Source organism: Meriones unguiculatus, chromosome 10 (assembly GCF_030254825.1).
Source record: "Meriones unguiculatus strain TT.TT164.6M chromosome 10, Bangor_MerUng_6.1, whole genome shotgun sequence".
Lineage (NCBI taxonomy): Eukaryota > Metazoa > Chordata > Mammalia > Rodentia > Muridae > Meriones > Meriones unguiculatus.
The window spans coordinates 109,112,556-109,254,702 of NC_083358.1; the positions used below are offsets into that span (position 1 = coordinate 109,112,556).

Genomic DNA, 142,147 nt, shown 5'->3' on the forward strand with positions numbered 1-142,147 from the left:
TATATCTGCAGCTGTCTATCCATCGATTTATCTGTCTGTCTGTCTGTCTCGCATCTGCTGAATCTCAAATGAGACCTCACACTCACCAAATAGACCCTCCTAACTAGAATGCTTCTTGTTCAGATAGAATCTCATAGAAATTATTTGTATTTGATCTTTAGGAAATTAAAAGGAAGCCAGGTGTGGTGGCACACATCTTTAATCCCAGCATTCAGGGAGGCAGAGGCAGGAAGATCTCTGTGAATTTGAGGCTAGCCTGGTCTACAAAGCGAGCGCAGGACAGCCAAGGCTACACAGAGAAACCCTGTCTCGAAAACACACACACACACACACACACACACACCACACACAAAGTATATATAGCAGTCGATAGATGCAAAACAAACAAACAAATAAGCAGTAGGACTCAAAGCTACAAAGGGATGACGGATGAGCTGGGCAGAGCAGTTCATACTATAATCCCACCTCAGACCAAGGCCATGAGATCATTTGAGTCCAGGAACATAAGTACAGGCTGGACAGGATAGTAAAGACTTGAGAGCAAGAGTGAAACAGGAAGCAGATTGCACTGCGCACTTTGCATAATTGCCTCTGGCTAAAACAATGCCTTTCCCTCATTCCTGCCCCGGGGCGGCTCCCCGCTTTACAGCCCATTTGTTCAGTGTACCTTCTTGGTAGTGCAAGGGCGCCCTCTGTCTGAATGCTAAAAAAATCCAACGCTAAAGAGTTGATGCTCTCTCTGTCTCTCTCTCTCACTTTATTTATTGGGGGAGTGGGTGTAAGTGTGCATGCATCTGTGCCATCGCACACTGGTGGAGCTAGCAGGAACTGGTTCTCTCCTTTTGCCATGTGGGACCCTGGGACTGACCCCAGCCGGTCAGTCTTGGCAGTAAGACCTTTACCAGAAGATCCATCTCAGCCTCATGGAAACTCTGACTCAACAGTTTCTGAGGATTGTTCAAGGTTCCTGAATAAACTGCATTGAAAAAAAAAAAACAAAAAAACAACAACACAAAAGAGAATTTCAGGATCCTTTAAAAATAAAATATGTAATAATATAAAAAAAAAAAAAAAACAGTTTCTGGAATCAGTCCTATCTTTAATCGCTGCCAGAAAAAAAAAAAAAAAACCACTTCGTTATTTGTTTATTATAGGAGCACCAGAAACATCAAAGCAACATGCCAGCTGTTTACCTGAGGTTTTGGCGAGGTTTTGTATCTTTCCCTCAGCATTCATTCCACATTATCCTATAAAATTATTGGCATGAGTCACCCTGATGCTCACGCTTGGTCTCTGTTTGTCCTGCCTTGTAAAACAATACTTTATTTAACATGCCATTGTAGCAGTGTGTCCAGCAACGAGGCTCACCAACATCAAATATTTATTGGTGAACTTCTAAGGGCAGGACACAGTTCTCAGGGAAAGAACGAGTAAGAGCCTTTTCTGTCCTTAAAGAGCCGATAGCGTAGTGCCTAAAACAGAATGCACAAATGGAGCGCACACGGAGAACAACAGAAAGTCGCCCTCTGAAGGAGTAGCGTGTCCCGAGTTGACGCTTTCTCCAACTTCTGGGAAGGTCCTCCAGCCCTCCCAGCCTCAGAGGGTCTCAGCCACCTCTCAAAAGACTGCGAAGGCTGAGACCTTCACAAAGACCCCAAGCCCCAAGGTGGGGGTTAGGGATGACTTTTGGTTTGTTTGGTTCTGTTTTTCGAGACAGCGTTTCTCTGTGTGTTCTCAAGGCTGTCCTTGAACTCTCTCTGCAGACCAGGCTGGCATCGAACTTATAGAGACTCACCTGCTTCGGCCTCCTGAGTGCTGCGACCAAAGGCGTGAGCCACCACCGCCCTGCTGGTTAATGATGGTTATATTTTTAAATATTTATTTATTTATTTATTATGTAAACAATGTTGTGCCTGCATGTACACTTGCATGCCAGAAGAGGGCACCAGATCTCATTATAGATGGTTGTGAGCCACCATGTGGTTGCTGGGAATTGAACTCAGGGAGCAGTCAGTGCTCTTAACCTCGGAGCCATCTCTCCAGCCCTAATGATGGTTATTACGAGAGGAATATCAGATAATAATATTCTACAGTGAAGACATCTCATTTGCTTAGAGTGTAAATAAATACTTTGCATCTTAATTTCACAATATAAAATATTGCTCCTCATAAAGAAAAACTGATCATCATCAAATGACTGACCAAGTCGCTAATGAGTCATTCCTAAAGAAAAATAAAATAGTTGTGCCTGGTGTAGTACGCATGCCTTTAACCTCAGCCCTGGAGAGGCAGAGGCAGGTGGATCTCCGTGAATTCCAGGCCAGCTTGGTCTACAAAGTGAGTTCAGGACAGCCAGGGCTACACAGAGAAACCCTGTCTTGAAAAACTAAAATAATAATAATAATAATAATGTCTAGATTCCTTTACACCTAATGAGATTTAAGGAGTTATAAGACTACGAATTTTCTGATATGCCATACAGCTTGCCAGTTTTTGCACCGTCTAAAATATTAGGAATAATTTAATTATATTTATGGTCATCTACATATCTAACACTATGACAGCCCCAGGACAAAGCCATATTTATAAAAGTGATCTCAACAGTCACATAATTTCATTATACTATATATAATTTTTTATACATAAGAAATAAGAACTTAATGTATGAAACTCTCAAAGAATAAATTAAGTACTATATTCAAAAGAAAAAACTTGCTATGCAGGCCCTTACCATTGGAAGATATTTTACGACCTGTCTCATGAGGGGCTGGAAGGATGGCTCGGAGCACTGGCTTCTCCTCCAGGACCCCTAGCGTCCACATGGTGGCTTATAACTAAACCACCGCTGTAACTCCTGTCCCATCAGATCTGTTGCCCACTTCTGCCCTCCACGGTTGCTAGGCACAAAAGCGGTACAGACGTGCATGCAGGTAAAACACCCTTACGCGTATAATAAAGATTAAGTATTCATCTTATGAATTTCATTAACTCTACAGGGAAGTAAAATGTCACAATCATAGTTTGTTTGCAAATAGTAAAACTAATCGTGGCATTAAAATAATTAAAGCTTGGCTAATATTGCATTATTTAATTCTCCCGCTAGCCAAAGGTAGGTGTTGTTTTCTCCATTTACAAATGAGGAAACTGAGGCACTGAGAGTGCTACGTAGCTGTCAAATCCACAGGGCTGGTAGACAACAGGTTTAATTCAGGTTGGCTGTTCTAGAGTCTTCATTCTTGTTTGTATATTTCGAGACAGGGTTTCTCTGTGTAGCCCTTGCTCTCCCAGACTCAGTCGGTAGACCAGGCTGGCCTCGAACTCTCAGAGATCTGCCTGTCTCTGTCTCTGTCTCTCAAGTGCTGGGATTAAAGATGTGCACCACCACACCTGGCTAGAATCTCTTAAAGAAAAATGTCTTTAACCGTGAAATATAATTCTTACTTATGATCTCAAAAACTCTGTATCTTTTAAAACTACTTTTTAGTGCCTGTCTGCACATATGCTTGTGTGTACGTGTGTGTAGTATGTGCGTGCATGTATAAGTGTGTATCTGTGTGTGCATGTGTGTGGTATGTGTGTGCATGTGTGAATGTGTGCCTACGTGTGTCTGGTATGTGTGTACATGTATGAGGGTGTGTGCCTATGTGTGTGGTGTGTGTGTAGCTCAGAGGACAACTTCTGAGGTGTCAGTTCTCTCCTCCGACCTCTTGGGCCCGGGATGGAGCTCAGTTGTCAGGCCTGGCAGCAGATGACATTACATTCTGGGCCACCTGGCCAACTTAGAGTCTGGACATCACACGACATTATACAGGGAGACAACACTTTTCTCTTTCTGTTTTAGAGACAGGGTTCCTCTGGGTAGCCCTGGCTGTCCTGGAACTCGCTCCATAGAATAGGCTGGCCTCGATCTCACAGAGACCTGCCTGCCTCTGTTCTGGGTCTAAAGGCGTGTGCCACCATGGCCTGGCTAACAGTTTTTATTTTCCTACATACTATTCCTTGCAAAACCGTGAAACAGCCACAAGTGTGAGTAAGCAGGAGATCTGCAACCGCATGGAATATACATGGTAGGTATTTACTGAAGAGATGAGTCTACAGAGAAGGTTGCAGCACAGCCAGGGCTACCCCTGTCTCAAAAAAAAAAAAAAAAATCAAAGGATAGAAGTGTGCCTATGCGTTTCTATTTAAATGTTAGGTCTAGAAAATGAACTAGACTATCAGCAGTGTCTCGGGGACTTTGGTGACTCCCCTGCCTTGTTTTTACATTCTTGGGCACCACCCAGGGCTGACGGGGTTAATCAACTGCCAGTGTCCATTATGGGATAACTTAGATTTCCTTCAAATTCATATACTGAAGTCCAGTAGGGGTCTTTTAAAAAGGCAAATTCAAATGCAGTCTTCAGAGTGGCCCTAATGCAATACAATTTGTGTTTGTATGAGGACATTAGAACACAGAGGTATGGGAGATCCAGAGATTTAGGAAAACATGCTTACAAGAAGCAACGAGGATGGCAAATTTGAGAATTAATAATTGAAAGAAACTAAGAACTTTCATATTGTTATTATGATTATGTTATATGGAACTTATCTACCTATCCTTTGTTCTATATTGAAGCTTTGAGTTCCTTTATTTATTTATTTGTTTATTTACTTACTTACTTACTTATTATACAGAACACCAGAAGAGGCACCAGATCTCACTATAGATGGTCGTGAGCCACCATGTGGCTGACTAGGAAGAACAGCCAATGTTCTTAACCTCTGAGCCATCTCTGTAGCCCAAGCTTTGAGTTCTTGTGGAGATAAAACAAACAAACAAACAAACAAACCTGATTTAAATTAAAAAATAGGCTCTCACAGGTTCAAATAGTACCCATTTTGAGAAAAAGCTAAAGTGCATGAAATTATTTCGATAATTATCACTACTTATTTAATTTATAGATATAAGTCTAAATAAAGGGTTCAGACATAAATATCACATTTTAACTTCCCATTTTGTATCCTTAAAGCAACAGTTTCTGGAACCCAGTGAAAATAAACTATTTTTTTTCCAAAACAGAGTCTGGCTGTCCAGGAACTCACTATGTAGACTAGACCGGGCTGGCTTTGAGCTCAGGGATTCATTGGCCTCTGCCTCTGCCTCCCAAATACTGGGACTACATGGGTATACCACTATGCCTGACACAAAAATAGACTACTCAAGTAACTATTTCTGAAGGTTTTTTTTATAGTTCACATAATCACTCATATAAGAAGAGTGCCATGATTTATTTTTGAATGTAATGTCTTTATTGTTGAAATAGTTACTAGTTTACTTACACAATAAAAAATAAGCAAGGCACTTCATATTGCCTTCCCAATACGCTTTCTCTGGCCTGTAACCTATCCGCCTGGGTTTGCTCGGGATGAGTCACAAAGCATTGCAGTCCTATTTTCAGACATTTGGGAAAACAGAAGAAGTCCTTCCTGTGAAGCCATTTAAAATAACTAGTGTGGCTTTCTTCAGGAAGGAAGGATGCTATTCAATGCCAGGCCATCACAGCAGCCACCACACAGGTAACAGTTTCTTCAAAATGCTTATGGCTAAGTTTATTTTCATTCAGTACATTAAAGTAACACTGTCAGTGACCTCCATGGAATTTCATGGGAAATAGGAATTAGTGAACTTTGTCAAAGCAGTTTTTTTTTTGTCTTCTCCTTCAAAAAGTCATAGCTGTCTGAACATAACTAAAAGGATTCTTTCCACTCTTGTCGTACAAATTGATTGCAATCTGAAAAAGCACTGGTTTCTTGGACAATCATTTTTCTGCTTTTTGTCCTTTGGTTGTTTAGGTTTTTTTGTTTTTGTTTTTTTGTTTGTTTGTTGTTGTTTTTTTTTTTGAGACAGGGTTTCTCTGTGTAGCCCTGGCTGTCCTAGAACTTGCTCTGTAGACCAGGCTGGCCTCAAACTCACAAAAGACCCACCTGCCTCTGCCTCCTGAGCACTGGGATTAAACCCACGTGACATCACCACTGGCTTGTTCTTTTTAAAATATAGAAAGTTGCCGGGGTGCATTGGCCTGTGATTCCCGCGCTCAGAGAGGCAGAGGCAGGCAGATCTCTGTGAGTTCAAGGTCAGCCTGGTCTACAAAGCAAGTCCAGGCCGGCCAAGGCCTACACAGAGAAACTTGTCTCAAAAAAACAAAAATAAAATAAAATACAGAAAGTTGAAAAAAAATATGACACACTATATTGTAATCCAGTAAGGAGAAAGAATCCAAGCGATTGGGAGATTGAGATTTTTCAGGTGGCAGTAACTTTCTGGATTTGTTTCAATGTTTTCTGTGACAGATGTGAACATCTTTGCTGTTAAAACAGATCTCACTTGTATGTAGTTAGTGTGCCACAGACTCCATGAAGCTCTAAGACGTCTGTCAAAACATACCTGAACTCGAGGTTGCACACCAGTAACTCCAGCACAGGAGAGGCTGAGGCAGAAGGACCACAGGTTCACAGTCGGCAAGGGGAAGTCCTACTTGCTTGGCTGGAAAACTGAAAGGAACACATCTTCACAACTTTAGAGGCGACAAATCTTCATCTCAAGTGACTTCTGGTCTCCTTCAAAGAATGTAACTTCATGTGATTTGCATAACCCGATTAAAGTTCTATTGTTCTATCTAACCGCATATTTCTTACAATATGGTGAGAGAACTAGGATTTAGTGATGCTGAGCGATCTGATATTTTAAAGCTAATTTTAAGGTAGCGTACACTATGAGTTTCATACGTATTACAGTTACACCTTGACCCTAATTCGTTCTCCACCTTTCCGCCTTCAACCCCACACCCCACCCCTTCCAAAGCGCCCTGCTTCTCTTCCTCTACTAAACAGACCCTCTCTCTGTTTTGTGCCCCTTGTATTCCATTACTCTGTACGGGTCCCCTTTTCTTAAAATCTTTCTGCCCTATGGTGAGAGCCTTTCTATTTTCATCACAGACGCACACGCACACACACTCACACACACTTTGGTAGAGATGTCTGAAGCACCGACAGCAGCTGATGTGTGGCAGTAATTTGTCTTCCAACCTTACAGTTCTCCTCCTAAAGGTGAGGAACCAAACACCCTCTCTTTGGTTAGTGTGGAGCTAGACCTGCGTCATCTGTTGGGCTCTCTGTAAGATGACGCTTTACAATCCGTTTTATTGTTAATCATACGTTGCTTCTTAGAGAAAAATGTGTTTCCTTTTAAATTCTCAAGTTTGCTTTAGCCCCAATGGATTAACTTCCCCCAGCCCATTTTAGGGCCCCTGGAAACCCGGTGCCCCTGCAAGGCAGCCAAGTTCAGTGCTTTGGGCGAGGTGGGCTCACAGTCTCAGTGGTCCTGGAAGGGAGGGGGGCAGAAGCTCTGTGCCCTTCTGGGGTCTCCGAGATCTCTCCTACAGCATCCCTAAATAATGACCTTCCCTTTGTTCAGTCATTCAACAACGATCAATTTCAGCTGCCCTTCTCTCTTTAGAAAACCCACTGGAGTCTCGTTTTCTTTCTTTCTTTCTTTCTTTTTTTTTTTTTAGCTACTGGTTATTGACTTTCAGGTGGGCACTATGACAACGGCCTGGAGATGCTGCAGAACAGAAGGTGGAGAGTGGAGTGTCTGCAGAGTGGAGTGCACAAGGAAGCGTGGGGGAGGCCAAAGCTGTCGGGGAAGCGAGTCAGGGCCAGGGCCAAAGTTTATCTACACTGGAACCCCGGCCCCACGCCCTCAAGCCCCTACCCTTGCTGTCTCCTGACTCCAGGCCAGGGCTGGGAGTTCTCTGGGCAACTTTCTACAGGAGGAAAGTACACAGAGATGTTGCTGCTCCTCTGTGGTAAAGTCAGGGGGCTTCCGGTCCTGCATTCCTCCTTCACCCCTCCCAGGCAGGGCCGTGATAGACAGCTGGGCTCTATTCCGTGTTTCAGAGGCATGAATTTTCGCGGGCGTCCCAGCCCACCAGCGCCACACTGTGGCCCACAGTGAGCACTACAAGAGTGGCTGGCCTAATGGATGGGGCGGGGGAGGGGACAGGGGCTAGAAGAGGGGCTCCAGGGGGCCATCAAGGCACAGGCACTGCACGCATGGTGTTGGTGAAGCCAGAGCCAGGGCGCCAGCCGTTCAGCGCAATGACCACATCTCCCTTCTTGAAGAAGCCTCGGGCCTCGCCAACATTCATGACTAAGTTCACACGAAGGTCAACATCCTCGGTCCAGGCCTCCCGCACCGCATCCTTACACAGCACAGCGAAGATGCCACGGTACAGACGGGCCTGGCGAGCTGTGTGGGGGTCGCGTGTCACAGCAATGATGGGAGCACGATAATGGCCCGACTGCCCCACAGCGGAAGCGTCTGTGGGGTCGCTGGTAACGGGCGCCCAACGGCGAGTTCCTCGAATGGCTGCAGGTGGTGGATGGCAGCCTCTGAGGCAGAGGCTCATGCCCTCAGGTGCTGCGTGCGAACAGCCTCCAGAGGGTAGCTCCTCTGGCTGTTTCTCCCGTCAGCAGGATGCAGCCTGTTCCATCCAGGACTGCGCTGGCCGCATCACTGCTCTCAGCACTGGTGGGCCACGGTCTCCTGATCATGCTCTCCAGCATCTGTGTGGCACAGATGACAGGCTTCCCACGTCGGTTGCATCGTCCAATCATCTGAGGCAGCATGACCTCTGCAGGAATCACCACGAGCCACCATGATCCCATCGCTGGCCTCCAAAATCTCACCAAACCTGCGGACGCCTTCACGGTTCCGGATTTGGCTGGTGACCTGATATTCTTGCCCTCCTCTCCCAGGACATTCCTAACCTCATCCACATCGGCTGCTCTGCGGATGAAGGATGCAAACGCCGCGTCCACATCCTGCTCCACTCCAAACTTCAGACCCTGGATGTCCTTTTCTGACACGGCAGGGAGGTCCACAGCACCCCCTTCTTGCTGGCCAAGGAGCCACCATCCTCCACCTCCGCCACCAGGAAGTCAGCGCCTTTCTCCTCCACCCGCAGTGCAATGCGCCTGTCGTCCACGCAGATTTGCTGCCCGCCTCCACCGCCTTGCGGATGCTCTTATAGTTCAGCCACAGGACGTTCTCCGCACACTTTTCCACGGAGGCGTTGTCCAGGGTGATCTTCAGAGCGGCTCCCTTCCTCAGCTCCACTTCCGCAGTGCCGCTGCCCTTGATGAGTCCATTCCGGGTCTCAGGTCCCTCTGTGTCCAGAGCCACCGCAACAGGCCGGTAGAGGATGGGGTCAGATGCGAAGCTCTCCGTGGCTACGTTCTTGACGGTCTCTGCATGGTATTCAAGAGATCCACGTGAGAAATTCAGACGAGCCGCATTCACTCCAGACACAATCATCTCCAGCATCTCCACAGGACCAATGTACAAATGATGCCAGTGCTGCGGGCCGCGATGGGCGCAGAGTCAATGTCCAGGCAGCGCCTGTGTGCCAGGAAAGCTTCAGCTAAGGCTGCTTGGAGCTGCGGGGGCTGAATGAAGGCAGTCCCTGCCTCGCTGTGTGGCTTCGGCATGGTGCTTGAGGTCCTCGGGGGGTACTCCCGAGTCTACCTTGAATCTCATTTTCAACTCTTGACACCGGGCCCTGTCACAGCCTTAATAACGCCCCAGGGAGGCGGGAAGACGAATCACGCCTGCGACCTACTGATTACAAGACGCCGTCCCTTGAAGGGGCTTTAAGTTTGTTTGGACGCTTTTGAACCGGAGTCTCCCTATGTAGCCAGCCCGGGCTATCAGGGACCTTGCTATGCAGCACAGACTTGTCTCGAACTTGCGACCTCGCAGCCTCAGCCTGGCCAGAGCTACGGAGACTTACGTGGGTTCCCGCGGCGGTCTCCAGGAAGGATGCTCGGCGAACAGTAAGCACAGCCACGCTGGACAGTTCCTGTGCTCGGGACAGCTGTCTACCGCGACGGGCTAAGCTCTCCCCAGGCAGCCGGAAGCCAGCATAGCGCCTGTCTGAGGGAACAGGTCCCTTCCACTCGCGACGCGAGGAGGCTCGGCAGCGGCGCCGGCGCTTAGCCTCGGGGCCTGGTTCCGGGACTCCACTGCGGAACTACAATTCCCAGTATCGAAGCTACCCGGGCTCCCGGAAGCCTAGCCTTGGCCGACCGGAAGCAGCTGAGATCCAGCCAACAGGCCTGAGGTTAATTCAGCCAGGAAAGGGGGCGGGAAGGGCTGTGGGGCACCTGTCAAATCGCCACCATGAACGTGGTTTTTGCGGTGAAGCAGTATATTTCCAAAATGATAGAGGACAGCGGGCCCGGCATGAAGGTACTTCTCATGGATAAAGAAACGGTGAGTTCGCTTTTGCTCACTATTTATGCAGGAAGCGCTCCCTCCCCTAGAATTGCTGGGCCGGTTCCACTGTAGGACTTAGCATTTCACTAATGACGATGGTGAGTTCTGTCTGGCACTGGAAAAGTTGTGTACAGCTTTCCCAGTGGGTGTGAAGTCTAACAGGCTCTAACTCGTGCCAAGAGACTTCTTTTCTTGCACCTGAAAGAGTGTCTGCCAAGACATTGTTATTGGTGGCACGGGGAAGACTTGGCAGAGTTTAGGGTGACCCTGTCATTTCACGCAACGTTGTTTTAAAAAGTTAATTCTTGGAGCTCAAGCTGAAATGACAAGTTATGTTTTTGGCCACAACTTAAAAAACAACAAAACAACAAACCTTTAAAGGAATGGAGAAAAATCCTCCTTAGAAGTTTCTGAGTTGTTCCGTGTTCAGAGAGAGTAGGTTTGCAGTAGGTTTTCATTCTAACACATTACAACCTGTTTTGGCTATTCGGTAAACATGATTTTCTATGCTAGCATTTAAGTTACCTAGCCAAGTTAATGGCAAAAGGCTTGACTATCGATGCATGCTTTTCTTAGTCCTGGGTAGCGTAATTTTAGTCCGTTCTTTTTCTTCACAGACTGGTATAGTGAGTATGGTCTACACACAGTCTGAGATTCTTCAGAAGGAAGTATACCTCTTCGAACGAATTGATTCTCAAAATCGAGAGATCATGAAACACCTGAAAGCAATCTGTTTCCTTCGACCTACAAAGGTACCACACAACCTGAGTTGCCATCTTCCAGGCAAATGCAGAATACTGATCTGATTTGTGTCACCATCACTTGTGGCATCATAATTATCCTGTTTTGTTAGAGTTATGACCTTGCCTCCTTTCCTTTCTATGCCTCAGTTCCCCGCTGAAAGCCAGGCTTTCCTTCAAAATAATAGTTTCCTTTACATTAATAGCCACTGACTCTGGGAACCTCCATCCCTTTTGGGCTACACTGATGTCCATACCTAGCCCTGAGCGTTACCGTCACTTCTCTGTTATCTGGCTTGAATCCTCATCATTTTATTCCCATCTGTGCTTAGGAACAAACCTGTCTTTACCATAAAAACAATGAGAAGTCATTCAGCGATTCCTGCAGTGGCTCAGTTTTACCCCTCAGTTAGACCCAGTGGCCTAGCAGGAAAAGGCCTTTCTTCTGACAATTTGCTCTTTCTTTACATACTAAACCCTGTGCTCCAATTCTAGTCCTGCACTCTAGCCAAAGGGTTGTTTTTTGTTTGTTTGTTTTTTCCGTCCCTCTATATGTTTATTCCTGTCACATTATCTAGAGGTTCATAGGCTGTTTCTCTGCTTCTGTACAGCACCTTGCACATCGGGCTTCAGTGCCATTTCTACACTAAAAGTTTATAGTTGGGATGGGGTGGGATGTGCCACACGCTGCATGCGGAGGTCAGAGAATGACTTTCAGGATCTGGTTTGCTCCTACCTTCTAAGTCCCAGGAATCAAACTCAGGTGCTCAGGCTTAGTGGTAGACATCTTTAGCCATTGACCCCTCTCCTCTCTCTGACCCCCTTGTTTGTTTGCTTTTGTTTTGTTTTGTTTGTTTGTTTTCCAGACAGGGCTTCTCTGTGTCGCCTTGGCTGGCCTGGACTTGCTTGTAGACCAGGCTGGCCTGGAACTCACAGAGATCTGCCTGCCTCTGCCTCCCTGAGTGCTGGGGTTAAAGGCATACACCACCCCATTTGGCCCCTTGTTTTAAAACAAACAAACAAAATGCTTTCTTCTTATTTTTTTGATATCGTATCTTTTTGCTTTTGTTTTGAAACAAGGCCTCACCCTGTAGTCCTAGCTGACCTGGAACTCATGCTGAAAACTAGACTGGCCTCAAGTTCCTGGCCTCTGCCACCAAGAGCTAGTATTTTAAGTGTCTGCCACCATGCCTGGCTTTATTTCCTCTTGTCCCACCTCCATGCTTGTCCACTCCAGTGTGCTTTTATTACACTTGCACATTGTGGACTTTCCCCAAATGCGAACCTGATCATGTCACCCGGCTTGAAATCTCTGAATGACCTCTTGTCATTTTTATGGTTAAAAACAGACTCACTCCTTGTTGACGGCAGAGTCCAGCATGGTCCAGGTCCTGTCGCTTCTTGAGTCCTTTGCCACTCTGCACCTTGGCTACCCTCCCCTTCAGTCCACTTACATTCTGATGTTTCATCATGCCACATGGCCTTTGCATGGACTCCTCCCACTGCCCTGGAACTGCTTTGCTTCCTCAAGCAAATCCTCCCTGTCCTAACCCTGCAGGTCAGACATCCCTCTTCTAACCAGCACCCCAGTCCCCTCTGGCCTGGTTACAGTTGAGGTGCGTGTTTGTTTTCAGACAAGGTGTCACTGGAGGCCAGGCTGGCTACCATTTTGCAATAATCCTGCCCCCACCCCCTCCTCTGCTTCCTGAGTTGTGGGATCACAGGCCTGTGATACTTATTTGACAAAGTTATATGGAATTTGTGCTAACTCACCTAACACAGTAAGCTCCATGATAGCGGAAATCGTATCTGGTTGTCCATCTTATTATGTGCCCACAGTGACTGCTATATAAAAGATGCTTAAAAAACAGTTGCTAAATTAATGTAGGTTTTTGTACATCTCTAGCTTTCAGACATGAAATTTTGGTCATCCCAAGGGGTCTTAGAGATGACTTAGTTTATTATTTCCTAGCATAAAATGAGATCTCTGTTATAGCTGTATGCACTCTCATGCTCTCTTGGCTTCACAGTTTTGATCTTTATACCTGACCTTATAAAGAAGTAATGTTAGACTTAGATTACTTGTTAGAAACGGTTTGTCCTTACGATTATGAAGTGAACTTGACATGGTAGCATGTCTCTACAGTTCCAGCGTTTGAGCAGTGGAGGCAGGAGGATCAGAAGCTCAAGTCATCCTCAGCCACACAGTAGGGTTGAGGCCCACGTGGGACGCATGATAGTCGTGTCAAACAACAAAGAGCGAAAAAGGGCTGCAGAGTGGCTCAGCAGTCAGGAGTACTGGATGCATAATCCCGAGAAGCAAAGTTTGGACGCCAGCAGCACGTGCTTAGCTGGGCATCCCCGCATCCTTTCATCCCCAGGCCCACGGGGAGTGGAGACCAGATGTCTGGGACTTGCTGGCTTCCAGCCAGGAAATGGGGGCCCTCAGCTCAGGGAGAGACCCTGTCTCAGATGAACAGGAAGAAAGTGATAGAAGAGGACACCCAACACCGTTTTCAGGCTTCCGGTACATGTACACTCACAGACACACATGCACACACAGACACACATGCACATAGATAAATCTCCTAATAAATGTTTATGTCATAAAGGTAATTTTCTATAGCTTAAGTGGCCAGTAAAGCCCTTTTTTCCACTGAGGAGGCACTGCTCACTCCTGCTTCTTTGCTCGCTCGCTTTCAGACACGCTCTGGCTGTGTCACTCAGGCTGACTCGTCCGTCCTCTTTGTTCCCGTCTTCTGAGTGCCGGGATGTGTGTGCAGCACTATCCGCAGCCTCAGTGAGCGCTTCTTAAAACTACTTTTAACACTAATGTCACGACTTAGACAAAGTTTAAAGTGTTTAATTTAAAGTAGAGGACCAGTGGCACAACCAAACAGCAGAGCCTTTTTGCCGCTGCAGGTTTTAGAACTGGTGTAATTTGAAATTTAACCATGTGTTCTGGTATCAAAAACAGATGAAGTGCTCATTAGATGGCCTGTGATTGGAATTCTCATGTTTTTACTATAAAAAGAACTGGGCAGGAGGGATGTCTCCTGCTCTTACAGAGGACTTAGGTTTGGTTCACAGCACCCATGTTGAGCAGCTCATGACTACTTGTAACTGAGCTCCAGTTGAATCTGATGCCTCTGTTCTCCATGGCCAGCTGTATGTGTACACACGGACACATACACATGCAGAGACACAGACACACAAAATGTAAAGCTTGAATCTTAAATGGACTTTTTTTTTTTTTTTTTTTTTTGCTTCTAACATGTACTGTTTTATTTTAAAATACCGTAATTATAGAAGGGGTCTTTTTTTTTTTTTTTCCAAGACAGGCTTTCTCTGTGTAACTTTGTCTATATAGAAGTCTAAAGCTGATCCTTACAAATATTCCACAAACACTGTAGTTGTGAACTCTTAGACCTCGGTTAAGTTAAAAGCCAAAGTGAATATAGCTAACTATATTTTCTCTTGTTTTTAAAGACTACACACATTCTGGTGTTCTGAGTAGGAGATTTGATCAGATGAATACAATTTACTGATAAGCAGCTTGAGGCCGATTGTGGTTAGTAGCAATTTTAGCGTGTGTTCTTTACTTTTACATGAACTTAACTAAGATAATACAGATCACGGATATTTAGCATACCCGCATATATTAAATTGTGGGTAAGATTCTGATTAATGTATTTCTTTTTTATTTGAAGCCTTCGTTACCATTGTATGTACAATCTTGACCTCAGCATACTGTCAGACTCCGAGTAAATCAGGCATGATGCTCACTGATTTTTAAGGTTACACTCACGGAGGTCACAGCGCAGTTCGCAGGAGCCTGTTCTCCCTCCCGCATGAGGATGCCGGGACTCATCTCAGGTCATTAGACTTGGCAGCGAATGCCCTTATCTGCTGAGCCATCTCGCCAGCCCTTACTCCTTTTTACTGAAGTAGTTCTGCTCATGCTCTGCTTGTTCTTTGTCTTCTAGGAGAATGTGGACTATCTGATTCAGGAGCTCCGAAGACCCAAATACAGTATATATTTTATTTGTAAGTATGCTAGCTCATTTTTTTTAGTCGTCAATGTATGTTCCAGCTAGTCTAGGCTATTGAGTAACTTGTGTCATCAAGTTCATTAATTCATCACTTAAAAGCTTGTGTAGTCAAAGTACTAAGAGTATTGTGGGAGTTGGGCACGGCAGCATATGCTTGTAATCCCAGCACTCTGGGAAGAAGAGGCAGGAGGATAACTGTGAGTTCAAGGCCAGCCTGGTCTACGGAGTGAGTCTAGGACAGCCAAGGCTACTGAGAGAGACCCTGTCTCTAAAAACAAAAGTATGTGGGGACTGGACAGATGGTTCAACTGTTAAGAACACTGGCTGCCCTTCCAGCGGACCCAGGTTCAATTCCCACGACCCACACAGGTGGCTCACAGCCATCTGTACCTCCAGTTCCAGGGGATCTGATGCCCCCTTCTGGCCTCCTTAGACACTGCATATACTTGGTGCACAGACATACATAAAATATACATACAATAAAAACGAATAAACCTTTAAAAATGAACTAGTTGCAACCAGTCTCTTTCTGAAATCAAAGAAATACTTTTCAGTCCTCAGTGATTGCTTAGATAAAGTTCTACTTCATTTTGCATTTTAAAAGGCTGACTTATGAGCCAAAAGTTATAAGCAGCCAAATTTCCTGTTCTTCCTCCATATTCCTGTTCCACCTGTGAATTGAGGTATGGAAACTAATTTGTTTGGGGGGAGGATATGCCGTAATCACTGGATAATGGAAAGTATGTCTCCCCCTTATGAACTCATCCACTCGTCTTTACTGTTTTATGTGGCGCATGAGAGGGCGCATCGCCAAGAAGTTATCTCTTGTGCGCCCGCATGGGGTGTGCAGGGGGGAAGTCTGGAAATGAACTGGGTTCATGCCTACTCAGTTTATTTGGATTTTTCTTCCATTCTGCTATGGAAGTTACAACTGTTCTCCTCTGGGTGTCACTGTTGCTCTTTGTAGAATTAGTGAAGCCTGGCGCTGGTTCCATAACTAGGGAGCAAACTTAGCACCCAGAAAGGAGGATGCTTAGGCCTGGTGTGGCGGTGCAGCCTGTAATCCCAGCACTCTTGAGGAGAGGCAGGCAGATCTCCACCATCCTCATCTACATAGTAAGCCAAAGCTACACAGAGAGACCTTGTCTCAAAAAAAAAAAAAAAAAGAGACAGAGAGAGAGGAACATAGGACATTTGAGAGTTTTTGTTTTGTTTTGTTTTAACTCTGGGCATTTAGACCATTATCTAAGATATATTTATATATTTCTTTCACCATATATTACTATTTAATAATAGCAAAAATTAGCCAGGCAGTGGTGGCGCACGCCTTTAATCCAAGCACTCTGGAGGCAGAGGCAGTCAGATCTCTAAGTTTGAGGTCAGCCTGGTCTACATAGTAAGTTACGGGACAGCCAGGGCTACACAGAGAAACCCTGACTCAAAAAACAAAAACAAACAAACAAAAATAATAATGATGCCAAAAATTAACTTGAAATAATATTTTAAATTGTATGAAGAGCTGTCTCATTTTATTTTATTGCACCTTTACATCACTTAACAGGTAAAAATATTTTAATAGCTTCTCATCTTTTCATTTATTACATTAATAATCATAGTTTTATTTTTAATTAAACTCTTTGAAAGTGTAGATTCACATGTCTGATGGTGTGTCATCCGCCCCACCCCCCACATAAGCTCACATGTTGAAATGTAATCCTGCTACGACAAGTTGAGATGGGACCTGGAGTGTGCTCGATGGGTTAGCGTCCCGAGAGTGAGTCTGCTGAAAAGCCAGTAAGGCCAGGCGTCTCTGCCTGTTGCCATGTGAGGCCCTGCACTGCACACTGCCAAGGGGAGGCCTCTAAACTTTGGGCTGGAACCATGAGGCAATATAGATCTCTTTTCCTTCAAGTTACCAGACAGTGATACTGTGCTCTTGGCCCAGAGAATAAACTACAGTGACACGCAGTTTCAAAGCTACAGAGAACCAAGTAGGCCTTTAACCCAGTCTCCCCTCAAGTAGCACCTAGCATGACAGTGTCAGTGTCACAGCCAGGATGTTACCCGGGACACACCCAGGCAGCAGAGCCTTTCCGTCCCCACCAGGATCCCGTATGTTGCCCTTTTATTGACCATATCCACCTCTACCCCCAACTCCACTGTCGGCCCTGGGTCTCCATGCTTCCTTCTGTAGCCTTTGGTGTTCTAGGAGTGTGGCGTAAGTGGAACAGCACATCGCTTTGGGGGCTGGCTTTTCAGTCAGCATAATTCTCAGTTGTTTTACATATGAGTTCATTTCTCTTTGCTACTGAGTAGTATCCCGCTGTGTTCATTAGCTCACCACTGAAGGACATCTGGGCTGACCCAGTCTGACTGCTTGTGAGACAGCTGTTATAAACCTCTGGACAGGCTTCTGCATGAACATAGCCTTCATTTCTTTGGGATAAATGACAGCCAGTAACACATGGGAGTGGCGTGTTTAGTGTTTCCCAGAGTAACCATACCGTTTCATGTTCCCACTAGCAACGTAAGGGTAATCCAGTACCTCTGCGTCCTTGCAGCAATCTGGTGTTGGTTCTCATGTTAGCCAGTGAGATAGGTGTGCGCCTCTACCCAGCAGCTTGGTTCTGGAATGAGGAAAGGACATATACACAGATGCATGTAGAAAAAAGCTGGGCTCAGGTAGGGTGTACACTGTGATGGAGCACCAGCTAAAGAGCAGCCGCAAACCTCAGCGAGTTTATTATGTACAGGGAGCAGGGGTGGCCAAGAGGGTCAGCTCAGTGGTTCTCAACCTGTGGGGAGGGCCCTTTGGGGATCAGACACCCTTTCACAGGGCCTGCTTATCAGATATCCTGCAGATATGTTTACATTACAATTCATAACCGTAACAAAGTTACAGAAGCAACAAAAATAATTTTAAGTTTGGGGTCAGCACCACATGAGGAACTTAATGGTCACAGCCGTGTTAGCTACTTTCCTAGGACCTCTCTGGAGGAAAGAGCAGCCCCCAGCTGTGTCAGGAGGGGCAGGTGTCAGGTGGAGTCTTTGCACACATGGCCAGCATTCTCTCACCAGAGGAAGGCTTTGCCATCCCTCTGAGCCTTAGGGCAAGGCTTTGCCAATTCTCCGGTGGGTCTGAGGCATTGATCTTTAATGTGCTCATGCCTATGGATAGTCATTTCAGTGTGGTTTTTAGTCAAATTACAATTACAATCTCACAAATATATACATATATGTATATATATGCATACATAGTATATGTAATACATATTATGTATGTGTATGTATATATATATGTTTATATATAAAACATGTTTTCTCTGAGTTCCACGTAATAGAGGCATTCTTTTTCTGAGTTTCTTTGCTGAAAATGGAATGGGGTCATGCAGTAAAAGATCTCATTTCCTCCACACAGCATCCCTGCACAACAAAGAATAGTGAGTCTAGTATTTATAAAGATTGTTTGATTTGGGCTAGAAATCTACAAAGCAGAAGAAAATTACATCAGTACTAAATCCTATAAAATACCAACTGCTGAAATTTCTATGGTATGGCAATCGATCTCAGCATTTTAACTGGTTAACGTAAACTAAATAAATTAGTATTTAGTAACTGTATTCATTACAGACTTTTAGCACAATTTAAATTAACAGTAAACTGGCCTTCTACTCCTGTCATTTTTAATAATTTGAGTCTGCTAAGTCTCTTACTCAGGAGGCCCTTTTTACTAAAGAAAACTATTTTAAAAACTCTGGAAAAAGGTCAGCTGCATATAGGTAAAATAGTATGATAAATCCCAGTGTGTTCAGCCATTCCAGTCCTGTTTGAGCTATGCCACTATCTTCTACCCACTAATATTAAAAAAAAGTCTAAGATGTCGCATAAGTTTTATTTGTCAGTATTTCATTATGCACCTTTAATAGAGATAGATTCATGTGAGTAAAAACGAAAAGGAACTCCTGTTCTCATGGGCTCAATTCAGTGTTCAAATGTCAAACTCTCCTCTCTGTCTCTCTTGCTCTCTTTCTCTCTCATCTTTATTGTTTGAGTCCAGATTAAAATAAGGTCCACTCGTCAAACCTTACTAGTCAATCCACGAGGTCCCCTGACTTTCTGTAGGTCTTCTTCTGGTTTACTGAGGAAGCAGTTACGTTTTCTACAGGCTGCCTCTTCCTGACTTCATCCCTGTCGGGTAGTTCCACAGATTCCTTCAAGTTAGGAATGTTCCTTTATCCGTGAAAATCTGTAAGTGGATGAAGAGCCTGAACACATGAAGTTTTGATCTCTTTTTGGCAAGAATACTGAATAGGTGATGCTGTTTAGTTTCTCTGGTTGTTTCTTCTAGTGATACTGTCAGTGCAACCAATGTAGACAGGTTATTCAGTAGGAGTCGGAGGGGAAGACTTCTAACATTTACATCCCAGGGGGTCTTTAGAGGAAATGTTTCTATAAGATTTTTCTATAAAAGCTCTCCCCTCATTTTTATTTGATTCAACTTCCATATAAAAGAGAGGCTCTCTATGGCCATACCACCCTGAACGCGGCCTATCTCATCGGATCTTGGAAGCTAAGCAGGGTCGGGCCTGGTTAGTAAAAAAAAAAAAAAAAAGAGAAAGATAGAGGCTCAAGGTTTACCTTATTCCCTGTATTTGCCGTTTGAGGTAGTGGTTTGAGTCTGCAGCATCCTCTATGTCTTCAGTGATGGTCCTTTTTAAAGATTTATTTGGGGATTTAAACACATTCATGCTCCTTACTTCAGCTGGAGGTATGTAACTTTGATACATGCTGCAATTCGTGCTAAACTTCACTTTACATCCCAATCATAGCCCCTTCCCTCATCTCATCCCAGTCCCACCTTCCCTCCATCTCCCCCCCCCATGCCCCTCCCTTTGAAGTCCCATCAGGTCTGCCTGGATCCTCTTCCTCTGTGGCCTGGCAAGGCTGCCCCACCAGGGGGAAGTGATTGAGGAGCAGGCAACAGTCCATGTCAGAGACAGCCCCTGCACCCCTTACTAGGGAACACACATGGAGACTGAGCTGCCTATCAGCTACATCTGAGCAGGGCTTCACTGATTCTTTAGGCTTTACCACAGGCCTGTTTAAGTATAATTGCAACAGAACTGATACTCTTTGAGTCAAATGCAATGTGTCTATTTCAGATTTCAGTAATGTGATCAGCAAGAGTGATGTGAAGTCTTTGGCTGAAGCTGACGAGCAGGAAGTTGTGGCTGAAGTTCAGGTAAAGGCGTGGGTCCTATAACATCCTTGCATTGGCCCTGTTAAAGGATTTCAGTCTAAAACTAAGGCAGGTGCTGTCTGATCAGACAAAATAAATGTGCACACACCAGGCTAGGCTTATATTCAGAAAGTTTGAAGGAGGTATTAAGTTGGCTAGAAGGAGAATTCATGGAACCAGGAGGAAGGAGCAGAAGGCTGATTTACTGCTGGGACATTTTCACAGTTGAGGGCACAGTCAGATATGCTCTTTGTTAGTTCATGATAGCTTATGAACTATCATGTTAAGAACCTTCATCAATAAGCCTATGCCTTACTGCAAGGAAGAAGAGTCAAAAGTGTGAGTGAGGTTCCTTCATGTTCTGTTTGAGAGACTCATACTTTGGGAGCTAATAAACAGATGTTGTCACTAGGTTAAAACTGGGAAACTCCTAATCATTTATTTTGACTGCTATATGATATATAGCATTAACACATATGTTATTTTTTCCTTCATGAATAGTTCCGTCTTCTTGAATACATTTATCATAAATATTTGAATATACTTACCACCTACATGAAAAGTACTGTCTTCACAGGCAACATATAAACTAGTTTTGAATTTTTCAAAATGATATTTTAAGTGATAAACATAAAAAGAATGACCCATTTTAAGTCATATCCTCCCACACAAGAATACACTAAGCACCTATAATGATGTAGCCTATAGCAATATATTTTTTTTTCTAATTGAAAATTTACTTCGGTGTATATAGTACACCTTTTTTTTAAAAAAAAAAAGAATATTTATCACTGCTGGTATTTATAGTTAGTTCAATTTCCCAATGCTAACCATTGCTACTCAGTTATTATTTGAACATCTTGTACCTTTTCACCTTCTATGTTCCCATTGATTTCAGTACTTGATAAAGCTGGAGTCCACAGCACTCAGTACAGCTGAAGATTATAGCACTGAGTACAGCTGGAGTCCATAGCACTCAGTATAGCTGGAGTCCACAAAACTCTACAGGTGGAGTCCATAGCACGCAGTACATACAGCTGGGGCCTATAACACTCAGTACAGCTGGAGTCCATGGAACTCAGTACAGGTGGAGTCCACAGCACTCAGTACAGCTGAAGATTCTAACACTCAGTACATACAGCTGGAGTCCACAGCACTCAGTACATACAGCTGGGGCCTATAACACTCAGTACAGCTGGAGTCCATGGAACTCAGTACAGCTGGAGTCCATGGAACTCAGTACAGGTGGAGTCCACGGCACTCAGTACAGCTGAAGATTCTAGTACTCAGTACAGCTGGAGTCCGTAGCCCCCAGTACAGCTGAAGAGTGTAGCACTCAGAACAGCCTGAGTCCATAGAACTTGGTACAGCTGAAGACTGTAGTACTCACAACAGCTGGAGTCCATGGATCGACTGATCTTGATGCTTTTCATTTGCAGGAATTTTATGGTGATTACATTGCTGTGAATCCACATTTGTTTTCCCTGAATATTTTGGGTTGCTGTCAGGTATGGAAGGCAAGGATTTTCAAAATAAGTTAACCAAGTGGAAATTAATTCATCAAGTAACTGGAGTTATAGGAGAAAATTAAGATATTTTCTTTTAATTAACACAAAGGGTCGAAATTGGGATCTAGCCCAGCTATCCAGAACAACTCAAGGACTGACTGCTCTCCTCTTATCTCTGAAGAAGTGCCCCATGATTCGTTACCAGCTCTCATCAGAGGCTGCAAAGAGACTTGGAGAATGTGTTAAGGTATAGTATTTCCTGTTCCTGGTTCTAAACCTCAGGCTAGTCACTTCCCTGTATTAGTTAATTAGGCATGGTGGTGCATGTCTTGGCAGGAAGAGCTACGTGAATTCAAGGCCAGCCTGGTGTCTACATAGCAAGGTCCAGGCCAGGCAAGGATGCATAGTGAAACCCTGTCTCAAAATAAAGATGAGGGGATGGGGTTGGGGGGCTAAAGGGAGGGAGAGAGAAAGAGAAAAGAAAGGGAGCAAAGAAGACGATATGTTAGTTTTATTGGCAAAGAAGTAAACTATATAATTCAGAACAATTAAAAAAAAGGAACAAATTAACACTAATACCTCTAGGTTTAACCTATGACATATTCGTAGGGCTTTGAAATACTTTAGGGCTCAGCTGAACCACTTGTAAAGTAGGGTTTTAGGTCCTAACTTGTTAAACGCGTGCTACAAAGCTTTCTGAAGCTTTTGAACACTTTTGTAGGAGGCCTGTGAGGGTGGGAAAACTGCTACATGAGTTTTTATTTATTTCCTATCTTTGTCATCTCTGCCTGCAGCTAACTGCTTAACCAAACTATTTTTCTCTTTTCTCCTCAGCAAGTGATAAGCAAAGAATACGAACTCTTTGAGTTCCGGCGGACGGAGGTTCCTCCACTGCTTCTCATTCTAGATCGCTGCGATGATGCCATCACCCCACTGCTCAACCAGGTGCAGGGCCCTTTGTTAGCATAAAGAAGGATGATTTTGAGTGAAGCTCATTAAAATGCAAATATGGAAATAACATCCATTCTACCCATCTTCTTGTTTTCAGCTGTTCTTGTTTTTTGCTACGTATTTTTTGGTGTTGTAGTGTCCTGGTTTTCATTCATGCTGGTTTTTGCCTCTTTCCTCCTGTCCCTCCTGCTGATCAAGGCAGCTTCTCAACTCTGGACTCTTGCTCCCAGTGTCTTCTTTTCTGACCTTACTGCTCATGCATTGATATAATCTCCAGTCTTGTGCAGTAACAGTGAAACAAGCCTCTATTCAGTTTCTTCTTTTGATTTCTCTTCAGTCTGTATTCTACAAAACCAAGGTTGTTAAATTACAACTCCCAACCTAAAAAATCTTTGTCATTCCCATTTACCTATGGGGTTAAAAACAAGTCTCCTAGCTGGGCTCATTGGTGAATCCCAGCAGAGACAGAGGCAGGTGGTGGGTCTCTGTGAGTTTGAAGCCAACCTGGTCTACAAAGGAAGTCCAAGAGAGCTAAGGCTACACAGAGAAACCCTGTCTCAAAAGAAAGGAAGGAAGGAAGGATGGAGGGAGGGAGGGAGGGAGGGAGGGAGGGAGGGAAGGAAGGAAAGAAGCAAGGAAGGAAGGAGGGAGGGAAAGAGGGAAGGAAGGAAGGAAAAGGAAAGGAAAGGAAAAAAGAAAAGAAAAAAATGAACTAACGATTTTTGCACCCAAGCGCCTTCAGTATATATACCCAACTTCTCACTGCTACAAAGGGGTGACATGGTTTCTTGCCATTGTGCTTTTAATGTAACCACTATCTAAGCTCTGCACTATCTGAGATGCCTTCTCTTTCCCATTTCACCTATCAAAACATTTCTCTCTTGAAACCCCTCAAAATCCAGAGAGCAGCTTTTTAAAGAGTGCTTCAGCAATCTAGGCAGGGTTTGCTTTCTCCCTCCAGCTGTGTAGAATCTGTCTCTTATGCCTCATGCTGCACTTCCCACATTGCATCTGTGGTGGTTTTGACACTGTCCTGGATAATACACTCCTAAGGTAGCCTGTGTCCCCTCGTTTATTCTGCAAGTTAAGCAGTTCCTCGTGTATAGTTTTGCTCTGTGAGTGCTGATTCAGATGTAGAGAGAAAGCCATCATCTCCATGTCCGTTTCTTCTCAGCACGTAGTAATGTCAATGCCAAGGGTGCTCCGCTATGGAAGGAAGTGCTGCTGTAGAATAAGCAACATCTGTGGGAGCTTGGTAGTAGGAAGAGAGGGGGGAAAGAAGGAAGGAAGGGAAGAAGGAAGAAGGGAAGGAAGATGGAGAGAGTCTGGAGAATGGCTCAGTGGCTAAGAGCACATACTGCTCTTGCAGAGTGCCTGAGTTCCTTTCCTAGCCCACACAATGGGCAGTTCATGGCACTTTTAACTCCTGTTCCAAAGGAATCCAGTGTCCTGCCTGGCCTTTGCAGGCATTACACTCATGCACAAACCCACATTCAAACTTAGTAATTGAAAATAAAAATGTATATTTTTTAAAAATAGTAAAAGGAAAAGTAGTTATCTATAATTCTGTATCCCAAAGAAAAACACATTTCGCTGAGAACCCATTACGTGCATGTAGGAAACCAAGCAGTGCATGTAAGGGTTAGAGGAGACTCTCTTGTCCCAACAAACAACCCTGTACAGGGAAAGGAGGAGAAACAGATGCTGCTTGCGGAGTAAGTGCTGCGGTAGACCCACGATGACTCTATCCACTACTGTACGCACCTAAACGTCGAAGGGACCTGGCTCACTCAGGACCCTTCTGGGCAAATCTGCACTTTTGTGGTTGGTGGTGGTTTTCATTTGTTGTTGAAGTTGAAACCCCTCTTTCTCTTTCTTTCTTTTCTGTGTGTGGCTGTTTTGCCTGTGCATGTATTTTTGCATCACCTGTGTGCCTGGAGGCCAAAAGGGTCCCCTGGAACTGGAGTTACAGACAGTTGTGAACTGCCGTGTGGGTGCTGGGGTCTGGACTACAGGTCCTTTGGAAGAACAGCCAGTGCTCTTGACCACTGAGCCATCTTTTCAGTCCTTTAACTAATCTTTTAGCCAATAAAGCGCCATTGTTAGAGCCAGAGCAACGGCTCAGTGTTGAGCACTGGCTGCTCTTCCAGAGAGTCCAAGTTCAGTTCTCAGCAGCCACGCTGGGCAGCTCACGACGGCCTCTACCTCCAGGTCCATAGGAGCTGAGGCTCTTTCGGCTTCTAAGTGCATCCACACACATGTGGCACGGACATACACACACAAATGAACTTTTAATGGTACTTTCCTTTATTATATCTTAAATTCTTTCTTTCAAAAAATGTGTATGGTTGCTTTACCTGAATGTGTGTCTGGGCAGCATGAATGTGCCTGTTGCCTACAGAGGCCAGAAGAGAACCTAGGATCCCTGGGACTCGAGTTACAAACAGTTTTGAGCTGCCATGTGGATGCTGGGAGTACCTGGGGTCTCTGGAGGAGCAGCCAGTGCTCTTAGCAGCTGATCCACCTCTCCGTCCTCCTTAAATTACTTTTTAATAAATTTAGTTTGTTATAAATGTGCATGTAAACATCTCTAGCATTTGGATTGTAGATGTAGTCATAACTTGCTAAAAGATACTTAATTTTGTAAAAATGCAATCTTTATAAGTGGCGAGAAGGAAGATTTGTGGCAATTTACCTTTCTGGTTTTTAGCCAAACAAATTTGCATTTTTAAAGGCTAGAAATGTATTCTTCTTCACAATTCATAGTCAGTTTAAAACAGGATAAAATGGATTTCAAGGCAAGCGTCTGATTATGCCAGTGTTTTGATTAACTCACTAGGTTTTTTCTGATAATATTAGTGTTCCCAGGATAAATATAGAAGCACTCAGCTCTGCAAGAACACACTTCTCAGGCGGCAGAAAACCACAGAAGTGTTCAGGAAGTGGCACAGCTCATAACTGCGGCACCAATATAGCCCTGTCTATGAAACCAAAAATATACTCGTAATTCACAGGCAAAAATCACAGCTAATGATAGCTATAATTGTTTTCTTTCTATCAGAAGTATTAATCTTGTTGCATTTTCTCTAAAGTGTGAAATACAAAAGTATTTTGATTTTTTTGAGTGTTTAAGCAATTAAAGTGACAATCTTAATACTTACTAGAGAAAAAGTATTAATGAAAATATGAACTAAATAAAGAAACTTGGTGTGAAACGGGCTAGTTGTTAGGGATGTTTTCACCCTTTGCTTTCCTAAGTACTTGATATTTCCATGTTTTGTCGCCTGCCAACCCTCTTTGTCATACTTCCACAGTGGACGTATCAGGCCATGGTCCATGAACTACTGGGTATAAACAACAACAGGATCGACCTTTCCAGAGTGCCGGGGATCAGCAAAGACTTGAGAGAGGTGGTCCTGTCTGCTGAAAATGACGGATTCTATGCCAGTGTAGGTGATGCTAACTCCTCAGTTGTGGGTATGTGAAGCGCTGGCGCTGGCCTGTGGGGACGGGGCACATGGGTCCCTGTGAAAAGACGGCCGGCTTCTTGCAGCTAGTCTGTACGTCGCATGGCGAAAGGCTGGGGGCTGGCCTGGCAGCGTTTTGTCAGAGTGCTCACAGAGTGCTGGCTTTCTTCCATTCTGGTAGCTCTTTGTGGGAATAATAATGGTATTCATCACTAGTGTCCTGGCTAATGTCCAGATGTGGTCATTAAAATGGAATTTGTCTTTCAAGTCTGTGTTCAAAATTCTTTTTCACTTCTCTGTGATTTCTCCAAAGCAGACTAGTTTTGAACTTTACTTCTGGCTTCTATTTTTACAGAATATGTACCTGAACTTTGCAGAGATCGGTAGCAATATAAAGAATCTCATGGAAGACTTCCAGAAGAGAAAACCAAAGGAACAGCAGAGGCTAGAGTCCATAGCAGACATGAAGGTAAATCAAGCACATACATGGGAAACTCACGTATGAGACTCCAGGACTGTTTATGCAGGCAACACGTCTGCGACATTCCAGGTCTATTTTCCACCATGATTCTTTGCTTATCTTTGAGTTGTGTGTGACTGGCTGGTAATTGCTCTATTGATCAAGAAATGCAGATTCTAGATTTGATTCAGTAGGTAGAGTGCTTGCATAGCTTACATGAATACATGCATTAAATCACTGGACATGATGACAAGAACTCATAATTCCAGCACTTGCAAGGTCAAGGCTGCTGTCAAGAGTCTGTGAAATAGCTTCTATCATTTTTATATAAAAATAAACTGTATTGATTCCTAATATTAACCCGAGGAAGAAATAGAAATACTTCTACAGAAGCCTCAACAAACTTGAGTGAGTTAACAAATATTGTTTTAGCAGAAATGTTATGTTATTTTTGTCATAATGGATCAGGCTAGCCTGAGGCTTGGGAAGGCCCACCATCTTCACCTCCCAAGTGTTGGAATCCCAGGTGTGGGTTAGGCCCAGCTAGCTTCTTTACTCGCATTGGTTTGCATTGTACTGTTTTGTTCTGAAGCAGCGTTTATTACTCTAGACCCCACTACAGCTGTCTAGACCTGCCTGCCTGCCCTGGAACTCATGGCAGCACTAACGCCTCAGCCTCTTCACAGCCAGCAAGTCACTTGGTTTAGGTTGAGACACTTTCTGTAAGATTTCTCTTTAATACACAGCATGGTGACACACCCATCAGAAGTCATTGTTCCTTTCCGTTCTGTATGTCTGGCCTCTATAAAGACCTAAGGACATGGGCCAGCCTTTCTCTTCTTAAGCATAATATGTTGGGCAGAAAAGTAACCCCAGCTTTTTGCAGTCTTTTCTTTGCAGATGCCTACACTTAGTGAGACTGTAACATTAATGTTTATTCCATGGCAGGCCTTTGTGGAGAATTACCCGCAGTTCAAGAAGATGTCCGGGACTGTATCAAAGCACGTGACGGTGGTTGGAGAACTGTCTCGGTTGGTCAGTGAGCGGAACCTGCTGGAGGTTTCAGAGGTTGAGCAAGAACTCGCCTGCCAGAATGACCATTCCAGTGCTCTCCAGGTCAGTCCAGTGGGTGAGCGCCCGCTGTGTGTGAGCGCTGTGCTGGGAGAGTGCCCACTGTGTGTGGGCGCTGTCCTGGGTGAGCGCCTACTGTGTGTGAGCGCTGTGCTGGATGAGCGCCTACTGTGTGTGAGCGCTGTGCTGGGGGGCGAGCGCCCACTGTGTATGGGCACTGTCCTGGGCGAGCGCCCACTGTGTGTGAGCGCTGTGCTGGGCGAGCGCCCACTGTGTGTGAGCGCTGTGCTGGGCGAGCACCCACTGTGTGTGGGCGCTGTGCTGGGTGAGCTGTGTGTGGGCACTGTCCTGGGTGAGCGCCCACTGTGTGTGAGCGCTGTGCTGGGCGAGCGCCCACTGTGTGTGGGCACTGTGCTGGGTGAGCGCCCACTGTGTGTGGGCACTGTGCCGGGTAGAGAAAGCGTCAGTGGCAAGTAACCCTTCCTTACCAGCGTGAAGCTTAGCTTGCCACAGAGTCAGGAACACATAGAAGCTAGATGTGGTAGCCCCCAAGTATAATCCCAGCACGTGGGAGCACAGGACGATCACAAGTTTAAGGCCTGAATATGCAACTTAGTGAGTGAGACCGTGCCTCAAAATAAATAAAAGCTGGATGAAGATGTAGCCCTATGTTCAATTCCCAGCACCACTAAGAAGGAATCGGTTACTAAAGATTGCTTTTCAGTTCACAAACATGGTAACATGCTGCATGTGAATTGTGGTAAGGGTACAGAGGAACAGTGATAAATGAGACAGCACCCTTCCCCTCAGGGTGCTTACCCTGCAAGAGGGGAAAAGGCGGTTTTAAAGATTGTGGGCTGCAGAGATGAGGAAAAGCACTCACTGCTCAGGTGCAGAGGTAAAATGCTTTCTGCTCAGGCATGAGGCGTGACTTCAGGCCACCCGCACCCACATAAAAAGCCGGGTGTCGTGCACACCTCTAACCCCTGCACTAGGAGATGGAGACACAGGCTTAATGGGAGCTTAATGGCCAACCAGTCTAGTTAGTTGGTTGCCTCAGGCTCAGTGAGAGACCCTGTCTCAAGACAACATGGGTAGAGAACAACCAGGAAAGGACACCCAGCATCAACTTCAGGCTCCTAAATGCAGATGTATCCATGTACATACACCAGAACACACATGTACGTACTCACGCTAACAAGGACATGCATGCACATAAAAGTTACAAGGCACTGTGATCAGGTAGTAAGTAATCATGTAGTAGGTACTGTAGTCATGGCCTTCACAGAAGCACATGGAATGATCTTCCAGATTCTTGATGAAGAGGATATGAAAACTAGTTCTGACAGATAAGTCAGAGTACATTTAGCAGGCAGAGAAAAGGAGCCACTGCCACTGGGGAGAAACAGGCCTGGAGCTGTGGCGACACAGGCACAGTAGTGCGCAGCTAGTGGAGGTGCATGCTGGGAGTGCTCGCTAGACGAGCAGAGAGATAGTTTGAAGGGCAGGGCTATCGACCGATGGTAGAGGGCTTGCCTGGCATACCCAAGGGCCTGGGTTCAATCCCTTATAATACACACACGCTAGGGAGACACAGAGAGAGACAGAGACAAAGAGATAAAGACAGAGAAAAGAACCAGGTTGGAGTATTGAAAGGAGATTGATTTTAAAATGATGGGAACCACCAGAGGATTTGAAAAGAAACCTTATATAATCAGACTCTAATCTTAAGAAATATATAGTCATCTTTCTGCCTTGGTTTCTCTCCCCTTCCCTGTGTCCATGGCCACCCCCTCCTTCCTCCCTCTCGCTTCCCCCCTCCCAAACTAAAACACAAGAAAAAAACTGCATAATGTTTCAGGATACTACTTAAGTCAGAACTGTGATTCTGACCATAAATAGACAAGGTTATCAGGAAGCTTTCCTTAGAGAAGGAAATGTTGGGATGGACCGCAAGGAATGACTAGAATTGGGAGGAGGATTTCAGTCAGGAACAACAACAAAGCAAAGATGCTTCGGCACGCAGGAAATGATAAACAGTTTGGCCTATTGAGAGTGGGTGTGGAAGAGAAATCGGAGGTAAAATTGAGCTGGCAAGTGGGCACTGACTTAAGCGTGTCAGAGGAGTCTGCTTGCTAAGACAGGCAGAGAGCTGGTGTAGGTCTTAAGTGAAGGTGAGGGCACAGGGAAGGTCTGTAGAAACTAAGTCTACTCAGAATGCATTAGAGGTGAAAAGACTGACATCAGGGAGCTTGTGGACTCACGGTAATACATGGTAAGGGGCACCCTAGAAGTCACAGAAGAGAGCAAACAGTCAGTGACAGATTCAAATGGGACAGGAACAATTGATCAGAGGTAACGCCAAGATTCCTGAAAAGGGCCAAAATCATTCTGTCAAAATGACAAAAAACAAAAATGACTCATCCGTATGTGGTACCATGGAAAAAAGAATAAGTCCTTTGAGAAGTAGTAATTTCTGGCCCACTTTAGGAATCACATTTCCTCATCGATAGGGCCCTGTATTCTAAACTTACCTCCTCCTTCTCCTCTCCACCAAATTCAGGAAAGCCAGCCAGGTGTATTGACGTAGCAGAGGCTTTGGGCCGTGCTATCCTAGTTTCTTTGGAAAATGACTTATGTTGACCATATGCCAGGAACAGCCACTTCAGGTTTCTATGTGACAATGAGGATTTGGTGTGACACGCAGGAATCTTGGTGACACTGGCTCCAACACCCTAAGCCACTTTATACACAGGAAAATCAAATAGTAGCAGTACATATGAGGCTCTGGTCCACCACAGCCTTTACAAAAGCACAGGTCTTGCTTTTAAGTTTTAAATACCAACATTTTAAAAATCCTAAAGATGCTGTTGGCTTTATATTTACGTGGTGTGCTTCATCACTGTTTTAATAATGTCCATGGTCCCTAAGTCTTCACAAAACACACATACACAAAAACCAAAACCTCTGTCCTCTCTAACATTATTTCCTAATTCTCAAGGAAATTTTAAGTATAGGCTGCAAGAGGTGTACAGTAAAAACTGAGTCTGCGAACAGTTTCAAGTACCCTCACAGGTTTTTCTAAGCTTTGTGTGTGCACATCTCTCTCTATCATGTTTGAGACAGGGTCTCACTATGTAGTCATGGCTGGCCTGGAACTTGCTATACAGGCTAAGCTGGCCTCAAACTCACACAGATCTACTTGCTTCTGCCTCCCACATGCTAGGTTTATCTCTTTTTTAATTCAAGTAGTACTCTGCCAAGACCTGCATTTTATTTTATTTTACTTTCCATTTTTTGAGACAGGGTTTCTCTGTGTAGCCTTGGCTGTCCTGGACTCACTTTGTAGACCAGGCTGGTCTTGAATGCACAGCGATCCAACTGCCTCTGCCTCCCTGAGTGCTGGGATTAAAAGCATGCACCACCACGTCCAGCTTGAGACCTGCATTTTATTTTCTCACTTAATCATACATCTAAGAGACTGTTCCCGTCAGAACCTTCAGTCTTATTTGATTGTATTTTATTAAAGATGTGTTTATTCTTTGACAAGTTCATACACGTGTATAATGTATTTTGGTTCTCTCTTCACCCTCTCATCCCCCTTCTACATTCTCCAAACCTTTTCTTCTCCCTAGCTAGTCCTTACCCCGCTTCCTTGTCTGTTGTCTTGTTTGTTGTGTTTTGTGAGCTGCTAAATCTTGCATGAGCATAGCCAGTAAGTCTTTACTGGATTTGGGGCAGCTGTTGGGTATCAGACGCTACACAACTGAAGGAAATGGCTCCCTACCCCCGACTCCCAGCGAACATTAACTGCCCATAGCCCCTCAAGGGAGGATAAAGCCTCATGAAGCCCCCTCTGTCCACCATGACACGCTGAAGGGCTCCATCTTGTATAGGTCTTGTGCAGGCAAGCATAGCTGCTGTAAATTCGAGAGTGAGGCCACATTATCCAAAAGACAGTGTTTTATGCACTCCTCCCTGTCCTCCAGCTTTTACATGCTCTGTATTTTTTAACTTCTTTTGTGTCCACGCATGTGTGTGTGTGTGTGTGTGTATGATACATTTATGGGTACATGTCCCAGAGTATACCTGTGAAAGTCAGAGAACAACTTTGTGGAGTTTGCTCTTTGCTACTTTTGTTGTGCTTCCTTGGGCTCAAACCTGGGTCCCCAGGCTTAAACAGCACTTTTGCCTGCCATGTTGTCTTGTCAGGCCACAGCTCTCATGTGCTTTCGCCCCGTCTTCCTCAGTGTCCCTCGGAACCCTGGGAGGGTGACTTAGAAGCCTTCCTTAGGAGTGAGCGCTCAGCAGACCCCTGACTGTCAGTACTGTGGCCAGATATGAGTCTTTGCATTAACCGCCTTGGGGCTCATTTTTAGTAACTGTGGGTTATCTTTTGCAAAGACGTAAGATAAAACATTTAACTTAGCCAGCTCACTTTAAGTAGCCCCACCAATAATAGTTTATAGTTGTTTTGTTAGCCTATTAAAAGTATTCCTGTGTTATTGCAATGAACTTAGTTTTCTACCCCTTTCTAAATAAAAATAAAATTTTGACCTTAATTAAACTTAAAATTTCTTATGACTAATATTTTCCTTCATAAAGATAAACCTGAAGTTGATCACTAGTCAAATTTGTTTACTCTTTTTTTTTTTAATTTATATCTCTTTACCATATGGAAGTCAGCTAGAAAAAAAAGTTATTACAATCCTTTTTACATGAAGCTTTAAGTTTTGTACTTTGGGTTTTTTGAGACAGGGTTTCTCTGTGTAGCCTTGGCTGTCCTGGACTGGATTTGTAGACCAGACTGGCCTCAGACTCACAGAGATCTGACTCCTTCTGCCTCCTGAGTGTTGGAATTAAAGGCAAAGGCCATCATGCCCAGCTAGTTTTATACTTTTTAAAAGAAAAGGATAATAGATTTTTTTAAAAATATGAACTTTGCCCTAAGCATTGCTCATGCCTATAATCCCAGCACTCAGGAGTGTGTGCAGAGGGATTGCCATGAGTTTGAGACCAGCCTGGACTAAGAATGAGACCTTGTCTCAACAACAAACAGAAAAGAATTCTATTTGAGATCTGATGACTATTTTAGAACTTATAGTTTTTAAGATTTCTTGTGTGTTAGAGTTTTACAGTCAGCAGTAGTTTGGGCTCTCCTGACCACAAAGGATTTCTTTGCAATTTGATTTAAATAGTCCATAAAGGGAACTTTTGTTTGATAATGACTGGATGCCAGGGGCCTGACCCCTAGATGACTCAGCCTCATATAATAATACGTCATGAAGCAATGAATTGAGGTTTTTGAATAGAGATGGGATTTGCTTTATTTAATAGTAAGTGTACCATGGTAAGAAAAAAAGCTCATATATCCCATTTAAAAATTAATCTATAAATTTGTCACTTCAAACCAGTTATATAAAAACTAACAGGAATTTTATTTAGAAAGAACATTAGAAACAAAGTGTAGTGCACCACCATTGACGCTCATGTGCGTCCTCAGAAGGCAGCGGCTGGTTAGATTTTCATTTCATGAAGAGAACTGTCTTCAGCAAGAAAGCGGCCCCAGCCTGCACCTGTGCTGTCATAGTCTTGCTGTTATCTGGAAGAAAGAGCTGGCCTGTTTTATTCCCTGCTCCCTGACTTGGGCAAAAGTCACAGTTAATGGCACATAGACAAGCACAGAAGAGGCCTGTCTGAAGCTGTGTGTATAGCGGCAGAGAGCCTGAGCCTTTGGTGACCCGAGTTTGGAAATGACTGTTCCCTGCTCTAAACCCTGGTCCTTTTGAATGGGAGAAAATACTGGTACTTCTTACATATGATGACTGTCACCGCTTTGTGCAGTCATACTTAATAATGCTTGTTTTTTCTTTCATTTTTGTTTGTTTTTAATTTTTTACATTTATTTGTTGTGCGTGAGCACACGCCATATATGCATGTGGAGGTGAGTGGGAGTTTGTCCTCCTTCCACCGTGTGGGTCCTAGGGATTGAAGTCTGGTCATCAGGCTTGGCAGCAATCACCTTTTCCTTTGAAGCATTTCATTGGCCCATCTCTGGGCTTTTTTGTTTTTTGCGTCTCACTTGGTACCCCCGGTTGGCCCCCAAAGTACTAGATTCCAAGGTTGAGCCATCCTATGCAGCTGTACATCCATGCTCGACAGCACATGCCTGTAATCCACTTGAGAGATGGAGGCAGGAAGATCAGGAGGTCGGATCACCTTTAACTACAAAGTGAGTCTGAGGCCAGCCTGGGCTGCACGAGCCCCTGTCTCAAAACCAGAAACCTGAGCATGGATCTAGGCGTATTACCAGTTAGTGGGCTCACATCCTGCTGCTCTCTACCATTCTCCTGGGATTCTCTCTGATCCCCAGCACTCCAGCACTCCAGCACGTTATCTTGGACCTCTAGGTGAGAGTCGTTTATCTATCACAGCAGCTGCTGAGCCGCTCTGCTAGCCCACCTTGCTGTCCTAGTCTGCTAGTTATGTTGTTATTCACTGACTGTTTGTACAGCAAAGGAGGGATTCTAACGACTGCGTTAAAACCATAAAAAAGGAGGTTTCCATTAGCCACTGAGTTCAACTGTAATTTGTACAATGATTAGTTGTTTTCATGTCATAAGAAATTTATGCTGCATTATTGCTTAATCATAGTTCCAATAGAAGAAAACAGAGAAGGAGGGTGATAGTCCGTAAACAATAAAAATAAAAAAATAAAAAAGGCCTTAAACAATAAAAATGCTGGAGATGTTGGAAAAGAGATGTTTTCTCCTTACGTTCTGAAGAGCATGTTAACTCCTTTTTGAAACTTGACCTCCAAAGATAGTGTATTTACTTTGCTTTACCTATTTCTGGATTATGCCTATGGAAGACCAGAATACGAAGAGTTTTTAGTTTTCTTTCACTGTGTTTTTGTCAGCCCACCCTTGTTTATTTGTCTACTCTGGAGGCAGAGGCCAGAGGACAGTTTGTGGGACTTAGTTCTCTCCCTCCATCACGTGGGCTCAGAGATCAAAACTAGCTTATGAAGCTTAGAGACAAGCACCTTTATCCCTGAGCCCTCTCACTGACAGAATCTTAACCCCCACCCACCCTTTTTAGTCTAGAGTCTCACTGTGCAGTCCAGGCTGACTTTGAACTTGCAGAGATGTGCCTGCCTTCACCTCCCTAATCCTGACTTCTTAAGCAGACAGTAGTTTTCTGGTTTTCCCTTCATCCATTTGTATGTAATAGTGTATTTCTTTTTCTTCATAGTGGTAAGACTTATGAGAATCTTAGTGAGAAAAGAATCATCCATCACATATATCAGTTACGTTCCCACAGATACCATTACAGACAGCCCTCTCATTCCTTCTTCCCCTCTTTTCTGGTGTACTCACAGTGATTAGAATCTCTGTGAGAGTTATGCCACCATTGATCAAATGGACAAGCCAACAGAACTCAAGGGCAGCAGGTCACAGTGAAGTCAAACGCCAACATGGAGTCGAGGCAATCAAAAATGCCTTGCTTTTCCAACTCAGCTTGCACCTACACATACCTTTTCACAAGAGAATAGCCTAAGAGATTAAAGTAGGCACGGAGTCGGGAAGCAGTTTGTGGAGGGTCTGAGCCACGTTCCTGAAGGGACAGCAAAGTGCAGCCAGGAAGTCTAATGCCAGTGTGAAACTTAAGGAAGATAGCGACAGGATTCAGGTGGAGCAGTTAGAAAGGAGTGAACCAGAAGGGCACAAGCCCATCCCTGCAAATAGTCTGTTCCCATACAAATTTCCATGCCTCGCAGTGTGGCCACTTCAGATTTGCTTAAATGTCCAGTGGTGGTGTAACCAGAAATGGGGCAGACTAGAGTTAAAAGGGGAGTGACTTCAGGGTAGGAAAGCAGATACTGTGCGTGCCGAGGAGTGACTCAGGACCCCAGATCTCACAGTGCTTTAAATTTTCCAGGTTAGGTGAGAAGCGGGATGGGGTGGGGAGAGCATGAACAAGAGAGAGAGAAGGGGAGGGAGAGAGCTCATATACGTGTGTGTGCGTGCACACACACACACATCTGATAAATTATGCCTAAAATATCTTTTTATTGTGATAGAAAACAGATGTCCTCAGTGGGCTGTATTCTGTGACTGTTCTGTAGGAAGGTTATCTCAAAAGAAAAGAATAAGGAAATTCTTGTGAATGTGGTGTCTAAGTGAAAACATTCTCCCCTTTTGATCCCTTAGGGACAATGATAAACGTTAACCCAGGAAAACAACTGTAGTGTTCCCTGTCAGAGCTTTCTAGTCGAGAGCGCGCCCTGTGCGAGCTAGCCCTGTGTCTGTGCATCAAAGTCTTGCACACTGGACGTGGCTGCTGAGACGCACTGCAGAGAGCACAGTCCCCGGGCTCATGCTTTCTCCGGAAAGAAGGCCTTAAAGTCCAGTACGCTGTGGAGTACTGCACAGGCGCTGTTACGGCCTCAGGGCCGGTGCCTTCTAGGGTCTTGCTACTCTGTCGCAGTTCTCCCCCTGATTTTCATGTCCCTACTCATAGTGGCTCTGGCTCAGCCTTCATTGCTTCCTTCGCACTGTTGCCCTTGATGAAGGCTTCCCTGACTCCTCTGCGGCCGGAAGCACATTCTTTTCTGCCCCCGCTCCCCTCCCCACTTACAATGACCTTTCAACTTTTGGGATTTGTTAATGGTGGTAAAATGCTTTTCTAGAACCTCTCATTACTCCTGAAAAGCTCGCATCTTATAAAACCACGTACTGGGCACAGATAAAAGCTATAGAGAAAGCTGACCACTTAAAGTCTAACTTAAGAAGAAAAAAAAAAAACAGAAAGTTGTCTAACCCTGTAATCAGAGCACTAATCATAATAACAGCCCTAGCCATATTGGAATCATGGCACTTTAGGGCATACACATGAGAAACCCCACAAGTCCAAAGGCGAGTGCCAGGCCACCCTGGTGACAGAGTGTGCCCTGTCAGAAAGCTGGCATACCAGATAAAGTAATACCGCCACGGTTAGCTCAGCAGCATTTTGTTTGCACATGGGAAGAAGCCAGCCCGTCTCTGCAGGCTAATTCTTGGAGTTAATGTTTTCTTTATGCTCTACAGTCTTAAAAATGTTTACTTCTTATAGAGATTAATTTTTCGTCGAAAGTGAAGACAACAGCTAAGGTTTTCTTCATCAGTCAGTTTGGGTTTTGTATTTTGTTTCGTTTTTATTTGATCACAGTGAGGCATCTTTGCATCCTCATTTGCCTTTGCCCTTCTCTCCGGATGCTTAGCGTGCCCTGAAGTCAGAAAGCCGTAGACTTCTCCAGGATTGCTGCCTCTCCTTTTATTGACATATTGGCACTGCAGCCTCTTTAATCCTAAGGAAGCCTGTCCATGCTGGAAGTGTGACACGTGAGCCGAGGTGTCTTCTCTCTTACGGTGCATGTTCACGGGTTTCAGTCTTATGAAGCGACGTGCTTTGTGGCAGAGGGGCTTTATTTGTTTCGTCCCTCAACAAGTCTCTGAGCTCACTGAGGACAGACATCACGTCAAACGCACTAGTGTTTCCCCAGCAGTGCAGGGCACGCTGCCTTGTGGGGCCTAAATGTACTTTTGCCTTAAATTATGTGATCTGGGTGTGGTGGTGCACACCTTTAATCCCAGCACTTGGGAGACAGAGGCAGGCAGACCTCTGTGAATTTGAGGCCAGCCTGGTCTACAAAGCAGGTCCAGGACAGTCAGGATTGTTACACAGAGAAACCCTGCCTTAAAAGCCAAAAAAAAAAAGAAAAAAGTGTTCTGCTCTATAATAAATACAGATATGTGCCATGTAGGAAGGCCTTATGAGGGTGAGAACGTCCAAACATGACTTATGCTGTCCCTTTGCTTCCAGCTGCTGCCTCTCAGATCCCAAGTTCTCCATTTTAGAGAGTGCATGCTATCACATGTCACGTTTCTCTCAGCCATCTTGAGACACGCTGTTACTTGTGGTGTTTCTTGGACACTAAGCCCAGCCCTGTGTAAGTCTACCAGCTTGTGTCTGTTTGGATACAACGGGTGAGCAACGCTAAAAGAAACACCTTTGACCGGAAGTGGGCCATTCTGCTGTGGCCGTGTAGGCTGAGGTAGAAAGAGTCTGCGCTCCTCACTCATCAGGGAGATGACCCAGGCTGTCAGGAAAGGCAAGAGAAATGGGTGCTGGATGCATTTTTCCTAAAGCGACCACAGTGGGAATTGTTCCTGTTTAATTCTTCCGTTGACTAAGAAGCCGTTGCTGCTCTGTAGTTGAGACAGGATGGCGTGATGTGTCTCTAGCACTCAGTAAGCTTATGATCTTGGGCATTCCACAAGAGGCCACTCAAGTGAAAGGTTAATACTGGTTCTGGGTGTCCTCAGAATGTGAAGAGACTGCTGCAGAATCCCAAAGTCTCAGAGCTGGACGCAGCCCGCCTGGTGATGCTTTATGCCCTGCACTACGAGCGCCACAGCAGCAACAGCCTGCCAGGACTCCTGATGGACCTCAGGAGCAAAGGGGTTTCCGACAAGTACCGAAAGGTGACCTGTCTGTGTACCTGCGCGCGTTACCTTAATTGAGAGCGGCTCTCACCGCAGCCAGGGGAACCTCACACTGAGGGTCCTCCTATCTTGGCCTCCCAGATGCTAGCATACACTGTGTTGCTAAAATTCCTTCCCTGGGGGAGATTTAAGCCATGTCTGCCGCTCCTCCTAAGGTCTGAACAACAAACCAAGGCACAGTTCTGCCAGAGTTCACTCTGGGGAACCAATTAGTTTATTGGGCTTCTTTACAGACATGGGTGAGGGGTGTGGGTGCTCGTCTCCCAAAAGGCCTCTCCTGGAAAGCCTTTACCAGACAGGGATGAGTACTCCGCCATAGCTGCACAGGTGGTGCTCCCCTTCTCTAGCTTCCCCCTCCGCATGTCCTCTGGCCCCTCCCTGACAGCATGTGCCATTAAGGCAGAGTTGCTTACAACAGGTGGCAAGGAGCAGCTGGATAAGGTGGGGGCAGGGCACAAGCAGTCAGCAAGCCCGAGGAGAGGACCCTAGCCAGGGCCCAGCTGAGCTCGCTGACCGGCTGTTGCTTGGCTTGGAGAACAGGCCCTCACAGCATAGCCCAATTCCCAGTGCCAAATTTATATATTAAGCCCAAACCCCAGGAGTCAAACTATTATAGTTTCAGCCCCAACAAAAGATAAATCATACTGTTTATTTACAAGCTATGTGATTCTGTCCTCTCATGTCTTCACTGTCTTAATAAAGTTATTTTTTATGAAATGAGCTTCCTGATGCCTAAGCAATAAACGGTTGTTCTTTTTTTGCTTTTACAGCTTGTGTCTGCAGTTGTTGAATATGGTGGTAAACGGGTCAGAGGAAGTGACCTCTTCAGCCCCAAAGATGCAGTGGCTATTACCAAACAGTTTCTCAAAGGACTGAAGGTAGAGCTTCCTTTTCTGTGAGAAGCAATGAACACTCTGAGGCTGAGTGTGTGCTGCTCTGATCTAACAGTATACTCTGGAGCGCAGAGCTATGTCCCCCAGGGAGATCACGCAGACGACGTCTCGAGACATGGCCTCTGTGCTGCAGTATATCTGCACTGGGTGGGGCCTGAGTGGGGACCACCTGGACGTGCTTCCAGGAAGTGTGAACATTTCTTCTCTCCCTCCCACCTCGGTCTGTGTCTGCCTCTCTCTGCCTCCGTGTGCGTGTGTGTACATGCACATGCATACTATGCATGGTCATGAAAGAGGTCAAGCTCTGCGGACATTCTTTAGGAGCCGGCCACCGTGGGTTTTGAGGTTGAGGCTTGGGCTTTTAGGTTAGGCTAAGCTAGGCTGGCTGGCCGGTGAGCTCCAGGGATCTGTCTCTGCCTCCCCAGCGCCAGGATCACAAGTGGGTGTGTCAGTGTCTGCCCCTGGGGCTGCAGTAAAGTCCTTTACACAGTAACTTAAAGAAAAAGGACTCACGTTAGTTCACAGTTGTTGAACACAGTCCATCACTGCATCAAGGAGGTCAGTCACATTACACCTAGTCAGAAGACAGCAGCAATGCTCCCAGTGTTTATGCTTACTCTCTCCACTTCTGGCTCAAGACCTGCCCACAGTTGAGATGCTTTTTCCACTTATATTAACATAATCAAGGCAGTTCCCACAGGCTTGCCTAGAGGCCCATCTACCAGGTAACTCTGGAGCTTGTCAAGTTAACAGTGCTGCCATGGGATCCACTGGCCCAGAGTTTTGCTTGGTAAAAGGCTCTAACTCAGGTCCTCTTACCCTAGCCTGTTCTTTACAGTGCTCATCTGTAGCTTTTCTTTTGTTTCCTGGTGCTTCTCTGCTCCGTGGGCCTCAGTAGCTCCTCTACACAGTCCTTTCTTTTTGTTTTCTCTATTATTTAACATTTTCACACACACACACACACAAAAATGAGATTGAGACAAAGTAAAAGATTACAGATTTTTTTAAAACTTTTTTAAATGACTTTTTTTGTTTTTTATAATTTATTTAATTTATCATTAATTATAATTTATTTAATTTTTCTTTTATGTGCATTTAGTGTGAAGGTGTCAGATCCCTTGAAATTGGCATTACAGACAGTTGTAAACTGTCATGTGGGTGCTAGGAATTGAACCCAGGTCCTTTGGAAGAACAGACAGCACTCCTAACCACTGAGCCATCTCTCCAGCCCCAAGATTATAGGTTTTTAAATTCCTTGAAAAGCTTATTGAAACCTTATTTTAAAAATAACTAGCCTTAAATTTAGTACTTTTGAAAAAATTAGTTCTTTTGCAAGATTGGAACAATTTCATCTAATTAAAATAATTTTTAAGTGTTCTAAGATTCTGGGCCGGGGAGTTGATTCATTTGGTGAAGTGCCTGCTGCTCAAATCTGAGTTTAGATACCCAGCAAACACATAAGAAGGCAAATACCATGGCGTGTGTTTGTGCCCCACGGTGCTGAAGTATGTGCAAAGGGAGGGGGACCCCTGGAGCTCTCTGGCCAGCCAGTCTAGTCAAATCTCTGAGCTCCAGGTTCAATAAGAGACTGTCTCAGAAGATATGCTGGAGAGCCATTGAGGGAGGTGCCCAGTGGTGACCTTTGACATCCATACACATGCACACACACCCACATGTGCATATACACACAAACATCCTATTTGATTTTGTTTGAGTCCTATCCAATTCATATTTGAGTCTGTCTCATAGGTCTCCATTGAGGAGATGCCCCTTTTCTGATGTGTCATTAACTGTTACATTGATAGCTTCCCCAGATAACATAAGAACCATTTGATATTTCAGGGGGTGGAGAATGTGTACACGCAGCACCAGCCTTTCCTGCATGAGACCCTGGACCACCTCATCAAGGGGAAGCTCAAGGAAAGCCTCTATCCTTACGTAGGCCCCAGCACACTCAGAGACAGGTAAGGCAGCGGAGATGACAAATGAAAACTAGGCTCACAGAACAAGCCAGAGAAACTGGAAGTGCCCAAGACACCCAGATCTTGGCCTTGAAGAAACAGCCTGCCATGGAGGGAGGAACGTGGGTACCCGGTTCCACAGACCTGTACTAAAAACATCTGTTCACTGATGCCGAGCTTAAGATGAAGTCCTGGTCTTGGCTCATGGCTGTATTTCAGTTGGTAAAACCCAGAGCAAAGAGCTCAGATCTGGCTTATGCACGGACTTTGGACCAAAGAAACTGTAAATCTATAGACCATGTGGGTTTTGCATGTTACAAACCGGTCAGGTTTACTTACCGGAGTTCAAGCTTGGTCTGGCATTGCAGGCCTGAACTCCCAGGAGTGGAGGCTGTCACAGCAGGTCAGGGTGAGTTCAAGGCCACAACCCTGGATCAGATTTTAAACACACAGAGGACAGAAGAGCTTTAAGTGAAAGATGGGAGGAGACAGCTCAGCGGTAGTGTGCTTGTCTGCCATGCATGGGCTCTGGGTTTATTCCCCGTGCTCAGAAATTAAGCAGTTAAAAATGTTAAAGCTCATACTTAGCCAGAATGAGCTATTTCTATGTTCACTCTTCAGAACACACATCACAGGGTTCCAGAAGCAAATTTTTGAAGCTATAACCACCTATGTAAGAATCTGGGCTCCACCAGTTTCAAGGCTGAAGCTTCGTTTAAATGATTTAAATCTGTGTCCTTTCTGGGGGAAGCTATCAAAACTTTTCTCTGAATTCTCAAGATTTCTTTATTTCTGTCATATAAATGTGTGGTATTAGTTACATAACAATTAAAAAAAAAAAAAGACTAGGGGCAGCAGCAAAGGTGAAGGAGATAGCTGAGTCCCTGACATCCGTTGCCTCTGACATCCGTACACACTCCATTTTTCGGGGTGCTCTCTCTCTCCCTCTCTCTCTTTCTCTCTTCCTCTCTCCCTCTATTGTTCTCTCGCTCTCTCTCACACACACATAAACACACAAATGTAATGATGATAAGGTAGGGTCACTGAGAGCGGGAAGTCAAGACCTGTTCTGGTCCCACTGGGATGCTGATCACCGCCCCTCCTGTTGTTTCAGGCTGAAGAGTTTGGTTTTGCATATGTCAGCATTCCACATGAGCTCCGCTGCAAAGCCTGATTCATTTACTTGCCTTAGAATAAGGAAACAGCTGTTTTAGAGGGTCTCAGATCCCTCCCTATCTTCTGTATTTTAGCAGCATATCAGTTTCCTTATGTGCTCCATGGCATCTGTCATTTGGCGTTTCAAACATTAATGCCCAAAATAGATTTGCTGTTTGATTGCCAGCCAGAGCAGGTTGTTACTGGTTTGGGTGAGGATTGAACTTTGCCAAATGCAACCAACACACCAGCTGAGAGGCCTGATTAGCAAAGACCATTTGTGTCCCAGGAGAAAAGGATGACATTCTTTAGTTAGAACTTTAATCCAGGGGTTAGTTAATTTTAATAAAAACAAAACTTGTCCAGGCCAATTTTACTTAAGCCAACCTAAAATTTAAATATATACAAATTCTACCTAATTAAGAGTGATAGTCTTATAAGGTTTTTTTGTTTTGTTTTGCTTTTTTGACCTTGTAATATAAAGGGCCAAACATAGATACAGCTGGTGTCAGTTTAATGTGAGAATTTTCTTGTTAGTATAATTCATCTATTATTTCAACCAATAATTAAGATCACTGGCAATTTATTGTTTTACAGATATAATGAAATGTAGAAAGTGTTTTGAGATATATAGGTGAGTGACTCTTGTACATTGTGTGATTTTCTTTTTTTAACTTAATCTCTTAAAAATAAAACGGTTATTTGGTAAAAACAAAACAAAACAAAACAAAAAAAAACATATATATAGCATTCTGCCTGTGTGGGCTTGTGCACCAAAAGAGGGCACCAGATCTCACTGCAGATGGTTGTGAGCCACCATCTGAGTACCATGTGGTTACTCAGACTTGAACTCAGGACCTTTGGGCAAGCAACCTCTGAGTCATCTCTTCAGCCTCCCAGAATTTTTTTTTTTTTTTTTTTTTTTTTTTTTTGTAAATCCAGTGTTAACACCAGATGTTCAGCCATAACATCTGGTGTTAAATTCAGGGAGTATAATCCAGTCATTTGAACAAAATGTCTAGGGACCATGTGTTTAGATCAAAAGATGTCAGCTAATAAGAAAAATGGAAACCAGTCCAAATCACTCACCTATTTGAGAAGCTTTTAGAAAACTTTGTTCATGAGGCCTGTAATTAATTTGATAGGATTAAAACCACTAATGTGCTTATCGAGTTCATCTGAGGACTGCTGAGTGCAGTCAGGAGCTCTTGGAGCTCCTCGAGAGAACCTGAAGCCAGCTTCCCAGCACTCACACACCACCTTCAGCGCCGGTCCCAGGGCTTCCGGCTTCTGTGGGGACCCACACATACATAGTGTATGCTCATACAGACACATACATTGAAAATGAGTAACTTTAAACACTTGAAGGATTGCTGGATGAAAAAAATAGCCACTTACTGACCAAAGGCAGCCACAGGCCAGAAGAGTGTATTAGTGCACGTGGGCAAACCTTCCTGCTTTGTGAGTCGTTGGCAAACAGAGCTCAGTGTGGTGCTCTCCCCCAGTGTGGTGCTCTCCCCCAGTGTGGTGCTCTCCCCCAGCGTGGTGCTCTCCCCCAGCGTGGTGCTCTCCCCCAGCGTGGTGCTCTCCCCCAGCGTGGTGCTCTCCCCCAGCACGCTTATTAGCTGTTGCCATCCGACAGCGCTGGCTGGCTACAGTCAGTTCTGCAGCTTTGGCTCTGATACAGCGGATGTTTACTAAATGTTCCCAGTGCGTTAAGAATTCTTGTAGACACTGGGGCTGCAGGCGTGGTGGAAAGACACCCGGCCCAAGGTCCTTAAGCATGAAGAGGGAAACAAAAGTGCTGCAGAAGAAAGAAGTCATCCCTACAACAGCTGTGGGGCCTGGGGAGGCCACTTCAGTTAGACAGAACCTCTGTGGGGTATTTAAAATGGGTTTTGAATTACAAAAAAAAATTTAAAAGCCAATTACATAATGATTAGAAGAAAAGGCACCTGATTGCCAGAGGGAATGGCAGAGCAAAGGCCTCCAAGAAGGGAGGACTTGCTGTGAGCCAGAAAGAAGGGCATGGGGGAGGCTGGACGGAGAGATAGGGGCTGGATCACATGGAGCCATCGGCTCTGGTAAAGTTTGTTTTTCTTTCCTTTCTTTTTTGTTTTGTAAATACAGGAAGCCAATGATAACACACTGAACCAAACTATAGTCACCTTTTTTAAAAAAAAATTATCTATTCATTATTTATTTATTTATTTGAGATAGTCTCACTTTATAGCCCTGGCTGGTGTGTAACTTGGTATGTAGACCAGGCTGGCCTCAGACTCACAGTGATCTTTGCCAGCTTTTGCCTCCTTGGTCTTGAAGGTAGGCTGGTGTCACACCCAGCTCCACACTGTTTCCTAATGGTAACTTTAGGAGATGTTGGAATCCTAGTGGAAAACCAAGAAGAAGGAGACTCTTGAAGGGAGTTGCCTACAATCCACGTAAGAAGTGGAAGTGATTTGGCCAGGAGGGGAGAAGAATGGAAAATCAATTTATTTAAATACATTGATAGAGCAAGAGTAAGAGAAATCCAAGATAACTCTCAGGCTTTGAGGAGAAATTAAGAAATTAAAAGGTGCCCATTTAATAATAAAGGAGAAATGTGGCACACGGTTTGGGGTGATGGCCCACACACCCGAGCCCAAGACAGAAAGCCGAAGCCTTGCCTAGATTCCGTAGCAGGACCATATTTCAAGAAGTCCTGTACTAAGTTGGGAGTTGATAAGACATTGTATAGATCAGATAGGGCTACTAAAGGAAAAAGAGAAAAGAAGATTGCTCAGAATCCAGCACAGGCTAGGAGACAGCAATCAGACTGACCAGGAACCAGAACAGCAGAAGGAAAACCAGAGGCTCCGAGTCATAAAGACAAGCTCATAGGAGACCGCCTCTGGTCTTCTGAGACACGTAGTAAAAACAAAGTCCCTCCCAGATTTAGTGGCATGAAGATTGTTGATGATCCCAATTGTCAATAAGATTTGATAGCCAAGTTTTGGTGACTTTGGAAGCTTAATTGGGAAGATTTATAGGATAAGATGTAATGGAAATGTGAATTTGAATCTAATTTACTAAAGAAATGTAAGTAGACCTTCCACACAAAGTCAGATGCCTGATAGTGGGCATCAATTTAAAATCTACCAAGTGATCTCAGTTGTGTATTTTCAATGACACCTTTTAACTATACAAGGTTAAATGTGGAGAAGGCAGGTACTTAGGTCCAACTGGGATTCTAGAGAGTAGAAATCAGAAGAAGGGATTGAACAATGAAGTAAGTATTGCTGTTAGGTTGGAGGGACAGAATGTTATTGCATATGAATGTTACTATAGGTAAAGTTCAAGTTGCTGGATGGTTCCTGAGGAAGGAGATCTTGAATCCACAATGTCACGGGTGGCCCATGTGTCTGTAATGAAAAACTGTCGGTTGTGGCATGGATGAAGGGAAAATGGATAAGATGGATGTGACTTAGGGGACCATGCCCTTAGGAGAGGAAGCCGCACTGGTGTTAGTTTCAGGAGGACAGTGAGCAGAGCTAAGTCTTCAGAGGTAAGGGAGGCCAGGAAAGAAAACAGTGCAGCTCTGCCATGGACATCTACAGTCATGACAACTAAAAAGGAGAGAGAAATGGTCCAAACTACCTGAGGGCATGGAAGATGCTGTTCTCGCCACCTCCTAGTTCTGCTGAGTAGAAGCAAGATGGAGAGCACTTGAAGAACACTCTGCCTAACAACGCCAATTCTGCAAGTTTACCCCGTAAACAAATGTACAGACACAAGTGTGCAGAGATATGTCAGCCCAGGTCGTCACCGAAACCTTGTCAAGCAAACACTCACCAGCAGGAGACTGGCACTGCCTCAGCGCCTGTGTGTTCCTTTCTCTCGCTTGCCTTCTCGCTCTCCTTCCTCTCTTTCTCTCTCTCTCCTTCCTCTTTTCTCTCTCCTTCCTCTCTTTCTCTCTCCTTCTTCCTCTCTTTCTCTCTTCTTTCTCCCTTTCTTTCTCTCTCTCTTTTTTCTCTTTCTCTTTCATTCTTTCTCTCTTTTTCTCTTCCTTTCTTTCTCTTTCTTTCTCTCTCTCTCTTCCTCTCTTTCTTTTTCCAGACAAGGTCTTATTAGGCTGGGTGGGAATCACTACTTCGTCTAGGCTGACCTTTAACTCAGAGTCCTCCAGTGTTAGCCTGCCGCTGCTTCAGCAAAGCCCAGCAGTATTTGTTGTGCTATAATTCTTCATGGGGTATATGTGGGTTCTCTGAGATGCATTCAGAGAAAAGCAAGATGGTGTCATTCGCCCTTTTGTGGGAAAAACAAAAGCATAAATATAATTGTGTACATATAAGCATATACTTATCTATATATATAACATGTATGTGGTATACGTGTTTATGAAAGGAGAAATGAGAAACTGCTAATTATTACCTCTGTATGTTGAAATAGTGGCTCAGTATATCCATACATAGCCTCTCATTAACTATTATAGTAGGTATTGTCACATTTAACTAAGAATTAATTAGTCTTAAAAGCTTTCAGTTTTACAAACAGTACTTACAAAGGGTAAAAATTCAATAGCCATTAAATTGTGTCAATAGCAGTAAATATGCCATAATTTGCCACTGAAAGATTCAAACACAGAACACATTGAGTTGATAACTGAGATGTTTAGAGGCTGTCATCACTCGCTATGAACTTTGGCTCTGCTTCTGGTTAGCCCCACCATCATCCCTGCCGCTCTTGGCCATCACTTTGAGATGTTAATTTGGGTCCTCTCTCTAATGGCTCAGGTCTTATGAAGGAACGCGGGTTTATCACTGTTGCAGTATTAGGAAGCATCCCAGGAGAGTGCCTAGAGCGCACGGTTGCACAGCCCGAGCAGCTGTGTCTCCTTATCCTTAGTGAGGAACTGGTAGCTGTTTGAGAGTAAGGGCGTCAAAAGCATCTGGTCCTCTTCCTGCAGGGGGCATGTTTATCCTCCCTATCTGCCTAATCTCCCCCACAGTTGCTGCTCATCTCTGATGTGCACACATTTCATAGCCTTTTGTTGCAGTCACTGCTTTCATTCCTATAAAAGTGTTTTTCCCTGAAAAACAAAACAAAACAAAACAAAAAAACTCAAAAGAGCTTTACAGTCTCTAAGTATATTCAAAATTTACAACTGTAGACATAAGTGTAGTGACCCACAAGGTAAAGTGCTACATTTGGAAAGCTTTCCCTGACTAGCTCATGTATAGAAACGATAGTTTCTAGAAATACTGTATCTGATGTTCTACTTCCCTAACAAAGTAGACAGAGATTGGGCTCCTAGGATGGCCTTGGTGTAGCTGGCTACAGCATGAACGGGCTGCTGTTTTCTAACGTTAGCTGACTGCTTAATGCTTTGGGTTGCTATGGAGAAATACAGAGCACAGAAAAGAGGCACGTAGAATTGAGCTTGTAATTCCATCATGTAAAAAAGATTTACTATGTATTTTACCACTAGTTTCACAGAAACATCTTTTAAAATTAATTGGGGAAAGACAATAGGAAGGAGATTTTTAAATTTGTTTTAATTTATCAGACAAAGTCTCATTCTGTAGGTCAGGCTGGCCTTCGACCTTCCACAGCCCTCCTGCCTCAGACTCCCAAGTCTGAGATGACTGGCATCAGCTGCCACAGCCAGTTTTGGAGACTTTTAAATTTTATTTGTTTATATATGTATGTGAGTGCGCCTGCACGGGTTATGTGACCACGTCGCAAGCACTGCTGAAGGCCAGGTGGATCAGGCACCTTGGAACTGGAGTTGCAGGAAGTTGTCCGTCACCCAGGGTGGATGCGGGGAACCAGAGCTGGGTCCTCTGCGAAGGGCATCAGGTCTCTTAACCACTCTCCATCACTCCAGCCCCAAGACCTTTGGTAGAAGTTTTTCAGGAGCTAAAGAGATTGCTCAACAATTGGGAACACTTGTTTTTTGCAGAGGACCAGGGTTCAATTCCCAACACCCAATGGCAGCTCACAACTGGCTGTAACTCCAGTTCTGATGCCCTCTTTTGACCTCCATGTATACCCGGTATGCACATGGCACACAGATTTCCATGCAGGCAAACACTCATAAACATAAAATAAATCGTTTTTTAAAGGTTTTTCAGGACCTAGAGAGATGGTTCAGGGGTTAAGAGCACTTGTTGCTCTTACAGAAAACCCAGATTTGATTCTCAGCACCACGTGGGGCCTCACAACCATCTAAAGGTCAAGTGCCAGGCTATCTGAAGCCTTCTTCTGAGTTCCAGTCAGCCAGGCGTGATGGCACACGCCAGTAGTCCCAGCACTCAGGAGGCAGAGGCAGGCGGATCTGTGAGTTCGAGGCCAGCCTGGTCTACAGAGCAAGTTCCAGGACAGCCAGTCTACACAAAGAAACAAACAAAACAAGTTTTTCATAAATGCCCTTCCTTTAACCACATTGAATCAGTAGCTGGAGGCTCAGAAAAACTTGTATTAATTATGTCTCCATCAAATATGACACCGCCATCTTTGTTAGGTGTATAATTGAACCAAAATCCTTGTCTAGTTGTGTGCGCACATAAGTCTTGAGTATATTGTACACGTTTCCAGATCCGCCTGTGCACACATGCAGCGGCCAGAAGGGGCTGTTAGGCCCCTCCTCTCTCCCACTCCGCCTATTCTTTTGAGACAGGATCTGTCTTGGACCTCAGGCTCATCCTGTCCCTGTTTGAGAACTGGGGTTACAGTGCATGTGTGAGATGCTCAGCTTGTTCCGTGGGTGCTGAGATCCAGGCTCTAGTCCTCATGACTGTGCAGCAGGCACTCCTAAACTGCCATCTCTCCAGCCCCACAGCGAGGTGGATAACCTACATAAGAGGCTGCTGCAGATACCAGCACCGTTTTCCAGGATGCTTTGCCTGCTTAGTTGGCATTTCTGCTCGGATGAAAAGGTATCCTGGGACTTGGGAGCCCAAGAACCACACAGCTGAGAGGAGGCCTCCTCAGCAGAGAGGCGTCACAGCCCTGAGGGAGGGTATTCCAGGGTTAGTGCTACAGCCAGGGATATCCAGGGTTTGGAGAACACAATCCTGGGGTGGCTGCCTCTGCTCTTGGAGAAGACAGCAAGGAACTCAATAGTAGGCAGGGCTTATATAGGATTTCTTAGGGCTTAGAGCGGTCCAGGGCAGAGATTTCTAGGGTGAGGACTGGTGGGATTTCAAGTCCTGAGCTTGGAGGTAGCTCAGGGATTGGTGGTATTTTTCTTGGGCAGGGTGGGGGAGGTCTGGGCACTCTCCCACCTTGGGAATGACAGTTGCAGCCTTTAGAAAATGACCTTTGGGGCCATTAGGGAAGGCAGGGCTGGGGCGGGGGGGGGGGGGGGACCAGGACCTGGCTGCTGGAGCTCCTCAGGTGACGAGGTGGCAGGCCTGGGGCCTGGCCACTTTCTTACGGTAAGGGTTTACAAAGTTTACAGTGGCTGCTTGAGTCAGAATGAAGAGCCAACTTGCTCGGCAGCTTTTCTGATTTACCAGGTCAGGAGCTCAGAATACAAGTGTTTCAGTCTGACTCCCTTCATTAGTCACTGTACTCCCTGCAAGACAGGGAGTCCTGTCTTTCTTAATAATCAGTATTTATTTATTCAAACTCAAACTACTCGATGACCTCAGGGTAGATTGTCCTTCACCGTAATGAGCACTGTACATGACATCTTACTATTAAAAACAGTTAAAAACAAAAAACATAAACTCAGGGGCTGGAGAGATGGCTCAGTGGCTAAGAGCACTGGCTGTTCTTCCAGAGGTCCAGAGTTCGATTCCCAGCAACCACGTGGCAGCTTATAACTGTCTTATAACCTGATTCCCTCTTCTGGTGTGCAGCTGTATGTTGTAGATTAAATGGATGTTTAGCAATATAACGTTTATCATTTGCCCTATAATTATTATGGTAGCATTTAACCTGTGTCTGTAAGATTAACCTGTTAGACTTTATAATTGCCTTATTTACATTGGGCTGGGCAGATATTCCACCCACACTGTTTTAATAACTTCACCATCCACCTCCCAGCCCTCATCCAATGCCATCCTCCTTAACCATCCTCATCTGGGCTACCTTCCATCCATAATCTTATAAATACTTGCTTGTATTCTTCATCTGGGTCTTTCCACGCCATTATTGGAGTCCTTCCTCCCAGCCCACGTGGTTCCTTCTCCATGCTGTGCCATTGTAGCATCCTCCTTTCTCCTCTCTGTCTTCCTATCTGTTTCTTCTCCTCAAAGCCCAGGAACCTTAGCCAGGCCAACCCCATTCTGTCCTGCCCAGGTTTTAATCAACCACCAGGAAGAATGTCTTAATGCAGGTTTACACAATAAGGATAGGTGTATCCCTGCAGTAACCCGATCTTGAGGAACAGTAATTAGCATCAAAATAAATAAAGCATCAGACCAGCCCCCAACAGCTATACATGCAAACAAAGCACTCCGGTACATAAAATAAATACATCTTGAAAAACAAAATAAAACTGAACCAGACATAATGGTGCACGCCTTTAATCCCTGTACTAGGGAGGCAGAGGCAAGCAGATCTCTGAGTTTGAGGCCAGCCTGGTCTACAGAGTAAGTTCCAGCCCTGTCTCAAAAAACCAAAACAGACCTCATTTTCTGAGAATATGATGTGTCTGTCTGCTGTTCTGTCTCCTCTTACATCAGCTAGAGTCCTGAGGGCTGTCACCTGACTACCTTAGCTAGTCTTAATCACTCCCAGAGGCCCCTCTTCTGAACACTGTAGCCAGAGTGAGCTTCTACCCTCTCTCACAACGGGGATTACATTTCGGTGTGTCAGGCCTTGGGGGATACCCTCAAATCCTGGCAGCTGCCGCTAGCTACATGTGGCTAATGCTACTGAGGAGTTGAAATTTTAATTTAATTATATAAATTTAAATCACCACATTTGAAGCAGATCTGGGGGATGTGTGTAGATTACAAAATGGCCCAGTGGCTAGACTCTGGGCACTTTGTTGAAAGGTTAGGAAGGTGAACCGGAGCCACCCAGGGAGAACGAGAAATGGCCACTAATAGAGTAGGGAGAAAACGCAGAACATAATGTCTTGGAAAACCTAGATGGAGAAAGTTTATCCAGGAGAAGCAGGTAATCAGTTTGCCAAATGTTGCTGACAGATCAAGTAGGACAGAGACTGAAGGAGGCTTATTTGGGGTTCAACTCTGACAACAGAAGTTACTTGGAGTCCAGAGCCAAACTCCCTGAAACTAGCTTAAGATAAAATGGTCAGATCATAAGACATCACAGTGAGACCCTGCTTTGCCACCAACTCATTTACAGGGATGAACATGCAATGCTTTGAATTGCATGGTAAGGAGCAGGCAGTCTCCGGGATTGCTGGTGCGGTGGCATGGCGTATTTGAAACAGCCTGGAGAGCCCTCTCACAAAATAACAGGGTCTCACTGTGAAGCCTTAACTAGCCTTGAACTTGCTGCGTGTACCTGGAGCGCACGGAGATCTGCCAGCCTCCGCCTCCCCAGTGCTGGAATTAAAGGTGGGCACCACCATGCCCGATTTCAAAATTTTTAAAAATGATTTGATGTTTTTCTGCGTGTTTGTCTGCATATGAGTGCACCACATATGTGCCCGGGCCCAGGGCCAGAGCAGGGTGCTGGGTCCTCCGAAATCGATGTTGCAGGTGATTGTGAGCCACCACGTGTGCTCTGAGCACTGAACCTGGGTCCGCCACAAAAGCTGCAACTGTTTGTGACCACTGGGCCGTCTTCCCAGCTCCCTCTCCCAAATCCTTAAATATGCAGTAAGGAGCTGGCAAGATGGCAAAGGGATTTGCTGGCAGCCCTGATGACCTGAGTTGAATCCCCCAGATCCCGCCTGATGTGAAAGGAGAGAGCCAGTTCCCACAAGTTAGCCTTTGAAATCCACACACTTTTTGCTGTGTACAGGAATGCATGTCACACACACACACACACACAAATGTACTGTATATCCAAGAGAAGGGTAGGGGCAGAGCACTGTACATGGAATGCTTTGTGTTTGTGTTTCAAAATGCCCGTCAAGGGGACACATGGGGATGAGCAACAGTAGTCACCTCTATGGGAATGCCAGGTGCTGGTGGGTAGGGCGCGGCAAGGGTGGCACAGCAGGAGCCGCAGTGAGAAGTGTCTTCGGGGTTCTGAGTCCCCTGCTGTGTGCCTGCCTTTACTTCAGGACAGTTGGGTCTCTAATTGCTCGTGCTTGGCTGATTGATTGGCTGGTGGGTTTGGCACTAATATCATGCTTATTATTTATGCATGTGTGAGCACACTCAGAGCATGAGGTGCAGGAGTGTTGCAGGTAGAGTGCTCCTTCTACCATGTCGGTTCTGGGTATTAAACTTGGGCTTCCAGGCGTGGTGACAGGCACTTTTACCCAGTAATGACCCAGTCGTCATGGCTCTGTCACACTGTAGAGCCCTGGTTGGCCTGAAACTCAATGCAGAGACTAGATTAATCTCAAATCTCCAGACTCCCACGCACACCACCCGCCACCTCAAAGCCGGGTCTTGTAGATAAAAAGCTGTAAGTCTTTCTGAGTGTGCAGCGGCTCGTGACCCTTAGAGCACTGTGGCTGGGTACGGTGTTTGGCCTGGGTGGGTTTGGTTTGTTTTATGGTACTAAGATGGAGCCCAGGGCCTTGCGCATGCCATGACATCCCAAGCCTCTGGTGGGAGATTTAAATGAAGTTTATTTTAAAAGGTAAATTTAGGGCCTGGAGAGATGGCACAGCAGTTAAAAGCACTGGCTGCTCCCCTAACGGATCTGGGTTTAATTCCCAGCACCCACACGGTGGCTCACAATTATCTACAATTCCAGTTCCAGAGGACCTGACACCCTATTCTAGCCTCCATGGGCAGACATCCATGCAGGCAAAACATCCATGCATATAAAAGAAAAATGAATTGTAAAAAAAAAAAATTAAGTAAATTCAGTATTTTGATTACAAGATATTCATTCCCCCCACCAAATTATGATAATGTATGATTTAAAGAGTATGAATACTTAAATTAGTTGGGCGCCATTTGTTGTAGTAAAATTATAAAAGAAAGTTAGGCTATATAATGTTTATTATTATTTGCCTAAGATTATCACAGCGGTATTATCACAAATAATAAGACACAGACACCTGGTAGATTTTATAGTTGCCTTAATTGGGTCAGGCAGATATTCCTACCTACCCTGTCTGAGTCACCTCACCATCCACCTCCCAGCCCCCATCCAATGCCATCCTCCTTCATCCTCCTATCTTCCATCCATAATCTTATAAACACTTGGTTTTATTCTTCATCTGGGCCTTTTCACGCCATTATTGGAGTCCTTCCTCCCGCTCCATGTGGTTTCTTCTCCACGATAACCCATCGTAGCATCCTTCTTCCTCCTTTCTTCCTGTCTGTCTGATTCCTGTGATTCTCCTCAAAAGCCCAGGAACACTAGCCACCCCCACCCCAAAAGCCCAGGAACCTTAGCCACCCCCACCCCATTCTGCCCTGCCCAGGTATAGGCTGTTGAATCAACCCGTCAGGTCTATCTTAGGCAGGTTTACACAAACAGGGATGGATGTATCCAGTGGACAATAACCAGATCTTCAGGGCCAGTAATTAGCATTAGATCAACCTCCAACACCCAAAGAAATATCATCACTGCCCCTCAACTAGCTAACTGCAAAATAACGACCTCTTTACATTTTCAAACTTACATACCCTCCAATGGAGAATTTCTGCAACTCAGAGACCTTATTTAAAGAGCTGCAGTATCTGATTCTGTTTCCATGAAGTCTTATAAGAACAAATACTGTCTTTGTTTAATTGCTTCAAGGTAATTTAGAAAGACACAAGGAAATACAGAAAGTAAATGTACAGTTGTGTTTTTTCCATAATCTACACATAAGTTTTGGGCCCGAACTTCAGAAATGGCTGCTTCTGCTTGATGTCGTTTAAATAATAAATTGTAACAAAATTGCGTATCCAGTTAATTTTCTCTTCCCTTGATGGCACAAAAGAAAAGTAAGACAAATGTTAATAACGGAAAGTGTGATGTTATTGCACTGCAGAAGGAGCTGATAGGAGGCGGGTTTTCTTTTATTGTGAAGCCATTTTGGTAAGACAGAATACAGGAAACAACTTGGTGCCACCAGATGAAACTGAGGCGCTTCCTCGGGGAGCGGTGTCAAACTGCAGTCGTTCCATCAAGGAATGCAGAAGTGGGCTTGCTCTGCCGCCTTGGCTGGCCCATTCTTTCTGTGTAAGCATTATGCTAAGGGAGTTTGGTCCTGCGGCACAGGGACGGCCCAGTACACTACTATTCCACAGAGTGCTTGCAGCGCCTGAGCAGGGGCCGCAGGCAGCCCTGTAGCTAAGTGCACAGGGCTGTTTATGAAAGGAGACGTGCAGTACAGCACAAACTACTGCCTTCTTGATGGCGTGTGGCAGTACAGCATTCTCAGCCTCTTGAATATACAAGAATATTTTTGCATTTGGTTCCAGCAAACACCATTGTGCTATTCTGAAATCCCCAGCACAGAAATAAGACATCCGCTCATAAGCAGAAAGCAAATCACTATTCAGCATTTCCTTCTGTTTCCTGCCAATTTGAGATGATTAAAACTTTTTTTAAACCCTTTATTCTGCTTTAATTCTGCTTCCTTCACCAAAAAACGGGGTGGGGGACCTTAGAAAGTGAAACTGTGGATATAATAATAACAAATCTTTTCTTTGTGTTAAAAAGCCCCCTTTATGGCTTAGTGACATTCTCTGTCTTCATTATCACAGGCCTCAGGATATCATCGTGTTTGTCATTGGAGGAGCCACCTATGAAGAGGCACTAACAGTTTATAACCTGAACCGCACCACTCCTGGAGTTAGGATTGTTCTGGGGGGAACAACAGTTCACAACACCAAAAGGTAAAAGAGCACCTGGCTCCTGCAGGTCCCCTGCCCTGGGCAGTTATGTTCAAAGTCCCTGTGTCTTGGACAGACTGAGGACCAAACTGCCCTGCACCGTCTTGCTCTGGCACCTCAGACCTTCTTCTCGAGAAGGGAGCTCGAAGAGTGAGGAGTGCAGTGTCTGAGGTACCATCCACGCTGGGCTGCTCGCGAGCTGTGTCTCTGTGCTCAGAGAAGGAGACTCTCTAATAACCAGACAGGCACTTTGACAAAAGCGAGCCATGCTCAGTGCCGCTATTGGCAGTGGGTTTCTCCGTTTTAGGGGTTAACTGTGTTCAGTGTGTATTTAGGGAGAAGACTCCAAAGACTAACTAGCTAAAGAGTCCATCTCAAGTCCTGTTATCAGGAAGTGCAGAACAGAAGCAAGAAAATAAGACCCTGGAGAGAGAGAAGAGAATTGTGGATTCAAGTGGCTAAGGGAGCTGACAGGCGTCTCCTGAGGCAGAGAGTGTACAAGCAGAGCCCCACATAAAGCTTGAGGTCTGGAGGGAGGGCGCACCCTGTCTAGAGCTAACTCCAGGAGCGAGTTATAAGCAGAGAGCTCGGGGCCTACCGTCCAGAATGCGTGTAGCAAGGTGACCAGTGTGCCTGAGCGCCACAGTAGGGAAGGCCTAGGGTGTGGGGCTGAGGAAATTGTATTTTCTTATGTATATTGAAGTTTTTAAGTGGTAAAATTACAGGCAACTTAAGTTGTTTGGGAATATTAATGTAGCACTGAGGGGTAAAAGACTCCTCGACTAAAGACTGCATCAGGATGGTGGGATTTAGCGGTTAATCTGAGAGGGTGTGCTGAGACATGTAGGTTCGGGTAGCTGGGAGTCATGAAGAATATTTACATATTCTTTCCCTGCATATTATTTTTATTTTTAAACGTAATTTTGCCTTTATCGTGAAGCAATATGCACCCGCTGTGAAAGGTTTTGTGTTTTTAGTTCAGGAAGTGTGGAGAGAAGGAAAAGCCCCACAGCTCAAGCACTTGGACCGCTGGTCCTTCATGCGTTTCCTCTAAGTCTGCGTGGACATTCTGCAGGAATTCTGTTTTAGAGCCTGACCTTTTTAGCTTGACACAAATATTGTTAGTGTTGACTAGATTGTCATTACACATTGGCAGAGTTTTAAAAGGCAGGACTGCCTGGATTTTAATCCGAGCTTTCCCTTAACTCTTCTCGTGAACTTGGACGAGTCACTTAGTTTCGCAGTCAGTGTCCAGGCGTGCTGACACATACATATTTATATTGTGTGTGAACTGCCAGCTAATGTCCTTGCTGCTTTACAATTACAGTATTTTGATTTTTTTGTAATAACTTTTAACTTTCTGTATTTATAATTAAGTATATTAACCATTAATCTTGCATTTCACTATTTTATTTTCTTAACTATTTACTTATTTTTTTGCATATGAGTATTTGGCCTGCATGTATTTCAGCATGCGTATACCCGGTGCCTGATGTCAGAGGAAGACACTGGATCCCGGGAACTGGAGTTAAGAATGGTGGGGAGCTGCCACGTGGCTCTGGGAACCGAACGTGGGGCCTCTGCAAGGACAGGTGCTTCTGGCCTTGAGCCATCGCTCCAGCCCAGATGGCTTGGTTTTGCATTATTCAATCTTCTGTAGTATAAAAACTGCATTAGTGTTAGTATTTTTAGTTTTTACGTAGTGAAGCTTCATGTGACTTCTGCCTTTAATGTTATGCTTAGAAAGTTCTTTCCCAACCAAACATAAATGCTAATATTCTTACTATTGCTTTTAGAACTCATTCTTAAACTCGCATCTTATAGCCTATCAGAATTTCATCTTGGTTTAAATTGTGTGGTGGATATTTACAGCTTTTATAGAATGTTATTGGGACAGTTTTCCCTGCTGACACCAAATGCTTGGTACTGCTTCAGCGCGTGTTTCCACGGCTGGACGCTACCTGGCTGCCGAGAGCTCACTCATCCTGCTACTCTTCTCCACCTAGAGTTAGTGCGCCCTGGCAGACTCAGGTGCCTCCACACCAGGCTACCCCGCTTGAGATGCCTGCGGCTGCCTCCGACTCAGCAGCTGCAGGCTGAGCCCGCAACTGCTGCTCCAGGCTAGGGAACTTGCCCCACCACACACAGAACGCAGGAAACCACTTCATTTCCATCTGCTAATCTGGCGTAAAGGACACAGCTCAGGAGCAGCCCAGAAGGAATGTGCAGGGCAAGGTGAGGAAGCTTCACCCACCAGCCCGAGATGTTTGAACTTTGTCATTTAATGGAGTCTGTGGGGCTCCATTATGTGGGGATATGACTGATTAGATCACTGGCCATTAGTGACTTAGACTCCAGACACTTTCCCCAAAGGCTGAGGCTGAAAGTCCCAAGCTTCTGACCATGACTGGGTCTTTTCTGAATCCTGAAGCCCACAAGAGGAGCTTCACTGAAACAAAAGACATCAGGAAATGCCAGGGTTTTAGGAGCTCTGTGCCAAGAATGGGGACAAAGACCTCTTTCTGTTGTACCACATACATGACATTACGTATAGAAGAGTCATCTCAGTGGAATAGCACCCTGCGTACACCTCTGTAACAGTGTCCCCAGAAAGGCCCCTGCTGCGCCTCTTCATAACCTCCTGGGGCATCACTGCTTCTAGGATTTCTGTGGCCATAAATTGATTTTACCTAATCTTAAAATATACCTCCGAGCCAGGCATGGCCATCATGCCTCTAATCACAGCACTTGGAAAGCAGAGACAGACAGATATCTGCAAGTTCAAGGTCAGCCTGGTCTGCAAGTTTAGACCAGTATCAAAAACAAAATAAAAAATGTTAAAAGAAGATAAATTAATGAAGATAGAGACCAAACTTTTTAGAAGCTGTGCTACAAGCACTGTACTAACCTACACCCCCATAGATCGACACCCCATAGATCTACACCCCAACCCCATAGATATACACCCTGTTCTCCTAGAGTCTAAACTCAGTCTGACTCAGCTTTCCTCCCCCATAGATTTCCCTAGACGGTGTTCCTCTCCTTCCTCCAGTTGTTTCTTTTATTGTGGCCTTTCTTTGATACAGGTTTCTTTTTACTAAAGAACACCCTTCTTGCAGCTGCTTGTCACCTTGCTGTCTAAAAGTGTGTTACCTCAGCTAAGTTTAGAATTCTGGGCTGAGGACTGGAGAGAGGGCTCAGCAGTTAAGAGGACTTGCTGTTCCTCCAGAGGACCTGAGCTCAGATCCCAGAATCTGCATCAGCTGACTTATAACTACTTACAACTCCAGCTCAGGGCATCTGATGACCTCTTCTGACCACTGAGCTCGTTCTCTCTCTCTCTCTGTCTTTCTGTGTTGTCTGTCTCTTTCTCTCTGTCTGTCTGTCTCTCTGTTTCTTTGTCTCTGTTTCTCTCTGTGTCTGTCTGTCTCTCTCTGACTGTCTATCTCTGTGTGTGTCTCTCTCTGTCTGTCTCTCACACACAGAAATAAAAATAAAAATGAATCTTTTTAGAATGAGAGAGGGAGGGAGGGGGCTCTTACAAAAAATAATTTGAGGCTGATAATTTTTGTTCAGCACTTAAAAGTCAATTGAATTATTTTTACTTGTTACTATTTACAAATATTCTTTCAAAGTGTATGCGGTGACACATGCCTTTAATCCTAGCACTCCTGAAGCAAAAGGAGGTGGATTTCTGTGCATTTGAGGCCATCCTGGTCTACAAAGCCACTTTCAGGCCAGTTGGGAAAATGTAGAGACTCTGCCTCAAAAACAGAAATTCTTTTCTCACTGTAATTGTTTTTCATTTGAAGACAATCTTCTGATTCCTTTTTTGTTTTTGTTTTTGTTTAGAAGATTGTTTTGGTTTTGGTTTTGGTTATTTGGTTGGGTGTTTTTTCGAGACAAGGTTTCTCAGTGTAGCCCTGGCAGTCCTGGAACTCACTCTGTAGACCAGGCTGGCCTCAAACTCACAGATCGACCTGCCTCTGCCTACCTGAGTGCTGGGATTATAGACATGCACCACCACTGCCCAGTTTCTTCTGATTCTTTTTAAAGATTATCTTGTTATATCTGGTGTTTTAGTTTTAATATTGTGAATGTAAATATGAATTTATTCTTATATATGTTACTTTTAATAAAATTTTATGTTTTGCATAATTTCTGGAAAAATCCCAGCCCCATTTCTTAAAATATTACCGTTCTTTCACTCCCTGTGGTCTCTCCTTCTAGAATTCCCATGAGGTATATGTTGGACCCTCATGTCTCTTAATCTCCCTTTTGTACTATCTGTTATTTCTGTGTGCTCTCTTCTGAATGAATTTTTCAGAACAGTGTTCCAATTCAGGTATTCTCTCTCTAGCTCTACTGACTGTGTTTAGTGTCTCTGTTGATTTTTTAATTTAGAATAGTATATGTTATACTTCAAGTTCTATTTGTTTATTTTTCAAATTTGCCTTTTGTTAATGTCCTTTTTTTCTTCTCATGCTTCCAAGTTCTTCATTTCTTTCAAGCCCTATAATTTTTTAATTAAAATATAACTATATCACTTCTCTTTCCTCCTTCCAATCCCTCCATGCCTCTTGCACCCTCCCAACTTAATGAGCTCTTTTTCTTTGATGCTATTCTTACATGTACACGTATATAAATGTATATCTGTGTACATCTCTATATGGTATAAGGATAGGTTTTAGAATGAAGTAGGATTTAAGTACTTCTGTAAGGCAAAGTACATGAAAGAACAGCACCAGCTGATGTTCAAGCATCCTGCTTGTTATTTGTGTGCAGAGAATTTTCAGTTTCATTTCTTCGTGAGACCTCTCTATCATGGGAAAGTCTCCATCCTAATTCCATTTCCCACTGAAGCTTATTTCCTGTCCACGCCCATGTATAGTTTTTACATATAAATATTACAGATTATAAATACATATATACTAATGGTTAGCTGTGGTTTTGTTTAAGAATGCTGGCAATCACCTATCCAGTAGTCTGGCTTCTATTCGCTCCAGCTAATTTCTGGTTCCTTTGCAGTTTCTTCCTGTTTATTTATTTACTTATTGAAACAGAATCTAATTATGTATACCTGTCTGGCCTCAAATTCAGAGGTCCCACTACTTCTGCTTCCTGAGTACTGGGATTAAAAGGACTGTCTCCTTTTGCTTTTTAAGTATATATACATGTGCTGAAGCATGTTTGTAATTTTTCCTGCCTTTCCATGTGTTTTTTTGTAAGAGAACTTTTACTTTATATAAACTGCCTTAAATCCAGAAATGGAAATACTAGTGAATTAACAGAATTTGGGGAGCATATAAGTTATGATGTTATATTTCATTTTCAAACTTTTCGATGATAATGTTTTGAAAAGTAGCCTTGCATCCTAAAATGATGAACTTGAAGTTTTATACCTAATTCAGTGGCAAGCGAGGTAAACTTGAATATTTTTGGCATACAAGTGACTTAATACCATCACAATCATCTTGTTCAAATTTTTCCCTTGCTGCTGATAAAAAAAAAAAAGTGATAGTGTTTAATAATTACTGAGCATATACTGTGTGCTAAGGACAATACTAAAATTTTACGTATATCTACTTAATCCGGGGGCATATATCATCTTGTTAATTAACAAGAGAAAGAAAGACAGAGACAGAGATTGAGGTTGGAAGCTAGAGCCCAGTATGCAACTGTTTCATAAGTTTATCTCAAATGTCTCTGGTCCTCTTCTCTAATACTCACAATGTAGGTCCAAAGGTTTTCCTAGTGCTTGCTAGCAGCCATATAGTGTTTTATCTTCTTGATCCAAATAAGTTCTCTCAAGTAAACCTGGATAACCTTTTCCTTTTAATAGACTCTAATATCACTGTCCAAAAGGATTAATTGGCCTTTGGACACTTTAAATATACCCTCTGAGAGTCTTTGTAGCCCTGTGGCCTAAGAGAGTAGCATTTTCCCTTTAATTTGAAATATTAGAGGTGTAAAATTAAACATCCATATCTCATTTTAAAGATAAGTAAAATTATAAAGATATACATATGCACATCCTTGTAAAATGAGCTTACCACATGAAAATAAAAATGCATATTTTCAGATGTTTGACTAATTAATAGTACTTTGAGTGAAATTTCACTTCACTGTTTAAAAAAAGAAAAGAATTAAAAATTTCCTAAATTAGTGTCAGACCTGCTGAGCAAATGATCTTTTGTGTGAAATAAAGAAATAAGAGTCCTCAAATGGGGTCAGGTATAGATCTCCTCTTGTGGAGCGGCCTCTACGCCAGCCGGGAAGTGGTTGGTTAGTCCCTGACGCTTACGTCACTGTTACAGTCACCGTTACACCAGTAGGCACGTCGGCAGTCTGGGGCTGCTGGGAGAGGAAGGGTCAGTTTTAACAGTGTAGCCCTCATAGGTCAGCATCACACGTCCAAGAATACCTGGGCAGCACGAACTGGCCTTGAGGTGAAGGAGGTGTGGGATGACACAAAACTGAGTGGCTGGGGAGGGGGTGGATCTGCGACCAGTTGAGGGAGGGGGGTAAATATAATTAAAGCACACTGCATGAAATTCTCAAAGAACTAATTAAGAAAAGAACCTGGACAGCCCTGAGAAGACCTCGTTTCTTCTTACTGTCACTAACTTTGATACTCCTTTGTCTGACGGAGAGCGTGCTGAATATTTACATTGAACGATGACTTAACAGAAGTGATGGTAAGATCTTGGCCAGCACTGTTTACTGACTCTTGACCAAGGAAGCTTTTAGGAAGAGGGACTTACTATGACAATTGCCAAACTGAGAGGGAAAAATTAATACTTATAATTTATAAATGATCGTTATGGTTTGCTTTTATAGATATGTAGCTTGAAGCCAATAAATAAATAGTAAAACATATTATTAATAACAAGAGGTTATTATTATTGAAATCTCAATGGCTACTTATTACAAAGGCTGGAAGTAATACAAAGAGTCCAGCATTTGGTGGAAAGGCTCCATTTTCATGATGCGTGTACGCTCCCTGAGGCTTCGCTGTCTGTCAGACAATCCGCTGCTCGTTTCGTTGTTGTTTTGAGTCCAGACCTCACTGTGTTGCTCAGGTAGCACTACACTGCTGGGCTCAAGCAGTCCTCCTGCCTCAGCCTCCTGAATAACTGAGTATACCCACGGATTTCCTGTCTCTTAAACTATTGAAATCCTGTGGCTAGGGATGCAGCTCAGTGTGGAGCCAAAGAGTGGGAAGAGGGGAGGGCAGCCTCAGACTCTCAGTAGGAGAGATGCTAATCTTCTATGGAAAAAAAAAAATCTAGCCAGGATGCAGGGAGACGGAGGCAGGTGGATCTCTATGAGTTAGAGGCCAGCCTGGTCTACAGAGAGAGTGTGGGACAGCCAAGGCTACACAGAGAAACCCTATCTCAAAAAAAAAAAAAAAAAAAAAAAAACAGACAAAAATTATTGCTAGATATAACTCGCAATAAGACTTTAATATAGGGAGAAATAGTTGAGTAGTTTGTTGCTATAAATTGTTAGGGTTCAGTTCAGGGGACTGTTGTTTTACAGTATGTGGTGCCCACAGGATGAAACTGAGGCAGCCTTGATCTCAAGAGCTCTGCAGCTCAGGGTTATTTAGGGAAACTATGGAAATTAGAAAGCAGTCTACTTTTAGACATGCCATAATGAATGCCCTCCTGTTATGCTAGAATCGTGTAAGAGATGGTATGGACTGCGTCACAGGGCTTTGAAACAACGAGTGGCCGGTAAACAGGAAAGGCTCACATCCTGTGTCTAGTGAGTGGGATTGCCAAGACAGAGCCACTGTCTTTCCGGACTGTGAAGGGCTTCTTGTGAAATTTCTGTAGGTACAGGTCACTTGGTTTCCCTGATCTTTGCAATCTTAAAATCTGAGCCTACCCCAGATTTATTCTGCAAAGGAATCTTGGAAACACCACTTACTACAACACGCATAAATCGCCATGTTTGGTGATAGAAATCTTTTTGTTTTGGTTTTGCAGTATGAGAATTGAACCAGCACCTCTACATTCAAACAGTTACCATGCTGTATCTCTGACCTGTGGTTGTTTTCATTGTTGGTTTAGTTCGGTTTTTTATACAGGGCCTAGAGTAAGTTTCTTCATTTTAAGCCAGAAGGTACCTGGAAATGTATGCCTCTACCCCATCTGCATTTTGAAACAGGGCCTGGGAGTTACTACGTAGCTTGAGGACCATCCTCCTACCCCTGCCTTCCCTGTACAGCAATCATAGGTGTCTGCCAACGTGCCTGCTTTCTCCTTCAGAGCTTAAAGAGAAATATATTACTTCACTCTAAAATTCAAATTGCCATCCAAAGATATAATTTAAGTGGCCTTTGTCTCTTTTTTCACATACTTCTTTTTTTCTTTAGTTTTTCAGACAGAAGCCAATGGCTGTTTCTACCATGGCAGCTTAGACATAAATAACCAAGAGGGAACCATATTATAAATAATTGTTTATTGCCACAGCATAGTTAAACAGGGACCCGCTATGATTTTTTTTTAACAAAAACATTTTGATTGTGTATTCATTTTTGTCTTTTTGAGACAGGGTCTCATTCTGTTTCCTAAGATGACCTCAAATTTACAGCAATCCCCTGGGGTCACAGAAATGCACCCATACCCATTAAGTGTCTCTTTTCTAAGCAACTTCTTTAAGACGACACTTTCTGTTAGTATTTCATTTGTTTGGTTAGTTGGTTGGTTGGTTGGTTTTGGGGTTTTTTGTTTTTGTTTTGTTTTTTTTTGAGACAGGGTTTCTCTGTGTAGCCCTGGCTATCCTGGAACTTGCTCTGTACACCAGGCTGGCTTTGAACTCAGGGATCTGCCTGCTGCTTTTGGTATTACTTTTTATAGTGAACCTGGCTGTAATGAAGCAGGGGTCTGAAAAGCAGGTCTCCCAGTCACATAACGTGTTTCTTTAGGGTCTTCTCTGATTAGGTGTCATTGTGACCTCCTTTCGTTAGATTTAAACACCAGTTAAAATACAAGGTGGATATTTACTGCTAAGATACTATGATGGTTTAAATGAGAACGGACCCCATAGGCACATATGTTTCAAAATTTGTTCCCCAGTTGGTGAAACTATTTGGGAACTATTTGATGTGGCCTTGTTAGAGAAGGTGTGTTACCGGAAGCAGGCTTCGAGGTTTCAAAAGACCCACCATTTCTAGCTAGTTCTCTCTGCCTCCTGACTGGAGTCTGAGATGTGAGCTCTCAGCCATCCCTGCCACCATGCCTTTGCACTTTTATTCCTCCTCTCCACCATCATGGACTCCAACTCTGAAACTATGAGCCCAATTAAACACCTTCTCTTATAAGTTGCTTTGGTCGTGGTATCTTATCACAGCAATAGAAAGGTAGGTACTACAGATGCCAGTATTTTCACAGCAGATAATTATCTCTGCAGTCAAATTTCTAATAAAAATTGCTTCCTAGATACATTGAAAAGTATCTCATAATTGTTAGATGCAGCAGTGGTCTGAGCATGTGCAGCTGTCTGGTCCAGGCGGCATGTCTCCAGGGTCTGGGCAGGCTTGCAGGGTGCAGGTTCTTGTCTCCTGTCTTTGTGTTGTTGTTCTTTTTGTTTGTTTGTTTGGTTGGTTGGTTGGTTGGTTGGTTGATTGGTTGGTTGGTTGGTTGGCTGATTGGTTGGTTCTGGTTTTGGTTTTGGTTTTTTGAGACAGGGTTTCTATGTGTAGTCCTGACTGCCCTGGAACTCGCTTTATAGACCAGGCTGACCTCAAATGCACAGAGATCCACCTGCCTCTGTCTCCCAAGTGTTGGGATTAAGGGCGTGCGCCACCACTGCCTGGCACCTCCTTAGCATGGCTCACACCTGCTGTCCCAGTACTCTAGGCTTGAGTATTTTTAAATGTATAGTGAGGCAGTTGCAAGTGGCTCAAATAGGAATGTAAATTTGCTTGACATTTCTGGAAAGCAGCTTAGTGTTGTGTACTCAAGTATGGGATCAGCTTAATAGCTCATGTTGAGATCTGTCTCTTGATTTGTAAGAAGCCCCAGCTCCGGTCATGGGAATGTCCTGTGTCTCGACTGATGTCATTATCCAACTGCATTTGTTAGTCAGGCTCATCAAATGATACCCCTAAAGTCTGAGTTTTATAATCTCTGAATTATATCCCAATTTTAAGATTAAAAGGTAGGGCTGGGAGATGTAGCCTAGTGTGGAGGACTAGCCTGGCATCCACGAGGCGCTGCGTTCAGTCTCCAGCACCACCCACAACGAAAGCAAAGCTCCGTAGCACCAGACTGATGCTTTTCCTTGACGTGCTCATCAAGATTTGCTTCTCACTGTGTCGTTCAGTATGGCTGAATGTCATATCCCATAAGCACCTGATGTCAATTGGTTCTGGGGTGCGCACTGAGAAATACGCTCTATCGTTTCTAAGGAGGGTGTTATAGGGCTGGAGAGACAGCCCGGGGTTAAGAATGAGTACTGCTTTACAGAGGACCCAAGTTCAGTGCCCAGACCCCACATCAGATGGCTATGACTGCCTGTAACTGGAGCTCAGGGAGTCAGTGTCCTCTTCTGGCCTCCGTGGGCACTTGCTATCCAGGCACATACCTACATACAGACACATAACTTTAAAAATAAGAGAAATAAATCTTCTTTCACCAAGAAGGCGTGCTAACACTAAGAACTAAAGCACACTGTGCACTCGCCCCGAGCTGCACCTGCGTCACGCCTTGCCCCTGTGCTGTCTGACGCAGCGGCCTCTGGCCACTTGGAGCCACTGAGGTCTTGACTGTGGCTAGTTGGATTTGAGGTGCAGAGCAAGTGAAAAAGACATTTGGATTTCAAAGAAAATGCAAAAAAATGTGAAATATATCATTAATACTTTTAAGGTTGTTTTTAACAAAATCTCAAACGTTCAATTTTACCGACAAAGACTCGGGATCCAGATGCTGGTTTGAAAGCCTGCTAGCTCTGAGAAGCCGAGAGAGCACCCAGCCGACCTTCCTTCTCAGCAATGCAGCAGAAGGAAAAGGAAACCTCTTTGCCTACACTGGCTCAAAAAACCCTCAAACTAAATGTCCCTCCCTTCTGCTTCCTCTGTGTCTCCCTATCCATCCTCCTGACTTCCTCTTTACTCTCCATGTCTTTTTCCTATGTTCTCTTCCTGTCGACTGGGTACTTGCTCCGCCTCTTGACCTATGATTGATTTTATTCAATTCAAGCAGAAAGCTCTTAGATTAAAGGTTTATGCTAGGGCTGAGCCACAGCACAACTAGAAACAGGTTTTTCCAGCAAAGAACACAGTCTTGGGGTTCACAGTACCATCAAATATCCTGCAACATAAGGTGATGTGCTAAAATGAAAATCTTTTGGCTCTATGAGTTAAGCAACTATTCATTCTAATTGAATTTCCCTTCGTTTTAGTTTTAATGACTACCAGAACACTTTAAATCACCTATGTGTCTCACATTTATGACTGCTAAACACTTTCAATTTTGGTTTTGTTCATTTTTGTTTTCAAGACAGGATTTCTCTGTGTGGCCCAGGATGGCCCTGGAAGTCTCACTCTATAGACCAGGCTGGCATTGAACGCAGAGATCCATCTGCCTCTGCCTCCTGAGTGCTGGGATTAAAGGTGTGCACCACCATGCCTGGCCCCATTCACTTGTGTTTACTTTTCATATCAACCCAATGAGACTTCATCTCTCAAGTGAGCAAATGGAGGCAGTCAAAGGTCATGAAGCTATCCAGTGGCAGAGCTGGAACTGAGCCCAGTTTGTTCTCCCCTCGACACCTGAACACCCAACTGAAGAAATATTTTAGGAAGATTTACCTTTGCTTTGCTTTTAAATGCCACTTGCAAGGTGGACAAACGGTATAGCCTTCTGCCCAGTGAGAATTAACATAAAGCAAGGAATTAGAATCATTTCATTTCAGGGGTCTTGAGACCCCAAATAAAATTTAAATCAAAATAATTGATTTGAGTGCCTAGTGGCAAGTGATGCAGGCTCAGGAGCAGCAGCGTAGACTTGAAGCGGGAGGGGCTGATTGCTTGTCAGAAAGTGCGCTAGTGCTCCGCCTTAACAGGTAACTCAAGAAACTCGGCCCTTCTCCTGTGACCACAGGTTGGTTCAATCTCTGAATTATTTACAGAAAAATTAGGGTACTATGACAGAATTTGCATTTCAAAGAGGAAGGAACCCTGAGAGCAGTCTCCTCCTCTTTAGGGCATTTCAGGGCCCTCTGAACGCAGCAGACGCACATCACCTTTGTCTCTGTGGATTTGTGCTCTTCCTACCACTGACCAGCTTTTCCCCGGAGTTGATTATGTGCGAAGTTCTGTTCAAGGTGCTGGAGAGAGAAGCCCTGTGCCTGGGAGGGCGTATGCCTAGCCCAAAAGTAGACACGTAAGAGGATAAGGTTGAACTTAACCAAGATTCAACCCAAGTATGTCTCCTGACTCTAGTTCATGTATACAGTGGAACATCTTTAATCTAAAGACAACTTTTCATCATAATATATATATATATATATATATATATATATATATATATATATATACATATATGTGTGTGTGTGTGTGTGTGTGTGTGTGTGTATTTATTTCTTATAGGAACAAATAATACATCTAGGGGCTGGAGAGATGGCCCAGCAGTTAAGAACACAGAGAAACCCAGGATTGGTTCTTAGTACCCACCAAACAGTTCACAACAGTCTATAACTCCACTTCCAGAGGATCCCTCTTCTGGCCACTGCATACACATAAATAAATATATCTTTAAAATATTTTTAAAAATTAATAATAAGGGGGCTGGAGAGATGGCTCAGTGGTTAAGAGCACTGTCTGCTCTTCCAGAGGTCCTGAGTTCAATTCTCAGCAACCACATGGTGGCTCACAACCATCTATACCCTTAACTGCTCTCTTCTAGCATGCAGGTGCACATGCAGATAGAGCACTAATATAAATGCATTAAATAAATAAATAAATAAATAAATAAATAGAATCTTTTAAGAAAAAATTAATAATAAACACAACTAAACCAAAATAGGGAACTAAAATGTCAAACCGCCCCGACGGGACTGCAGCCCCCTGTCTCTAGCGGTGAATGTGCACACACCTTTTCCCTGGCCTGTGTTTCCGACTCTGGCTCTTTCTATGCAGCGCAGACTGGCCTCGAACTCTCAGTCCTCCTGCCTCTGTCTCTTGAATGCTGAGATTAAAGTCATGCAGTACCAAACAAGCTATTTTAAATAAAAAAATAATGTGCTTTCAATAAAAATACTCACATGCTGTTTTATCAATAGACTCATATTCAGCTGCTTGATTAACCAATCATCAGCTTTTTCTTCAGTATCACGTATTTGTTATGTCCCTTGCAGGAACTATCTTGAGACGTATTATTTGACAATTTTTTGAGACAGGGTCTCCTGTAGCCTAAGCTGACGTCCATATTGCTGTATACCTAAGGATGGCCTTGAACTTCGACCCTCCTGTTTCCCCTCAGATTGCATGGATGCTAATACTACCATCTCTGCTGTCTGCAGTGCTGCGGATTGAACCCAGGGCTCCATGCCTGCAGGACGGTGCCTCGCTGAGCCAGCACAATCTCAGCCCGGCTGATAATCTCTGTGACTGCTTAGAAACAGTGTTTCAAGCATATTCCAGAGTCCTTATGCACTGTCTGTGTGGGGTAGCAACCGGGCAGGAGCAGGCGCCAGAACACTTTGTTCACTGTGGACAGTACCTCACTTAACCCTCCTAATCCAAGAGGTAAAACCTCCAGATGGAAACCAGGCATAGGAAATTGTTTGCTTGGATCACATCTGGGAAGTACGCAGCTAGTATTTAAGCCCAAACCTTTGTGCTAGCAGCAATGTGAAGAGATGGCTGCATATAAGGGTATGAACGTTCTTTTAAAGGCTAACCTGCCAGCCAGAGAGGGTTTTCTTATTGTTCTTTTTAAATTTTTTTTAAGACAGGGTCTTTTGTAGACAAGGCTGGCCTTGAACTCCTGCTCTTCCTGCCTCCACCTCTTGAGTGCTAGGATTTTAATTCTGTTCCTACAGTGCAGCTTGCTTATGGGGAAGGAGCAGATTGTATCCGTGGGTGACTTCCCCTTGGACCTGTGTGACTCATACCACAAGCAGCTCTTTCTCCTGCCTCCATGTCCCTTGAAATGGAGGCACTGAGGGCCTTCCTCCTTCCCTCCTCCGTACCCCAGAAAACCACACACAGTGCTGGACTCAGGGTCCCACTGTTTGCATCACCCCGTTGCCTCGGTGAGAGAAGAAATAGGGCCAAGAGCGTCTGTTTGCTTTCCTTCTTTGTTTTTCTCTTCTCCCTAAGTTGGGTATCAGTAGAAGAGAGGAGTTAGGGAGTCGTCTTGTTTTTAACAGACACTCGTAGCACTCAGAGGGAGATATAGGGACCTCGAGGACTGGTGGTGTCGAGGCAATGTTTCCTCATTCGTTCTGCTCTGTAGAAAGTGTGTCTGAGGAGACCATGACAGAAACATTTAAGAGAGTGTACAGACAACAGAGTTGCAAAGGACCGGTGCTCTCTTGGAAGGTCACGAGTCATATGGGCCCGACAGAGACGCTGAGAAGCTGTAGCGTAAAGCCACTGAAACCTTGGGCTTATCATTTGGCATTAAAACAGAGTGCTAACCGTGTGGGCCACGTCTCACTCAAGGACTGCGCGCTGCCCAGCGCCCATGTGCTTCCCTCCATCACAGCCCTGTCTTCCCTTGCTGATCCGAAGTGCGCATTTATCAGTTAGGCATGGGTTCTAAATCACATTTTTACTTTGCTTAGCTTTAGTCAACAAAAGTGCTATTGTACTGTTCTCAGCAGGCCTAGCCTCTGAGGTTTTTCTGTATCATTGCTGTGACCTTGTTCGTTCATTTTTCAGCGCTGTGTAACATTTCCTTATTTGGACAAATCAGTTTATTTCTGGGTCCTTGTCTATTGAAACCTGAGAAGGTTTTTTGTTGTTTTTACCTATTTTGCTATTTTCAAGGAGAAAAAGAAATATGAACTAAGAGTATTGGCATATAGTATTTGATTATAGTATTTGAGAGTATAAAAGAAGATACTCAGAGTGTCTGAGCTGGCACTGGAGGCAGGACAGACAACAGGAAATGACCAGCCTTTCTTCAGTGACCCCAGGCCCCAGCCAGGGAATTAAACAAACCTGAATTTCTCCAATTAGAATATGGTTAGTCCTAGGAGCATTCCAGAATACAAATGTGACATGTCTTTTTGGAGTATCTGTTTTCATATAATTGGGAAGCTATGCAAAGAAGAATTAAATTAATAAAATAAAATGAAGTTGGAGGCAGGAAAGTACAAAGGCTTCCAGGAAAATAAAAACTCTGAGGTGCTGGGATTGAGCATGTGTACCACACTTAAGACCATTTCTTCTTACAAGGTACATGAAGGCATAAAAACTACATAGTTAGCCTCTTATTGTACTGATCAGTTAGGCATGGATTTCTAAGCCACATTTACTTTTGCTTAGTTTTAGTCAACAAAAATGCTATTATACTGTTCTCAGCAGCCATTGCTCTGGGGTTTCTCTGCATCATTGTTTGTGGTCTTGTTCATATTAGAGCATATGTGGAAGGGCACACATACGGACATACACCATGGCACACATACATGTGGAAGACAACTCGGCATTAGTTCCCTTTCCATCATGTGCATCCAAAGACTCAGGACATCAGGCGTGGCATCACGAGCCTTCACCTACAAAGCCATCACACCAGCCATTTCAGTGTTTCAAAGTCTTCTTTATATAATGTTGGTCCCCACGAATCAGCCTTCCCTCCTTCCCTCACACATAATGTCAGCTTATGGACTACAGTGAAGAAGGTAAAGATGCGGATTTAGATATGTACCTACACGTGCAGCATTGCCGAAGCGTTTAGGAGCAGTTATTCAGGGGACCTGCCTTAGTAACTAACAGAGCATTCATGCTGTGAGTGTTGGTTTCTGGTCTGCCGCCAGAGACTAGAAAGTAAAGATGACGCAGCGTGTTAAAAGGATTCATTTTATGTGTGTCAGCCTGTACGCATCCCTGCTGCCCGCAGAGGCAGGAATTGGGCAGCAGACCCCCTAGAACTGGAGTTCCAAGTGTTTGTGAGCCACTGTGCGGTGCCAGGAACTGAACCCAGGTCTCCGGGAAGTGCCTGATGCTGAGCCACCTCTGCAGCCCAGCACCTGCTTCTCTGGGTGACTCAGGAGTTTTGCAGGGTTTGCTTTTTGGAGAGCGAGACTCTCGTCCACCTGTAGAGGCGGGAATGCACCTTGATGACACAAACTCAGAGCAGCCGTGTTGACGGCCGGCCCCTGTGCTGTCTGCTATGCCACACCCCTGCCAAGATGGGGCTGTGGGCCTGGCTCCCGAGGGCTCAAGGGCTCCTAAGGTAGGCTCATAAGCCAAGGTCCTGTGTACATGTGCTTCAATGCAGCTCACAGCCATGCGCAGCAAATGTGTGTTAAGTTGCATTTAACTGAACTGGATTGGATCCTAGCACCACAAGAGATTTTTCAGTTTGATTTTTAGTGAGATTGATTTTTTAAAAATCTAGACAAGGCATTCTCTTTGTTTCATTGTTTTTAAACATAGTCTAAATTTAGGATGCCGCTACCAATATGTTCGTTGGCCATAATTTTTACATTCTGAGCAGTGACTCATCAAGGTCCCTAAATAGATATTTGAAAAGTCACAATAGCTCCGGGAAACAGAATTAGGCTTGGCAAATACTGTGTTTTCTCTCTGCAGTCAGGAATGTGTGGTCTTACTGATCTACATGGGAGGAGCATTGTGTGTAATTTTAGCAAGTTCTTTCCCTTCATATGGGAGTTGGAAATGAGCAAAGATCACCTGACAAGCTCCTGCAGAGCGCCCGCTAGTTCCTTCTTACTAGAAATCACATGCCAGAGAGTGTTGCCTTTCCAAATGGCGATGCTGCCTCCTCTCCTGGCCCCATTCAGTGTCCTCCAGTATGTCCAGCCCGAGGCTCGAAAGCCGAGGACCTGTGTTTCGGCAGAAGGCAAATGGTCCTGGTTTCTATTCCTTCCCCTCCATTTGTTCCAACGGAGTTTAGAGCTGAAGTCCTCCAGGCCCAGAGGCCCTCAGGTCTATGAAGCATTGATGAGCTTCTTCCATCCCTCCCTCGCTTGTAGAGCCGTGTCTTGATTCGTGGCATGCTTACAGGAGCCATCAAAATACCCCTATGTCAGAAGATGTGTCCCTCACCAATGGGCAGTGGCTTTAACTAATTCATGTGTCCGGCTGACGTGTTTTGGGTGGCTTTGCTAAGCCCTGGAGAAGCGGCTGAATAAAACTTTACTCCAGCTTAAGCAGCCCCTGCCTCAGTGAAAAGTAAGAGCCAAGCAACCCCTAAGCCGTGCTCTGCCACGTCCTCCCCACGAAGGCCGAGACATGGCGTGTACTCAAAAAGGCCTTTTAGAAAGACGAGCATCCAATACGATGAAACCTGTGTTTTAGGAAAATACACATAGCAGGCGCTGAGGTAACATGGTCCTAAGGCAGGTTCAGCCTGTGGGCTGTGTGCAGATCAGATGTCCTGCCTAACCGGATTATATAGCGAGTTACGTGGTTACATAGTGAGCTCCAGGCGGCTAGAGCCATGTCACAAAATCACGTCCAGAAAAAAAGGACAAATTTAAGAAGACACGATAATGTGCATAAAGCTGTTGTCCTCTGCCTGGATCCAGCATTCTCTGCAGTGCACGGCATCAGACCAGAACTTCTCCAGCCTGATCCTCATTTCTTACCCAGTTCAGTGCCGTGAGGGCGGGGCTCTATGTTGGTGAGGCTTTTTTTGCTCTTCTGCCAAATAACCCGGAATCTCCTTGTCAGTTTCCTAGAGGAAGTCCTGGCTTCTGGGCTGCACAGCCGCAGCAGGGAGAGCTCACAGGCCCCAAGCAGGTCGGCAATCAGAAGATGAGATGGCAGTGAAGAGCAGTGACAGCCAGTGGCCTCCCTCCCACCGGGCCTCACCCCTTCTGCCGACTTGGGGCTTCCGGATGGCTCTTGTGTAACCTGATTCCTGAACTGCTGGTTCGGACACCAGGACTGCGCAGCCGGTGATAGGCTCATCCCAACCCACTTGTGATTCTGTATCAAATAAACACGTTCTTTGTGTATCTGAGAGCAGTCACTTCAGTGTCTGACAGACGTGGTTGAGGCTGGCCCTGAGAAATGGGCTGTCAGAAAGAGGGGTTCAGAAAGTAGTGTTAGACACCGCACCCTCACGACGTCCTGTCTTCTCTTGAAGTCCTAAGCGAGTGAAGTTCAGAGTGACACGAGACAGCCATGTAAGGCCCGTGCTCTCAGACCTTTGGGAAGCCTCCAAAGCCTTCCTCTGTCCAAGTTGGAGAGTTGTAGACAGGTTGGCCACTACATACAAAACCTAGCAACTCGGCTTCCTCCTCCAGGATGACTGCCGCCTGAGTCTGCTCCCCTGCACACCCCCTGCTGAGGCTAGCCTCCTCTCTCCTGACCTGTCCGGAAGGGCGCTGCGGCTCCAGGCTCCAGCAGCTGCTGCAGCTCCTCAGAGGCACGCAGCCCACCTGGCCCCAGCTCGTCTGTACCTGTGTTTGCAGCTGTCCGTTTCCTCATTCCCTCACTGCCCCAGTCAGCGGTCCAGGACCAAGCCTCAGGGACAGCCCTGTCTCCTGTGCCCCTCACTTGTGAGTGCTCATGTCTTTGCTGGGGGCATTGAGAACCCATGCAGGGTTGCAGTAAGAGTTCACTCTGCAGGGATCTGAGTGATTTTGTCTGATTTCTTTGAAGTTGGATCATGGGAATTCATAAGGAGAGGTGAGATGGTGTCATATGGAACAATGAAGGCAGGGCCTGTACCCAGGGCGTGTTTAATCAGACCAGAGCAAATGAAAACCCTGCTCTCCGTTTTGCCTGTCCCGAAAGCACTAAAAAGAGATGGTATCAATAATGGCAGGAAATTAATCAGAGCAAAAGCACCACAGCACAGTTCCTCCTGCCTCTCCTGCAGAGTGTTTCTCCAAGTTTTAAGATTGGGTGTGAGTTTGGGTGTGTACATGTGTGTTCGTGTGCGCCAGCACCCACGTGCAGGTGTGACTACCCAGAAAAGGGCGTCCAGTCTCCTGGAGCCGGGGAGCCAGCCGGCCCACTGTGGGTGCCGGGAACTGAACTCAGGTCCTCTGCAAGAGCAGCAAGTGCGCTTAACTGCTGACCCATCCCTCCAGACCCTTATATGTTGGTATTCTCTAGCATTATTCAAACTTATGTCATATTTATGTGACCAATATTGGGAAGTTTTGGTCTTTTTTGTGGCTGGCTCAGTTTCCTCACCCATAAAGTGAAAATAATTAGTGCCTTCCTGATGTGATAGTAAGGATTAAGTACAATGATATGGTACAGCATTTACAGAGCAAATTCCATTATTTCTGGTCCTTTTTATTAAAAAAAAAACATTTTAATTAAGGAGATATGCTTTTAATGACTTTCTCTTCCATAGGTTAAAATACCCTGGTCAAAAAAACGCCAATCCTGTTTTTAAAATAGGATTTTGAAGTCAAGGATCTTTGTTTTTAAATGTCAACTCAGACGTTCCTCCCAGTGAGCTTACAAGCAGAAATTCTCAAGATGTTACCTCTGAGAGTTTTCTCCCCGGGTGGAGCTACTTAGAAAATGTTGCAGCGGACAGCTGTGGGGGATGCTGTGTCCAGGTGGGCACACCACGTCCTCCCAGGGTCTAATCTCCAGAGAGAAACTGGCTCAAGTTATTCGCGTGTGCGTGAAGCTCAGTAGTGTTATAACAATGCGTAAAGAAAACCAGAAATGCTTATTCTAACTTCTCCCGGAAGCACTGATCTCTAGAAACAATCCCAATTCAGGTGCCATGAGGTTCACCCGGTGAGAGAAGCCCGCTTTAGAGCAAACCAGCTGGCATATGGGCATACCCAGTGCCAAGACAAGCAAAGTGGGGGCGAAGGCCCGGACAGGGCTTCCTAATAGTTCCGGTTACTGGGAAGGCGGGAGCTGGGAGGGCTGGGGACCAGCCAGAGATTTATGTAACATCTTAAGACGCAGACAGGCAGAGAAGGTTCTGCAGCCCACATGCATCTGCTCTCGAATCTGAAAATTACTTTGGTTATTTTTTACGAGTCCCTCTGCCTGATGTAGAGCGCTGTCTTGCACACCGGAGAGTCTCTGGTATCTGCTGAGTAAATGAGGCTCCCGAGAGGAGGGAGATGGGGCAAAGTCAGGAATTTCCTCTGCCCCCTGAGCCAGAATCTACCGTTTTTCTGTCTCCTCCTCGGAGTGCTGGCCTGATTGAGGCAGGCAAAGCTGTCCTGCTGAGCCGTACCCCCAACCCCTCCTTAAACCGCGCGAGTCAGGTGGAGGCAGGAGGACTGGCAGGTGAAGACCAGCCTGGGCTACTCAGTCTGAAAGCGGCTTAGGCTATGGAAGATCCTCAATCCAAATCCAAACCCCTCTTCTCTGCCCAGCCAACAAGTTCTCAAAAGCTCACGTGGGCTAATTCCCTCAGCTGTGTCCCCGCGCTGATGCACTTGCCTCCTCACACAGCCTGCATTTCCTCACTCTTTTCATCACCTTCCAAACAGGACAGGACCAAACTGAGCGGGGGAGCGGGGGAGCGGGGGAGCGGATGGTCTGGGAAGGGCGCTGTGTGTACAAAGTGTAAAAGGTAGACGGGGTCACACCCCCCATTCTGTCCAAGTAACAGCAGCGCGGCGGCCGGCTGGGCCCTCCCCGAGGGAGTATGCTCACTCTTCTGTGCCTTCCAAAATGGCACTCAGCACTCTTAAGTGCCAAAATAAGGGCGTTTATCCTTTAATAGGAAAGGATAAAGTTCTGTATCCACCTGAAAGAGAAACGAGTTAGCAGGACTAGTGCGATCACAGGACTGGGAAGGAAGGTGGGTCTGAGGAGAGGCGTCTTGTTTGTTTTGGTTTTTGACAGATTTCCCCCCCCCCCAACAAAAAGCCCAAACATCCTCCACGCCTCGGACCACAAACTTGCCAACCCTTCATCTTGGACGTCTCTGGAGAGAGATTGTCTCCCCTGCCCCGCGCCAGAGACCTCGACTCCTTTCCCGGCGGGGCGGCCGCGCCTGCCGTGCCCCGGGGAAGCTCCCTAGCTTATTGTCCGGGAGTAAGTGGACCCAGCAGGAGCACCCGGTCCCCCCGGGCTCCCCGGGTCGGCTCCCCCTCCTCCTCCTCCGCCAGGCAGGGGACCCCGGGGTGCTGCGGAGGGCCGCGCTCCAGCCTGGCGGTCCGGGCGCCGTCGGGGCCCCCGCCGCCGCACGCGCGTGCTCCGCAGGCCTCGCGGGGCGCTGGGGTCCGGCCCGGCGCGGAGCGTGCGGGGCTCGGGCGGGCCGAGCGCGCGGGGTCCCCGCCCCCGCCGCCGCGCCCCGCCCCGGGCCCGCCCCCGCCGCCGCGCCTCCCGGTTATCCGCTCGCGCCGCCGCCGGGCGCCGGGTCGGAGACAAAGGCGGGGGGCGGGGAGCGCGCGGCGGCGGCGGCGGCGGCGGCGGCGGCGGCGGCGGCGGCGCGGTCCGCCCTCCGCTCCGAGCCCGCGACGTCAGCGGCGGCGGCGGGGCCCGCGCGGCGGCGGGGGCGGGCATGGGCGGCGGGGGCGGCGGCGGGGGCGGCGGGGGCCCGGGCCGCGGGTAGCCAGCGCGAGCGGCCGGCCGAGGCGGAGCGGCCGCCCAGCCCGCCATGAGGAAGAGCGGCTCCGGCAAGCGGGTGAGTGCGCGGCGCGCGGACAATGGGCCGGGCCGGGCGGGGAGGGCGCGGGGAGGGCGCGGGGCCCGCCCGAGCCGCCGCTCGTCGTCTCCCCCCGCCCAGGGGCCCCCGGATGGAAGCCAGCCCCCCGCGGCGCCCGAGAAGGTCGGCTGGGTCCGGAAATTCTGCGGGAAGGGGATTTTCAGGGAGATTTGGAAAAACCGCTATGTGGTGCTGCGCGGCGACCAGCTCTACGTCTCCGAGAAGGAGGTAGGCGCCCTGCCCGGCCCTCCGCGCCCGGCCCCGCGGCCGCTACTTCTCCGGCCTGCCCCGCCTCCCGCTTCGCAAGTTCGGGGGTCGCCAAAGTCCCGAGTCTGCGGAGGAAAGTCACCCCCGCGTGGGAGAGCCCGGGTGGGAATCAGGAGTTGACTTATTTAAGGCGCCTTTGCACAGAAGTTCTGACGGCCGCCGCCTCGTTCCCTGTCCTGGCCCCTGAAATTCGGGATTTTTCTTTTTAATTTGCGGTTGAAACACACGGGCCGTCTTGTCCCTCGCCCCTCTTCCTGCCTTCCCCACCCCAGCCCACCACCCCTTCCCTTCCTGTCTGTAGCAGGATCATAGGACCGAGGAGCACGGTCACCCTAAATCATAGAAAACACAACCTGGAGTGAGTCTGGGACATGCTGAGAATGCCAGATTTTTGTAGGAGCCAGCGTCCGGCACAAGGCCTGTTCCTCACCTTCCACTCCACTTAAGAAAAAAAAAAAAAAAAAGAAGAAAGTCATACTCTGCCCACCTTTATTTGTAGAGAGGGGAAGGGAGTTAGGACTGTGGGTGCCTGTGTGTGCGCGCAGCTTTGGCTCTGGAGCTGAGCAAGAAACCACAGCCCACATCGGTCCGAATCCAGAGCCGGGTCCTGGAGTCCAGACCCCGTCCCCATTTTGTAGAGCCCTGACTCCTGAATCAATAACGGGAAAGCTGCGAATGAACTTGCTTCCCTGGGACTGTCTGCGGAGTGTGCTGGACTCTTGTGGCCCTTTTGGGCTGGCCCTCCCCCCTGGCCTGTGTGTCCTCCCCCAGCTCTACCCTGCTCTGCTCTCCGCACTAGACGCTTGCCTTCTGCCGTTGGGTTTGGGCAAATCAATCCTTTTATGGTGTGGAAGCAGACACTGAAGCAGCCATCTGAAAACTGTCTACCGAGACAAGCAGGAGAGTGGCCAGCTCAGAGGCCCCTCCATCCCTCCAAGGGGCCCAAGTGTAGTGACTGGAGAGCGTTGGCAGCCAGCTGAGGGGAGACTTGGCAAAGAGTTTACTTTTGAGGATCACTATTGCCTAGTCCCATAATTTTCTTGCTTTCTACTTTTGTTTATTTTTAAAAGCAGTAGCAAGTGTCACCGTGTGTCCCCTGACTTCCCTGAACTTCATAATGTCAGGAAATGCCATTAGTAATCAGAAAGGGCTTCCTCCATGTCAGGGGAGCCAGAGCACAGTGAAAGGCCAAAGAAACAAAGCAAGGCCTTTTGGTTTTCTTATATTTGTCCAAAAGGCAGAACCTGGGGGTGAAGATACATTATCAGTTTGTTAATAAACCTGTGTGAAGGGAGGGACAGAGCAGAGAGAGGATAGAATGACCTCAGCCTAGAGTGTCTGCTGTCCTCTGAGTCAGGAGCATCTGACCAGACCTGGGGCCAGATGCCCCCTGCCGGGAAGGGCATTGGAAAAGAGGGAGCTGCAGCCACACTCTGCCCCTTCTTCAGAACCAATTCTACGGTCCAGTGGGCCTGGGCTGCGGGCGAAGCTGCTGAGTGACCCTGCTTGCTCTGCCTATAAACAGAAGCAGCATCAAGCTAGTGGACCGGAGGAGGAAAATCAGGAAGCATATTATATTGGCAATTTGCATGCTGATGCAAAAAAGAAAATGTCCCTTTTCAGCTCCCACAACTTCTCCCGCTGGAGAAGCCCTTCCGTGCGTGGAGTGGGTCATTCCTAATTTCTAACTCTCCAAGGGCACTCTTAAAGAGGGTTGGGATGTCTTCTGATCAAGGGCCAGGTGTAGGAACACATCCACAGTTCGGGTGGCTCCATGGCAGAGGAAGTCAGGTTGAAAGCAATGCCTAGCGTGCCTGTGGGCCAGGAGAAAGAAGGGTTAATTTGGAAGATGTAGTCACAAATGAGACTTTGGGAATTCGATGTGAGGAAAAGGCAGACTACAATAGAGAACAAGATGCCAGGGTGTCTGTCCTTTCTGGGCCCTGGCATCTACTTATCCTACCACCCGCCTCACCCAGTCCCCTGCTGGTGCCCTTCCTAACCTCTGTCAACGCCTCCCACTCCCAGAACGCCTTATCAGCCGTGTCCAAGCCAAGAGAGCTCCCTTCCCTTCCTCTCCCTTGGGAAAACAGAACTGAGCCCTTTCCCCGGCTGCACACTCCCAGCTTTTCCTCTCCAAGCTCTCTGGCCTCTGCTGATAGTCTCTCTGGAGAAGGGCCAGAGAGGTTGATGCATCATCCCACATCCCAGCCCTGTGATCCTGTGAACTGTTCTGGAGTGTTTCCCTGTGGCACCTTGTCCCATGTTCGCCATAATGTTTAAGGCCTCTGGTCACTTTCCAGCCAAAAGTCAGGGAGCCCCAGAAAGGGGAAAGCCCAGGAGAGCCAAACCTTGTCAGACACATGGAAGTAGATGAATGTGCCCTGGCTCCCCACAGCACATGTGATAAGCAAAGCGAAAGCAGCAGATTGACTCAGGCCTGTAAACGTCTGCCAGGGGAAACTCGGGGCTTCTTATACACATTCGCTTCGTTTCAACTTTTTCCCAGGAAACGTGACCAGCTCATTCCTGGCACGTTCCCAGCCAAGTAGAAGAGGGGACACAGCCTGCTCATCAGGAAAAATCTCCTGTAACGCCCTGTGTTAGAAGAAAGGCCAGAGAGGCAGCCCTTGGTCCCTTCCAGATGTTGGCTGCCTTTTTCACCTTCTATGGACCGCAAATGGCCACTTACTTGGAATGATCGGAGCAGCCTATTCACCATGTCCCTTTATGGACTTGCAGGCTATGTCCTTCAGAGACAGAGTGAGGGTCATGGGCAGAGGGAAACACTAACATGGTAGTTTGTGGGGAGGGAGCCAAACAGAACCCCACACAAGAACCAGGTTCCAGCTCCGTCTCCGGATACCCCCTTTGGGTGGGATGGCTTCCCACTCCGTCATCCTCCCCTTTCCTCAGGAGGAAAGGCAGAATAATTTTATCCTTGTCACACCCCAAACCTCCCCTAGGTAAAAGATGAGAAAAATAGTCAAGAGGTGTTTGACCTGAGTGACTATGAGAAGTGTGAAGAGCTCCGGAAATCCAAGAGCAGGAGCAAAAAAAACCACAGCAAATTCACCCTGGCCCGATGCAAGCAGCCGGGCACCACGGTAGGTCTGCCGCTCGCCCTGGCCTCGGCCACTGGCGAGCTGCGCGGGGAACCATCCTTGAAGGCTCTTGCTCACTTCAGTCTTGGCTGCAAAGCCCAGAATTGTTCTCCCTCTGGCTTTTACTACTTAATCAGAGAATATTCTGTCCATTCCCTTTCCTCCAGGCAGGCCAGACTTTAACCTATTCAGCCATAAAGATCTCTCTCTCTCTCTCTCTCCCACCTCCTCCTTTCCCCACCTTTACACACACACACACACACACACACCTACTGCGCATACACATATATTCTCCTGAAGAAAAATTATTGGTCCTTGTTCCCTGATGGGTGGTTGAAGTTCAAGGGAACGCAGGGAAGCCACGCTTGTCACATTCTGTGACCCAGACATTTAAAGATCTTTAGTGCCTAAGCTTTGTCACACCTCCCCTCATTGTCTCTAGTGTCATCTTCAAACCCAATGTCACTCCTAGCTCTTCCTCCATCTTTTCTAAAACAACTTTCCAGTTTTGCAGGAACAGGTCTGGGGTTCTTTCAGTCATTGATGATCCCAGAAGCAGAATCTCCTTTAGGAGCTGGATGTGAGGGAATGGGACTACAATTTCCTCTTCTTTCTTTTCTTGGGGAGGAGTTGTGGGGGGGGGTATAATTTCTTTGTAAAACCTAAGCTAAAACAAGGATGCCCTTCTCCCAGGCACCCAACTTGATCTTCCTGGCGGTGAGTCCTGAGGAAAAGGAGTCGTGGATCAACGCCCTGAGCTCGGCCATCACCAGAGCTAAGAACCGGATCTTGGATGAGGTCAGGGGCCTGTCTCAGGGAAGAGCATGCTGGGGTGGAAAGCAAGCTGACTCACTAGAGGAGGGGGGTTGTTTTATGGGGCCCCTTTAGTTCCCCCAGCTCTGCCGTCTCGGCTTTGAAGGCACTCTTGTCTGTCTCCCACACACACCCCACCTTCTCTCTCAAGGCTTTTCTCTGCTGATTCGTGCCCCACCCCCAACTTCATGATGCTTGAGCCAGCCGTGGGTCAGCTGTGTCCAAAATCCTTCTGCCCGTGGCCCTGCTCAGAAAGTTGGCGGGGCATCCTGTTTCCTAGCCCAGCCCTGTAGGGCTTTGCGCAGTTGGGACAGAGTCCTGTGGAAAGCCTTTGGCTCACAGGGCGTCTCCTCAGGTCACAGTCGAGGAGGACAGCTACCTTGCCCACCCTACTCGAGACAGAGCAAAAATCCAGCACTCCCGCCGCCCTCCCACTCGGGGACACCTCATGGCTGTGGTATGTACAACTACAAAAAAGTAAACTCTCCCAGGAGCCAGTTCTTCTCTGCACAGGCAGGGGCATTGGTGGGAGTCGTCCCATACCTAGGATCAAAGGCTAAAGGGGGTTGTCCGCCCCACACCCCTGCCTGATTGCTCTAAATCTAAATGAGTGACTCGGCACCTCCCGCCAGTCAGACATCTCATTCTCAGTAACCCCTGAGGACGCGTGGAGGATCCCCAGGGAAGGGAAAACAGAACTGCAGTGTGCAGAGAGATAGGGGGGACGTAGTGGCTGCCCGCGCCACAGCAAACCCTCTGCTGAATGAGGCAGTGCTTCCGCCCATGTGTCCTTGCTCCCAGTCTAGGGAGAGGCCGTCCACGCAGGAGGAAGAGCGCAGGCCCTGCAGTCAGCCTCCCCTGCAGTGGGACCCGTGATCTCGGTGGCTGCCTGTGAAGGGGGCAGTGCCAACTCCTACAGGAAAGCGTTCCTGTGAGAGAGGGTCAGAACTCAAAGCAGAGTGCCCGGTTCCCTTTACCACTTCTGTTAAATTACTTAAGAAATAAGAGAACAGGTTTTATACAAGAGGTCAGATATCAGAGCAGGCCAGGCATGTGGCTGAGAGGACATGGGTAGAGGAGCACCATCTTCTGTCTGTCTGTGTCTTCCTGTGACATGTGGGTCATCCCATGTGGTGTGTAAGAGTCCACAGTACCGAAGTAGACATTCCTTGGGAAGCTTGCAGCAAAGCCAGAAACAGACAGCATGCAGGAGAGGCTAAGTGACAGAAAGGCAAAAGCAAGGTCAAAGCATCCTCAGAGGAACCAGAAGCAGCATGTGGAGGGGTCCAGCTGGGAGCGGAGGGGTCCCCCTCAGGGAAGGCAAGGTGAGGAAAGGAGCCATGCTTGCACTCGAGTTCACCCCCGCCTCCTGCTCTCCCCAAGGCGTCGACCTCTACCTCAGATGGGATGCTGACACTAGACCTGATCCAAGAGGAGGACCCTTCCCCAGAGCAGCCAGCCTCCTGTGCCGAGAGCTTCCGGGTCGACCTGGACAAGTCTGTGGCCCAGCTGGCCGGTGGTCGCAGGAGAGCGGACTCAGACCGCATCCAGCCCTCCTCACTCCGGGCAGGCAGCCTCTCCCGGCCGTGGGAGAAGCCGGACAAGGGCGCCACCTACACCCCGCAAGCACCCAAGAAATTGCCCTCTACCGAGAAGTGCCGCTGTGCCTCCCTGGAGGAGATCCTGTCACAGAGGGACACGGATCCAGCCCGACCCCTCCACCTTCGGGCGGAGGAAGCCCCCGCCCCCGCCCAGCCGGGTCAGCTGGCCCGGATCCAGGACCTGGTAGCAAGGAAACTGGAGAAGACTCAGGAGCTGCTGGCCGAGGTTCAGGGACTGGGAGAAGGCAAGCGGAAGGCCAAGGACCCGCCACAGTCTCCACCCGACTCTGAGTCGGAGCAGCTGCTGCTGGAGACAGAGAGGCTGCTGGGAGAGGCTTCCTCCAACTGGAGCCAGGCAAAGAGGGTTCTGCAGGAAGTCAGGGAGCTGAGAGACCTGTACAGGCAGATGGACCTACAGACCCCCGACTCCCGCCTCAGGCAGAGCTCCCAGCACAGTCAATACCGCAAGAGCCTGATGTGAAGGAGGGGGCGGGTCTGGAATTTGGGGGCCACAGACTCTTTATCTTTACATGTTGCAGGATAAAGCTTTTTTTATTTACCTCAATCAAAAAAAGAAAATGAAATTCATTGCTTTTGCTGACACCTGATCCTCTATGGCCTTGTTCTACCGACTTCCCGTGTCAGGTGGGAGAAGGTGAGCCCTGAGGCCCAAGAGCTCTCACGGGTACAAAGAGAAATACTTGCCGCCTGCTCGCTGTGCACAAGCCAACTGCTCCCGGCCCAGTAGGGAGCAGACGCGGCCGCACACATGTGTCTGGGTTAGGACGGACTGGAGACCAGGTTTCCTCGGATGTCCCATCCCAGGTTCTCATTCTGAGGGTGAAATTTCAGCTGTGCAACTTGAGTTCTAGGGACTCGGGGGCCAGTGCCTCCTGTCCATGCCATAAGAGAAGTGAAATTCACCCCAGCCTGAGGAGGATCTGTGGAACTGAGGTCTCCCCGCCCAACGCTGGCTTGTCACTATGGTGTGATGCCGTTGGGGCGGGGGGGGGGGGGGGGGAACCTCTAAGACCACAGTACCTAAGGCTGAGGCTATAGCCCAGGGACATGGTGGTTGCAGAGGCCTTTGCCATCTCCAGCAAGGCCGGGCTGCCCCGGGTTTCTCCTTTGGGGGCTCCCATTAGCTCCCACCAAGGATCTGAAGATACAAAGGAATAGATGAGACCAGACTGCTCCTCTAACTGGGGTGGAGTAACCCAGGAACTGGGGAGCAGCTCGCCCTGTGCAAGAGCTGAGCCAAGATTGAAACTGGCTCCGTCTGTATGGGAAAGAGGGGAAACCAGACCTGCACCCAGCTTCCTCTTTCTGCCTGGCAAGGGTTTCCTCTACCCCGTTGCCCTCCTTCCTCCCCCCTCCTGACAGGGCATGGCTTCAGAGCAGCTCTCCCACACCCCCACCTGCCTGGCAGCCGAGCTTATTTTCTGAGATTAAGCTTCTTGGTGATAATGGTAAGGAAGACAAGATCGGAAAGATTCCAGCCATAAAGGGTCGCCGAGCCTCTTGAGTCAGGCAAACAAAGGGTTAAAAACAGTGGCACGTCCCTTGTCCTTGACCCTCCTGAGGGCTCACCCATGGCAGCCAGGTCTCAGAGCCTCCCTGGTGGAGAGAGAAATAAGATGGAGGACAGGCTGCAGGGCCCTGGCTGCTGGGTGTAACACAGTGGGCTAGGGAAACCCCTCCAACCTGCCTCGGCCTCCAGAGTACTATGAGATTCTAGGCATGAGCGACAGCGATGGGGGAGTTTGTAAATGTGTTGGGGTAGTCCCTCGTGTTAAGCCATCTTGAGGACAGGGATTCTGGGTTTTCGGGCACACATGACCTCAGCCAACGCTCTTACCCCTGAGCCTCTCCCCAGCCTGCTGGGGGAGGGACTCTTGTTCTCACAGTCCCCTTCTTGTCATGGTCATCAGCATTTTCCCCAGATCTAGCCTGGAGCTAGCCACAGTTGAGCCAAAGTACCACCTCACTCGTGTCCCCAGGAGAGCCTGGGACAGAGTAGAGGAACCAGGTTTTCTGCCCCCTCAGACACTTGACTCTCCACAACTCAGTGCCACCCATTGCCACAGATACTGAAAGTTGGGTTAAAATTAGACACATCATGTCTTCCTGTCTTTTCATTGTATCAGCATTTTTCATTCTTTCTTCCTTGTCGCCCCCACATAATGAAGAGAAAGACCAAACAAGAATGACATATGTGTCCCAACATGCCAGTCATCTGTGGAACCCAGGGGAGGGACACACACACACACACACACACACACACACACACACACACACACGGACATGCAGCAGACACTGGAGGAGCATGAGGCGCCCCAGTAGAAAAGCTTGGGGCTCCTCTCCCTAGAGACCAAGAAGAGCTGATGCTGGATGCCAAACCAGCAGCTGCAGCCCCCAGCCCTGTGCCAGCAGCCAGCCTCCACCAGGGCACAGCGATGAGCCTGGCTTTGAAACCACAGGGGTCTGGATTCAAATTCTGTCACTTTTTCGGTTAAGAGACCCTGGGCAAAACAGCCTTGAGGAGAGTCAGTTTTCTCCTCTGCAAACTATGGAGTTGGTGGTGGTAAGGCACAGCCAGTCTATGCTCGCCAGTGGCTTCAAAGGCTGCCGTGACTAGTTTGGCTCAGTGAGTCGTGAACAGCAAATGCAGGTGGCCAGGGCACTGGTTGAATGAGGCACAGGCCTGAGGGCCAGTCCCTGCCACTCTGCTTCACATCCTTGAGCGAGCCACAGCCGCGTGCACGCCTGTCCTCGGAGGAGGGCACGCGAGGTACGGCGCTGGGCGGAAGACAGCTGCAAAGGGGGAAGAGCGTGATTCCTGGCCCGCAACCATTTCAGAGCTTCACGCAAAGCCCCGCTTCACACTAGAAACGCAACCTAGATTCCACACTTGCGGTGGGCGGCTGCCAGCAAGATTTGTCATCGCGGGAAAATGTTTTGAACCTAGCCACCACGGCACGGTCACGGCAAGCTGTTCTGGTTTCCCCCGGCCCCTCTTCCTCTGCCATTCTACTCTCTTCTCCTGCATCGTCTCTCTTCATTCCTCCACCTCCATGTGTGGGGAAGCGGGAAGAAGCCGTGTGGTTGCATTGGGGTGGCTTTCCCCTGCGAGGCTACCGACAAACGCTTGGAGGATGTTTACATTCACCCTCCCTCCCAACAGCCTGGCTCTGTCTTCCTACCCAAATGACCTGCAGACAGAAACTCCTCTGGGAGGCTGCAGGGCGGGGAGCCAAATCCAGGGCACGGCGAACCGGGGTCATTCATGAGCAGGGACCGGTAAGTTTGAGCACTGGATGCTTAATCCGTATTTCAGTGACATTCCCCTCAGCTTTGCCCTTTTCTCCCCGTAAGTTGTTCAAGAGGGTTTGAGGGAGCTGATGAAAGTACAGTCACTAGCCTCCTCCATTGGGAAGCTGTCTGAGGTACTGGCCTGGAAAGCTAATGAGTTAATTTGCATATGACTTCCACAGCGTAGCTGTGAGTTGTCTGGGATGAAAAGGGGGGGGGGAGGAGAGAGCACAAGTTTCTCTGACCCCTCCCTCCCCACTCTGGCCCCCACAAACTGGTACTAAGCCTAGTGATGATTCCAGGGCAACAGCCCTTGTCCCAGCCCCGCCCACTCCCCTAAGCCCCCGCCAACAGGAACTGTGCCCCTCTCCTCCCTAGAAACCCACCCCAAAGACTTTCTAAACCTCCCAGGCAGCCGGCCCTCCTGCAACCCTTGAAGCCCTGGCTAGCACGCTCTCCACTCCCGCCCAACACTGGGTTTCTTTTTCTGCTCTCTGCTACCTCCCAGTCTCCCAACAACAGCAGCCAATCCCCAGCCTGCTCTAGAGCCACACCATATATGGAGAGGTTGGAAGGAAACGCGAGTAAAAGCGGGAGCGAAAACACACACACACACACACACACACACACAGAGAGAGAGAGAGAGAGAGAGAGAGTTGAGTGCTTTTCCGCACGTGACCTGTGTCACTCGTGTATACCCTGAGCCCCACTTCACCCTGTCCCTGGTTCACCCACAGGAAACAAAGAATGTGTTTGCTCTTTCCCACCTTCATTCATGCCCCAGGAGACCATCACTCCAACTGGTTGCCTCTGACCTAGATTCCCTGCACTAATTACAAGCCTAACGAGATCTAACAAACACCCAGCTTAGCACAGCTGAGACCCTCGAGGTCAATTAGTGCAGTCCAGTTCCACTCGGGAAACAGGGATGGGGTCGGGAAGGCAGGCCTACGCCCCAGGCCAGGCCCGCCATACTTCTCTGGTTGACGCAAGGATGAGGACGATGCAAAAAGTAGTAGGACTTGGTTAAAAAACAGGACCTTAGAGAATTAACCAGGGTGACGGGAACATTAGGGTTGGGGAGGTTGGGGAATTTAGATTCCCAGCCAGGCATGGTGGTGCAGGCTGAGGCAAGAGAAAGGCACATCTGCCCATGCCCTGAGCTAAAGAATCCCAGATCCCCAGCCTCACCTAGCCCCCAGCACAAAGGCTGGGAAAACTTTATGAAGAAGAGTAACTCAGGAAAGTACCCCTGGAACCCGGTTCTGCAGCACGGCCTCAGTGGTAACCCTGGTCCCGCCTCATTCCCCATCTTCCCTATCGGCGTGGAGGAACTCAGAAACCACTCCTTTCTTTCAGAATTACTATACTCGCCTACAACTCAATCTTATTCTTGCTTTTCATTTTTCAAGATAGTGGCAAAGGGCCTCGGTCCGCACTGCCCTCCAACGTGAATGGTCCTGACACAGGGAACTCACTCTCCCTCACAGCTGAGCACCTATCTGGCACCTCTGCCTGGCTGACCAGCAGGTGTCTTAAACTGGCATGCCATTTATCAAGAGCTCATTAAATGAGGCTCTCAGTGGCCATCCCCCGAGCTTCTTTAAAGGTGGATTTGATGCTCTTCCTGCTAGCGGTTGCTTGAAGTGAGTTTATCTCCTGGCTTTTCCTTTGGACAGTGGAGCCTGCCATCATGGAAGTTCCCGACCTCGGGTCATAAGGGCTCTGACACTTTCTGTTCTGACGCTCTTCAAATGTGGCTGCATGTAAGAAGCCTCAGCTAGCATCCCGAGTGAAGGGCCACATGATAGAGAGAGGCCCCCAAACCCCACAGCGGCATCCAAACCAGACACAGCAGAACTAGCACAACAGCAGGCCAAGCCGAGACCAATGGCCCAACAAAGTCCAGGAGATCTGAGGAAGCGGTGGTGCACGTCTTTAATCCCAGCACTTGGGGGGCAGAGGCAGGAGGATCTCTGTGAGTTTGGGGCCAGCCTGGCCCCTTGTTACCTGAAGCACCGAGATTTGGAGGCGCTTTGTTACTCTGCAATGCAGAGTAAAACAAGAAACTGGCTTGGAGAGGTAGAATGTTGCCATCATTAAAACCTAAACCAGGAGGCTTTGCCATTGTCACTAGCTGCAGACAGAATGGAGAAGGGCTTTGAGGAGACTATAGTAAGGCTGGGAGAGGCAGGGAGGAAACTGATGTGGGCATCTGGAATCCCAACACAGCGACCTCCTCGCCCAGTGGTCTATCCCAGTATCATTGGCACCAAGATCCACGGGACCCTGCCTGACCCAGAAGGTCTGAACTGGGTGTTCAGAAAGATCTACTTGCCTCCCAAGTGCTGAGATTAAAGGCATACACCACCCCCCAGTACATGAGGAAAAAATAATGCCCAAGAATGGATTCTGAGTCATAGACGACACAGCACTCACTGTACCACAGCTGTGAGAATCGAGGGTCTCCAGCATCGATAAATTAATGGTACCATCTGCAGGCCAGAGATGAGGACAAAGTAACAGGATTCTTGACAGAGACTATTGATTCCCCACTCCCAGCCGCATTACCAAGCAAGAGAGACCAGGGGCCACAAAACAAGCCAGGGCATCATGATTATTTTACTGGCAAGAAAAATTAAACGGCCACCATGGGCTTGACTCATAGGGAGAGTTCAGCTGGCTAATGGTACATGATATCCCTAGGGACAAACGGATGGACGGCAGCAAAGGCTGAGTGTATGCAACCAGCCCAAGGGCAAGCAGGTGCTCAGAGTTGGGCTGCCTCCATAGAGGTCACGGATTCTCAAGAAACTGCAACCCTTGAGCATGGTTGATAACTATGAAGAAAAGTGTGTGACAGTTCCTTGAAAATTAAGAGGAGAATACCCAGGCAGGGCCTGCGGAGATGGCTCCATGGGTAAAAATACTAGCTGCAGAGGAACGGTGTTCAATTCCTAGCACCCGCAGGGCAGCTCACAACAAGCTGTAACTCCAGCCCAGGTGCTCTGATGCCCTCTTCTGGGTCTGGAGAGCAGCAGGTACCACACACGGGGCACATACACACAAGATACCCACTCAAATAAATAACTTTTAATGAGAAAGAATCAGCTGGGCATTGGTGGTGCCTGCTTTTAATCCCAGTGCTGGGAGACAGAGGCAGGAGGATCCTGTGAGTTCCGGGGCAGCCAGAGCTACTCAGGGAAACCCTGTCTCAAAAAACCAGAAGGGGGAGAAAAGAAGAAGAAAGGCAACAAGAAAGGGAGGAACAGATGTGCAAAACGCTGCTTGGCAGGGCCGGGAGAGGGCTCACAGGGTAGAGGGCTTGCCATGGCCGCGTGGGGACCCGGGTTCAGTCCCCAGGGCCCATGTGAAAGCAGGCTTAGTGTCTTGTAATCTCAGCCCGGACAAGGCAGACATTAAAAGGTCTGGGGCTTCCTAGCCAGCCAGCCACCTGAGGAGGCCTGTCTTAACACACAGGTGATGCTCATGAGGAGTAACACCCAAGGCTGACCTCTGGCCTCCGCCCCCCTGGCTGCACCTGAGAGGGTGCGCCACACAAAAATGTGACGTGAACCCTTGATGGAACCCTATGTGGCCTCAGAAGCCGCCAAACGCGTGACCCGCCCTCGAGTGAACACGCCAGCCACAAAATGATGACTACCCACGATTCCACCCACCCAGCCTATCGAGAGGAGCCGGACTGCAAGGACAGAAAATAGGATAGTAGCTGCTGGGGGGTTGTGCGGAGGAAAACACTGACTTGCTTGTTAGTGGGTTTGGTTTCACTGTTGCAAAGTGAAAAGACCCCGGGGTTCTTCCTGCAGAAAGTTAGGAATCTGTGGAACACCACAGGACTGCATGTGGTTAAGATGATGATAAGTTCTGTCATTTTTTTTAAACCTCAGTTAAAAATAAAATATACTTTTTTTTTCTTTTTCTTTTTTTTAGCACTGAGAATCAAATCCAGAATCTCACACGTGCTAGGCAGGTTCTCATCAGCCTCAGTTTTCCAGCCAGGTGCCCAACTCCCAGAAAGCTTTTGGTCCCTGGAGGATCAGCTCTCGGTAGATGGGAACCAAGACCAGACTTCTCACTGGGTAAAATAATTCCTCATTATAGAGGAGCATCTTGCTGTTGTTGTAAAATGCTAAATCTCATGTCCTTCACAGGATGCCCTGTTTAATCTTTGATCTGTTTGCCCCGTTCCTCTTTTAGAGTCTGCTTTAAGTCTTGTGTTGCTGTGCAAAGCCTCAGGGATAAATAGACCAAAAAAGCAGCTGGAGGAGATCAGGGACAGCAAACACCTTTAATATCAGAGCCAGCTGGGGCTCATGAGCTCTGGGCCAGCCTGGTCTACATAGTGAATTCCAGACCAGCCAGGTCTACACTAAGACCCCAGCAAAATAATTTGTTGTTATTGTTGTTATTGTTGTTTTAATTTACTGTTAGGCTTCTGCTCTTCCGTGGAAGGGCACTGACCAGCCTGCACAGGGCCCTGGGCTCTGGCCTGGAGGTGCAGAATAGCTGTTTAGGTAAATCTTTGGGAATTCTTTTCTTCCTGCATGATACAGTAGTGGGATTTAGTAAGTGTATCTGGTGGGGAAAAAGCCACAGCAGCGCCGGGCAGCGCCAGCAGCGTAGCTTGCCACTGTAATCTGCCTGGCATTCTCCGAGGGGGAACTACAGCATGACAGCCTGTAATTTCCTGCAGATTAACGTGCCAAGAAAATGCCAGTCGCTGGTTGAAACGTAGAATCCAGATGCTCCCCACCGGGAGGGGCTGGTTGCACACTGGTGTGTGTGACGAGGCTCGTGTGGCTTCTTTCTCCCACCTTTCATGGAAGCTGGCGTGCTCAGTAACTTTGGCGTCAACGTTTCCATCATGCTGTCATCAAAACATCTTATCAGGGGCTGGTGACACGGCTCGATGGGCGAGGCTCTCGCTGGTGGAGGAGCGAGTCAACTTTTGCAGGCTGTCCTCTGACCTCTACACAACTGCCAGGCACCACCTTCATGTACACTGTGTGTGTGTGTGTGTGTGTCTCTCTCTCTCACACACACACACACACACACACACACAAACAAATAAATGTGATTTTTTTTTTTTTTTTATTAAAAGCCAGGCCCAGCCATCTATGTTATAATCCCAGCTAATTAGGAAGCTGGCTGAGGCAGGAGGATTCCAAGTTCGAGGCCAGCCAATATAACAACACTGTGCCCCAAAATCAACTTGAGAAGTGTGAGGGGTACTGGCCGGCGGCAGGCTGCCTGGCTGGCATACACAAGGCCCCGGCTCCATCTCCGGGACCGCGTACACAGCGGGGAGGGACAGTTTCTAAGTGGAGAGGTTCGCCTGCCTGTAAGCAGCACCATTTGCTCCTTTTCCTCTTTCCCAACTAGACAGAGATTGGTTTCACACAGGTGCTCAAGAAAGGTGTTCAGTGAGTGCCTAGGGGTTAACCATTTTGGCTTTTTTTTTTTTTTTTTTTTTTATCACATAGCACAGTATAGTGCACATTAGCAGCCTGGAAGGCTGGGTCCTCACTGGGCTCCATTTCCCAGTGGTTGTTTGACATTGGATAATTCTCTATTTCTGAATCTACTCATCAGGAAAAAAAAAAAAAAAAAAGAATTACTCAGAATTACTCAAATTCCCTTTTCCTGCCTCATGCAGCAACCACTTGTAAATGCTGAAGCCCCCGAAGCCCCAAGGCTGACCTTAAGCTGCTGGTCTTGTGACCCTCCGCCTCTGCCTCCCGAGGGCTGAGGCTAGGGCACCTGTGAGCTCCTCAGACCTGGCATGCCGCCTACAGGGTGACTGGAGCACAGACTTGGAATTCCAAGCCTCGCCCCCTCCCCAGCAGCTGAGGGCGGGACTGTGGCTCATCTTGGCAGCCACAACAGCCAGGCTTTTATTTTCTCAACTTTGTAATGGTGCAAAAGCAAAATGCATTCAGGAGACCAGGCTGAGTCTCTATTTTCTCCGAGGCTGCTGGCTGCGCACTGGGTGTGCCCTCCATGTGCCCTCTCAAAACTGGGCAGTGGCCTCGGCCCCAGTCAGCCCTGTGACCCAGACCCTACAGATGTGGGAGGTCATGTGACTCCAATGTGTTCTCTGCCTGTTACTAAAGGTCCGGGCACTGGGAGCATGAACACGTCAGTGGGGACATCTAGGATCTAGACATGACACACCTGTGGTCTCTGCTCCGTATTCTTGTCTCCCCTGAGACTCACCCCCTTGTATCCGGCTCTCTGTGCTCAACTGTGTCATCTTACATAGAGTCAAGTGGGCCCTCTGGAAGGTTTGCTAGGAGGTCCAGTTAGATAGCGCTCCTGCTAAGTCTGTTTGCCAACCATGGAGAACTGGATAATAGACAGAAATCTGGGGCAAAGCAGACAGTTGAGTTGTTAAATGCTTCGCATACTGGGGAGGCAGAAATCGGTGAAATCAATGGATGCCTGGGACTCACTAGGCAGCCAAACCCAGCCTATTCTGAAAGCTCCAGGCCAGTGACACTCCCTGTCTCACGTGACAAAGTGGACAATCACTGTAAGGCAGCACCATTTTGAGATGACGGAGGTTGGCCTCTGGTCACCAAATGCATCAATGTGCACATACATACATACATACATACATACATTCACACGTACAGAAGGAAGGAAGGAAGGAAGAAAGGAAGGAAAGAGAGACTCCCTAAAGGATAGCCTTTTGGGGGTGGTCAGTGAGAGGCCAGCAGAGGAGCCATCCTCTGGGGAAGAATCGGATATGTTTGCATCTACCATCTTTGGTTTGATAATCCTTGTCTTTCCAAATTCCATCCTGGCAAGGCTTTCCAAAAATTAAAATAAAACATAGGTCCTTCCCCATCCATCAGCTCATGAAGTGTCTGCCACGTGAGCCGACTGGTACCCAAGATTACACGACTGCCAAATAACTCCATCTAACCCCTCTTCTTTGGTCTTCAGCAGGGAGAGAACATGATGTACATAAATTTAAAAGAGGAACCAATGGGATATGACCTCGAACAAATAGCGTGTTTTCTCATTTGTCCCCGGTACAGCTGTTTGTTTAAGTAAACCTATTGTGTGTGTGTGTGTCTGTGTGTGTGTGTGTCTTCCAAGTACTTCATGTTTCCTATGATGGTAAGGGCGTGCCCACAGAAGCAGAGACAATAGGTCAGCTTTGACTCCAACACAGTTATGTCCAGGGATGGAAAAAAAATGTATTTCTGCTGAGGGTTGTGTGGCCGGTGTTCCCATTTGAGACAGCCTTCTTCTGTCCTGGGGCATCTGCAATTGTCAGGAATGGCCAGCTTCAGTCTATCCCTGTGAGAAATGCCAGCTAAGTCATATCTCAGTCATATCTCAAAAGTTTGCATGGACACTCCCCACACCCTTCCCCATAAAATACTCACTCTGTAGCTTGAGCAAGTGGAGAGGGGTTCCTTGCCTTAGAAATGCTGAGGGTCTCTGTGTGGATAAATATTTCTCACCACCTAGGCTTCTCCCTTTATTACTTGGTGTCTTTTCTCCAAAATACTTTCAAGCCAGCAGTTGTGGTGCACAGCTTTTATCCCAGCACTCAGGAGACAGAGGTAGCCAGGTCTCTGTGAGTTTGAGGTCAGCCTGGTCTACGGAGCTAGTTCCCCACAGCCAGAGCTATACAAAGAAACCCTGTCTTGAAAAATCAATAATCTAAAAAATGAAAAGTAAGATGGGAATGACTGGGGAAGGTGGATGGCATCAGCTTCTGGCCTTTACATATGCCTGCAGAGCACACACACACACACACACACACACACACACAAACACACGCAAAAACACCCTTCAGACTCAAAAGTTGATTGGGTGGGGCCAGGCGCAGTGCCGTAGCCTATGGTCTCAACAGTTTAGAGGCTAAAGCAAGAAGAACGGGACGTCAGGGCATCCTAAACTACAGAACAAGGGTGTATTTCAAAAATCAAACCAAAACAAACAAATAACAACAACAAAAATGGTGATGCCGAGGGCCGGGGTCCAGCTTAGATGGAGTACTTGCCCAGCATGCACAAGACCCTGGGTCCAGTCCCTAGCATTGCATGCACCAGGCATGACGACACGTGTGTGATCCCAGCATTCAGGATACAGGAGCAGGAGGATCAGAAGTTCAAGGTCATCCTCATCTATAGAGAGTTCAACGCCAGTCTGAGACCCTGCCTTAAAAAAGACGGAAAAGAAAAACAAGCGAATAAATAGGAGGGCCTCGTGGCACGGGTCTGTAAGCCCAGCTACTCTGAACTGACACAAGAGGCTGGCAAATTCAAAGCCATCCTGGGCAATTTAGCCAGATTCTGACTCAAGAGGTAGAAAGGTTTGGGGCCAAGGCTTGACATCAGATGGTGTTTTGTTCATCCACGAAGCACAAGGCCCGAGCTCAGTCTTCAGCACTGGAAAAGAAGGGAAAGAAGAGGATTTGATGTAAGCACCGTTTCTTTCTTTCTCTTAAACTTTCCATTTGACAATACTTGGGCTTCCAACTGCCCCTACCCCTGCTGTGAGGACTTGTCCCAGATGGCCATTTCAGGCTCTATTTGTCATGGCTCAGAGCCTTTTTTTATATTCCAGAGGTTTCTTATTCTCAGGAGTTTGGTCTGACACTAACAAAAGATGTGTGCTCCCAGTCACACTGGCTCACAGTCACCTCTTGAATTACACAGCTGTGTGAAGGTTTTGGGGTTCTCATCTTGAATGCCAAAGTCACTATCTCGAGGTTCTGGTTCAAGCTGTGACCTTGCCCCTCCTCAGCTTCTGCAGCCTGTCTTCTACTGATTCCGTGTTTCTCCTTCTCCTCTCCCGAAATCCATTTCCACGGTGCCATGAGGTTGGTCACAACTTTTAAATCTGACATACAGCCTGTGCGGTAAAGTCCAGCCCGTTAAAGAGGGTTTACAAGTCCCTGGAGCCCCTCCTCCCTCTCCACTCTTTCATAGAACTTGCTGGGGGGGGGGGGCGGGCGGTGCTCTTCCTCCTCTTCCTCCTCCATTAGCCTGAGAGCAATTACCAAAATAAATGCTAAAGCTGAACACTCCCTAAGGTCTGCCTTTCTGGCGCACAGCCATCTGTTAGGACCAGCATCCATTCGGTTAAAAGGAACGCATCTTCTCTTTGTTACGTTGTTCACTTTTGTTCTTAGAAGTCCTGTGCAGGACACAGAAGTGAGAACGGACCGGGCTTTAAGACCAGCAGAGTTATGAGAAGTAATGTGTTTTCTTTACAGCGGTGCCCCGCCCCCACCCCCAGGCTCCTGGCGAGGAGTCCGAGCTGCAGCAAGCTGGCTTCATCCTAAAGGTTCATTAAGCCAAAGCCTGGGGCCGGGGGCGATGACTCAGCTGGTCAGAGCACGTTTTGCTTCATCAGGGACCAGAGTTCAGATCCCAGCACCCACACTGACCTGTCCCCAAACTTCACAGTTCCAAAGGATCCAACGGCAGGGCCCCCTCCAGCCCCACAGGCACCCGTGGCATGGGCAGACACACACACACACACAAGACAGACAGACGCACTCACACACACACCCCAAAATCAGAAACCTTGGAATTCTTGAACCCCACTTCTCCCACCCTAAGTCCCTAGCACTGGTGGCTTTCATTGTAATTAGAAAGAATGGTTTTTCAGAATATGTCCATCTCCTTCACAGGCTAGGCAGACACATGCTCTGATCTGATGTGTTCAAAGCCTTCTTCACACTTGAAGGATACAGTTTCTTCACACATGACCTCAAACAATAAAAAAGCAGAGATCAGGTTATCTTGTCATGTCTCTGTTACACTCTCTTGAAAATCTGCCCACTTGCAGATAGTCCAGGAAACGGGCTTGCCTCGTGTGTGGTGGCTTTATGGTTTATGGGGAAGGAGCACCCCTCCTTCTCTAAAGCCAGACCGTGTTTGGGCTTAAGACATATAGCTCATGCCAGACCTCCTGATTCCAACTTTCGTATCTTCTCTCCTTTCTGTTCTCTCTCTTCTAATGTCCTGGTCCTCGCTCTTAGAACACTGCCACTGAAGAACGGCCGCTGGCCCGGGTCATAACATAGTGTGTATTTGCTCGAATTTCCCTCTAACCGCCACAAGGTCTTCAGCAAGAAGGCCCGCCAAGCACACCCCACCCGCTGGTGCGCGGTCTTGCTCTCCTTCAGGCCTGTGTGAGGAGTTTCGGAACTTGGAGCTCCCAAGTTCCTAACGCCGTGGCCCTTCAATCTAGCTCCGTGTTGTGCCAATCCCCAGATATGAAATTATCTTCCTTTCTGCTTCATAACTGAAATTTTGCTGCTGGGTGGTGGCTCGGTTCCCAGGTGCTTTCCCTGCGGTCCGGGGATAAAAAGCTCTGCCTTAGAGATGATCGCAGCATGCTCTGCGGAGTGCAGGGGAAGGGCGCTCACCAGTGTGCTCCTGGCTCCGGGCCTCAGAGCGCAGGGCCTCGGGCCGCCTGCTTCCTCGAGTCTGAGCATCCTCAACTCTGTGTTAACACCCGAAAGGTAACGAGGGCCGCCCAGTCCTTAGCAGAAGGCTGTGCGGGGACTGGGAGGAGAGCCCTGGGTCTCCGGTGCTTCTGCTACTGGCGACGATGCAAGGACTTTTGAGACCTCGGGACGGCGGTTCTTTGGTGCAGATTTAAATATCTCCCGGCGCATCTCCAAGAACACGGAGGAAGCGGAGGAGCGAGTCAAAGCGGTGCGCTCCCCTCCGCTCCTGCGCTCCTCGCTGCCCGGACCTCACCTCCGCGCAGCGCCCGCTTCCACGCGCTGAGCCCGGGGGCGCGGGAGGCACCGCCCGGCGCCCGAGGCGCAAGGAAGACGAGCCCGAGCCCGAGCCCGAGCCCGAGCGAGCGCCTCCAGCGCGTCCCTGGAAGCGAGGGGGCGAGGGGCTGGCTGGGGTCTGAGTTGGGGTGTGGGGACGCGCCCGGTGGAGAGGGTCGCCGTTGGGCGCCGCCCACCAGACGCCGCGCGAGAGCCTGGGCCGGGGCTCAATGGGGCCTTTGAGCAGCCGCACACTGCCTCGCTTGTTCCCCGGAGGGGCTTCCTGGAGGCGCGGCCCGCGGCGGGCAGGGGCAGCCCCGAGCCGCGCGTCCGCCAACGGCCCCGGCGCGCACAGGCCCCGCACGGCGTCTCGCTGCGCGGTTCCTCTCCGCGCGCGCGCGCTCGCGCGCTCGCCCGGGGGCGCGCAGCGGCCGTCGGCGGCGCCCGAAAGCGGGGAGAGGCCGTTCCCAGTCCCCGCTCTCAGCGCCGCGGAGAATCCAGCCCCGACGGCGAGGGGGAAGGAAAGACAGGCCAGCTCCTCAGCCCTACACCACCACAACCCTTAACGCCAAATAACAAGACCTGCGGTCCACCCGTCCTTGCCAAATTAGCAACGTCCCTTTCAAAAATTAAACACGGGAATCTCTTTTTTTTTGGGGGGGGGGGGAGCGTGAATTTCACCTCAACAACACACACACACATATATAATACATATTTTAATCTTCACACCGAACCAAATCTGTTGACGTTACCCCTGGGAACGAGCCAGACGTACACTATCTCTAAGCAGTCTCCCCAAAGCTTGTTTGGTTTTTGAGGTTTTGTCGTGGTTTGCTCACTGCTGTTCTTCAGCGTGCCCCACAGGGTTTTTACAGACAGCTTATCCCCGTGTTTCCTTCAACGGCTTCCTTCAACGGCCATCACCCATCCCTAACACCCGGAAAGACGTCAGCTCCCCTAAGAAGAAGTGAAACTCACTGTTTTCCGCAAACAACAAGTTTTTAAAATTGGACTTGAATGTTGAAAATAGGCACCTACGGGGGTGTTATTTTAAGCGCGGCAATGTTGGTTTCTGTCTATTTGATTTGGGGCTTTGCTGGTGTTGGCGGTTGGTTGGCTTTGTTTCATTGATTTGTTGTTTGTTTGGGGTTTTTGGGTTTGGGTTTTTGGTTTGTTGGGGTTTTGTCGTTGTTGGTGGTGGTTGGTTGGTTGGCTTTTCGAGAAAGGGTTTCTCTGTGTAGCCTTGGCTGACCTGGACTTTCTTTGTAAAACAGGCTCCAGCCTCAAACTCACAGAGATCCACCTGCCTCTGCCTCCCTGTGTGCTGGATTGCCTTGACTGTGGGCATGTGCCACCACACCGGCTGATTTGTTTTGTTTTGGAGAGTCTCTCTCCTGTAACCCAAGCTGGCTCAAACTCACTGTTTAGCCTAATACCAGTCCCGGCTAACACTGTTCCCAAATAAATAAATAAATAAATAAATAAATGATTTTGATAAATTCAAATGATTTAGGAAATTGAAACTATAATCCTAATTGTGATATAAGAATAAAATAATTTTTAGAAAAGCCTGGTGTGGTGGCACACACCAGTAATCCCAGCACTCAGGGAGGCAGAGGCAGGCGGATTGCTGTGAGTTTGAGGCCAGCCTGGTCTACAAGAGTCCAGGACAGCCAAGGCCACAAAGATAAACCTGTCTCAAAAAACCAAAAGCAAAAACAAAGAGAGAGAGAAAAGAATAATAAAATGGATTATCATAAAAATGGGAAAATGTGCATCCTGAATAATAAAAACCACCTAATTTATAATAAAAGAATAATATCCTTTGCCACTAATTTAACATTGTAACCAAATATGACTAGCTCAATGCTGATGACAACCAGGAAATGGACTTGGTCATGCGCTCTGGTAAGAGGTTAAATAAAAATGCACAACGCTTTATTAAGACATATTAAGAAGAATATCGAGCCTGGAGAAGGGCTCAGTGGTTAAGAGCAAACATTGTTCTTGCAGAGGCCCCGAGTTTAGTTCCCAGCACAAACATGGCGGCTCACATTGGCCTGTAACTCCAGCTCCAGGGACCCAACACCCTCTGCTGGCCTCTGAGGGAGAGAGCACTAACATTTACTCACACACAGACACATACAAATAAACAAAGGTAAATAAACCTTTAAAATTAAAACAGAAAAAGCATCATTGGGTATGACGGCACACGCCTTTACTTCAGCACTCAAGAAGCTGAGGCAGGTGGATCTCCGTAAGTTCAAGGCCAGCCTGGTCTACAGAGCAAGTTCCAGGACAGCCAGGGCTACACAGAGAAACCCTGCCGTGAAAGAAAAAAGTTTCCAGTAGCTTCTTCACTTCCAGGAACCAGGCCAGAGGAGAAAAATCTTGACTATGAAATAGGTTTTAAAGAAAGATGATCACAGAGCATCAACTATGAGAAAGTGGAATAAATGCCTAAACGCGGAGAAATACTGAACAAATAAATCGTGGCGCACCATTGTTCCCATGTGGGCATTTTGGGTAACTGTGGCCCTGTAAGACAAACGCCTGTTGTTTTAAGGGGGAGAATCTAATTAAATAACTGTATTCCATGATCACGAATACGTTTTAAATGTTTTGAAAGAATTGGAAGGAAACACACAGGATCAGTTGTCTCCGGCTGGGGAGACGCGGTCAGAGCTGCTCGCCTCAGGCCTGTGAGGCCATGGGTTTCCTCCTCAGCGCCAAAGAGCAGAGCTGGCCTTAGGGTTGCAGATGAGGGTTTTTCTTGTCAGTGTTTTTGTTTATTTTTATTTTTTTTTTTGTTTCTCCAGACAGGGTTTCTCTGTGTAGCCCTGGCTGTCCTGAAGTCACTCTGTGGACCAGGCTGGCTCCAAACTCAGAGATCCACCTGCCTGTGCTGGGATTACAGGAGCGAGTTCTCACTTTCCACCACGTGAGTCCTGAAAGTCAAATTCAACATCACGGGCTTGGAGAGGAGCACCTTCACCTGCTGGTCCAGCCTGACGGTCCTCCTCCTTTTCCTCCTCCCTTTATTTATTTATTTTATATCCAATCGCAGCATCCCCTTCCTCCTTCCTCCCAGCCCCTCCCTCTCACCTCACCTCTCCACTCCGCCACCCCTCCTCCCCTTCCCTGAGGGGAAGGGGAGGCCTCCCATGGATATCAACCAGCCTTGGCATACCAAGTTGCAGCAAGACTAGGTGTATCTTCTTCTATTGAGGGCAGACAAAGCGGCCCAGTTAAGGGAAAGGGATCCAAAGGCAGGCAGTGTAGTCAGACACAGCCCTTGCTCCTGCGGTTAGTGGCCGCCCGTAAGGACCAAGCTGTCATCTATTACATGTGCCTATAGGGGGCCTAGGTCCATCGCATGCATGCTCTCTGCTTGGCAGCTCAGTCTCTCTCAGCCCCTATGGGCCCAGGTTAGTTGATTCTGTAGGTTTTCTTGTGTCCTTGACCTCTCCGACTCCTTCAGTCCTTCCTCCCCTTCTTTCACAGATTTCCAAAGCCCCACTTAATGCTTGGCTGTAGGTCTCTGCGTCAGATTCCATCAGTTGCTGGGAGAAGCCTCTCTGATGACATTTATGCTAGGCTCCTGTCTGCAGGTGTAGCAGAATATTGTAAACAGTGTCAGGGTGGGCTGGCTCCCTCTCGTGGCATGGATCACGTTCAGCTCCATCTTTATCCTGCACATGTTGTAGGCAGGACAAATAGTGGGTCTAAGGTTTTGTGGCTGGGTTGGTGGCCCAATCCCTCCATTGGGAGGCTTGCCTGGTTCCAGGATGTAGCTGGCTCAGGCTCCACATCTCCCGTTGCTAGGGTCTTAGCTAGGGTCACCCGCACAGAGTCCTGGGAGTTTCCCCGAGATGCGCCTCCCCACACAGTTGTCTCTCCCAGTACTCTCTCTCCCTCCGTGCTCCCCCCACCTCACCCACATCCAAAATATACAAATAACTCAATAAACTAGACATCAACAAGCCAAATGACCCAATTAAAAACCGAGGCGCAGACCTAAACAGAGAATTCTCCACAGAGGACTCGCTAATGGCTAAGAAGCACTTAAAGAAATGTTCAACATCCTTAGTCATCAGGGAAATGCAAATCAAAACGACTGTGAGATTTCATCTTACACCTGTCAGAATGGCTAAGATCAAGAACTCAAGGAACAGCTCGTGCGGGCAAGAGTGCGGAGCAAGGGGAGCACTCCTCCGTTGCTGCTGGGCGTGCAAATTTGGACAACCACTGTGGAAATCAGTCTGGCTCTTTCCCAGAAATTTGAAATACCTCTACCTCAAGACCCAGCGAGCTATACCACTCCTGGGCACATCCCTAAAAGATGCTCTACTTGGTCAGCTACGTTCATAGCAGCTCTATTCATAATAGCCAGAAACTGGAAACAGCCTGGTTGTCCCTCAGCGGAAGAGTGGATAAAGGAAATACGTTTATACAACAGAGCACTGCTCAGCCATTAAAAACAAGGACGTCATGAAATTTACGGGTATGTACTCGCTTATAGGTAGGTATTAGCCATAAAATACAGGATAACCCTGCTACAATCCATAGACCCAAAGAAGCTAAGTAACAAGGCGGGGCCAAAGGAGGGAATTTTGACTCTCACTGAGGAGAAATGGATCAGATATGAGGGAGGAGGGCTTATGAAAGGAGAGAGCTGAGGGGGGACCGCTCTTCTTAAACATTTTTTTTTTTTTGAGACAAGGTTTCAGAGACAGGTTTTTGTCTCAAAAAGCCAAAAAATAAAAACAAAACAAATAATATTCCATGCTCCAATATCAATTTCATATCACCAAAATATTTATTTGGGTTTTTTTTGTTTGTTTGTTTGTTTGTTTGGCTTTTCCAATACAGGGTTCCTCTGCGTAGCCCTGGGTGTTCTGGACTTGCTTTGGAGACCAGTCTGGCCTCGAACTCACAGCGATCCTCCTGCCTCTGTTGTTGCGTGTGTGAGTGTTTCGACTGCGTGTGTGTCTACGTGTGCTTGGTTCCCGCAGCGGGAGAAGAGCGCACGGGCTGCCCTGGACGGGGGCGGTTCTCGGTCATCCGCCGCGCTGGTCCAGGACAGACTTCGCAGCCCCGACGTGACCGCGTGGACCGGGAACGGAGCCTCCTGGCACCTGCTCGGAGGAGGCGCCGACGGCGCGGGTGTCCCCGCGGGAAATCCAGCCAGATCCCCCGCTGCCGCCTGCAAAGACTCCCAAGGCAGGAGGAGAGGAGCCAGGCCTCTGCCCTCGCGGCCGCGGGTGGCCCGTCTGCCCGCGCCGTCCGCTCACACCCCCGTCGACAGCTCCCCCGCGCTCACTCGGCCCCGCCGACCGCCGCCGGAGCTGCAACTTTTGAGCCGACAGCGCCCTCTAGTGCCCGCACTTGAATGGCGAGAACTTTAACTCCGCCCCCTCCGGCCAACGTCAGAGCGAGGACATCTGCACAATCACGTCTTCCTCGCCCCGCCGCCGCCGCCGCCCCGCTCCTCTGCGCTCACTCGTGGCCTGGCCAGGGCCGTCCTGTCCGCTGGGTGCTGAGCCCACACCGGTGTCTACCCACCAGGCGCTGGGCCACTCAGGCGGCTGTGACAACCAAAGCATCCCTGCAGACCTTCCGCGGATGGTGCCCAGGGAGCAGCCGGCTGGCAGCCACGGCCAGCGAACGGCTCGGCGGGCCGTGGGGAGGGGTGGCCTGTGTGCGTTAGAGAGACCCTCTTTTGGTGTTTTCGTGGGGGGTGCCGCCTGCACACGTACCTGCGTGCCACTGCGTGCAGTGCCCTTGGAGGCCAAATGGGGCGTGTTAGGTCTCATGCAGCTCAGGCCGGCCTCGAACTCACGGAGCTTAGGGCTGCCCCTTACACTCCTGACCTCCCTGTCTTTGCTGGGATGACAGGCCTTGTGCCCTAGGCCGGCTGCTGCCCTCTGCTGGCCGTCACCTCCCGCGGACACACTCAATTTGCACTATTTTATACTCTGCTACTCAGTAGCGGGGCTGTGCCGTTGCCAAACCCCTGTTCACGGAACCTTGGCATGGAGTCCGTTAGCCACACGTGTGCTCACCTCCAGACCTGCTGCTCTACTGGCTGGTTCAATTGCCTCCACCCATCTCTCTCTAATTAAGTGCGATCAGTCTTCCCAACACGCTGTGGAGCAAATCGCAGCGCCATTCGATTTTCTTCCTTTAAAGGGCTGATGAGGATGAACATTGTTTCCCTGAGACAAGGTTTCCCTGTGTAGCCTTAGCTGTCCTGGAACTCTATAGCCCAGCCTTGAACTTGGAAATCCACCTGCCTCTGCCTCCCCAGGGCTGGGATTAAAGGTGTGCACCCCACCCCCACTATGGCTCGGCTATCAAGAACACTGGCTGCAGCCAGGCGTGGTAAAGGAAGTAACTCTGGGAACTGGCCAATACGGTCATTGCTAATTTCACGGCACTTTGATTTGGTCTCCCTCTTAAGGAACTGTCTTTGCAAGAAGCGTATGCGCCAACGCCCAGACCCCGAGAGCGTTACTGTGCGGGACTAAAAGGATTGCGGGGGTGGGAGGGGGGTTAAGGAGCTCAAAGTGGTTAAGTCTAGGCCGATGCCACCACGAGTACTGTGATTGAGCGAGGGAGACAGAAAGTCAGGGCCCACGAGGAAACACGGTGGCGGAATCCCAGGCCAGAGAGATATGATGGCTGCGCTCAGGCCAAGGCAGGCGACCTGTGTCCAGAAGCTGTGAAAGGCAGGGAAGGTTCACTCCTGAACCCTGCAGCAGCGCACACACAGCCTGCAAATGTGTAGCTGGTCTTTGCTGCTTTGTGGGTTCTTTTTTCCACCCTTTATCCCCTCCACTTCACCCCTAACTCTAGATAAAAAAGGAAAGCTAGGGTGTTGGCTTTGATTTTTTTTAATAAACCTACTTTACTTGGGGTTATTAAATGCTTCTACCTCCCTTCCATCCCTCCAGCACTGGGTAGAAGGAAAAGACGTTAGTGGAGACGTGGGGCAGAGCTCTCTTGGCTACTTCCCGCTGGGTAGGGTCGTAGGATTGTTTGGGGGGCAGCACCAATATCAGTTCTCAAGAAATCCAGAAGCCCAGGTAAGCAGCAGATCAGCAAACAGCAGATGCAGCGGCAGGACGAACCCCAGCCGGCAGGACGAACCAGCAGCCGGCAGGACAAACCAGCAGCAGGCAGTCCTCCTCCAGGCCGCTGGGCCTTCTTCCCCTGGGCTGTCACATTTACACCCCTCAAAGTCCTCAGGATTCAGCTAATTCCACCTGGCAAAGACCACGCTCCACAAGAGACACTTAGCAGGTGTGGACAAACTAAAACCCCCAACTTGGAATCTTAACAAAAACGTGTTTACATATCATAAACCAAAAGGTCCACAGCAGAAGGCAGATTGAGTACCAGGAGAAGAGGAGGCAGTTGGACCAGGAGAAGCTGAGCCGAGCAGATAGGAGAACAGTTGTTACGTTCAGAGCTTCAAGTATCAAGGAAACTGGGAGAAGGGGCTGTTTAAACAGACTGTTGGGGAACTGAGGGAGACACGGGTGAGAGAAATGTTTGAAGGGCTGGAAACTGGGAAGAGCTCTTGGGAAAGAAATTAAATTCCGGGATCTCTCCCCCTCTCTGTCTCTCTCTCCCTCTCTGTCTTTCTCTCCCTCTCCCACTGCTTCTCCCTCTCCTCCATCCTTCTTTCTCTATCTAGTATTAGGAAGTAAAACCAGGGGATAAAGGGTGGGAAAAAGAAGAACCCACAAAGTAACAAAGACATCTTCATTTTGAGATTCTAAAGCCCCATTCCAAAACAGTTTGCCTCCAAGACGGTGAAACTGATTTGTGTTGTTGTAAGCCATGTTTGTGGAAATCTGTCCCAGCAGCAATGGGGAATGGCTATAGGGGTAGCTGGTTTTCAGTACCTTATCCTGTCAGAATTTCTGGGTTTGAATAATTGCAACTCATCAGGTTGTTTATGTTATAAAACTCTATGTGTGGGGCTTGAGGAGCACTCGCTGCTCTTCCAGAGGACCAGGATTCTGTTCCCAGCACCCGCATGGCAGCTCACAACCATCTGTACCTCCAGTTCCAGAGGCTAGGGTGCCCCCTCTGGTTTCCTTGGGCACCAGATTTGCATTTGGTGTGTGGACGTATATGTAGACAAAATGCCATATGCATAAAATAAATTTTTAAAACTCCATGTGTTCTTTTTCCAGGTGCTAATTATTGTCATAGTTCCTCTAAAACATGCATGCCGTTCACCTCCAGTTTTTTAAAGATTTATTTGTTATGCATACAGTGTTCTGCCTGCATGTACACGTATAAGCCAAAAGAGGACACCAGAGCTCATTATAGGTGGCTGTGAGCTCCCAGCTTGCTGGGAATCAAACTCAGGACCTTTAGGAAGGGCAGCCGGTGTTCTTAACCTCTGAGCCACCTCTCCAGCCCCCCATTCACCTTTAAGTAAATAATATATTCCAAAAGTGTAAGTCAGAGGCCAACACATGTACAAGTAAATCCTTCATCTGGCATCAAAAGACGAACGTATCCTATGCATTTAAATATGCGGTGTTAGGGACCACCTGAGGGAACTCGCCAACTTCAGAGACCACCTGTAGGAGCTCACCAACTTGCCTCAACTTGCCCATTTCCTTACCTGCGGTAAACATACTGCTTGGCAGCAGCAGAGATGTGCTCACAGAACCGTGGCTTATCACAAGATGTTTCAGGCCCCTGGCCGAGAAGAATCTGTAACGTTTCACCCACCCTACTTCCTCATCCTGAACCCTTTATAAAAGCTGATTCTGCTCAGTAAAGTTAGTCCTTGACAAGCACCTGTTTGCTTGGACTCGTTCTTTTCTCTCACTCATCTTTTCACAGGATCAGATTCTCTTCTATCCCCCCGAATAACAAGCTCCGCTGGCTGGAGCAATGCGGTCATTTTTAAGTAGAAACCTACCAAATCTCAAGAGACAAAGCAAGTATAGGGACCCAACCATACTGGCTTTGAGAAGCTAACCCTGATTCAGAAAGCAGAATCTGAGGTTGGACGACAAAGGCGCAGGGCTAACCATGCCTCTTGGGGTGACCCCAAAGCACAGAGTGGACCTCATGGGTGGTCAGGAACAGCAGGGGGTCTGTGGCCACCGCTGAGCCTGGAAGATGATGGAAGTGGGCCTTGCCCTCAACACAGACAAACGCCTGACAGCACGTTCTCTTTTGTCACCACGTCTCCAGCGTGGGAGATGCTGTGTTGTAGGGTCACTGCATGGTGCCTGAGGGGCCAGTAGACACCTCCCCACCCCCGCCAAAATTCCTGTGATGACAAGCACTCTCCTGGTGAGGTGTGACCCCCACACATCCTAAGCTGCCCCTCAGGTAACTAAACTGACAGAATGAACCCCAAAGTAACCGGCTGGCCTTCCCACTTCCAACCATGGCGTTAGTCATTCTTCCGCATCCAGCTCGTGAAACATTCTGAAGAGAGCTCTAAAGCTGTGGTTCTCAGCCTCCCTGATGCCGCCAGCCTCTGATGAGGTCACCACCTCCGAGTGTGCTGACCCCCCAACCATAATGTTGCTTCTTCATAACTGTCATTTTGCTACTGTTATGAATTGCGTTGTAAATGCCTACGTATCAGATATCTGGTATGTGACATGTGCAGGACATCCGGAATACAACCCCTGTGAGCGGGTCCTTCAACCCCACAGGGGTGGACCCACAGGTTGACAACCGCAGCTCTAAACTCAGGCTTGTTACTTACCTCAGGCAAGTACAAGAAACTAAGTAACAGACGGACCTAAAGAGCGTTCCAGGCAGACAATCCAGACACCCAGGAAGACTATCAAGGAGTGGGGTGGGGGGCCTCAAAATCGCCCCCCTGGGGACTTAATGAGTAGTGACAGAGGATACTCTAGATGGAGGGAAAAGATGCGCACAGAGAAATGATGTCTTCTTTCCCTGCACAGCTACAATACATCCACCGTTCTGAAGGCCTGACGTCTGGAGGCCTGACACCTGAAGGCCTGACACCTGAAGGCCTGACATCCTGACGTCTGAAGTCAAGATTCCAGGACAAGCTTCCTCCGAAGGCTTCCCACCAGGTTTGTTCTGCACGTCAGTTCTGTCTCCACATCCACTGTACCGTGGGGCGTCCTTTGTGTCCCTTCCAGTGGCCTCCTCGTGCCTGTGTCCACGTGTCCTCTCCGCTGTTGGGGGTTCCCTGCCGGCTGAGGCTGCAGTTCTTCCTGGACCAGATTGTGAGCTCTGCGCTAAAGGCTGAGCTCCCTCCTCTGGGCGGGCCGGCTCTCTGCCTGACTTCATCAGAGTGTGTTTAGAGATAGAGTTCCCTAGCCACACTTGATGTTACAGGGCCTCTGACGCAGCTGCCTGCCAGCAACCCCCTTCCTCACCATGTTACCGGACATTCTACTCTTACGTAGGACCGTGCTGTATAGCGCAAGCCAAGCATCCTTGAAGTGCCTAGTTTTATCCAATTATGTTCACCTGTTCTTGGAGCCCCAACCACTCTCCTAGGGGTATATGGCCTTTGTTCTCCGGAAGGAAAGCTGACCCAGCCATCAGCTGTCCCGGGTGTGTGATCGCTGCATGGTTCTCCGCGGCCACTCCAGGCACTCCCATCTCCCGCCCCTCCTGACTTCACGGACTGCAGCCAGGCAGCGGCCAGGAAAGAAACGAGGCTCCAGCTCTGTAGTTTAATTAAGACTTTATTTCCAGAGAAGGCCGCATCCATGAGTGGAGTTAGAACTTGAACATGTCTCCCCAGGAGACACAATTCTCCCTACAACACACAGTAGTGAGACGTGGGGTGAAAGCAGAAAGCAGATATTTGGGGAAAGAATGGAAATAGCACAAGGGAAAGGACAGTACAGGAAATCGTAGTGGCATTTCCCAGTGTGTGGAGGCCTAGGAGAGTTCTATTGCTGTGACCATGGCAACTCTTTTTTTTTTTTTTTGAGAAAGGGTTTCTCTGTGCAGCCTTGGCTGGACTTACTCTGTAGACCAGGCTGGCCTTAAACTCCCAGAGCTCCACCAGCCTCTGCCTCTGCTGGAATTACAGGCATGCGCCACTGAGCCTGTCTTGACCACGGTAACGCTTATAAAGAAAACATTTAACCGGCTTGCAGGTTCCGAGGTTCGGCTCGGTATCCTCACGGTGGGAAGTGTGGCAGTGTGCAGACAGCTGTTGGGCTGAGAGGGGCTGGGCTCTCGTTTGTATGGGCAGGCAGCAGACAGAGCATGAGAGAGCCTGGCTTGGGCCTCTGAAACCCCAAAGCCCACCCCCAGGGACACGCCCTCTCCAACACACCACACCTACCTCTTCAAGGCCACTCAGCTTGAAGAACAGCCCCCCACAAGAACACAGCAAGTTCAAGGCCAGCTTGATCCACAAAAGAGCCTGTCTCAAAAGGGTTGGGGATTGGATCAGGGCAGAGGACCCTGGCGAGTGAGTAATGAAAATGCTACAGAATACTTTCAGGTACGCCACCATTGCTAAGTCGTACACTTGGGAAAGGGGACAGAGGGGACTCTGAGCCCTCAAGTGCAACAGCCCATAACATCTGTGAAGAGGGTGACTGACAAGAGGTGAGCTGAGGCTGTGGGAGGGGCTGGGACAGCAGAGTGGGGATCATCATTGGGAGTGCCGTGACAGCAGCCTGACACCAAGTCCCCAGAGCAAGGGATTCTTCCCCAAGCCGAGCCCCTTCAGATACCCGCAGCCAGCCACACGTACCTCTGTCCAGCGACTCCGGCGCGGAACAACCCAGAGCCCACTGAAGACGGTGCCCTTGGCTGTGTTTATTCTGTTACGCACCCTGACGCCGTGGGGGTCCCCACAAGCTCCGCCACTGACCGGAACCAACCACAAGCAGGAAGGAGTCGGCTCGGCGCCACTTAGCCAAGCTCTTTCAAACTTCCGGAGTCTGACCCCAGTCCGTGTATTTTTTTCACATCTTTAAGAGCAGTAAAACTTGGGAAAGCTGGATGTGGTGGCACACGCCTATAATCCCAGCACTCGGGGAGGTAGAGGCAGGTGGAGTTCTGTGAGTTCGAGGCCAGCCTGGTCTACAAAGCGAGTCCAGGACAGCCAAGGCCACACAGAGAAACCTTGTCTTAAAAACACACACACACAATTGGGGAAAAATGTTTACCTTGTCTTAAAAACACACACACAATTGGGGAAAAATGTTTTCTCATGACAATTATCACAGCAAAGCTTACGGCGTGACAACATCAAAACTCCCTTGCAAAGTCTATTCTTTTGCAAAGCACCAGTGACCCCTTCCACAAGAATGGGTTCTCCTGACAGAAACAGTGCTCAGGATAAGGACAACTGGGGTGAGGGCTGGTTTCACAGAACAGCACACATCGCCAGGTTGTCGAGAACATCCGCTCCAGACTTCCTGCTGAACAGGTGCCGAATTCGTCCGTTGAAGAGAAAGCCTGCGTGTTTAACAACTCTGGTTTCCCTGGTGCCATCTGTGAGCTCGGGGACCTCGTGTCCTCTGCAAACACTCAAGGACAACCAATGAAAGATTCATGCAGGGCACGGCCTTAGGGGCAGGACCCTGTGTGCCTTCTTGTGGAATCTGGGCCATCTGCTTTCTGGCACATCAGTGAATTCACAATCCAGGACACTCCACTGAGGACCAGAGTACAGACTGGAAGTCAAACCAGGGTTACACTGCGTAGGTGAAACTGATTAAATCATTGGCCTTGTGGTTGAACCAATCATGCCATTTCACAGATTAGGAAGCTGGGATCTGGGGACTGTGCAATGAGCCTCCGAGATCGTCATCAGAGAGGAAGGACTCAAACAGGCCAGCTCACTTGGCAGCCTGTTGAGAGAAGCGGGACCAGGGACTCCTCCATCCTTCGGCAGGTCACTTAACTGCCCCCATGTAAGCTGGCCACCCAGCAGAGGAAGGGCCTGGACTGATCATTAATATCCCTTCCAACTCTGATGTGCGCCCTTTACGTCTTAAAAGCTGTGCTCCCTACCTCTGTGTACTTACTGACATGTGTGTGCACGTCTGGGTGTGTGTTTGCCATGGCGGTGGCCTCGGATGCCAGGAAAGGGTGCACCCGATCCTCCAGTCCTCCAGAACACCGAGCACCCCTACCGCCGAACCATCTCGCCAGCCCCAGCCCACAAGACCACGGCCACCATCGCCTGAGGAGAAGAAGGCTGCCTCGGTCGTCTCTCCCTGCAAGAACACCTCCGTGCTCACCCAGAGCCTCTTAGGAAGGCCAGTCCATGAGTCAGGTCTCTTCTCACTGCGATAAACTGATGGAAGGGATGTGAAGTGTGTAATTTAGCAGGTGTTTTGGGTTCTGTTTGTTAGTTTGTTTTGGGTTTTTTTTTAAAACAGGGTTTCTCTGTGTAGCTCTGACTGTCCAGGAACTTACTCTGTAGACCAGGCTGGCCTCGAGCTCACAGAGATCTGCCTGCCTCTGCCTCCCAAGTGCTGGGATCAAAGGTGTGTGCCCTCGCCGCCCCCCCCCCCCGGCTTAATTTAACAGTTTTGAAGAGCAAGCCATGATAGGAATTGAGTAAGTGTTCTGGTTAGCTTTTCGTCAACCTGACACGGGCTATAGTCCTCAGGGAAAAGGCCACCTCAGCTGAGAAAGTGCCTCCGGCAGATTGGCCTGCGGGCATTTTCTTGATTGACGATTAATCCCGGAAAAGGAAGGGGAAGGAGGAAGGAGGAAGGAAGGAGAGAAGGAAGGAAGGAAGGAAGGAAGGAAGGAAGGAAGGAAGGAAGGAAGGAAGGAAGGAAGGAAGGAAGGAAGGAGGCTGAGCAAGCCATGAGGAGCAAGCCAGTAAGCAGCAGCCCCTGTCTCCACGGCTTCTGCAGCAGCTCCGTCCTTGGCTGCCCTCAGCGAACTGTGGCTTTGTACAGTGAGCCAGATAAACCTTTCCTGGCCAAGTTGCTTTTGGCCATGGTGTTTCTCCACAGCAATAGCAACCCTAACTAAGTCACATGGATATGGACATTTTGCCTGAATGCACGGCTGTGTACCAAATGTGTGCAGTACCTGAAGCGGCCAGAAGAGGGAGGCAGATCCTCACAGGCTGGAGGCACAGAGGGCTGTCAATGGGACTTCGGGACTTAAAAATCTTGCCTCTGAAACATTAAATTTAGTGGTTTTTTTTTCCTTTTATTTAACTTTTTTAATGTGCATAGATGTTTTGCCTGCATGGATGTCTGTACCCATGGATGCCAAAAGAGGAACTGGAGTTTACAGACAGTTTGTGGGCTAACATATGGGTACTGGGAATTGAACCAGGGTCTTCTGAAGAGCAGCCTCAACGCCTGAGCCAGCACTCTGTCTTAAGGTCACTTAAGACAGGCTGAAGCCTTTACAGTGGTCTGGGCTCTCCATCTAAAATTTAACACGTCTCTCCTTTGTTTACCAGTAAAAATATGCATAAGCAGCGATGAAAGTTTCTAATTTTTCTTCTCAGATAATAATTTGCATCCGTGTTCTGTTTTGTTTTTAAGACAGTCTTACCCTGTACCCTAGGCTAGCTTCCAACTCCAGAGCCCCTGCTGCAGCCTCCTAAGTGCTGGTTCTACAGTAGACACCTCTGAACCCAATGCTCCACTCTATTTTAGGCCTTATTACCAGGATATTAGAGGATTTTTATGAACTGCTTTATTCAAGTAGTTTAATTGTGTGCAAACATTCCATCATTTGAGCCAGGCCTGGTAGGGCTCTACTCCCAGCTCGAGGTGGAGGCAGAAGGATTAGGGGGTCAGAAGTCAAAGCCAACCTGAGTATTAGTAAAATGCTGTCCTCTGCACAGAGCAGTGGTCGGGGCTCAGTCAGCGTAAAAGAGCCCCTCGACAGCCCCTGACGTTCCTGCCTCCTGCGGGGCTGTGAGGCAGGAGTACAGTGAGCAGACACAGTGGGAGGTGTGGGGGGGGAGGCGTGCACTCACCTGCACAGCTGTGGGGGAGTTGTCACCGTGCTGGGTGACACTTTGGTGGTGTGGCTGGTTTCGGGGCGCTCTTGCTCAGTAAGCCCTGAGCCTGTTGGCTCACCCGCCAGCACTGTGGCCCCCTGTCTAGGTAAAATGGACGCTTGTTCATGCCTCCCCAGAAAAGTTCACACGCTACACCCCCAAAATTTCCACCATCAAGTTTCCTCCCTGGGATTTAAAGCACGTATTTATTATGCCCTGGTGCTGGTCATCAGTGCTCAGTACCCTTGCCTACAGTGACCCGCTCTGAAGCCAGCAGTGAGCTAAGGGTAGGTGGGTGTTTGTAAGTCCCAATCCCTCCCAGCGTGTCCAAAGCAAAGGAATACCAGCCAGCAATCATCTATTGGTTGAAACACAAAAAGGGGATGTTGCATTTTTAACTGGTTGGCTGTGAGAAGGCACCAAACCATTTAGATCTGGCTTCCCTTCTTTGGCTGTCCTAGGTGAGCCAATTTCCTAGCACCTGTATCTCTAGTGGGCAGGAAAAGAATGCAGTAAGGCTGGTTCCTCCCCGCAGGTGGCTGGACATGTCTCCACCTGTCTGGCCTTCCTTCAAGCTTGTGCTTTAAACTTTAAACCAATAACCCAAAAAACTAATTTTTAATCCTTCAGTCTCTCATTCCCTCCTTCCCATGATCATTTGAAGACCCAATCATGGGTCTTCCAGATATGACCCCTGGGGTCCTCCAGATTTACCTTTCCATCCACAGTGGGATCTGAGTATCATTACTCTATGTTTCCCAAGCATTCCTTCATGAGAGTCATCAAGTGATTTAAAATACAAGGCCCAAAGGTAAAAATCAAAATGAGTAGGGGTCCCATCAGTGTGGATATAAGGGTAGTAAGCCAAGGAGAAGCATCATGCCAGGATTTAAACCACCCTCTGGAATCCTCTCTCTTTCCAGCGTCTCTCCAGGCTCTTTGTTATTCTTGCTAAGGATTTCCTAATCAGCCTCTGACCCCTCCACTCTCGCACCCACGAACACCCCACACACACTGATTGAGTCTAACTCATGCCTTTTGCCCACTGCTGTCCAACCCCGATGTGGCCTCCAGCTTTCTAAAGGGGGACTCCATAAAGCCAGCTTCCCCAAGGCACCCAAGGAGCAGGTGTCTTTCGGAGCGCGCGCCTGTTTGGTTTCAGGCACCCTCACTCCCCACCTGCTGCAGCGCGTGGCTGGCATGCCCTGCCTTCTACCCTGAGCCTTGCAGCCTGGGGACGGGGCTCCCCTTCACTATATAATCCAGACATTTTTGAAGGTCAGTTTAACCTTTCTAAAAAAACAAATAGAAACCTGCTATTTCATCACCCTCCCCAGCCATGACATTTCTCTTCTTGTTATGAATATTAGATATTTTAATAGGTTTTTCTCCACTGATGAAATAAGCCAACCCAAACTGAATTAAAAATTAAAAAAAGGCAGATTCATTTGGGAATGGCTCCTGGGGGAGTTCACTGATCTCAAGGAGTGGGATATGGGGTTGGGGGCTGCACAGAGAGAGAAATGCAGAAAGTAACCAAAATGTCTGGACTTTAAAGGGAAGAGCCTCTAAGGGAGGGAAGCCCAGACCTGGGCTGGAGGGTTCAGGGTAGGGGGCTGAGTAGGCCAGCCATACCCTGTGACAGGTCAAGACTGAGGGATGCTGGGAGAACCTGGAGGCCAGGTCCCCTTTGATATGTTAAATTGGCACTTAGCCAAGCTTGTCCTGAAACCCAACAACCCCGCTTCAAAGCTACCTAAATGAGCTGGGTGTGGTGTCACACCCCTTTAATGCCATCACTTAGGGGGCCAAGGGAGACAGAACTCACTGAGTTCAAGGCCAGCCTAGTCTACATTGTAAGTTCCAGGACAGCCAGGGCTACATGGAGAGACCCTGTCTCAAAACACCTTCCCTCTAAATAAAAAAGGCATCTAAATGTATATGATGTTAAACTTATGAATATGGAATGCCCTCCACATAATTCGCTCCTTGGCCTATAGATTTGGGGATGGGGGGGGGGCGTAGTGTGTCATTCCACACTGCTGCCCTAGACCCAGCCAGGAGTTAAGGGGCAGGGGAGGGGAACAAAGCAAAGTCATAATTCAAGGTTGGCTTAGGCCTGGGTGTGGGGGCCTAGGCTTGCAGCCGCAGGATTGCAGTTGAAATGCAGGGCCAAACACTGCTTATCAGTTCTGTCCAGAGATGGGCTTTTGGGGAAGTGTGGCCTGATTCCAGGCCGGATTTCAGCACTACTTATTAGGACCTGTCTCTAGAAGGGAAAAAAGAGAAGAGAATGAATGTGAAGTTGGGGGTTCGAGTCCTTGGGAAGCTGAGGCAGTAACATCCTGAGTTCCAATCAGCCTGAGCTACGTTGCGAGACTGTTTTTCAAAAAGGGCAGGGGGAGCTGGAAGGACAATGGAAAAGAAAGGGAGGGAGGGACGGGGAGGAGGGAGGGGGAGAAGAAGTGCCCTTAGTGCATTTTTAATACAGGCACTTCCAGGAATGCACCCCGCCCCCCTTTAGGACCACTTTGCCCCAGGCAGACTGTGCTTCCAAGTATATTCCATTTTTAGAACAAATAACCGATCCCCGGCTTCCTAGGAATTGGGAAGATGCCAGCGGAGGGGAGAGACATTTAAAAGGAAGTTCCCACCACATTCTTTTACAGTTTAATCTGCACAGATGACAGTTTGGTCTTTCTTGGAAAACAGTGATTAGATTCCAGACTCTGAAAATGCAGCATTAATAACATCTACTGACATTAGAAATAGGACTTAAAACTCAGAGTAGTATAAAATAAGAACAGCAGTCCGAGCCGGGTGTGGTGGTACACACCCTTGATCTTGGCGCTCTGGAGACAGAAGTAAGATCTCTGTGAGTTCAAGGCCAGCTTGGTCTACAGAGTGAGTTCCTGGATAGCCAGGGCTGTTACACAGAGAAACCCTGTCTCAAAAAAAAAAAAAAGGAGAGAGAGAGAGAGAGAGAGAGAGAGAGAGAGAGAAAGAAAGAAAGAAAGAAAGAAAGAAAGAAAGAAAGAAAACGACACTTGACTGCCTCTCTGTGACACATTGAAAATCGTGTTCGAGACAGCTGGAGAGAAAACCATAATGTCGTTTAGAAGGTGTTAACGAAATGTTAATACCCTTAAAAAAAAATGTGTGTGCATGTATGCCAAGTGTGTGTGCAGGTGCCCACAGAGGCCAGACGACCTGGGATCCCCTGGAGATGAAGTCACATGGTTGTGAGGCGGCTCTCGTGGGTGCTGGGCACTGAGCTTCCACTAGAGAGCAGAGAGCACTGGGCCATGTCCCCATCCCTGTAGCCTTGTTTTGACACGTAAGTGGAGGTGTGCATGCGTTTGTTGTTTTGTTTTGAGATGAGGGCTTACTATGTTCACCTCAAACCTTCAGTCTTCCTTTTCTGGTTTTCTGCCCCCATCCCCGGGTTGTGGCCGACCCCGGCGCGCTGGAATTCTCTGCGGAACAAATGCTCTTTGTTTTTGCACACCCTCTGAGTTGGGAACTTTCTTCAGTGACTCACAGATCAGCTATCTTCAAGCCACGCTGTCTCACCTTGGATAAACTATTTCAGCAGGGAAGTCTGAAGGAGACACGTGTAGCCCTTTACGGCTGCAACAATTTCCTCATTACCACGCCCCCTCACGCGGCCCTACAGAGGATGGCAGCCAGCTTTTTCCCTTGGCAGATCGCCTCAGCTTCCCAAGGGAGAGAGGTTTACCCCTTGCTGTGTGCCCTAGTGAGCATGGTTCCGCCTGTTGAAGGTCAGACTCTGGTCTCCTTCTGCCTTCTGTCCCTTTACACTGACTCAGAATTACAGAATATGGTCTCAGACCTCGGAAGGGCATGTGAGACCCCGCACACAGACCTCCCTCGTTTTCATCCACAGAACAGGCCCCTGCAGGCCTGTCAGCTCTGGGCCACTGTCTCTCTCCGCCAGTGTTTCTTTCACCCTCTGTTGCCTCCTTCTCTCTCTTGTTCTGGCACAGTCTGACCTCCAGATGGGAGTTCTTTCTCCATGCATCTAACACAGCAAAGTAACTCACGGGACCTGCCCGGGAAGCACCCCAGCAGTTCTCAAGAGCTCCCGCTCCCCCCATCATCCTCAATGGGAACTTTCCTCAGCCCACTGAGCCTGGAATGTATAAACCTGGAGACAACTTTCCTATTCTTCCTGAACTGGTTGATCAAGCCAAAGACCAAGGGGTACCTCCAGTGGCTGGATCTGACCCGTTTTTACTTTGTTTCCACACATACCATGAGTTCCAAATTGTCTGTGGGAAAGAACATACCCTTAACCTGTCTGTGGTCTAACCTAGAAAAGCTCTATTTGGAAGACCTTAGGCCAGCCATACTTGTTCGACCCTCAGTTCCAATCTGCGCTCAATATACACTGGACAATGGCCACTGCTGGCTTGAGTTGGGAACTTTCTATTTCAATATCTAGGCTGATTTAGATAACTTCATAAGATGAAACAAAGAATGTTCCAGGCTTCTCCTCCCATATAAATCCCAGTTCTTCTTAACCTTTCCCATCCCTGCCACTCAGCTTTGAAACCATGATCAGGGTCAGGCACAGTGGCGCTTGCCAGTGATCCCAGCACTCAGGAGGCAGAGGCAGACAGATCTTTGTGAGTTTGAGGCTAGTCTGGTCTACAAAAGTGAGTCCAGGACAGCCAGGGCTACACAGAGAAACCCTGTCTGGAAAAACAAACAGCAAAGCAAGAAACCATGCTCAGAGCTGGAAGGCCCACCATATCTGATGGTCTCCAAACCTGCATCCTCTGAGAGAGGAGAGTCTTTCTTTTCTTGGGACTCCTTTGTCTAGATTCCACACAAGCCTCTGCAGGCACCAGGCACACACATGGTGGACAAGACAGGGTTAGCCTTAGCTGTCCTGAACTCACTTTGTATCAGGCTAGCCTCAAACTCACAGAGATCCACCTGCCTCTGCCTCCCTGAGTGCTGGGATTACAGACGTGCACCAATACACAGTGGTGGAAAAATGTTTAAAGAATAAATATAGGGATAATGTTTTGTGTACTGTGTGAAGGGTGCCTCTGTATATTCAGTTGTTAAACCGGCAGAGTTGAGTGCTGTCCAGACTTTGCTATTGTTTTGTTGTTGTTGTTTGTTTGGCTTTTTCGAGATATGGTTTCTCTGTGTAGCCTTGACTGTCCTGGACTCTGTAGACTAGGCTGGCCTCTGCCTCTCAAGTGCTGGGATCACAGGCACCGGCCACTTTACCAGTGGATGGGATCATATTTTGTAAACAGTCCTCCTACTGCACCTTTTGATTGGCTTAATAAAGATCTGATGGCCAATAGCTGGGCAGGAGGGAAAGGCGGGACTTCTGGGCTGAGGGTCTCTGGGAGAAGAATCAGTTTCAAGGGCCAGGCATGGGGATCAGAGAGAGGCAAAGACACACGGTGGGACAGCAGCCGGAGTTTGTCAGGTTAGAATAGCTGAGACTGCCAAGCAAGAGTGAGTAAGCTTGGGGCTGGAGAGATGGTTCAGAGGTTAGGGGCACTGTCTGTGCTTTCTGAGGTCCTGAGTTCAATTCCCAGCAACCACATGGTGGCTCACAACCATCTATAATGAGATCTGATGCCCTTTTCTGGGTTGCAGAAAAGGGTTGTATACGTAATAAATAAATAAATCCTTTAAAAAAATAAAAAAATTTAAAATATTTAAAAATAATAGCAAGTCTCCATGTCTTTATTCATCTGCTGGTGGGCCAACAAAGTCCTGCTATAACTTTTTGTAAAAGCAAAAAAAAAAAAAAAAAAAAAAAAAAAACAACAAACAAAAAGAAAAAAGTAAGTATATTTTAAAGGAAAATGATTGCACAGAATCAAAGAAGATAAATTTGTTGGATTAATCTAGAAATTCTCTGTCAAGGCCAGCTGGCACTTGTGACTTCACAATGACCAGAGGGCTACCAGGCCATTCACTGTTTCTCAGTGCCTTTGTCCAGCCATAGGCTAGGCCTCTACCTAGCCTCCAACTACCTGAAATGCAGCTAATTCAAACTGAGACATAAAATTTCCCCCACCCTCCACTAGAAAGACTTATATGAAACAGAAATTTCAATAATTTTTTTTTGCATTGCTAACATACTAAAATTGTATTTGGATTGTTGAGTTAAATAAAATCTACGGTCAAAATTAATTGTTTCTTCCTTTGTGTATATGTGTGTGTTCTGTTTTTTTTTTAAGAGAGTCTTTCTGCGTAGTCCTGGCTGTCCTGGAACCAGCTCTGGCCTTGCACTCACAGAGACCCACCTGCCTCTACACCCAGGGTGCTGGGATTAAAGTCGTTCCCTGCACTACCTGTTTCTTCCTTTTTTATCAGGACTCCTAGAAAATGTTAAACACGTCTGTACTTTCAATTCTACGATAGGATTAAACATCTACTTGATATTACTGATCTAGAACACAGACCAAGCAAAACTCCTGCGATCAGTACCAAATGAGTCCACCGGCCCCCGGGGGCAGACTCCCCTAAGCTAACACAGCAGTCCACACCAAGTCACAACCGTCAGGCAAGGCAGAACAGTGAAGCACAAAACAGGCAATCAGACCTTCTGCTGAGTGAGCAAATTGAAGTTTTGGCATCCTTTCAGGCTCCTGGGTGCAAACTGTCAGCTCAACCATTTCCCTGCCCGCTCTTTCCCTCCTGGCTCAGAAGCTTTGTTCTTCAAAGGCTGGAGTTATGAATTATTCACCTTGCTGTCTGCCGAAGGTGCCTGAGCACAGGTAGTCATGTTTGTTAAACCGGACGCCTTTGACGATAGCGACGTGTGTATTTGCCTCAAAAAGGATTTGTGCATAATTCTGCATTGTTGTTTATCTGTTAATCACAGATGACCTGTAAAGACTGAACACACAGAGTCTAAAAGGAAAGCAAATTACCGGTTGTGTAAAGTGAAAAGCAACTACCATCTGATATGGAGAGCTTGATAACACAACTACAAGGTGTTCTTTTTTGTTTGGTTGGGGTTTTTTTTTTGTTTTAGAAAGGGTCTCTCTGTGTAGCCTTGGCTGTCCTGGACTCGCTTGGTAGACCAAGCTGGTCTCTAACTCAGAGAGATCCCTACTGCCTCTGTCTCCCTGGAATCACAGGTGTGTGCCACCATGCCCATCTATGTTCTGAGATGGAGAATAAAGTTCCAGAGACAGACCACAGCAACAAAACAAAAACAAAGCTTATGCGCTGAAAAACGACTTCACTATGGAGCTTACCAGCTATTATTCTTTAATGGCGTCGCAGAGCCAAACAGTGCTAAACACACAATTCTCTGAGAAAGAGAGGGAGGGGGGACAATGCTATAAATGTTTACCTTGTCAAGCGAGGCACCTCTTCCGGCCTCCTCTGACACTTGGCATGGGCCAACTTGGAATGTGTCCACAGCCAAGCTGACTACCCCCCTATACACACACTGCTGGAGGCACACTCAAACCCAGTCCCCTGAAGCCTAACCTAAGAAAGGGTACACTAGACAGTGTCTATGATCAAACTCACTGAAAACATGACAGAGGTCTGCCCCAGCTTTTGAATCCTGCTCATCAAGAACAGAATTTGATCTGCTGTGCTTCTATGAAAAACAAGCTTTAAGTACAGCCCAGACACGCAGAGTCTGGAGGAAGTTTCTGGGTACCAATGGCAGCCCACTTTCCCCTCTGAGCTGGTAGGCACCACAGACCATCTTCTCTGTCTTTCAATAGTGAGGTCTTTCTCCACAGAAAACAATTTTTAAAAACGTGCAGCAATGAGAACTCGCCAGGCAATGGTGGCCCAGGCCTTCAATCCCAGCACATGGGAGGCATGCGCATCCCTGAGTTCCAGACCAGTCTGGTCTACAGAATGAGCCCCAGGACTGCCAGGGTATACAGACACCCTGTCTCAAAAAGGAGCGCCGCGGGGGAATGGGGGAATCCAAGCGTGTTAGCGCCTCTCCTTCCTCGGGACCAACGGGTGAGCCTCGTGCAATATTCTAAAGTGGCTTATTGGTTCTAACAACAGGAATTTAAGGACGGGTTTGCTTTGTTTGCTACTTCTGACCAACTACCTTCAGCCGTGATGAGTAAAAAGACTTAAGTCCTAATTTTTCAACTGATCCTTAAAATGTCTCCCTGGTGGAGTCACTCGTTCCAGGAAAGTAGGAGCCTAGGTGGATAATACTCTTTATTTTACGCGTGATCTGGGTGTCGGTTTTTCAGCGCTTAACCCCAGTTCAACTTGACTGCTGGGTTCAAGTCTGCTCAACTTGGCAGTTGCAGCTTTCAGGGCAGGGAGGGAAAAGGGGATAGGACGGCTAGTTCCTGAGGACAGAGGCCAAGGTCAGTGAAAAAAGTGTACAAACAGGACGGAAAGGCGAAGGTAGCCTCAATGCGGAACACAGAATCCAAACAAAACTGGAGGCCCGCCGAGATGGTGGAGTCGCTGACTGCCCACACCGAGAGGGCACACGGGGGGAGAACGCCCTCCCCAGTTATCATGCCACTCCTGCGAGACACACGCTCAGGAAATACCTCCCACGTGACAAAGTGCTTAACTAAGAACTAGTCAGGGGCAGAGCGAAGGCTCCGCGCTCAAAAACAGTGGCTGCTCTTAGAAACCCCGGTTCAACTCCCAGCGCCCACATGGCGGCTCCCAAGCATCTGCCCCGCAGGGTCCGACACCCATTCTGACCTCCAGGGGCCCCAGCAACACGCGGAGACACCCACACGCACATATAAAATAAATGTTAAACGTATTTTAAAAACCTAGCTCTGGATTCTCCAGAGGACGCACAGCGCCGCTGCTTCCGGTTTCCGGCTAACCAGGGTCGGGGGGTGTTTTTCATCGTTAGATTTTAGAACGATTCGAGGCACGAAGGGCCGCAAACACGCGCCTCCAGGGTTCACGGGGTCCGCGACGCGGAAGCCCGAGCGCCGTCCTTCCGGCGCGACTGCGCAGGCGCGGGCGCGCAGCCACGGGGCGGGGGAAGCGGGCGCGAGGCCGTGCCACGTGACCGGCGCTGCGGCGTTTCCGGCCCAATGGGTTGCCGGAAGGCGACCTCGGGAGGGGATTCAGGCCGGCCGGCGGCTCTGTCCCCGCTCGCCCCCGGGCAGCCGTGTCCGACTCAGGATCCCGGGCCGGTGCGTCCACGGGGCGCGCTGTGACGTCGCCGCCGCCATGGCCGCGGGGGACCGAGCGCTCGGGTGGCACGCCGGTGGGCGCCCAGAAGTCGGGAAGCGCCTGAGGCGGGCGAGCAGGGTGGACAGGGCGGAGAGCGCCGCCCCTGCCTCTGCCAGAGCCTCGCCTGCAGGTGGGGCGGTGTCGGCTCCCCAGTGGAGTTGCTCAGTCATGTAATACCAGCCTCCTGGTGAAGCGCAACTCCTTCAAGCCAGCCTCGGCCAGACCCAGATCCCGCCTCCCCAAAATAAAAAGCTTTTAAAGCAGTTTCCTCTCCAGGTCCTTCATCCTTTCCGTGGTCCTGACAGCTCCCTGCATGGGCCCTGTTGCCCAAGGTAGCTAGGCCTGTGGCCTAATATAAAATCCCAAACTTACCTAAAACGCTAAGGGTTGTTTTTGTTTAAAGCAAAACTAAACCCCGATTTCGTGTGCGAAGCTTGTTAAAACCAACATCGATCAAGTCAAAAGGTTGTAGGCTCTTTTCTCTGGGTAGAGAACCCCCCACCCCGGCCCTGTGGAGAGAGCCCACCCAGGAAATTACAAGCAACGCGGAGGGCTGAGATCATGGCTGCTCTTACAGTCTAAGAATAACGGGAGAAAACAGGCAACATCTTAAAGCTGGGACAGTAGATCTTCACCAGAGCTGAGGGTGGATGTGGCCAATGTTTCTCTAAGTATCCAAACCCAAATGATGCCTCCACAAAGAAACAGAAACAACAAAGAGAGGAATTTAATTAAAATACACACCTGCCTTTGTCTTCCTTAATTGGCGTTGGGTCTTTCCAGGTAAAGAAGCCGTAAGTCTTGTACAGAGTTAAAGTATTTTAGGGGCTGAGGTGGCTCTGCCGTTAAAAGTACTTGCTGCCCTTACAGAGGACCAGGTCAGTTATCAGCTCACAGACCCGCAATCCTAATTCCAAAGGATCTGAAGACTCACGCACATAACCATAAATTCAAAGTCAACCAATTGATCTTTTAAAGTATTTTACAGGGCTGGGCATAGCAGCCCCACTGAAGGACAAGGAGGCAGAAACAAGGAGATCTGTAAATATTTTTACCAGCACCAGTCTTTTTAGAGATTCTCCTGAGATAAAAGCCCACTTTGCAATTCCCATTTTGTGATGTGGTGTTTCCCCCTGAGTTGGGCTGCCCCACAGGACAGAGACTCCAGAAGGTGCCCACCACAGAACGCATGCAGGCTCTCAGGCCCCAGGCTGAGAGTGTGGACAGGCATGGAAGAAGGGACACTGCAGAAGACCACTGAATGCATGCAGCACTGGGAACAAATCTCTAGCATCTAACTAGAAAAAAATGCTAATTCAAACCTCTCGTTAACAAGGAATAAACAGCACCTTAAAATGTTCTGAGTCACAACCCCTCAATAAATTGACTCATTATTTAATAATTTTACCTAAGGGAGAAAAATACTTGCAGCAATGCTTGTCTGTCTTTAAAAGTCTCACACCCAGGCTGGCCTTGAACAGTAGCCATTCTCCAGCCTCAGCTTCCTAAACACTGGAATTATAGGCAGAAGGCACCACACCAAGCTGGGAATGTCTCAAAAGGCAAAAAAAAAAAAAAACAACCTAAGAGGCATGGTGGTGGAGGCAGAAGCAGACAAATCTCAAGTTCAAGGCCACCTTGGTCTACATAGTGAGTTCCTGCACAGCCAGGAATACAGTGACAACGTCCCCTCTCCTCAAAAACAGACAAAGACCATGCTGGACAAGGGGGCGCACACCCGTGATCCCAGCAGAGGCAGGTGGATCTCTGTAAACTCAAGGTCAGCTTGGCCTACAGTCTGGTCTACCAAGTCTGTCCTACAGAGAGACCCTGTCACAAAAATACAATGCAAAAACAAGGCAAAAGCAAATCCCAGTGAATAACACCTGTAGTTAAAGTATTTTCCATCTCTCAAACATTTAATAAGTAAAATCTTCTCAATATCTACTTTGGCCGTGAAAACATTTCTTAGCATTATACTTATGTCTTAACTTGACTAAATACATTCCGGACTCCTATACAAATGAAGCACGTTAACTATTAGGGAGAATAAAATGTAATTAATTAAAAAAAAATTACTTAGGGAAAACCCAAAACTAAGGACATAAAAAAGCATATTATTTGTTTAAGAGGCCATGTAAGAATTAAGATACTGTGTTGATGTTTGGGCTCACTTTAGACAAACCATATAATCCTGGGAGGAATTTATAAATACTTGCTCAACTATATATAGGCAATAAAATCTTGGCTCAACCTACCACTCCAAAGAGATACGTGAGCCAATCCAGGATTTGGGGTGGGTTTTTTTTGGCTTCTGGAAAGATTAATGAGGAAGGGGCTGGAGAGATGGCTCAGAGGTTAAGAGCACTGTCTGTTCTTCCAGAGGTCCTGAGTTCAATTCCCAGCATCCACATGGTGGCTCACAACCATTGGTAGCTCGATCTGGTGCCCTCTGCTGGTGTGCAGACACACATACAGACAGAACATTGTACACATAATAAAAATAGCTTTTTCTTTGTTTTTCAAGACAGGGTTTCTCTGTGCAGCCTTGGCTGTCCTGGACTCGCTTTACAGACCAGGCTGGCCTTGAATTTACATCAATCCACCTGCCTCTGCCTCCCTGAGTACTGGGATCACAGGTGTGTACCACTGTGCCTGGCGTAAGAACCTTAAAAATAATAATAATGAGGATGAGTTTTTGCTTGTTCTTGCACAGGGTTTGTGTAGCCATGGCTGGCCTGGAGCCGAGATCTGGCTGCCCCTGCCTCCCAGATGCTGGGATTAAAGGCGTGCCTCCACAGCCTTTGCGATGGGTTTTCCAGGGACTGCTGTCCCAGGTGGAGTGCCCTTTGAACAATGGATGGCATTAGTGAACAGTGAACACCACACACTGACCCAGTCATTATGAACAACGCTTCAATTTATTCAAAGCAATTCAGTTCCAAAAACTTAAGTTACAGCAATCAGGAAAAAAAACAAACAAACATGACCAGTACTGCCTGTCCTTGTGTTTAACACTGTGGTGGCTTTATTCAAAATACAGTTGCACAAAAGTATTAACTTCAGAGTCTCTAAGGACGTATACACACGCAGTACAGAGCTTAGAACAGAACTCAGAACTTCTACAGAATAGAAAACCCACCCTTGCTTATTTGCATGAAAATACCACCCACAAAGCTCAGTAAGTCTTAATAGTTTATCTGGAGGCCCTATGTGTTGTTTTTAAACCCAAGAACTCTAATTTTGGTTGCATAATGATTGATAAAAAAGTCAATATATAGATTTTTTTTAAAAAATAAGCATTTATTTTGAATCTGGCATAATGTGCAAAGAGAATTCTTAGGGACAAAAAGCAAGCTTTGCAATTATTGAAACAGGAGACAAAGGTTAGTCCTTTGGAGAGCCCAGTACTTGCGCTGAATTTATCACATTTATTTCAGTCAGGTATGCAATTTTGTTAGCTTCTCTGTGAATAATTTCATTTTTGTTATTTTAAAACTCCAGGTCAAACATCTTAAGCTGAAAAGCAACAGCCTTACTATTATGCGCAATTTCTGTGTCCCAGTAGAGAGGCAGAATAATCTGCTGACAACTTAAAAAAATACAAAAGGAGACAAAAATAATGAACAAGATTTAGAAAGCAATTGCCTTGAATGTGGAGCCTCTGGGACAAAAAGGAGAGGGACTCTCTACTCATGTTTAGTAGCCAAGCTTACTCCAAATGTTTTTTTTTTTCCAGAAATCCACCTGAAATAAACACCAACTTCAAGATTGATGATTCAAACAGTCCTCCCTTGCCACTGTATCTCAATCAAATGCTACATCTGATCACACTTTGAAAATATAGGAAGAAAAATTAAAGGTTCCATTCAGAAACATAATAAATACTTCACACTGTTGGTACTCAAATAGCCCAGGAAAACAACTTAGAAATTAGACTTGAGCGTGTTTTTAGTTATCAGCGGGCCACCAGTCTGGCCTCTGAGAAAGGAGAACGCAGCCTCTTTATCCTAAGACAGCCTCGTGTTGTCAAACAAAGGAAGCTGCACAGCAAGCAAATCCCTGCCTCGGCCCTCATATACTCATCCCTGTAGATCAACAATACTCCATCGCTTCCACGCCACTTGTTTCTAACCCAGATGGCTGAGGTACAGGCAGTTCCTGGGTATCAACAACTTTGCTGGCTTTCTTCCGCACGTGGAGAGGAATAACAATGGAAAATGATGGTGCACAAACAGCTGGGGGAGAATGCACACCTGAACCAACAACCCGCTGGCAGAGTCACCCACAGAAAGGGCTCAGCTGCAAGTCTGGCTCCCCAAAAGCCTTGAACTATATCACGGAACAGAACCTGAGTCCATAACCTACCCGGCTGAAACGAACCCTCTTATTCTACCCCTACTTTCCGATTGTGACAGGAAAGCCCTCAAATGCCCTCACCCTACCCCAGAAACTGTCTTCAAACTGATACCTGGATCGCCTTAAAAAAAATTCAGCTTTATCATTCAAGAGCCTATTGCCATTTCATATTACAGCTGAGAGTACTTTGTTAATTTATAAATAACTTTAAAACATTATGAATGAAATGCACCAAACTACACCTGTGTAAAAGCAACCATGTTTTAATTATGGGCTAAAAATGTCTAATACATTAAGCATTAATTATAAAAATCCAGAATCTAAATACAATGCTAGAGAATTCCACAATGGAAAGATGAATGAAAATTCTTTTCTACGTACATTATGATTAACAGACTAGCAAATCTTAATCGGAATGATAAGGCCAAAATAGTAAAACCACACTTTTCCTATAAAAAGTTACACATCATCTCCTATAGGGACAGCTATCATACAGAAGGGGACAGACAATGTGATCACTCTACTGCTTGCCCAGGGGTGTCGGGCAGCCCCGGCCTGGGGGACCTAGTCGTCCTCCTCTCCATCATCTTCAGCATCTCGCTTCCTCTTCTCTCCCCGCACACCCTCGTCTTCTGGAATGGAAGTGTGTGAGATACTTAAATTCAGCAAATGAGGTTTTGTTGTTACAAAGCTTTTAATCTATGAAAATATAGTTTGCTTCCAACTCAGAGCATAAGGGGACTTCTGACTCTACAAGGTGTGCTCATGGACCAGGCTGGCCTGGAACTCAGAGACCCGCCTGCCTCTCATCCCAAAGGCTGGCATAAAAGGCATGCCTGGCTCTCGTTTTTGTTTGTCCATGTGGGTGCTGGGAATTGAACCTGGGTCCTCTGGAAGAGCAGCCAGGGCTCTTAACTGCTGAGCATCTCTCCAGACCCTCATATTCTGTTCAAATATAGGTTATAAGCTGTTTGTTTTGTTTTGGTGGAATTAAACTACTCTTTTTAAACTTTTCTTTTCTAGGCACATTATGATAAACAACCAATCAAAGGGATCAAGGGTAATCCCCACCAGAATCAGCTCTCAAAAACCCATCCCGAATGGCTCTCATCTTTATGTTTAGAATGTGCTTACGGCTGATGCAACTCACCCTCTTCTTCTTCTTCCTCCCCTTCGTCAACGTAATCATCATCATCTTCTTCATCCTTCAAATTCAAACATTCAATGTGAGAATAAATGAGCTACGATGTGGGTTTTTACTGTGTAACCAACCTCAACACGAAGAAAGAAATTACATTTCAGCTGTGTCTGAAAAAGGACACTTTTCTGCTGCTTTGCTTTTGTTTTGATTTTTCGAGACAGGGTTTCTCTGTGTAGCCCTGTCTGTCCAGGACTCACTTTATAGACCAGGTTGGCCTCAAACTCACAGAGCTCTGCCTGCCTCTGCCTCCTGCGTGCTGGGATTAAAGCTGTGCACCACCGTGCAAGCTGCTGCTTTGCTTTTGGGCCTCACCAGGCTCTAATTTATAAACACAGGCTGTGCCTTAGGCCAGCACAGCTGGAGGGAGCTTTCCCCACCGGCACACACGGCGCACACGCTCGCTGCGCCGTGCAGTGCTGGAGGGCGAGGGAGCACTTGAAATGCAATAGCACAAACGAGGGAGATGCGTTCAAGTTCTGGGTACTTTAGTTACTTGTTTGAAACAGTCTCATGATGCAGCCCAGGCTAACCTCTATTTCATGACTGTTCTGGTTCCACCTCACGAGTGCAAAAATGACAGGCTCCTGCCATTTGTCCAGCTTGTTTTCAATAGCCACATCTACTTGCACACCACTTGCTGTAGGGGGCTTTACTATGTTAAAATAAGCTGCTCTACTTTACAGATTAGGGCCCAGATGATCTGAGCCTTAACACCAAATAGGGTTCAACATTGAGTAAATAAATGTATTTCGCTGCACCTCAGTTTTCCAGTCAATAAAAGAAATCAAAAATGTTCCAAAACTCTTGGAAATTTTTTGAGCACCAACATGCCACCAGAAGTAGGGCCATGTGACCTCTCCTGCGCCTTCAAACTTCAAGTGTATTTAAGGCATCGGATACCACACAGGGACTCACCTACCCTCACCCCTCTAAGGCTGGGATTATAATCACACCTTTTGTTTCTGAAGGCAGACAAGACAGAGTTTCTCTGTGTAGCCCTGGCTGCCCTAGATAGACCAGGCTAGCCTCGAACTCAAGAGCTCTGCCCGTGTCTGCCTCTGCCTCCCAGAGTGCTGGGAGTACAGGCATGCACCAACGCGCCCAGTGACATGGTTTCTCTACATAGCACTGGCTGTGATTAAAGATATGTCCCACCAGCACACAGCTTTTAAAGTCCTTTTTCGGGGCCTTGCACTTAAAAGGTCTCCATGTGTGCGAGGGATGGCCAGGCTTGCAGTGTGGTGGTTTGGAGAGGAATGGCCCCAAAGACTCATGTGTCTGAATGCTTGGCCACAGGGAGTGGCACTAATAGGCGTGCCCTCGTTGGAATAGGCGTATCCTTGTTGCAGTAGGCGTGTCCTCGTTGGAGGAAGTGTCACCCTGGGGTGGGCTTTGAGGTCTTCTATGCTCAAACTACGGCTGGTGTGAGCCCCGTGTTGAAAGTGTCCTGGTCTACAGAGTGAATTCCAGAACAGCCTGGGCTACACAGAGAACCCTATCTTGAAAAACCGAAATAAAAAAACCCAGATGTGGTGGCACAAGCCTCTAATCTCAGCCCTTATGAAGCTTAGGCAGGAGGATCGTGAGTTCAAGCACAGCCTGAGCTACAGAGTAAGACTCCATTTAGAAGAAGCAAAAATGACCACTCTGAGAGGTGCCTTAGTGCTTAATATCAGTTGCTGCTCTCACAGAGGGTTCTGCTCAACCTACATCCTGGCTCACAAATGTCAGTAATTCTAGCTCCAAGGGAACCTTTGACCTCTTCGGGACTCTGTGGTCACCATCCACACTGGAGGTACACAGACATACATTCAGGCAAATACTCACATATAACAACAAATAGACAGATTGACAAATCTCTTAAAGAAAAAGTAAAATGCAATTATGCCCATTTCCTGAAGCTTACCTGGCCCTTAGTTCCTCAAAGCAACAACAGCGAGGCTGGCTGGTTTGTTCTGAGACAGGGCTCCTCTGTAGCCCATCCACCCTAGAGCACACTAGGACGCCTGTGCTATCACTGACTCCTGTAATCCTCCTGCCTCACCCTCCTGGAGTGCTGGGACGACGGTAGTGAGCTGCCCCACACCCAGCTAAGACTTCATTTTGAATACCCAAACTACCTAACACAGCATGAAGAGGCCTGCATTAACCTAATGCTGTGTGTATGTCGGAGATTTCCGATCTAGGGCTGGCCCTTCTGAGGTAAGATTCCAACAGTCAATAGAACAATATACCTAAATGTAAATCATCACATTTGGTTGAAGGTAACATTTTAGGCAGGAGTAGTGAATACGTGTCATCCCAGCACTCAGGAGGCAGAGGTAAGAGGGGTGCCCGACTCCGAGGCAGCCTGGAAAACGGTACCCACCACTCACTCCACAAAGTAATCTGTAAAGTACTTAGTACTCATGTGAGGAGGAAATCCCTAATGGAGAAAATAAAAGGAAGGCCAAATGCAAAAGAAACAAACAAGATTCTTAGTTTCCCAAATAAATCAAACTCAAGAGAAACATTCACATTCTATGTTGGTGTAAATAAATACGATTTCTCTATAAATATTTAGGAGGCTTAAAAGTTTTGTTCTTCAGCCAGATGTGGTGGCGCACACCTGTGATCCCAGCACTCAGGGAAGCAGAGGCAGACGGATCTCTGTTGAGTTCAAGGTCAGCCTGGTCTACAAAGTGAGTACAGGACAGCTAGTGCTACACAGAGAAACCCTGTCTCCAAAACAAAACAAAGTTTTGCTCTCAGTGGGTAAGACACTGGATATTCTTGCACGGGACCCAGGTTCAGTTCCCAGCGCCCACATGACAGCTCACAGTTCCGGGAGATGAGATGCTGTCTTCCGGCAGACTCAAATAGTCACACTTGTGGTACAGACATACACATGGGCAAAAGGTTTACTGAGGAACATAAAATAAAAATAAATAAATCTTAAAAATATCAAGGAAAAAAATCCATCAGATATTGTCTACCTAAGCATCATGAAAGTAACCAGGAAAACAGAAGACAGTCTAAAGGAGGCGCGTGTGCCTGAGGATAACCCTATGCCTTACACACATCAGGAAGTGCTCTCTACCACTGAGCTTCATCCCTAGCCTTGAGATGTTTTTAAAAGAAATAATTATTCTAAATTTTGAAAGTAAAACTTGATTTAACACGAAAGTAACTTCTCTCAACTCCCAGGAGCTATGTCCCAACTATTAGATGCAAAGATTAACAGGCCTCCACTTAAAGAGCTCACCGCTTCATAAAAAGCAGGCAAAGTTTTTACGAAACCACCTAGAGGCAACAGAAGCCTAATTAAGGTTTAAAGTTAGCAGAGAAAGTTGGGCACAGCGGCTCACTCCTATAACCCTAGCACGTAAGAGCTAAAGACGGATGCCATGAACTTAAAGCTAGCCTGGGTTACAGAATGAGACCCTGTCTCGATTTAAAAGAAAAAAAAAAAGAAAAAAAAGGATAACGAGTGATTACCTGCGAAAACCTGACAATGAAGGGCGCGTGTGCAGAGGCAGCAGGGAGCCACTACAGCACAGCCAGCCACAGTGACTCTCATCTGTGCACCCCACACACGTGGAGACTGTGCTAGGAGGGCCCACTCAGAAAGCTAAGGCCAGTGGCCGGCACCATGGGACGGTGGTTCAGGCCGCCTTCCGACAATTCCAGAGGACCGGGATCCGCCTCCACAAACTGTGGTGCCCACCTGTACTTCTAGTTTCCACAGGCAGCTGCATTCGCCATGCCACACGCTCACAGTCACACTCGCACACAGAAACAAATACATCTTCTGACTAGAAAAGGAGCTCCTACTCTCCTTCGCTAAAGCTCCCTCCCTGCCTAGTGACTGCTTGTCCTACATGCGTCTGAGTCAGCGGCAGCATTAACACCATGGTTTTTTCTCCTTCCCTCCCCTCTCCTCCCAGCAGCTGCTGAGATTTACAGCTTACCTGCTCTGAGAGTTCCTTGGGCTAAAAAACAAAACAAACAAGTGTTCATGGTTATCTAGACACGCTACAGAGCATCCATGAGAAGGGTGAAGGACAAGGCAGATGCTCAACCAACAGCTCACACTCAGCTCTCCACAGTACTCAGCCTGGGCCAACCGTCTGCAGAGCAAGTGTCATTTCCATTCACCTGAATCTCGTCTTTCATTAAGTATGAGAGGCCCACCTCCTCTTCTCCCTCTCCCACTTCTGAGCCTGCTTCATCCTCATCTTCCTCTTCATCTTCCTCCTCTTCATATCCTTCAGGTGGACCAGCTTCATCTTCATCCTCGTCTTCCTCATCCTCATCTCCATCTTTAAAGAAACATCATGAAAGTTGAACAGACGGCCAGGCAAATGCTTCTTCCCGGTATGTGGGTGCTCCTCACTCCTGCCCAATCATTTCAACACCTTAAGCCAATGATGGAGATTATCTCAAAGTGTTCCTACACTTTGCTTAAAAAAAAAAAAAAAAAAAAACAAAAACAAAAACAAATTCAGACCAGGCAATGGTGGCACACATCTTTAATCCCAGAACTCTGGAGGCAGAAGCAAGTGGATCTCTTCGAGTTCGAAGCCAGCCTGGTCTAGAGCGAGTTCTAGGACAGCCAGGGCTACACAGAGAAACCCTGTCTTGAAAAACAAAACAAAAACAAACCATTCTACCACCCAAGCAGCAGCTTTTCTAGGACAGGGATGCAGTTCAGCATGTGCCTGCACATGTGAGGCCCTGACTCCATCCCCAGAGGTGCAAAAAACAAGCACCTTCCTGAAACAGATTTCAAACACTGTGCACTGGAGTTGGTTTCACTCTGTGGTCACTTCAAAATCTGCTTGCTGCCAGGCAGTTGCAGGTGGATCTCTGAGTCTGAGGGACCCCGGTCTACACAATGAATTCCAGAGTTACTCTGAGGCACGCTGTCTCAAACAAATAAGGAATAGACACATTACCCTCATCATCCTCCTCTTCCGAGTCAGGTGCCTCATTGTGCTCCTGATCGAATCCGTCTAGGTACGTGATCTGCTGCAGCAGTTCAAAAATACTTTCTCTGTAATCTTCCAGGTTGGTGATCTCACAGTTAAGCAAGTCGAGGCTTTTCAATTTTTTAAGATTTTGCTGAAAAAGTAAAGTTAAAGGTTACAATCAAGAGTTTAAACACTGTTCTTCAGTTTTAATGAAAGATCTGAAAAACAGACGAAATTAAAGGGCTTTTTGCACTTTTAGTGTTTTGTAAGCGTCATTTTCTCGAGCACAGGCAGCTCTATCTTCGTTGGAGAACTTTTGGTTTGTCATTGCTGCGCCCCCCGTCTTACAGCTTTCACCTTAACTCGGACCCCAATCTCATTTCCAACAGTTTAACCTATCTTTTTCCTCTTTTTTAAAGACATGGTAGGATTTCATTACACAGCCCAGGCTGGCCTTGAATTCCCAGTTGCTTTAGCCTCCCAAGTGGTGGGTTAGAGACAGGTTCCACTACCCCAAGTTCAGACATTTTTGAAGCCTGAGGACAAGGGCTGGCCACGCCTGACAACTTAAGTGCAATCCCTGGGACCCCCAAGACTGAAGAAAACCAACTCATTAAATAAATCTGCCTTTCATTCAAAAATTCCCCTGAATTTTTTTATCTTACTCAGGTTAAGGTGCAGTACGCATGCATATGCCATAAGCACAGAACAACTTTCAGGAACGGATTCCACCACGTGGCCCCAGAGATCAACTCAAGCCTTCAAGTGTGGTGGGAATGAGCAGCACTCAGGCCTTTCTTTGAGACAGAGTCTCTCTACAAAGCCCTGGCAGGCTTGAAACTCGCTTTGTAGACCAGGCTGACCTTGAACTCAGAGATCCTCCTGCCTCTGCCTCCCAAGTGCTGGAACTAAAGGTGTGTGGCACCATGCCTGGCTTAAATTAATCCTTTATTTTTAAGGAAAGCCTCACTCTACAGCCCAGGCTCCAATCTTTCCGCCACCTCCCTGCTGAGTGACAAGGTCAGAAAATATCTGGATCGCAAGAGGCATTTCAGAAAATTCCAGACTTAAACAGAAGTTAACAGGATAGAATATGAACAAACTTCAGATCAATTAATCCCCAAAAATCAAGTCTGGAGGCAAACGCCTCCACTTACCAGTGCTTCTACTGTACTGAGATCTTTAATTTTGTTTCCACTCAGATTGAGGTAGGTAAGATTCGGACATTTCTCTGCCAGGACTTCCAAGCCTCCAGAAATTATATTGTCGCTAAGTTCCAACTACAGATTCAGTGTAAAGGAAAAAACAAAGAGGGATGAAGTGAGGAGCTTTAAAAGACAACAGCTCATCAAAGAGCACTCACTGCCCACTCTCTCAGGCTTTCTCAATTCCCGTCTATCTGCAAACAAATCAGAGCCTCACCACCGTGGTTCCAGTTGTGTTCTGACAGAGGTAGTGGTAGATATTAAATCCGATTTTGTGCCATTAAAAAAAAAAATTCTAATTTAAATTTCTAAGCACTACTGGAACTGATTCCAAAGCCCTATTTTTACCAGGCTGGCCTTGAACTGAGATATGCCTGCTTCTGCCTCCCAAGTAGTGGGATTAAAGGTGTGCACCACCAAGCCCCAACTATATTAAATTATTTATTTACTTATTTTTACTTTTATGGGCATGGGTGCTGTGCCTGCATGTGTCTGTGAGGGGGTGTCAGATCCCCTGGAACTAGCTAGAGTCACGGGGAGCTGTGGCTGGGAACTGAACCCAGGTCCTCTAGCAGAGCAGGCAGTGCTCATAAGAGCAGAGCTACCCTCCAAGCCCCTTCCCTCCCACCACCCTTTCTTTAAAATTCCAGACAAGGTTTCTCTGTGTAGCCTTGGCTGTCATAAACCCACTGTGTAGACCAGGCTGGCCTCAAACTCAGAGATCCACCTGCCTCTGCCTCCCTAGGTGCTAGGACTATAGGCATGGCACGGCCCCTCTCCTTTTTTCTGATCTCTAGAAACTTGAAGAGTTCTAACTAGCAGGTGAAATGGTCATTTCACTTAACCAAGAATTCAATAAGTCCAGGCTTGAAAACCATAGTGTCCTCACAACTCACCTTCCGAAGTTTATTTAAGCTGGGTAGCCGGGCCAAGGAACTTAATTCCACGTTGGCCATGCTAAGAAACTCCAGTTCTTTAAAGGTGTCATTCAGGCCTTCAATTTCCCCATTGACACACAAGCAATTATCAAGGACTAACTCTGTCACCTGTAAGAAGAAACATAGTAAAAATCAGTTTGCACAGCAAAAGACCATCTGTGTCTGAGCACTGTCAACACATGGATATTGAAAATACCAATCCCAAAAGTGGGGAGCAGTGGTGTAGACCTTTAATTCCAGCACTTAGGAGGCAGAGACAGGCAGATCTCCGAGTTCAAGGCCAGTCTGGTCTACAAAGCAGAATCCAGGACAGCCAAGGCTACACGGAGAACTACACAGAGAAACCCTGTCTCAGAAAAACAAACCAACAAAAAACCAGTACCAGCCAGGGTGGTGGTCTCTAATGCCAGCACTCCAGAGGCAGAGTCAGGTGGATCTGAGTTCCAGAACAGCAAAAGCTACAAAACAGAGACCCTGTCTCAAAAACACTAAAACTCAATCCCCTGCAGTGGTGCAGTGCATGAGGCTGTAATCCCAGCCACTTGGAGAAGATGCAGGGAGGATCACCTAGCCACGGGGCCTGAGGCAGACTGAGCACAAAGAAGGAGGCTGTAATCCCAGCTACGTGGGAGTGAGGGGGAGGGTCACTTGAGCCACAGCCACCCAGCCTGCAAACACAGCAAGACCAGCCAGTCTCAAAACAAGATAGCCCCTTACACAGCTCCCTCTCACTCCTCCTCGCCCATGCTCCTGTACAAAGCCCTAATGTAACTCACTGAGTCGTTAAGAGACTTGAAGGCATTGGGAGGATTAGCTGGGAAGAAGGGGATCAGCAGGGAGGAGGGAATCAGGGGGGTAAAGAGTGACTGTTCACAACATACTATATACACATAGGAAGGATGAAACTGTGGAATTAACATATACCAAGAAAACCTGGAGTGTGGGGGCTGGAGAGAGGACTCTGGGTTAAGAGCACTGACTGCCCTTCCAGAGGACTCAAGTTCAATTCCCAGCACCCACATGGCAGCTCACCGTTTGTAACTCCTGTTCCAGGGCTTCTGACACCCTCACACGGACATACATGCTGGCAAACAACCAATAACATGAAAATAAAGTATGTGTTTAAAACAGAAAAGCTGGATTGTGATTTAGATTTCACTGTAGGCAATCCTTTACATCTGAACTTGGACTGACAAGCCCAACGCCCACTTCCAGTCAGTGAGACAGGAAAACCAAGCAGAAAGGGTCCTACGGAACCATGCTTGACCGCTGAGCTGGGCAGGAGCCTCACTACCTTGACCTACACTTAGCCAGGAGACGCCTGGCCACTGCAGAGACTCAACGCCAGAAGCTACAGAAAGACTAACAACTGTTCATCACTTTTTGGGCTTAAGCCTGTCTTTGCAGAATTCAAACCTTGTTACCCTTCAGAAAGTAACATCAGAAACCTTCTGAAACAACCTGCCTTAGGGATGCCAGCTGAAGACAAACAGTATCACACAGAACAATACTCTTGATAAAATGTTATTTCTCTTTTGATACTCAGGCAGTTCAACGGACTTGTCATTCTAGGAGGGAGGGGGACACGGTCTGTGCATGCAGTGCCCATGGAAGCCAAAAGATGGGGTTGGATCCCCAGGACTAAAGTTAACAGACAGCAGCGAGCTGCCTGGCGAGTTCTGGGAAGACCCCAGTGCCCCAAAGAGCAGCCAGGGCTCTTAACCCCTGAGCCACCCCTCCAGCTCGGAGTTGCGTTTATTATCTCTGCACTGTAAGTCTACTTGGTGTTTGTTTGTTTTATGTGTATGGGTGTTTTTCCTGCACATATGTGCACCTTGTATGTGCCTGGAGGCCAGCAGAGGGAACCGGGGCCCCTGGCAGCCACCATGTGAGTGCTGGCAAGAATGAGTGTTCTTAAGCACTGGCCACAGACCGGGGGCGCAGTCACAGAACTTGCTGGGTGCACCTGAACAGATAGAGCACAAAAGCAGAGCCTGGTTCTCTCTCCCCCGTGCAAAGAGGTTTATTTAAAGGCTAAAAAGCAGCAACAGTGTCATCTCTGCTTGAGTGTAACTTTGGCATCGATGTTTAAAGGAGCAGAAATGGCACCTCGATATCCCTTTCAGAGACCAGGAAGCCAAGATACAAAAAAAGGACTTGCATTAGTGCAAACTAGGGTTGTTCTGATTCTTATGTTATTTAGTTTGTTTTTCAAGACAGGGTCTCTGGGCAGCCTTGGTTGTCCTGGAACTCCCAGCTGGCCTGTAACTCACAGAGACCCACCTGCTTCGTTCTCCTGAGAGCTGGGGTTATAGCTGGGACACTATCCTGTTTGTTTTTGAGCCACCAGTAGTCTCACTGCTTAGTCTCGGCTGGCCTCAAACTCAAGAGATCCGCCTGCCTCAGTTTCCTGGATTAAAGGCGTGGGATTCCACACTAGGCAACTTTTAACCCTTGGGATGGCAGTCTTGGCCAGAGACTAAGAACTCAGCAGGGGAGCTTTGAAGATCTGGTGTCAGAAACCCAGTTCTTCCACTAGAAGAAGCCACGTCGTTGTCTTCATACTCCCGTTTGCCAATTTGGATTCTAGAACAATACAACCCAGCCTCCAAGTTTTCCCAAGGGGAAAGTAAAAAAAAAAAAAAAAAAACGGGGTGAATTATAAACGGTCTATATAAACGACTGCCACCACACTATATCAAAGAAGAGACTGCAGAAAAGGCCTCGGCGAGCAATCCTGCAAATTAGGGGTGGAAGAGTGGGGAGAGAAGGCTCACTGTTGCGCCTCGCGGCTGAGAGGGGCTGGTGTGGGTTTGTTTCGCCCCGTTCTGACAGAGCCCCACTTGCAACCACCGCCCCACCCCGGCCTGCCCAGGGCAGAGAGTTAGGGATCGGAGAACCTCAGGTTCACAGCTATCAGTCACGACGTCTGCTGACAGCTTCCAACTTGGGAGTTTTTCTCGAATCTTCCAACCAGCTCTAAAAACTTCTCGCTCTCCGGGAGAGACAACCCTGACGGCAACAATGTTTCCGCCACCCGGCCGTCGGCTCACCTCGGAGCGACCCCGCACACCCGCCAGGGCAGAGACCAGGCCCCGACGTGGGGACCCGCAGCCCCGGAACCCCCCCCAACCCCCCCCCCCCAGCCCCGGCGCGGCGCCCACCAGCCGCCCGGCCGGCGCCCAGGTCCGCGCGCCCCGCGCCGTCGGGTCCCTGGTCCCCGGCGCGCGCCGCACGGTGGGAGGGCGCGCGGGGCTCGGCGCGGGCCGCCACCCACGCGCGGGGGGCCGCGGGGGGCCGCGCGGGCGGGCGGCGACGCCGTGGGAAACTTCGGGCGACCCCGCGGGTGGCGAGGGGCCCCCGGGGGGAGGGTCGCGCCCCCGCCGCCCGCCCCCGCGAGGCCGCGCGGCCCGACGGCGGGGACGGCCCCCGCGCGCCCGCCGAGATGCCCCCCGAAACTTAAGCCCTTCGCCATCTTAGGCTCCAGAGCCCGGGGACGGGAAACTTCAAATAAACACCGGCCCCGGCCCGGTGGGGGCCCCGCCGGCCCGGCCCGCGCCCCCCGCCCCGGCCCCCGACGCCCACCCCGCGCGGGCCACGGCGGGCGGGAGGACGGCGGCTGAGTCATCTCACCTCCTCCGGGGCTCTGTTCTTCAACTCCAGGTTGATCTTCTTCTTCATCTCCATGTCCTCCTCCGTGCCCCGCGCCTGCCCTCCCCGCTGCCCCCAACCCTGAACCAGCCCTCAAGGTCTGGAGATGAATGGAGAGCGGCGCGGAGACGAGCGCCCACCGCCGCCGGGGGGTGGGGGACGGAGGCGAGAAGAGCGAATGGAGTCCGACGACTTGGGACTAACTCGGCCGCCCCCACCTCCCGGTCCACACACCCGCGGCGCGCGCACCCCCGGGCACGCACACACAGCCACACACAGGGAGACACGCGCGCGCCCACGGCAGCTTCCCCTTCAATGGCTGCTGCGAGACTGAGCCTCCATGACACGGCACCGCCAGCCCCCTGGCCGACACTCCGCCCACCTCCCGACGAGATTGGCCGAGGCTTTAGCGTCGCGCGAGTCCATTGGCCCAGAGGCCCGTCCGTCCGTCGTTAGGCGGGACCTGGACCAGAAACTCAGTGCCTATTGGCTCCGACCAAGCGCGCAGTTAATTCTGATAGGCCCGCGCGGATGTACGTCCCGGAGAGATGATTTTGAATCCCAGTCGCCCCCCTCCTTTTCTTTGTGTGGTTGGCGCGCTTTCCCCCGGTGGTGGGGCGGTTTGCGAGCCGGTTGAGTCTGTTTGGGGGTTTTCTGGCCTCGGGGTAGGAGGAAGGGGCAGGGCGTCGCTGGCGATCCCGGGTAGTGAGTGGCTCACCGCGCTCGGAGCTTTCGGTGGTCCCCGAGCCCTGGGCCCCGCTGCCGCGGTGCGGGGCACGGCGCGTCGGCGAGTTCGAGGCACCCCCCGCCCCGAGCCGGAGCGAGGTCGAGGAGGCATCGCAGCTTCCACCGCAAAAGGCGAAACGGCTCCCGAAGCAGTTGAGTTTAGCACGTTGAGTCAGAAAGCTTTAAATAAAGCAGCCCTGGAGGAGCTGATGCTGAGGTCATTTGTCACTGCCGGAGAGTGGGACGGCTGCAGCCGGGTGGGGCGCGATCCCGGCCCTGGACGGAGGCAGAGGGAGGAGGGCCTCCAGGGCCAGCTCAGTCTGGCCGGGGCTGGGGACCCCACGAGGACGGTCAGAAAGCAGCACCGGCCTGAAGAAATCACATCCCCGGAAACCACAAATGACCTTTTAAAGCGTACGTGAGGGGTTGGAGAGAGGATGGCCGCTTGCAGAGGACCCTGGTTCGGTTCCCAGCACCCTCGTGGTGGCTCCTACTCCGGTTGTGGTGCACGAACGTACCTGCAGGCGGAACACTCAAATACATAGAAACAAAGTAATTCTAAAAAACAACTCTTTTCTGCCAGTCACTGTAAAGGCCAGGTGAGATGGCGCAAGCCTGAAAGCCCAGCACTCAGGGAGGCAGCGGCAGGCAGGTCTACAAAGCAAGTCCAGCAGGGAAACCTCGTCCCCCAAAAAGAAGAAAATGTCCCTGTAAGACCCAGCCTAATGGTACACGCCTTTAATCGCAGTCCTAGGTCCGGAGGCAGGACACCCTGGTCCTCTTAGGGAGTTTCTTAGCGAGTTCAAGACCAGCCTTAATCTCAAAAACTCTAAGATACAAGTAGGATAAGAATTATTTCTTTTTCTCTTTATTAATTACAATTTATTCACTTTGTATCTCCCCTGTAGCTCCCTCTCTCCTCCCAATCCCAGCCTTCCTCCCCTTTCTCCACCCATGCCCCTCCCCCAGTCCATTGATAGGAAAGGTCCTCCTCCCCTTCCTTCTGATCCTAGTCTATCAGATCTCTTCAGGATTGGCTGCATTGTCTTCCTCAGTGTCCTGGTAAGGCTGCTCCCCGCTCAGGGGGATGTAGAATTATTTCTTTTAGACTCCTTTTTCTCTGCTTCCTGATTGACATGTGACCGACCAGCTAACTTCCAGTTCCTGCCATGATGGACCTTGCTTAGAAATGTGAACTAAAATAAAATTATTTCTCCCTTTAGAAGATTATTTTTATCCTTTTTTTGGGGGGCGGGGGGGCGGGGAGAGTGTTGGGAGGGTGCTGAAGACAAGGTTTCTTTCTCAGTGTAGCTCTGACTGTCCTGGAGCTCCCTCTGTAGACCAGGCTGGCCTCAAACTCAGAGAAGAGATCCACAGGCCTCTGCCTCCTGAGCGCTGAGATTAGGTGTGTACCACGAGATGGTTATTAGGTGTGTAACACAAGTGACTGAGCTATGTTACATGAGCTTGTTCATGTAGAAGACCCAGGTTTGATCGCTGGCACTCAATGGTGGTTCACAACCATCCACAGCTCCAGTTCCGGGGCATCCAACATCCTCTGGCCTCCGGGGAGCATGCATGTGGTACACAACCATCCATGGCACACAAAACACACACACACAAATAAATTTTTAAAAAGTACCTGGGAGTAGTTCAAGATTGAGTTTCTTCCCTTTAGCCCTGACTGTCCCAGAACCCACTCTTATAGACCAGGGTGTCCTCAAACTCAGAGATGCCTCCGTCTCCGCCCCCCGGGATTAAGATGTGCACCACGACCATCCGGCTATTTTTTATCCTAAAGCTCTCAGCTCTCCTTAGTTCTGGTTATTCTCTGCCCCTTTCCCTTACAACACTGTGAGGATAATTGTCCAAAGATGTCCTTCCAGGTGATTTGGGGAAGTGAGTGAATTAGCACCCATCGCCTCTATTTTTAGTGTCTCAGACTAGAGACCTTTAGGTTTCCAACACTCTAGGTTTTTCACCACTCCACACACCCTTATCCCACCAAGGCACAGGAATAAGCACGTGGGCTTACATTTAATAACAACGTAAGTAATAAAATGGCACCTCTGAAGGGCATCTGAAGCATTAGTCAGATCTTGTTGCTTAAATGTTAACTGCTAATGGAAGCCAGGATATGAAAACAACCAAAATAGCATCGGAAGACTGTGGGCCCTGTTTGCACCCTCCTTTAAGCCCAGCACTCAGGACACAGAAGCTACATGGGGAGTTCCAGGCCAGCCAAAGCCACGTAGTAAGACCCTGACTCACCAGCCATTGCTGGCACCATGCCTTTAATCCTAGCACTCAGGAGGCAGAGGCAAGCAGATCTCTCAGTGTGAGGCCAGCCTGGTCTACAGAGCTACTTCCAGGACAGACAGGGCTACACAGAGAAACTCTGTCTCCGAAAAAAAAAAAAAAAAAAAAAAAAAAGACCCTATCTCAAAACAAAAGTGTCAGGCAAGAGCTGGGCACAGGTTGGGAGAGGGAGTGGAGAAAAAAGAAAAAAACAAAACAAAACAAAAACACAGAACTGGAGAGATGGCTCTGCAGTTAAGAGCACTGACTGCTCTTCCAGAGGACCTGGGTTCAATTCCCAGCACCCACATGAGAGCTCACAACTGTCTGTAATTCCAGTTCCAGGGAATCCAACACCCTTACACAAACATACACACAGGCAAAAAACACAAGTACACATAAGTAAATAATCTTTTCTTAAGTAAATAAATTTTAAAAAGAAAAAGCAAATTTTAGGACCATCCTGGGAATATGTCCTGAAATCTGGTCCCACCTGAAAGCTCCCCACAAGGGAGAGTAACCCAAAAGGACATCCATGATAAATCATGATTGAGGCAAGGAGAGAGAGAGAGAGAATTGTCTACTAAAGAAACTGAGGAATAGAAAGAGAAAGGAGAAAAATGTATGGAGGCTTAACAAAAAATACAAGAGGAGGCAGAGGCAGGTGGATCTCTGTGGGTTAGAGGCCAGTCTGGTCTACATACGGCGTTGCAGGCCAGCCAGGACTCCATAGACCTTGTCTCAAAAAACAAAGGCAAAAATAAAAACAAAAAAGGAGTGATAGACTAGTTCAGAAGGCCCCTTTGCTCCGCCAGCAGGAAGGGAGCAGCAGATTACTAAACTCCTGGGCCTGCAGATGCCTCAGTGGCTCAAGAAACGCTGCTAAGCCCGACACCCTGAGCTCCCCTGGAACCCGCCTAGTGAAAGGAAAGACACCCCCAAAAGTTGTCGTCTGACCTCCACATCCATGCCATGGTGCGTGCATGGGACATGCCACACAGATACACACAAACAAAAATAAAGGAATAAATAAATAAATGTAAAAAGAAGAATGAGAGTGAACATCAGGACTTAAATTCTCAGCCGCTTCTTCAGCCCCGTCTACCTGCCTACCTGCCTGCCTGCCCGCCCGACGCCAACACTGCCATGATGGTCACCCTCTGAAGCTGTGAGCCAGGCCCCAGTTAAATGCTTTCTTCGGAAGTCACCCTGGTCATGGTGTCTGTTCACGGCAACAGAACACTAAGACTCTCTAGACTCCCTCCCCGCCCTCTGTCCCGCTCTCTTCCCCTAACCCTACATGACAGTGTTGAGTCTTACAGCTCACCAGCATTGGTCCCGGATGAGGAAATCACACTTTAGGAGAGTGGGATCAGGGTGCTTGTGGCCTCATCTTCCTCTCTTCCAGGCCCTTACAAGATGACCAAGTCCCTCTAGTGAAATGTCGGGGTCACAGATGTGTGCCAATACATCTGTGGTGTGATCTGTGATCTCCGTGGTGTGATCTACAATCTCTGTGGTGTGATCTACAATCTCTGTGGTGTGATCTGTGATCTCTGTGGTGTGATCTGTGATCTCCGTGGTGTGATCTACGATCTCTGTGGTGTGATCTGTGATCTCTGTGGTGTGATCTGTGATCTCCGTGGCTAACCCCTAACAAGACTTGTTGAGGTTGTTGTTGTTGTTGTT

At 47.7% G+C, this 142,147-nt stretch overlaps 3 protein-coding genes and 1 pseudogene across 7 annotated transcripts; 2 read left to right on the forward strand and 2 right to left on the reverse strand.

Moving 5' to 3' along the window:
• Positions 1–4,622: 4,622 nt before the first annotated feature.
• Positions 4,623–10,053, reverse strand: LOC110556659 (pyruvate kinase PKM-like; annotated as a pseudogene).
• A 72-nt stretch (positions 10,054–10,125) lies between these two features.
• On the forward strand, positions 10,126–73,441 carry Vps45 (vacuolar protein sorting 45 homolog). The gene is made up of 15 exons (XM_021650531.2): positions 10,126–10,312; positions 10,933–11,067; positions 15,042–15,102; positions 20,270–20,349; positions 21,786–21,854; positions 21,964–22,101; positions 22,689–22,799; positions 26,120–26,254; positions 26,628–26,741; positions 27,681–27,848; positions 38,171–38,329; positions 39,121–39,228; positions 41,086–41,207; positions 55,148–55,279; positions 73,155–73,441. The coding sequence occupies exons 1-15, from the start codon at positions 10,220–10,222 to the stop codon at positions 73,240–73,242; spliced, it is 1,713 nt and encodes a 570-aa protein (XP_021506206.1). The 5' UTR covers positions 10,126–10,219; the 3' UTR covers positions 73,243–73,441.
• Positions 73,442–76,804: 3,363 nt separating this feature from the next.
• Plekho1 (pleckstrin homology domain containing O1) lies at positions 76,805–83,458 on the forward strand. Its single transcript, XM_021650551.2, has 6 exons — positions 76,805–77,049; positions 77,152–77,298; positions 80,304–80,444; positions 81,135–81,239; positions 81,610–81,711; positions 82,638–83,458. The coding sequence occupies exons 1-6, from the start codon at positions 77,023–77,025 to the stop codon at positions 83,334–83,336; spliced, it is 1,221 nt and encodes a 406-aa protein (XP_021506226.1). The 5' UTR covers positions 76,805–77,022; the 3' UTR covers positions 83,337–83,458.
• Positions 83,459–124,026: 40,568 nt separating this feature from the next.
• Anp32e (acidic nuclear phosphoprotein 32 family member E) lies at positions 124,027–137,785 on the reverse strand. 5 transcript variants are annotated; one of them, XM_060393073.1, is made up of 8 exons: positions 137,417–137,753; positions 133,742–133,891; positions 132,798–132,920; positions 131,626–131,791; positions 130,862–130,989; positions 130,639–130,659; positions 126,638–126,692; positions 124,027–126,119 (listed from the first exon to the last, which is right to left on the reverse strand). In XM_060393073.1, the coding sequence occupies exons 1-8, from the start codon at positions 137,468–137,470 to the stop codon at positions 126,052–126,054; spliced, it is 765 nt and encodes a 254-aa protein (XP_060249056.1). In that variant the 5' UTR covers positions 137,471–137,753; the 3' UTR covers positions 124,027–126,051. The 5 variants fall into 5 exon arrangements, with proteins under 5 accessions (XP_060249056.1, XP_021506214.1, XP_021506215.1 ...); XM_021650539.2 differs by having other exon boundaries at positions 130,826–130,989; XM_021650540.2 differs by lacking the exon at positions 130,639–130,659 and having other exon boundaries at positions 130,826–130,989; positions 137,417–137,785.
• Between the last annotated feature and the right edge of the window lie 4,362 nt (positions 137,786–142,147).

What these genes read in the sequence shown, in the direction of transcription:
- Vps45 (XM_021650531.2), top strand. Translation starts at nt 10,220, where the DNA reads ATGAACGTGGTTTTTGCGGTGAAGCAGTATATTTCCAAAATGATAGAG. An exon ending in TCACCCCACTGCTCAACCAG is followed by an intron (nt 22,800 to 26,119) that starts GTGCAGGGCCCT and finishes ATACTTCCACAG; the next exon opens with TGGACGTATCAGGCCATGGT. An exon ending in ATGACGGATTCTATGCCAGT is followed by an intron (nt 26,255 to 26,627) that starts GTAGGTGATGCT and finishes CTATTTTTACAG; the next exon opens with AATATGTACCTGAACTTTGC.
- Plekho1 (XM_021650551.2), top strand. Translation starts at nt 77,023, where the DNA reads ATGAGGAAGAGCGGCTCCGGCAAGCGG. An exon ending in AGAACCGGATCTTGGATGAG is followed by an intron (nt 81,240 to 81,609) that starts GTCAGGGGCCTG and finishes GCGTCTCCTCAG; the next exon opens with GTCACAGTCGAGGAGGACAG. An exon ending in GGGGACACCTCATGGCTGTG is followed by an intron (nt 81,712 to 82,637) that starts GTATGTACAACT and finishes GCTCTCCCCAAG; the next exon opens with GCGTCGACCTCTACCTCAGA.
- Anp32e (XM_021650539.2), bottom strand. Translation starts at nt 137,470, where the DNA reads ATGGAGATGAAGAAGAAGATCAACCTGGAGTTGAAGAACAGAGCCCCG. An exon ending in GCTTAAATAAACTTCGGAAG is followed by an intron (nt 132,921 to 133,741) that starts GTGAGTTGTGAG and finishes CTGAATCTGTAG; the next exon opens with TTGGAACTTAGCGACAATAT. An exon ending in GGAGGAAGAAGAAGAAGAGG is followed by an intron (nt 126,120 to 126,637) that starts GTGAGTTGCATC and finishes CTTCCATTCCAG; the next exon opens with AAGACGAGGGTGTGCGGGGA.